Raw genomic sequence first — 134,672 nt, 5'->3', positions numbered from 1 at the left:
TGCTTGTTTAAATCTTGAGTCACCATATCAAAGTGAGAAACATGTGCATGCTTCTTCTTATTTTAATAATAGAGGCATGTTGATATATATATATATATATACACACACACACATACAAACACACACACCTATATATATGCACTGCTGAAAACCTAGTTCCTTTGTTCTTTATTCTTTCTAAACTATAGGAACTTACCCTTTTAATTAATAGTATATTGCCTTCCCTTTTCATATAATAATCACATCAGAATCTTCGAATCCGTTTCCTAACCCAATTTATAGTATTTTTCGTTCTCTCTCACTGCTATATGAAAGCTTATGATTAATTTTGACAAAAGGTGCTTAGATAATGTATGTGTTTGAGTGTAGACGAGAATCGTTACCCATGCGTTGTATGCATAAGTGATATTCTGTTTATATCTTCTATTATTTTATGAGACGTCTGTATATGCTCGTGCATATGCAAAAATCTTTTTACGGATGTCTTTTTTGAATTTGTTATGAAATTGTCCATTGACCAAAACATAAAGTTTGGTTTGAAGGAATGTAGTATGAAATGAATTGGTTAGGCACGTCCATTTCATCCGCGCAAATGAATTCATCCTCGGAGTTCAATTCTCAAATTGTAGATATTCAACCTTTTGACTCATTATTTGGGAAACCCTTCAAACTTGGGATCTCGAACATAGAAATGATGAGAAAAAACTCAAAAAATTCATATTTGAAATAAAAACAAGGAGTTTAGAATCTCAAGTTCAAAGTTTAGGATTGTGGAACCAGTACCACTTTTGAACTCTAAACTTTAAACTTTGAATTTACAACTCAAACCTAGATCTTGACGGGTAAAATAAGTATGGTATAAATCATACATGTGACGAGATTAATTCAATGTAATCTATGTTTGGTACTAAAAATGAACTATAATTCAATCATTTTGCAATCTTGTGGGTTACCTAGATAACTCATCATTAATGAGAGTCGAATCTAACAACACTCACTTACAAGTGAAGGTAAATACTAATAAATTGTAGTATTAAGTTTCATCAAATTATTAATCCTTAGAAAACATATGATAACGAATCTCAATTACTAAGCTCCAACTCAAGACTTGGGGCACAAACTCAAGACCTTGGTGCTCAGCTCGCGTTACTCTTAACTTGGGACCTATGTTCGGTCAAAGATCGCATGTTATGAAAACTATTGCAATTCAATCTGATTAGTCCGTCGAAAACAATCAAATTCAATTCTAGTCACTAAGGAGTGCTTACTTACAAATAAGAGGAATTTGAATTATTTTGTTTCTTGAGTTATGTGCGTCTACTAAAATATGAAAATATGGGTAAGAGAAATATTTCATTCTTTTACCCTTCCATGTTTTTACTTACGCATAAAAGATCTAAGAAGTGTAAGTTTTCTCTTGAAATCAATAGTCAAACATGTAAAAATAAAAAATTATATAAATTAGAAGGATTAATTGATCTGATTAAATTTTTGTTAAATAAACGAGTGTGAATAGGAGGATACAATGACAATAAGTGATAGTCACCAATAATAATAAATGGGAATTTTGCCAAATAAGGCATTTGCCTAATTTGGTAACCAACCTTTCTTTTTCCTGAGTTTGTATTATTTTCCCAAGGAAAAAAAAAAAAAAGAGAGGGAGGGGGGGGGGGCCGTAGGGAATTGGAAATGGAAGTGCACGAGGAACAAATAACACACGTGCATCCAAACCCATCTCTCTCCCCCCGCGTAAAAATTCGTACCGCCACTCTCTGAAGCCGCCAGTTGTCCTTCAAAGCGATTCGGACGCGCTAAAACAGTCAACTCTCTTCCCACTCCCCCCACTCCCCCACATATATATACTCACCAGCCGCAAATTCCTTAACAAATTCCTTAAACCCCAACTACAACAAAATCAACCCTCAAGAACGAACAATCACTTGTCGCAAAAGCACTTCCCACTACAAGTCAATCCACTCCTCCTAAATCTTTAATACGTCGTCCTCGTGGTCCATGGTGAAGCAGACGATCGGGAAGCCCTCCGAGCGAAACGACATAAAGTACAAGGGCGTCCGCAAGCGCAAGTGGGGCAAATGGGTGTCGGAAATCCGCCTCCCCAACAGCCGGGAGAGAATCTGGTTGGGATCCTACGACGCGCCCGAAAAGGCGGCGCGTGCCTTCGACGCGGCCCTCTTCTGCTTGCGCGGTCGCACCGCCAAGTTTAATTTCCCCGACAGCCCGCCTGAGATTTCGGGGGGAAGGTCCCTGAGCCCGGCCGAGATCCAGACCGAGGCGGCAAGGTTCGCGAATTCGGAGCTTCCGAGGAGCCACCAGTCGATGTCGGAGTTGCAGGCGGAGTCCGCGTCTCCGTCGGTGTCGGAGGGGAGTGGGACCGTCTTCGTGGACAGCGAATTCCTAGTGACTCCAAACGATTCGTTTTCGGACCCTTTTAGCACATTCGGGTCGGGTAATTACGCTACGGAGTACGGGTTGTTTCCGGGTTTTGATGAAATGAACTATCAATTTTTCAGTCCAGCTGAGGCGGTGCCAACGCCGGACGTTGATTACTACGCGGAAGAGAACCTGGACAGTCAGTTTTTCAGTCCGGCAGAGCAGTCTTTCCTCTGGAATTTCTAGAGACGTACAGAGTGCAAATTACCGTTATTTTTTTTCTTTAAGGGCAACAAATTAAAGTCAATTAAAAAAGAAACGATCCAATTTTTTCAACGGGTCGGAGCCCCGGACAGTTTTTGTTTCTGGAGGTTTATTAAAAACCCGGATTATGGATGAACCAATTTTTGTGCGGCCATCCCCTTGATTGAATTCATTCTTCATGTTATAAGGGCAAAGAAATTTCCCATAAATGGTATAGATTTTTGTGACTATTGTATTTCTTCATTGAGTTAATTGAGTGAAAATTATGCATTTTATTCATATATAATGCTACAAAGCAATACTAAACTTTTTTAAGCTCCCGATAAAGAAACTCGTGTGTAAACAAGTGACCGCGTTGTTAGCCAATTAGTTTAGCTTACTTATGCTATTCAATTTTTATTTTCATTAAAAGCGGTGTTACTACATTAAACTAAATAAAAAAGAATGAGAATTTAAACTTTTAACATAATATATAAAAGGAAAATACGTTCTTCAAGTCAGTCCACTACTTATAATTTTATTTTTTAATGTTTAAAGAAGAATCAGCCACCATTGAAAAAGGGCATTATCCCATTGTATAATACACTCTAATTTCCAGAATAAAATTTCGAAATAGGAAATGCACCCACGTTTTAAACAAGTCATGCATCTTATATAATATCTCAATCCAAATCCAAAGGATCCAGCAGTAGTGATAGTGAAGGGGTAACCTACCAATTGACGTGCGTGCTTCTATCCGAATTCAACTATCCGACAAAACAGTATTATGAAATCACGTATATAATTCTACGATTGTAATATGATATGTGACTTATTAAAATGATGTTAGACGTTACTAATTCACTTGTAACATGCAGTACAATTGTACTTGTTATTGAAAAGGTTCTAGCTTTAGAATGTGTTTGAACCTAGATATGTAGGTTTGGTAGGTAACGCAGGTATCGAACCACAGTTCTCATTCGTGACAGTCTTAATTGGAGATTTGAGTTGAAACTGAAATCAAGACCCATCTCAAAAAACTAAACGAACCACAAATTGACCCGTATTTGCTCCGTATTAGCTTGTAGCTGGGTTTTCTTTGCCCCGGCTTTGCTTTGTAATGCTTTTCTCTCTATCAATGCAATTTCTATCGTCTCTTTCAAATAAAAAGAGAGAAAATTAACAAGTTTTGTTAAAGGACTGGAAATCAATTGTTAAATAACTTAAATTGATTATTATTGAAACTTAAAAAATGTCATCCTTCAACAATATATAGGCACGTACAACAGAGTTTATCATGCTTTGAGATTTAAATTACTAAAATGTATATATAATTGAGACAGAAGAAAATGAAGAATATAAATTAAAAGAAATAAAATTTTTATATTTGCAAAATAAAGAGGCAGTGCCTTTGAACACCGACTACACTGATAGAAACCCTAGCTAATTGACCCAAAAAAAAGATAGAAACCCCAGCTAATGGCCCTAATCTAACCCTTGCTACTTAGATCATCAAGCTAGCTAGTACTAAACTGATCACATAACACAAAATTATTAAGAAAAATCTAAACTTTGTTAGCAAACAGCTTCCACAGCCAGCCTCTTCACGGCATCACCGCAGTTTGTCAAGCCAAATTTGCTCTGAGAAACATTGATCAAGCACTTCTCTTTGCCCACGCATTCCTACAAAATCATTAGGGAAAAGAAATAAGAATTACTTAGATATAATATACATAGAAAATTAGGGTTCATAAAAGAGAGATTATATTCACACACATCAAATTACTTCTCTCACACCCTTTTAATTTTTTAATATTTTCTACATACCACTAAGACTTGATAGAAAAATATTAAAAAATTAAAAGGGTGTGGAATGAGTAATTTGTGATATGTGAATATAATCTCCTTTCAAGTTCATTGAAAATTAAAGTGTTCAGAAAAAAAAGACTTGCCTTTTTAAGGATCGACAATGCACTTCCAGAATCACAGCTGCCTTTCTCAAATGATCCACAGGTTCCTCGGGGATTACCAAAGCTAGCGAACTTGATTGCAGAAATGGGACGACCTTCGCATGCCAATTCCACTGTGTGCTTCTCGTATGCATGGGCGCAGACAGTTCCAACTTGGATGGTTTGGAAATTCACAAGAGATGGATTGCCACCAAACTCCTCAAACAACACAATTGTATTTTCTCCATCTTCCATAAATGATCGAGGAACGTGGTACCTTCAATACAATTAAAAGCGATTAAAACTGTGATCGTTATTAAACTGCCAAGTAAATAAACATGAATGCGTAAACTATAAAGTTCTTACCATCTTTGGGTAGGATTGCCACAATTGAAGGAACACTTGTTGTTATCATATGAACCACGGTAGTCACAAGCATCGAGACTACAATCAGTATCATATGACAAATAACTCGGCCAATACCGGCCAATACTATGGCCATTGATCCAAGCGTGACCCTTTCCCAAACCTTGTAAGTCCACCACAACTGGATCAGTTCCAAGAGGAGCTTTGAAAGTTGCCTAAACAAAATCAAACAAAAACAATTGTTATTAACTTTGTCAGTTTATTAATTAGTGATATATAGAGTTAAATATATGTGTATATATATAGTGGGTTTTATTACCTTGTACCATGTCAGCATCCGGTTAACGGGTAAGTTTTCCGTTGACCACTTAGTAGCGTAACGAGAATCGGTGCTAAAAAGCTTGTTTTTCAAACCATGAAGTCCAACCTTGTATGACCATTTGTGTGCTGATAGATCCTTGATCACAATCTCATCACCATTTTGTCCCACCAGTACAACTGGACCTAGAAATTCCAGTTTTGATCTCTTCAAATCCACCTCCGTAATTCTGGTTATCATTCAAATCATGATTCAAAGTTTTAAATTAAATGAAATAATTAATCACAATTAAGTAATTAATTTTAACAATCCAATAATACTAACCGGAAATCCAACAGTAGCACTCAACAACGAAATAATGTTCTTGCCAGGAAGTAACTTGACACTCTTCTCAAATACGTAGTTGTAGACGTTGTATTGAGCCCATTGAGAACCTATTTGCACCAAGGATATATAAGAAAATCAATAACTATAAAACAACAAATTTATTAGTATATTTAAGATTAATCAAGAAACAATAATTGTATGTCTTACCAACATATTTTCCATTAACATATGCATGAAGAATGAAACCAGGTGCCATTGACCCTTAGAGTCATGTTCTTACTCCAAATTGGATCATCTTTCTTGAGATGAACACTACCGAAAATCCAAGATAAATAAAATGAGTAAACCAAAATACTAAATATATTAGAAGAAAAGGACAAATGGAAAATTAAAATTAAAATATCCACTGTACCTTGTCATGTACCAAAGATAATCACTAGCATCATCTCCAGCAACCTTTTGATCCAAAAGTTGATTTGCAGTAATTTCTCCCTTTGCAAGGACTCTGGTGTCATCAATGGTCTCGGGCCTCCACGACCAAGCAAGTGATTCGGGTTCATCTTCAGCCTTGTTCACTACCTTCACCTTAACTGTTGTTTGTGTGTTGACCTAAACTAGGTAAAAGAAGTTCAGAAATACCTAATAAACCAGACTATATATGTTTACACACACAGTGAAAGTTAATTGTTCATACCTTTGCAGTGTTGTATCCTTCTGTTTTGCAATCAGGAAGAATACTAACAGACCAAGCAGGAATGGTGTATGTATTCCCTTCAAAAGTGATTGTAGCATCAGTTGTGCTATTTGCATTGCCCAAAAAGCAGCTTGATGACTCATTTGTTGCGTACACAGTGGCCTAAAATATACATGCACATATCGATCGTATCAATTTGAAATTCTACAAAACTTTGGTTTATTAGTTATGTCAATTCAAAAGGATAATCTTACTGAAACAGAATTGTCAAAATTTGTGGTTGTGACATTCCCATGTGTGAGAGTATACTCCATGGATTTCAAAATCTGATGGAGTTCTTTCAAATGCCCCCATTTTGGTTGGTTCAAGTTGCCTATAAAATGAGATAATAGTAAGGACTAAGAAGTTATAGAGCCAAACACAAAGCCATGTTTAGAACTTAAATTTGAGTATTTACTTACCATATTCGTCGAGAGGAGCATCGTAATCATAAGTAGTAGTGATGTACGCAGCTGCTGTTCGGCCAAAGTTTGTTCCACCGTGATACTTAAAGAAAAGACATAAATCATGTTAGAAAGAATTAAATTACAATGAACCAAAATACAATTTAATCTAATTAATTAATGTGCCAACCATGTAGTAGTTCTGAAATGTGCCTCCGAGCTGGAAAAATCTTGCAACAGAGAAAGCAAGATCCTCAGCAGTCCTAAGTGGATCTTTGCCACCCCAACTCTTAAACCTACAGTTGCATTATATAGATTTAGAAAATTAGGTAACAAAACAAAAATAATATATCATCAAAATTGATTCAATTAGTATTAATTCTAGAACTTACCATCCAGTCCAATTTTCGGTCCACATCTTGGGACTGTTCTCATTATTTGGAGTAAATGAATCACAGTACCAACCATTGCATGTGTTCATCTGATAACAACGATATATAAATAAGTAACAATTATAAACACTAAAAATTAAGGGGAAAAAAAAAAAAAAAAAAAAAAAAAGAGAATATTGTACCATTGGTTGAGGAGCATCACTTTGTTGGCACATAATCCATGGAACTCCAATGTCGAGAGATTCGGCAAAATTTGCACACCAGTTCATATATGCTTTACCAGCATCTCCATAGTATGATTGCACATTTCCGTATTCATTTTCAATCTAACAAAATTACGGCCAATTTATCACACAAAATTTATATTTTGATGCATAATATGATGAAATCGAATTATATGCATATATATTACCTGAGCAATAATAATTGGGCCACCTTGAGATGCAAAAAGCTTTTCTTTTTTCATCATATCAACAATCAATGTGGTAAAATTCTTCATCTCATTCTGCAAAAGATAAGAATGTTTAAATGTTTCATCATGGTTGTAAAATTCTTCATAACATTCTGCAGAATGTTTAAGTGTTGCGACTTGTATAGCAAAATTAGGTTTGCGTAAACTAAAAGTCACCGCGTTTAATTACCATGTAGACATCATTTGCGGTTCGGATCTCACAGCCAGGCAAGTTGTGCAGCCAAACGGGAAGTCCTCTGATTATTACATCCAGATAGTTAAATTGTATCCAAAGTAAAATTGTGTTTGGTACAAAATATTATGTAAAACTACATGATATGTTGACAAACAAACGTACCCATAATTCCATTCGGCACAAACATATGGACCAATTCGAAGAACAGCATAAAGTCCTTCATCTTGAACTGTTTTGAGAAATCTAACAAGGTCAAGATTTCCAGTAAAATCATACTGACGACGAACTGGCTCATGCACATTCCAAAAGACGTAAGTCTCAATTGTGTTTAGTCCACCCTCCTTGGACTTCTTAATCAAGTCTGGCCACATCTGTGTACAACATGATAAATTCGTTATAAAAAGAACGTGAAAAGCACCAAGTTAGAGTGTACTAGTTAAAGACGACGAGCAAGATTACTTGTGGTGTGCTTCGAGGATAATGGATTGAACCCGAAAGCAACAGTCGCCTTTTACCATCGATTGTGATGGCTCTCCCATCATGAGAAACATCAGTAGCATTAGCATAAAAGCTTAAAAGAATCACAGAAAAACAGAAACAAAACGCAAAACTAAAAGAGTTGGAAAGAGCCATCGTCAGAGTAACAAGAGAACAGTGTGAAGGAATGAGGAGGAGATGTCCTCTATTTATAAGCGTGGGAGTAAAGAAAAAAAAAATTCTTAAACCAATATGTGTTTTATCAAAACTAAACTTCTGATATTTTAAGAATATCTGGATAACAATAAGTTTCCATCGGATAGAATGTTAGAATAATATCAAAAATCAAACACTTTGATATCCAATATATATCCAGACTTGAAGTTATCTAAATTTTAAAATTCAGCGACGGATATAATTTTGGATAAAATTACCATAAACCAGATCAGTACCAAACGTTTTCGTGTTTTTTCATAATTAGTTGACATCTTGACAAATATCACTATCAAATAGAGAGAGTTTGCTGAGGCTGGGTCAGTTTTTATGGAGTCTTTTTAATTGGTTGCTATGCATTAGCTAATTAGTCTTATCGTTTTACTATTCTGTCATCAAAAGAAAATGAAATATCAATAGTTTAGCGCAACTACAGATGTTCGTTAGGGCAAAAAAAAAAAAAAAAAAAAAAAAACATTTGAATGATATTTAATTATATGAGCATAAGAGATCGATGATAGAACAAGCAATGGAATCAAGCTAATAAAATGTTCCACCAATCAAACTATGAAAATAGAAACTATTAGGGCTGGTTTGGAAATGTTTTTAAAATAGTTGAAAGCTCAAGATATGGAGACCTGATCGGACTGGGGTATCAAATTAATTTCCTATATTCTTAGAGCTTCTTACAATTTAAGAATTAGTATGCGCGACAAGTAATCTTAATGCATTTGTAGGACATGAAAAGTGTGTATGCAACTCTGGATCTGCCTAAATATGGTTCCAAAACAGAACGTAAACTAATTCTAACACGGAACATGAACCAACTTTGGTGTGGAGCAACATGCAACTAACAAACTGCCTATGCACACCATTCGAATTTGTGGAGTAAACTAGATTTTCTCAGACAAAATTGGACATTGTAGTTTATATTACTAGAAAGCTATGACACCATCTTTCCACAACACTTTACAGCTTATGATTCCAGCCACTAATGAGGAAGATATCACCATTTTACTACCAACAGTGCAAGCAGAGTTTTTTTGTGGATCAGTAAAGTTCACCTTTTTAGGTTTAAACTTCGACCAGCACAAGGGACCAAAGCATGAACATATTCCCTTACAAGTATGGAAGCCCACTTTCACGCTACAATTCTTGGAAGTTGCATGGAAGGGAATGAAGGCTCATTCATCGGGTGATGAACCTGGGTACAAACTTTGGTAACGCTCCAAGAGATAAGTACTTTCGATTATTTAATTGTATATGTGATCAAATGCAGCTATGTTACGTCCTTTAAAGATTCTTAGACAAGATTGGAGAATGAAATCATAACTGGTCATGTGCATAAGCTACAACTCTGATTAAAGTTAACCTCAACCATGTATAGTTACTACCTACTGAGCCTTTGATAAGTCCAAGTCTAATTTCATCAATTGACCGCAAGCCAAATCAACTTGTTCAAGTCATAACATCCTTTGCAATGAATTAGGCACCTAGTATGGGCCAACGTCGGATATTGCATATTCATGACATAAAACCCCCAAAGCTAGGGATGATCTTTTCATATTATCGCTATAGATAGCCAAGGAATGTGCAACCTTGCCACCCTCATAGCAAACCTCCATTCCCTTTTGCATGGATATGAAATTTTGATCATTGCGTGATTTTGTTTGTTCTATCTTACTCTATCTTTTTCAGTATAGGTCAGAAGCCCGATTACCATAAGGCATAACTTTGTCGGATTACTTGGAAACTATGTAAGAATGCAAGTCTAAAACTTTCAAAGTACTAGAGTCAAAGGAGTTTGAGTAGACTTGAGCCGTATTAAGAGCAGTTATAATGGGTAAACTTTTAATGTTGGGACTTGGCCATGCTATTCGATGATTCAACACAAATATTCGGCTTCCAAAAGTTTATGCAACCCAAAGGCTATTTGTTATAAGATTCAAGCCCAGGCTCTGGCCATTCGAGGGAATAATCAGAAGGGTGATCTGGAAATCATGCAAGTGGTGCCTTCAAACTGTACCCCTGAGTACGATTACTTATATCCTAAAGCAGCGTACAAAGTCAATAAACCTGGCAGCGATCTTGCGCTTAAGCAGGACTAAAATAGGCAACTAGACTAAGAATTCTCAAGATGAAATTTTCCAAATGGAACTCTATCTCACAGAGTAACTTGGTAAAAGGCACTAAATTTATTGTGTGGGCAATGATTTTCTAGGGTCAGAGTAAGGTGGATTGGAATCCGCATACCTCAGATGTCACATCCTGGCCCGGGCCCCCACCACATCCCGGACTCGACTCCACCGTAGCACGATGTTGTCCTCTTTGAGCCCCGACCACGCCCTCACAGTTTTGTTTTTGAGAACTCACGCGAGCAGAACTTCCTAATGGGTCACCCATCCTGAGAATGCTCTGGCCCCTTTCTCGCTTAACTTCAGAGTTCCTATAGAACCCGAAGTCAATGAGCTCCCAAAAGGCCTCGTGCTAGGTAGAGATGAGAATATACATATAAGGCTTACATGATCCACTCTCCTGGGCGATGTGAGATGTTACAATCCACCCCCCTTAGGGGCCCAACGTCTTCGTCGGCACACTTTGATCCTATTCTGGAATCAATGGACGAAGTTTGATCTTGTTCTGGAATCAGTTGGTGAAGTGCGATGACTTCGTTGAGATTGATCATGCTTATTCCGCAAGATTCGGGAACCTAATCTAGAGAGGAATCAGCATGTTTCCTATAATCTTGGAGTCCTTAAAATCTAAGGATTAGAGTGCGCCGCAAGTAATTACACTCCTAAGAGGATGCAATATCTACTTCCTAGATATCATTTGGGATTCTCTAGGTTTAACAAAGATTATACTATCCTAAAAGGTCATCTCCTCTAATAGTATAAATACACCCTGCTAAGATTTATCTCTGGTTACGCAATCTCTGTACACATATTCTCTTACCCATTGCTTGAGTCTTAACCTTGCACGTACTCCCTGGTTTTTGGTCTACTCACGGTTATGTGTAGAATCTAATTCAAGCTAAAATCTGATTCATTAAACACTTAGGTTTATTTCAACTAAGTGTTAGATTATTTTTATAAGTGCCAGCAAAGCAATCAAAATATGTCGGACTGACATTAAATTCTGGAGTTCATTCCAGGTAAGTTTATTTGCTAAATTTCATCGTTGATCCTATTAATATTCCATTAAAAGCAAGTTTAGGAACACGAAACGTATCATGGGCCTTTGGTTTGAAATCAGAGTAAAGTGGTACTCCAATAATTGTAGCGATGCTCCTAATGAAACATAAATTTTAGGATACAAACACTTTTTTAACCCAAGTGCGGAAAAGCAAACAGGCTGGCTTAAGCCTTATCTTACAAACTTAATATCATGTTAGATTCTGCAGCTCTTAACTTCGAAAAAAGTCTAATCCGGTATGATTATCGGATTAAAACCACATTCCGTGGAAAATGAACCAAGGGATGACTACTTAAAACTTTACTTTAAGGATTAAACTATGTAAAGGCGCAAAAAATGCAATAGCAAACTATCTCCTAAAATGTATTTAAGCCTTTCTAAGGATACTTAAGGAATAAGCACTTTCTGCCATGTGTTCATCTTTTTAAGTTTGTGCATTCGGAACTCCAACCAGATTATTGATAGGCGAGCAAGCAGGACTGGTCAGAATAGTCCAGCTCCATATCAACAAGAAGTGTTCGATATACAAAAACGTCATTTTAGAGAGATTTGCTCCTGGTCCGTTTGTAACCATTCATTCTTGAGCGCAGGGCATTCTAAAATACATAGTTAAAGGCATTTGTGGGATAATGATTTTTAGGGCACATGCCACGTGGCACATAAGATGGTTGGAATGGCCGAAATTTTCCTTATCACATGATCATGGCCACGCTAAGCACCCTGGGCTGAATTACCTAGGGCTTAGGCACTCCGTTACGGGTCCAATAGACTTTAGCCTATTGAGGAGTTTACTTGACTCTTAAGTAAAGAAATCCTAATTCATGTCAAATCATGATATCACTGGGATTAAACAATGTAATCATAATCCAAGGAGAATTGAATATCTTATCCTGGATTCATTATTAGGATTTAAGATGGGTATGAATTTTATATCAAAAGAAAATTAAAGAATCACCAAAATTTGAAGAGCAAATATGTGGATATGCCTCAGGAAAATTTAGTGAAGTACAATGTCGTTTTCCAGCAACTAATTTTAAAAATTTAGCAATATTAACTCTCTTGAGTTATTCTCTTTACTTTTACATAATGAAATCTTTGCAATTACAACAGATTGTCAAAATGTTGTATCTCATTATAACAAAATTACTATTAATAAACAAGCAACAAGATTGGTTAACTTTGTTGATGGTAATATTGAAAATAGCTTTAAACCAGTTTTTGAACACATTAAAGAAACTAATAATGCTTTAGCTGATATCATATCCAGATCATTCATTGACAAGAATGGAACACTTCATAGCATCAAGTTCAAGTGATAGAAGAGCACAAATTAGAGCACCACTTCAGAAAGGAATGATGTTATCACCAGCAGAATTAGAACCTGCTTATTATAATAATTATCGTATTATTATGCACTTAGTACACTAATATAGAACTTTGGTTCTTAGAAGCAAAGAAGTAGAAAGACAAATCAGCATGATTGTCGTGATTAATTTCCAAACACAAGAGGCTATTGAAGAAGTAAACCTACATGAACAACAAATCGTTTTTTAGCATCATTTTTAGAAGAAAATACAAAATTTTCTACCAGCATAATTAGCAAGAGAAAGGTGTAAGCATTTAGCATTAGATATACAAAAACGTGTAATACAACATGAGTGTGAATGAAAAAAAATACTACATTTCGAGTAGCATTACAGAAGTTTCTTTTTGATTCTATAAATAATCCCAAGTCAGGATTTACGATTTTATTAAGCTTTAATACTCTGGTTATTAACTTAGGCACCTAGCCCAAAATCAAATCCATCGAAAAATTTGAAGATAGTAATGCATTCTTGGAACATATCAGCAAATCAGCTCCGTTTCTCTAATTTGCTTTCATGTAGCAGTACCCTTGTCAAAGCTTCTTGAAAGGAAGTTTAATGGCTTGACACCAAATCCTTGCCTTGAGACCGTAGGACAGGACAAGCGGTGTTGCTCCGTATTAGGTAGGGCTAAGTAGGGGTTTGTTTATTTTGTTCAAGACGGCCATGTTAGTAGCGTGGAGGCTATCCCTGCTTCAATCAGCGTCAAAAGCAGAAATTCATTTTGATGAGTTTATTTCCTAGTTCCTTCATCTAGCTTCTGTTATAAGTGAATTTATGGCCTATTTTATCTAAAAGGAAGCCATATGAAAGTATGTAATGGGGAGTGGTCCATTAACGTTGCTTAATCATCCTTTATTAGTGGGTATTAACATGACAGAAGCTAGAGATATTCATTTTTTGCATGACCATATAGATATTTTTATCATTGACCAAAAACAATAAAGATATTTTTATCACCCCATGATTATTACTAGAGCATGGAGACACACACAAAGTAGACTAGTAGTGGCCATTTACATTCATTTCTAAAAGAGAAATGTTAAGGAGATTATTTTAAAAGTAAAATTTTTTATGGACTCTCCGATACTTCTTTTTTTCACAATTTTCGTGACGATATTATAAAATATTATGTAAAAAACATGAGATGATAAAAAATCTATAAAGAATTCCATTTTAAAAGTGTCTTTTTATTATTTCTCTTTTCCAAAACACTTGGAAACATTTTTCACTTCATCACTTGGAGCATCGCCTGCTCTAAAATATGGCTGACCCCCTTCTAGTAGTTTTGACCAAAAATCAAAGAACATAATGGAGTAGCAAAAGTCCATATAAAGCCAAAGGTCGATATCGCTTTCCAACATTATTAAGGTGAACGTAATAAAATTAGTACGTCGACATCTTACATCTAATACTTATAATTTAAAAATAAAGGTTTTTAGCTAAAATTCTTAAATTTCAGGGTTATGAGCTAATTCTAACAACATTGATACTGTCTCCACTTGGCCACCTGCTTAATACGTCATGTGTGGGATTTTAATACAAAATATCTCAATATTAGTTAGAGTGGGGTAATTCTATTTAAAGGGTTTGTTCTCAAGCCTTCTAGCTGATGTGGGACAGAGGAATTCTAACACTCCCCCGCACGTGAAACCCCATTTTATGGGTCACACGTGAAGTTTCATACATCGGCAACCACGTGGAGCTAAGTCGGGGCTCACCCATTTGCGCGGGGTCAAAGGGGACCCACCCGTTCATGTGGCAGTATAGGGTCGTCCCCTGGCTCTAATACCATCTTAAATTTCTAGTAGACGGGCCATGGACCCACTCCAACAACACCAATACTGTCCCCACTTGGTCACCTGCTCAATCCGTCAGGTGTGGGGTTTTAATACAAAAGGCCCAGGTATTAGTTAGAGTGGGGTAATTCTATTTAAAGGGTTTGTTCTCAAGCCTTCTGGCCGATGTGGGACAGAGGAGTTCTAACATGTTAGGGGACGAGCCCGTACTGCCACGTGAACGGGTGGGTCCCATTTGACCCTGCTCAAATGGGTGAGCCCCGACTTGGCTCCACGTAGGCTAAGAAATACCACGTGAATGGGTGGGTCCCCATTGACCCCGCGCGAACGGGTGAGCCCCGGCTTGGCTCCACGTGATTGCCGATGTGTGGAACTTCATGTGTGACCCATAAAATGGGGTCTCACGTACGGGGGAGTGTTAGAATTCATCTGTCCCACATCGGCCAGAAGGCTTGAGAATAAACCCTTTAAATAAAATTACCCCACTCTAACTAATACCGAGATCTGCTATCGGTCTTGTTGAAGTGGGCCTATGGCCTGTTTACCTGAAATTTAACATGGTATCATAGCTAGGGGACGGGCCCATACATCCACTTGAACTGGTGGGTCCCTTTTGACCCCGCGCGAACGGGTGAGCCCCGACTTGGCTTCACATAGGCCAAGAGATGCCACGTGAATGGGTGGGTCCCCATTGACCCCGCGTGAACGGGTGAGCCCCGACTTGGCTTCATGTGGTTGCTGATGTGTGGAGCTTCACGTGTGACCCTATCGGCCAGAAGGCTTGAGAACAAGCTCTTTAAATAGAATTACCCCATTCTAACTAACACCGAGGCCTTTTGTATTAAAACCCCACACCTGACGAATTGAGCAGGTGGCCAAGTGGGGATAGTATCGGTGTTGTTGGAGTGGGCTCATGGCCCGTCTACATGAAATTTAACAAAAATAATCTCTCAGATTGGCATAATTCTTCACTTGGGTCTCTAAGATTTGAAATCAAATGAAGTGGTCTCTGAGTTTGTCCATTATCAATCATTTTGATCATTCGGTGAAAAATTCTATGAAATAATGATCAAAATGACAAAAATACTCTCAATTTAATAATGAAATCTTTAGCAATATTAACTCTCTTGATAGAGATTTTTTTACGGAATGACCAAAATGATTGATAGTTAATAAATTTAGAAACTACTTCTATCGATTTCAAATCTTAAAGACTAAAATGAGGAGTTATGTCAATCGTATATATTATTTTGACTAAAAACCAAAAATAAAATAACTCAAGTTAAAGGGTACTTGTTTTTTTAATATATATTTACTTTTTAAATATTTTTTTGGAATTAATAATTGAATGTTGTCAACATCTTGACACCCTCTTCTGTATAAATGATTCTTAGGTCGTTGTGGTTTGCCACTCAGAGGAGGGTCGACTCTAAATAGAACTTATACGAAATGGGTTATCGTTTTATAGGGACTTAAATTGTATTATAAAGTGATTTCGTGTTCTATGTAAGTTGTTCTCGTATACTCTAATTACCTTCACATGCCGCTACCTCAGTCATCCTATCAAAGATTGCCACACATGAAATTCATCCTCTCCCCCCCCCCCCCCCCCTCTTCCCACTTTCTTTATTGACGTTTATGGAGCTTTTCTCCTTGTAAAATATGATGAAAAAATTGCCCTCTGCTGGTAATATAATAGTAAAACCCTTCCCTTTCTTTCTAGAACATTGAATTGGCAATCCCCCGAACTACTACATAAAAAAATGAAAATATAAAATAGAAAAAAACGTTTTTTATCACAAATGATTCATGAGATGACCAAACTCATCATTTTGATTTCTCACTTTCAAAATCAATCAATGTCGTCCCTGATATTCACTACCTCACATCAATTTGGTCATTCCGTTAAGATTCTATCAACTATTATATTAGTTTGAACGTGGGACCCAAAATCCAATCAAATGGTGACACATGGATTACACAAAATAAGAGTTTTTATCGTAAATTGTCCATGACATTGATCCAACTCCTCAATTTGATCTCTGAGTTTCAAAAATCGATAAATTTGGTCCTTGACTTTCACTACCATGCATCAATTTATTCCCTCCGTCAATGTGGTCCTACTAATCCAATTATATGGCTCAACGTGAATTAACTATAAAAAACTATTTTTTAAAGAGTGAACCAAAAGAAGAGTATTCCACGCTTACATTTTTCTCGCACCCCACAACCCCATTTGGAAACAAAAATTCAATCTAAATTCGATAAAATCAAATCCAAATTCAATTCAAATTTGATAGGATTTAGGATTTATAACCAACTAGAGAGAGTGAGAAGTGAGTTCAAGAGGCCAAGTCCTTTAGTGGTGTCATGATGCCTTCTTTTTCCTTTTGAGCATACCTTGATGAAGACGATGACTTTTTTTTCTTTTTTTTTAAGTTTTGTTTTTTTGTTTCTTATTTTACTTTTAGTTTTAAATCTTAAAAAAAATAGTTTCTTATAGTTAATCCATGTGGCGCCATATTGATTGGATTAGTGGGACAAAAAATACTGACGAAACTTTAACAAAATGATTAAATTGATGTGCGGTATTTAAAGTCATGGACCAAATTTATCAATTTTTGAAACTTAGGGACCAAATTGGGGAGTTAGATCAATATAAGAGACCATTTGCGATAAAAATCCTCATTTTGTGTAATCCATGTGTCATCATTTTATTGGATTTGTGGGTATGACATACAAACTAATAGAATAGTTGACGAAATCTTAACGGATGACCAAATTGATGTGCGCTAGTGAATGACAGGGACAACATTGATTGATTTTGAAAGTGAGGGACCAAAATGATGAGTTTGATCAATCTTTAGGACCATTTGTGAAAAAAATAAAAAAAATTAAAAAAAAACCCTAGAAAAAATGACATTGAGATTAGAGGCATTCATCACCACTCAAAAGATATAATAAACAAATGACACAAAAATATTGGAACATCAATTTGGAAGAGACGATGGAAGCAAGAGTTCATTTTGGTTTTGGTCCGCCTTCAATCGATGCGAAATGCTAAGAAGACCATCTTAAAAGTGATTTTCTATGGATTCTTTGCTACCTTATGTTTTTAGAATAATAATTTATAATATTGCCATAGGATTTGACGTTAGGTGGCAGAGGGCCGATGAAGAGACCTATTTTGAAAAAATCTCCTTAGCATTTCTCTCAATCGTTTTTCACGCCTGAAGAACTATTGTGAAAATATTACTTTGTAAAGCTTTAGCTACTGAAATTTATTCACTCAACTAATTTGGTTGCTTTACTTCATCTAATTTGATTACTTTTTAACAATTGTTACTATGTAAAATTGATGCTGCTGGATTGCCTCTTTTTTTTTTTTTTTTTTTATTCTCTCTATGCTGGATTGCCTCTTGATAATATAAGATTAAAAAAAGTTATGTAGTAATAAATTATGTGAATAGTGTTCAATAATACGTACAGGGCTAATAAAAAAATCTTTAATTTAATATTTATTTACATAAGCTAATAAAAATCAAAGCAATGTGTTTTTTCTAAAGTTTTTTATAAATAATTTATTGTAAAACTCAAACAGATATATTCTCGATATATAGAAATAATTTCACTCATTTGCAATACAACAAAATTTTTATATTTAAGAGAAAAGAAATTTCAAACAAACTCCAAATTTACATGAAAACTGCACGTTTTACAACCAATTAAAATTTGAGAAAATAAAACATAGAGGACAGCTAATACTCTTTACAAATTGTATTTTGTTCCTTTATATCATAATGCAAGGGTATTATAGTCGTTTACAGTTGCAAACAAGAAACCAGGCCGCGTCGTTTTCAATGACAAAAATGGGCCCTCAATTTTCTGTGGGCTCACACAGCTGTGGTTTAGTAATTATTGTTGTTGCCCAATCCCTTTGGATTTCTGACACGTGCAGCCAATCCACCGGTGATAATGCTCAAGGAATTTTATGTGGGCCCCAACTGAGCATGTGGTCCCAGAAATTGGAAAAGGACATTTCTAAACAATTGCCTCCTTGACAAGTGACTTTTTATTGGAACCAATTTTATTATAAAATACCTAATAATAAAAAGAGAAATTTTATTTAAATTCATTTAACTTTTTTATAAATTCTATTTAAATTTTAAATGTTAATTGTTTATTTTACTTTGTTATATAATTACAATTAAGTACAAAATAAAGTTAATAATAAAAATCAAATTTATCAATAGATCCACATATTATAATTAAACCCTAGCATCATCCTTTGTTTATCCTACGTTCATTCCAACTAAAACCCTAATAGCTCTGAAAGAGAAAAACAAAATTTTGTATTGATGAATGGTGATTTTGAAGTTTTTAATCCTCCAACTAAGGTATGACTCGATTTATGGATATTTTGTTTGTTTGCTTCTTCTTTGGATTAAATTTCATACTTTTTATATTATATTGTATTTTTTTTTTCTATGCCGTCTGTATCTGTATGCGCACCAAAACATCAGTGTAAGGACTTTTGATTAGTACTGCAAAGACATAAAACTTGATTATTGGTGCAAATAAAGATTGCTCAACCTTAACCACGAACTAGCAGGTGGCATGTCTTACACCTTTTTTATTCGAAATAGCTCCAATTTGTTTATTTGTTTATTAACATAGTAGCAAAACACTCAGCCCTATATCATTTCAAAGTTTATGAAAAAGTACATGAAAATGATCAATTTAAAAAGGACTGAACTAGAGCTTGCATAACATTCTCTTGGCAAATTCAACTCTATGGAATGATCTCTTGGATCCCAAGTCCATGGATGGGTTGTGGTAGCAAAAAGGAAAAAAAGCAGCCATAAAAATGCTAGTCCTATATGGCATATGCAATTATAGAAGGGCAAATGGCGCCTATTTGAAGAAAAAAAACATTCAATTAGATATGTTATTTTATAAAGAGAATGAGTGTAAAGATAATTTTACATTTTGAATTGGGTTTGAAATGATAGGTAATAAATTTGGGTTTAAAGAAATATTAATTCTTTAATAAAAAAATAATATGGATGAAGAGAATAAGTTGGATGTAGAAAAAAACTAGATGAGTTCAAATAAAATTTCCCTAATAAAAACTTAAATAATTAAACACAAAAAAGTAATTTCTGCACTCAGCTTTTTTTATTCTTTTTATAGAGAATTAACTAAAAGTTTAAAATGCAACACTTACAAATTTCATTATTTAATGAATTTGTTTTAGCATTTGATTTTGAATAGTTGAGCAATTGACAATTATAAATTTATTGTCACATCCCGGCCTGGGGCGGATCACTTCTCGGGCCCGCTTCACCACCGTAGCACGATATTGTCCTCTTTGGGCTTACCATTCCCTCACGGTTTTGTTTTTGAGAACTCACAAGCAACTTCCTAGTGGGTCACCCATCATGGGATTGTTCTAGCCCCCTTCTCGCTTAACTTCGGAGTTCCTATGGAACTCAAAGCTAGTGAGCTCCCAAAAGGCCTCGTGCTAGGTAAGGATGAGAATATACATATAAAGATCACTCCCCTGGGCGATGTGGGATGTCACAATCCACCCCCCTTAGGGGCCCGACGTCCTCGTCGGCACACACGCGGCCAGGGTTAGGCTCTGATACCAATTGTCACATCCCGACCCGAGGCGGATCACTTCCTGGGCCTGCTCCACCACCGTAGCACGATATTGTCCACTTTGGGCTTACCAAAGCCTTCACGGTTTTGTTTTTGGGAACTCACGAGCAACTTCCCAGTGGGTCACCCATCATGGGATTGCTCTAGCCCCCTTCTCGCTTAACTTCGAAGTTCCTACGGAACCCGAAGCCAGTAAGCTTCCAAAAGGCCTCGTGTTAGGTAAGGATGATAATATACATATAAGGATCACTCCTCTGGACGATGTGGGATGTCACATTCATCACTTTAGTTAAGTTTTTCTTTATTAACAGGTGGAATGAACAAATTAAATGAGAATGAAAGGATTGCCTATAATAATTACGTGTATATAATATCATCAATGTCTAAAAGTTGAGATGCTAATTATATTAAACACATGTAGGTATTGTAACTAAATTCAAGAATTAAGTATAGAAACAATAATAGGAGGGCAAAAAGATAAAACATGAATAAGGAGGAATATGATAAACATACTTTTTTTTTTTACGTTTTATACAACATTATTTTTTTAAGCAAACGAAAACAACAAAAATATATAAAGAATAATGGTTTTTTTTTTTTTTGGGACAAATATAAGGAGGAGCGTAAAAGAAAGAAAAAGTGTTATAGGTTATTATTTGTCATCATATCGAATTCATTTCCGATAAAGTAAAGTAAGTCAAATATTTTATGGGTGTTTGAAAACAATCATAACTTACATAATTCTAATGAGAAATATCAAGGAAACTTTTTCAAAAGTGAGATTATTTCTAACACCTCATGTTTTTAAAACAATGTTTTATAATGTTGACACAAGAATTAACATTAAACTGTGAAGTGTCAAAGAACTTGTAGAGAGTCACTTCGAAAACCAAACCACTAAGTCCACTGTCCACCCACTCCTCCATCATATATTGGTGAGCCTGAAAAGCTTAAAAGCATTCCAAATACACTCAAACACTTCCATTTCAATCTTCTTAAATTGGGAGAGAGCCTAAACATAAAATTTGTACGCAAAAATTATGTTGAAGTTTGGCAAGAGACCTCTCCCGATGGTCGGAAAGATATCGGAACTCCTAGTTTCCGGCAGCAGTGCCAGGTTTTCCGACAGGGACACAAGCCCTAGAGGTCCACTGGACCTCAAGATACAACCTACTTCAAGTCCTAGAGGCGTAAAGAGCTATGACGTTGGTGGTGTTGGGTTGGGAATACTAGCTGCCCTGGAAAAATCAACCCATAACGGACGTGAAATATTGGCAAAATACGCTGTGCTCTGTCCGAACACGAACCGGTCCGACCCGATTCCGGTGAATTCGGGTCAAAACTGTGATGGGCTTTCATCAGGAGGTGTTCAAGAATTTGAGGAAGATAGTTCAGAGAATTATACTTACGTGACTCTACGCGGACAAAAAAAGTCATGCACAAAGGTGTACTACGACGGTGGTGACTGCGCGGGAAGTGCCATGCACCGCCGTGCCAGTAGCGGTGGTTTGACTATATGTGCTGATGATCTTGAAAGTTCGGTTTTTTCTACATCGGATTTCCTCAGTTGCTGCCATTTGTGCAAGAAAAACCTCCATGGCAAGGACATATACATGTACAGGTATTACAATCTTAACAACTTTTTCTTGTTCTTTATTAAAGCAGTATTCTAATTAACCTAATCTAAAGTACTGGATAACTATTCAAACTTGAGTGCAAGGGAGTGGTTAAAAACCTTGGAAACCTTATCTTGTTTGTGTTTAACACTGTTTTGTTGGGATTTAGGTTTGATTATGTCATTAATGTTTCCTGTGATGTTTTTCTTACAGAGGAGAAAAGGCATTTTGTAGCACAGAATGTCGGTCAACCGAGATAGTTGCCGATGAGAGGAAAGAGCAGTGCAGATTAGAAGCCTTGAGATCTGCGGATGTTTCGAGCTCGTCTTGTTCCAAAGATGAGATCTTCTCTACTGGGATTCTTGTGATTTAAGGCAAAAAATTACATAGACGGCCATACACTCTATACATTTATATATAATATATGAGGATATTAGTTTTTTTGTTTTTCCAATTAACAAGAAAAAAGAAAGGGGAAAAGAGAAGGAAAAATTTGGATAAATAGTATCGATCGAGCTTGTATTTTGATCAAGTTTGAATAATAAAGAATAAGTACACACCTTGATTTCAATAATACTTGGATGGATGAGTATTGTGCTTATGCTAATCTAACGGTTCAAACTGTGTTCGTATAACAGATAATTTTTTTTTTTTTTTTTATAAAGTATGTGTATACAAAACCAGTTTCATGTTTCTGCAGCGGTTCGTATGACAATCTCTATAAAAAATTTGTTGGTCTTTATTTTATTGCTGATCGGTGCTTACTGATGTGTTACTGTACTGGAATATTTCTACAAAATATGCTTTACAGTAATGGAACGAATTGAAGAGGACAAAGTATACAAATCCCGTCCCATTCGATTGAAAATTTGAAAGCTTTCTCCTTTGAATCGGACACAATTGGGCCCCTTTTTTTAAGACTTTCCACCAAGAATTGGACAGTGACCCCCCAAAATTAACTGTCCAACAACAGAGAGCATCAATATCCTATTTGAGTATTGATGCCTGGAAAGTCCAGTTCAATCATGTGGTCTCACTCCTCTAGAAAGGACTTGTAAGGCCACAATATTTGGGAGAGAACTGATTTCCGTATACCTATTTCTTTCTTGTAGTCTCAACTATAATTTTGGCCGTCAGATTAAATAAAATGGAATCAAGAGACAAATGAACAAGTGCAAAGAAGAAGAAGAAGTGTGCCGATAATTCTTCTGTCCACAACCATTGTGGGATATGCCAGAATACACTTTAAAATTTTATGTGATAATCGTATTCAGTACCAGCCATCAATCCAATCATAAGAAATCTTGAGGCCCTACCTAACGGTAGAATTTGGACGCAATTATTCTGTTTCTCTCATCACGTGACTAGGGCACTTGATAAGTGAGATATGCAACCGATTACGTGCTATACTCACAAGACAAGGTCACTTGAGAGAAAGGGAGGGAAATATACAACCGTTTAAATGTTAGAATCCCGACAAGTGCAAGCGAAGTCTCTACAACCGAAGCTCATGAAGCCATCAAGACTCTTCATTTGGAAATATGAAATCCCATCTTAAACAATTATTCTCAAAGAGGCTCCTTAAGAGTATAACTCGCTAATCGAAAGCCGTAAATAAGATTATGCTAAACTGAGTCAGGTCATAACCCCCAAATGTTAGAAACATAAACATAGTAGCCATACACAGCGCAGATGTAAGTCATAAAAATACATAAAAATCTAAAAAAATACAAAGAAAAAAAAAATTCTTCAAACGAAATAAAAAAGGGGAAACCGAAAAACGTTTACACATCCTACAGGTTTTCTCAAACACTTATTCCTCAGTGTCGTGGTATATCGGGGGGTTTCTGAATCATAATTACTGGTAGTACATGAGTTGCTGAGTTGTTGCTACATTATGGTAGCCACCGTCGTATATGGCCTGACTGGCTCCAGCACCCATCCCCATGGCTGCCTTCAGAGCATGCTGACCCTGCGGAAGCATGAGGGCTTGCGCACCACCCATTTTGCTCAATGCCATTTGTCTTTCATAGGCCGCAAGGTCAGCGGCTGAGAAGGCTGGCATGTGAACTGCAGCTGGTGGCGGCAGGGGGGTTGAGCTTGTCCCTGGTGGAGTAGGCTTGCTGCCCCATGAACACTGTTAACACAAACAGAAAAACATTAGAAGATCGAACCAATTGATCATTTGACGACACCATTAGGACATAACATATCACAAACATTTAAAACCAGCATATGTGCCTGCTCCACACGACGCCTCACTCGTAAACTAAGAAAAGAAGCAATCATCTGAAATCTAAAATATCTGCCAAAAATTTGTCAATTGTTGGTAATTCAACTGAATTGTAAACTCCGTCAAGACTGTACCTTAATTGGTTTGCCACAGAGAAACCTAGCATTCCCCAACTGGATAGCCACAGCTGCTTCAGAATGGTTACTGTATCTCACAAACCCAAAACCTTTATCTCTCTGCACCCGAACATCTTCAATAACTCCAGCACCAAGGCCATGGAAATGACGATGAAGGTCAACTGAAGTAACCTGCAGATTAATGGTAACTCATATTTAGAACATTGTTCTTTGTTTATTGTGCAACTTTGACAAATGTAGACATTTATTTGTTATGCCCACTGGGAGTTCCATGCTAACCAGAGCCATTTGCCTGTGGATCCTGTCACTAACACGCAATTAACCTATGATCTTATAACAATGGTATCTTTGCAGTTTTGAAAGTGGGCCAGCTGTCCACCACGTATACATAGAAAAACACAATCAAACTAACAGTGAGGTGATAAGCTGACATTAGTTTGCTGAAGAAGTAGGTTCTTCAGCACTTTAGTTGCCTATGTTGTCAGAAATTTCAGCCTCAACTGTACTTGGTCTAAAATTGACTTCATTTGCATAAGAACATATTGTGATTACAGTATGAAAAGAAAAGATATAGCCAATCCACAACCAGTTTAATAGTCCATGAGTTAAAAAAGAAATCCTTGCCTCAGGAGCCAGATTGCCCACATAAACCGTAGTATACTGAGGATTGTTCTCTGGAGCATCTTCATTAGGCTTCTCCTGACCATCGTCTGCAAGGGACACAAAAAGTAAGCTCATCATTATGGGAACACAAATGTGGCAGAAAATTAGAAAGTGAACATCATATCTAACATCATCACTACTCACAGATTTCTGATTCCAATTCAAAAAAGTTTCATACAATTAAAAAAAGCATTTTGGAAAAACAAAGAGTAGACAACAGATTCAACCTGCAATATCTACAGACAAATCATCACCCAGCAAATATGCCATCATAAAACAAAAAGGATAGTTTCTCACACATCCCACTTATCAAGAACAAAAAATAACAAGAGCTACACCACTCATTTAAATCATGGATAGTAACATCCAAGGGAGAACACAAACAATTTTACTTCCACAGATACATAAGCAACTATGAAAACTTGTTTCATCACTAATGAAGCAGCTCACCTGATGTTCCATTCGTCAGCTCTACAACATTTTTAGATTCAGAACTCTGCTTGTCATCATTGGAAGTAGCACCTTTTGTGGCCCAATTGCACCGAATCTGTCTACTTCCAAGCCACTTTCCTGAGATACCAAGTTAAGAGTTATGGCATCATAGCCTTCTTAATGGGTACACTAACCAAAATCTAAACAACATATGCAAGGAAATAAACTTCCATCAAAAGAATGTACATTGTCTAACCATTTAAGTCATTAATTGCACTTTGGGCCTCCTGAATCAAAAAAAAAAACCAGTGGCACAATCATACAATGAGCCCAACCAGAAAACAAGGAGTGAGAAGGAAGACGCAAAGGGAAATGTTTAAGCAATTTCAGTACCTGCTGATTTCGGAAAGAAACAAACCCAAAGCCCCTTGAACGCCCAGTTTTCTGATCCCACATAACTCTAGCATCTCTGTGAATCAGATCAAATTAATTTAAACAGCCGAGTATGTTTGAAATAAGAGGTACTTCAATTATCCAATAGAAATAACCCAATATATCAAAAGACATCAGCAGAATAACAGAAAACATCAATGTTGAATAAAAAAACAAAAGACACGGAAGTGGAGCTTACGAACAACTAGAATAACCAGAAAAACATGCAAACAGTGTAGCATCAGTAACCTCAGGGCTAAGATCACCAACAAAAATATTAAAGTGACCTGCACGCCAACATAACAAGCATAAGAAAATAAAAATTTGAACATATCAGTCCATGATAATCAATGCATACACATCACTCCATAATAACCGATGCATATACAAACCTGATGTATCCTCTCTCTGACTACTTGCATATGCCCAATTAACTTTAATCGGCTGCCCAAACCTGAATAAACAGCACATTCAGCAAAGGACACCACCAAAAAACGAAAGCCTATCATAATTCTATGAAGATTTTTACTTACAGATGCCTGCCATTAAGAGTCACAATAGCAAGAGCAGCTGACCTACGATCAAAGTAGTCAACAAATCCATAGGATGACTGCATTGAGAAGACATTGGAAACAACACGTAAGTAAAAAGTCTTACCGAGGAGATCACTAATGCAAAGTACCAACATTTATGAGAAACAGAATTTAATCATATGAATCCACAAATGATCCTCAAATATTAAAAACAGAAAGATTCTCATGGAACTAAGAAGAATCTATCATCTGTCCTAACCTCCCATCCAAAGAAAAACACACAAAGTAGGCAAAAATGAACCCCACCTTATCCTTCCTTATGAGCTTGCATCCTTCAAGTGGACCAGTACTGGCAAAGACTTCTTGCATAAGGGGTTCAGTAACTTGTGGGTGAATATTTCCGACATAACTGCATTTTTTCACGAATTACAACATTATAACGTGCAATCTGATAAAAAATGACTGGGAAAAGTAATCTACCTAGCAGATGTTCAAATATACAATGGCTCATTACCCATCATAAATATATTTAACCTAAACAATAAAATATATATGTATAGCAGACAAAAGGAAACTGTGCCCGAGTTCTATGCATGCGCAGACTATTATTAGCACAATAGATTGCATTCATTTACATAAGACTAAACATTTCGGGCAAGAAAACAAACGATTTTCAGCGAGTACAAAGGAACCTAGTTGTAAAGAAAAATAAACAAAAATAGAAAAAGCAAAATATCTATACAACACTCACACACTGCGGCAAGTACTTGAATCAAACCCAGGAGGCAGATTTCCACTCAAGATAGGCTCTATCTGCAAAAATACGAATGTAAAAAAACAAGCAAAAGGAAAAGGAAAAAAAAACCTAAGTAATGAATTTACACTCCCCACAAAAACTTAAAGAGATGCATAAGCAAACAAATAGTTGAAACAAAAAAAAGGGACCAAGGGCATGGAGACAATCTTGCATATGATTACAAAATTGACAGAAAGAGGCCAATCTATTATATAATAGCTACCCCATCAGTTTCAAGCTATCTTAATAAACTTATCATGAACCGATAGAGTTTCTCCCTTTTCAATTTTCCGTTTTATATAGGAAGCCACGCATAGAATCATTAGAGGTAATAGTAACAAACACTAATACTTAGAACTGCACGGCCATTAACCGAGACTGATATCGTTCCATCTGTTCATTATGCGGAACATTACATGCCCTTGTCGGACAGTAGATTAATAGAACCAAGGATATAATAACAAGCAGGACAAGCTACAAATATCCAAACAGTAGAGTTTGGCACATTATATGTACATTATTAAGGTTCCTATATGGATAATAATTACCCAAAAAGTATACAGCATCACTTGAATACAGTTGATACAAAATTTCAACAATAAACAGATAAATTTAGATAATTTAAACAGAATTCCCCAAAAAAATTACAAAAATTTCTGGAAAAATCCAACTTTTGGGATCCTTGTAAAACAAAGCCATCTACATATCAACCAAACACATAAATCCCATACGTAAATATTTCCAATGGAAATAAACCAGCATTTGGCCAAACATCTCCCACAAATTTCAACCCATACACAAATACCCATATCCAAACATCAATAAAAAAACTCAAACTTTTGACCAGCAAAATGAACAAACATGTAAACCAGAATTAAACCACAGAGAGAGAGACAAGGGGAGAATAAGAACCTGAGGGGCAGCTACGAGGGCAGGGTGTTGGTAAAGCGACTGCTGTATCATGGCTTGCTGCTTGAACCTCTGCTGTTCCATATTATCCTCCTCACACAACGCGGAGAATTGGGGATTTTATACAATTGCTGTGCAATTGCAATTTTAGGGTTAGGGTTTCACGGAAACGAAGATGAAATTACAAGGGAAACGAGGAAGGAAAAAGATGAAAAAAAAATGAAAAATGAAAAACCGAAAAAAAGGGGGAAAAAAAAAGAAAGGAAAAAACCCCTCGAAGAAAATGAGAATCAGTAGAGCAAGTCACCGCTTTTATAGCTGCTGATTCTTTTATTGGAATTTTTTTAATTTCGACTGTAAGAAAATATTAAATAAAATAAATATTTTTTGTTGTAATCTATCGTATTTGTATTTTCGTGTCATTGTTTTTTCATTAAAATATTTATTTTATTTTTTAATTTCGACTGTAAGAAAATATTAAATAAATATTGTGTGTGGTAATATATTGTATTTGTATTTTTGTGATTGTTTTTTTGTCAAAATATTTATTTTGTGTGGTAGTTTATCGTATTTGTATTTTTGTGTCATTGTTTTCTCTTCAAAATATGAAATAGAAAGGAACTAGAAATGGAATTAATTGCTTTGTTTTTGATATAAACATCATTATTAAGATTTAGTTATAATATTTATGAATTTAATACAATTGTCACATTCCGGCTCAGGCCCCACCACATCCCGGACTTAACTCTACCGTAACACATTCCGGCTCAGGCCCCACCACGCCCTCACGGTTTTATTTTTGGAAACTCACACGAGAACTTCTCAGTAGGTCACCCTATCCTATCAAAATACACATATAACAACATAAAGTTATTGTATTGAAATTAAAACCGAACATAGACTATTTTTCACCTACGCACTCGTTGCGTTACGTACTCCAAGGATAAGCATGTAGTATCTTTGGGTCGAGTCCAAACAATGAATAACTAAGTACATAAGTAAATACAAATGCTAATGTAAAATGATCTGCTTGTCGACTTGCTTAACGAACCCAACCAGCAAGTTAGATGTGACAATATCATCATTTCGCCGATTAGAAGACGATTTCTTATAATTGCTTAACTTGTGAAAAGTGGAATCATAGAATGAGAATCAATTTGCTTACCAAAAATGTAACTAATATAGCTTTTTAAGAATAAATAGAAAATTTTAGAGAGCTTTACCCATACTAGAGACAAAAACACAAAACACTAGTTTTGAATTATTTCAAGGATAACGAAAAACCTTAAATCTCAACAAACCTAGCCCAGAAACAAGTAAACCAAAATTTTAAAATCTAGTCCGGCTCTATAAAAATTGAAACTGATGTTAGATCCGTAAAAATTGATTTCTGCATCTCTGCAAGATCAATTTCAAAACTTTTTGTGTTTCTGCAATATCAGTTTCACAATTTATGCATCACCGCAAGATCAGTTTCCAAATTCAAGCACTTCTACAATATAAATTTTAAAATTTCAGCATCTCTCAATATCATTTTCAAAAATTTATGCAATTATGCAATATCAATTTCAAAATTCCATCACTTCTGCAACATCAATTTCAAAAAATTGAGCACTTCTACAAGGTCAGTTTTAAAATTCCAGCACTTATGCAAGATCAATTTCAAATTTTTGTCCTTTTACTTCAAAATTCATGCATCCAAATCAGTCAGAACCTCAAAATCAAATACTTCAAACATTACTAAAATCTAAAATCACAATTGTTCTTAGGAATAAAAAAATATTCATAAATTTAGGGCACAATATAAAGAAGAAGAACAAGGAGAAGGGCGAGAGATGTAGGAAGAAAAAATATGAGAGAATGACGAAGAAGAAGGACGACAAGAGAGTGAAAATGATTAAGAAGAAGGGAGGGAGAGTAAGAGAGGGTACTAGCAATTTGGGGCGGGTCCATATTTTTCTAAATTCAAAACGGTGCCGGGCAGGGTCTTAATTTCTGAAGATACGGGCCCTTGGCTGGGACCGTATCCACCATCTAATACTAGAGATGAAATCTATACTATTCAAAGTTCAAGCATCTCACACTCAAAAAGGTCTTGTGTCTCAAAGTCTGTAGTTCACTCTCAGACTTTCTTAAAAACTCTTCCAGACTCGGATGAATCTCCTTTCTTCAGTCATCCTTCTCGCATCTCAATCATCGATTCTATTCTCACTCTTATTCCTCTCAATCTCTTTATCCCAGAGTCAGAATGACTCTCATCCCTCTCGAATCTCGATAACTAAGCTCCCTCCCTCAGCCTCTCTGAAGTCAACTCTGATTCTCTGACCACCACCATATGCTCCTCTCCACTTCGACCACCACCTCACGGTTCTGACCAGTCCATCTCGAAGCTAAATCTTCAAACAAAAGGTATTCAAATATAGCTCTTAGTGACTTAAGGAATTTAGGAATTTTGAATTATTTTTTTATTTTGGTTAATTAATATCGTACTCTGGGTCTGGGACCTTGGTTTTTGCATTTGCAAGCTCAACAAACCGGGGAGTTTTAATTACCAATAACTATAATATGCACTCAATTAGGAACAAGGGGGTAGATAGATTACAACAATCTTTTATAAGTTTTCAAAGGGTTTTTAAGCACTCGATTATGAACGACAGGTAGGTAGACTATCAATTATTGTATAATACGCACTCGATTGGGTTACTGAATCTCCTTCCAATTTGTGCAATTCAACCTTTTCAGTTTACCAATGTGGTTAAGCAGTTTATTGTTTTGCATGCTTGAAAAGCCTAGTCTTGTTTTATGATTAGCTGACTCATTTGATTCTTTTTGTATGTTAGGTGAGGTGGTTTTGTGATTTGTTTGTATTTGAAACTTGATTAGTTCATTATTATGCTTGAGATCAAATGAGAAAATCGAATTATTGCTGCTGTGCTAGGCAAGGTTTTACAAAGGGGGAATGTTATTGCTTGATTCCTAAATAAATGATACCAAAGTAATAATCTGTTTTTGAAAAAAAAGAAAAATAATTGGACCCCACCCAAACTGGCCCATTTCAAATGGGCCGGGTTAGGTCCGATTCCAAGAATTAGAAATGATATACCCGGTCGAGCCCGCCCTGTTTCATTTTAAAACGGGTCGTGTCCAGTTCCAAGAATTAGAAATGATATACCTGCCCCAACATGCATAAGACCGAAACATGAGAGATTTGGTAGCTCTACAACTACTTGTCCACTCAACGAAAAGTTGATGATTCAAGCCCTTCAAGCGAGGTAGAGTTATTCTGATTCTTGATTTATCATGCGGTTATTCGCATGTGAAACATAATCAAAAGTGCATGTTACACTTCAAAACCGTAATTTAATACTTGAAAATTCATGAGTCATATCGATTAGTGGATCTCGTTGACCCCGTACCCATTCATTCTATGCATGTCGTGGTTCATTACATCACTCATTCCAAACAAGTAAACATACCTAAAGTGGTCATAGCAAATGAAAATAATGGGTTAGAAAATGTGAAAGGTTTGATTAATTCAATTTTGTTTAGTGAGCAAAGGCCCAAATGATCCAAGAACCCAACTAGTTATTGGTGTTAGATACATTGAAAAGCACCCGACCACCTTGAACAATCATAGCATGTGACGTCCACCACCTTGAACATAGCATGTAATGCCCACCACCTTGAACATGGCATGTGATGCCCAATCCAGAACCACGTGTTTTTAAGATAAATTAGACGGAGCCCACGTATTTCTGTGTGTTCATTAGATATTTTAACGGTAATACCGTCATTTATCGTCCAAAAATCATTGACGTTGCATTTAAATTGAGAATACCAAATTGGTAGTTTACATAGAGTCAAACAAAGAGGAGCAACTCCGTGCACAAAGCGAGACATTCAAAATAGTTCATCACTCATTAAACACAGTGATTTGATTAATTAATCCCCAAAATTTAATCTGGTATATCTGTCCACGTTTAGAATTAGGATGCACACTTGCACCTCATTTTTTTAGTTGGCAATGTTTGCCAACATTTGGGCACAATATTTCGTAGCAAAAGTGGTATACAACGTAGAAAAAAAAGGATGTGACTTGTTTGAATCAGTGTTTAAAATATCAGTAATCGGTGGAAATATCGATAGGCAAATTTATGGAATTATCAATGAATATATCGTGTATATCGATATTGATAAAGATTGCATTTGATAGAAATGATGGAAATTTGCTCAAAAACATGGAAATTTTAAATTATTTTTTAGGGAATGTCATATGAAGCTACAACACATGTATGAATCAAGAATTAATAATTAGATACTGTGTAAATAATAAGTATGTGATATGTGAGAAGAAAAACTTCCTTATAATGACAAATAATAAAATAAAGCATTTCACTAGAAAGAATAAATTATACATAACTTAATTGAATTTTTTGTCATGAAAGCAACATAAGTTTTATTGAAGTAAAACTAATACCATAAAGAAAGAAATTAAAAAACAAAGAATGCATAGGGTCATAGATATTTCCTACAAACTTTTTGCAAATTGTCTGCAAACATTGGATATTTCCTAAAAATATCAAGGAAATTGACTGATTTCCGAAAATATCGTGCATCTTTCCATATCGTTCCCTAAATTTTTGGATATCCAGGATATTTCAAACACTGATTTGATTTTGTTGCGTGTTAATTTTCTTAACCAATTTCAACAAGTCAACCATGTGAACCACTAGAGCAACATAATTTTTACTTTGCGTTTTTTTTTTCCTTAAAAAAAAAAAAAAAAGACAGCTGGTGGCAAATCATGATTATCCAATCCTTCATGTGAATTATTTAATTTAGAAACACCTAAGATTTACGTAATTATTTGGTTTAAGGACACTCAATATCTACTTGATTAAAAAAGATCAGAGTTTACGGCACTCAATTTTTTAGTAGATCCGAGTTTACGACACTTAGGTTTTTAGTACAGATCTCATCAGCGAACTTGTTAATAAAGAAAAAAGGCCCACAAAATGGTTGCTGGTACAAGGAATGCATATTGTATGGTTTGTACCGTATAGTCTCCTAACTTTGGACACAAACCACAAGCAATGGGGCCACATCAATTGATGAGAAAACAAGATTGTGAGGGCCACCCAATAAATGAAAATGTTGGACGTGCCTAAACCAAACCATGTATGCACCCACCTCCACCAACAGAGAAGAACAAAAAGTGAATTAATTTTATTAAAATTCAAAATTATATCATTACTAATTGAATTCCTTCCATCAGAAGCTTAATTACATGCTTACTGAAACTAATTAAGATTAACCAACAGTTGGCAGATCTAACTTGGCAGAAAAATATAGAGCTAATGAAATTCCGGGCTTAAATTAAACCCGCCAAAATTGAAATATATAGCAGAGGCTTGAACTTTAAGAAAGCCTAAGGATGCATACAACAACACAGGTTCTCATATCATTGGGTTTGTTGAGCAGCCAACCCTAACCACGACTTGTTTTCAGTTGGCTTCGCTGGGCCGGATGAAGGGCTGCTCGTTTGGTACGGTGCTCGTGTGTTGAGCCTGTAAAACAGAGAAATTGTAAACAAGATCAATCAAATGGATCATATAAACATTACAGTTGACATGAATTGGTATTTTTGATGATTGGAGAGAAAAATATGCTATAGTTGTTTCGGATGCCTACCTATCCTTTCTCTTTTCAAGGAATCGATGAAGCGAAGCTTTCCTCGCAAGTGGAAGATCTGCAATAGAAAGGAAATCGTTGATTAGAAACATGTTATTTATAGGAGTACCTGATATGGAGACAGTACGGTGATCACAGAAAGAAGATTACCACAGACTATCGGTCGAGGGGATGGCTTGTCGCGCTCCTGGATCGCTTGATTGTCAAACTTAGGAAACATGTTTGTGCTCGGGGGAACTGAACTGCTGGAATTCATTGGACTCTTGCCCAAATGAGAGGCAAAGGCATTTTTAATCTTGGCCGGAGTAGAAGCCAGAGTGGTATGGCTCTGGGATCTTTCCTTGCTTGCTAAGAGCATGACTTCCTTCGCCTTGTCCACCGGAAAATCGTTGAACACTATGACTTGTCCACCATAAAAGATAGTCATTTGTGCCTTTTGAGGCTCTCCCGAGGCAGATTTCTTCACACTAGTACATGAGAAACAAAGCATAGTGAGCTAACAAAGATTTCACATATAAGCTCAACAAAGTCATATGCTGCTACAATTTTTCAGAAATCCGAATTTCGCCTTCTAATATCTATCGAAACCCTACAAATACAGAGCCGTAAAGTTCCAAAAAATTACCTAGAATCAGCCATCTTGGGGACCTCTTCTCTGGGAGTGGGGGCAGAGGGACCAAAACCAGCTTGTTGAGGAAACAAATCCATGGATTTGAAATCTCCAGCCGCCGTTGGCATGTTTCGAGAAGTTTCCATACATGGAAAGAAATTCATGGGTGGGGCTTTCTGATTAAACATCTCAGGTGCTCCTCCTGTCCAAACATTTTCCAATTTTATAAAACAAATAAGGAAAATTCTGAAACCTTTTGATATGGAAACAAAATTAAACAGAGAAGTGCTTTTTACTGCAATTTTCAGGTGTTTCTAGTCAAATTTGAATGAGATCTTATTAAATCTTCTTAAAAAAAATTATGTGCTACAAATCTTCCCTTTTCTGATTCTCTTTCAATTGGGAAACTTCTTGGTTTCTCAGCAACCAAACAGAAAGTCTAAAACATAAACATGCACGTATAAGATTCTAGATGGAGTTCATACTCTCTTCCTCTAATTTTCTCAGCAACCAAACAGAAAATAAGACCAGCAAAAAAGTAAAGACAAGTGCTTTACCATTTGATTGTTGCATGTTGTTGCATGCCATGTCAAGATTCAGATCTCCAAAGCTGCCTTCCTCCTTGAGGTACTGGCAAAGCATGCTGCATGTCTGAGTGAAGCTCGACGGCTTCTCCGCCGTCCTCATCCCTCTCTGGCCTGAAAATTTCTCCGACGAACTCGACATTTCTCCGCCGACCAAGTTCAAAATCCCACAATCCAACAAAACACAACCCAGCACTCAAAATCCAATCTTTTCCCACCAACCCAGTTCTAAATCACTCAATCCAAACACAACCCAGAATTCAAAACCCAATCTTTCTTCCTTTTTCCAGACAAAAAAATCCCTTTTTTTTATAATCTTGGCGCTGAAACCTCCTGTCTTTATACCCTTCTTGTAGTAAGAGAAAACTTGAGGTCCTCTGTCTCTTTTATCAGCAGTCCACAGGCTTATCTTTATTTATATTTAGTTTTTAAATTTAACTTTTTAAGTTTTATAATTTATTTTATTTTAAATATTACTTTATTTTTTGGTTAAAAAAGCACGTGAAATATATGTGTGTTGAGTTTAATTATTTAATGGTTGTTTTATTAGTTGGATCCCACTACTCGTCTGTTTCAAATTTGCAAACACGTTTTCTTTGAGTTCGCTTGGCAACGTCCAGGTTCGCTTTCCTATCTGCCAACTTCAAGCATGGCCCATGAACTTTCCGTTTATTTACAGCATCGCCTTCCCATCTTTTATTTATTTATTTTTTATTGGAGAATATTTGACAAGATAAAATTTTGATCTCTGAACTAAAATTTTTAAGTTTTGGTCTTTGAACTTGTCGTAATAGTGAAACAATGATTATTTTGAGTAATATTTTTAGAAATTTCATCTAAAATAAAAAGTTGAAAGCAACAAAAAAAGATAGAAATTCTGACAGAATTAGGTACAAGGTTCATTATTTCATATTATAAAAAGTTCAGGAACCAATACTCATAATTTTAATCTAGGAACCAAATCTCAAATTGAGAAGTTTAGAAATCGTTGCTCCAATTATCTTCTCTCATTACTAATGATATTCTAGACAGGAAAAAAAAAATGAAGTGCTTGATTGGCAATGTAATGAGTTGAAGTGGAAGAGTGTAATTAACAAAGCAATACACCACTTTCATGCTCCCATCTATGTCATTATATTTTCGCTTCTTCAATGTTCATGGTTTTGCTAGAAAAGGAAAACAAACACACGTTTTAAATTTCCAATATGATTTGAGAGTTTTTTTTTCCTTCTCGCATAATTACCATGTAACACAAAATTGAATAATTTTATTAAGTTATACTGAGCTCAACTTTCAACAAAGTGCTTGTCGATTTGCTCATCATTTGCGATTGATAATGTTTTAACATAATTTTTGTTAGGTCTAATTGCAAATGTTTATTTGTGTTGTATTACGTTTATGTCGATAGGCAGAATGCCTGCTTGTTTTATAATGGAAAATTTGATGTGTCAGTTTAGGTTTAATATTTATTTGCTTAGCAGGTTTGCAAAGCTTTGTTTAGATTGGAAGGCCGCTGAAGCTTTCGTTAGTCTGGCTTTGTTTTTGTTTTAGGCTGCTGTCTGTTTTAGCTTGTCTGGTTTTACAGTTGCTTCTTGTGGTTGGGCTGGTATGCCAGACCGCCCTCTCTGGTCTGCTGCCGGCGGTGCAGGAGGATATTAACAGCGATTATCTGACCGTCTGTCTCTTCTGGTTGGCTTACAAGCAGATTATCTTGGACCAGTTTCTTAGTTTAGTTTCCTGCGTAAGCAAATTCTGGCTGTTGTTGTTGACCGTATTAGTCTGTCCTGAAAACTGGATGAAGTGAATTTGTTGCGACTGAGCAATACCATGACCGTGGAGATTGGAGGGCCTGCCGGGCGAGACTATGAGCAATACGATTTGTTGGGAACCTTCTCTAGCTCCGAGAGCTTCCACCTGCAATTCAAATTTTGTTCGGCAGTCGTTTAAAAGTAGACCAAAGAATGCATACGTGGGAGTTCCAACTCATCTTGAAGTTCCAAACTATTGTTTGCTTTCCCCTAGACCAACTCCTCGGAGTTTACTTTTCGTGGTTTTGTTTAATCTTAATTAGTGCATTACTCTTTAATCGTGTTTTCTTTCCCACATTGCTCGTTTTAAGTCACTTTGACCAAACTCATCCCTGAAATCATGTTTTCGTTCCTACATTGCCCACTGTATGTCATTTTGACCCACTTCTGAATCATGTTTTTGAGTCCGACATTGTTATCCAAAAGACATTTTGACGCAACTTGCCCTCTAAGATTACGTACGTGTCCCACTTTACACCCGGTTCCACCTGAGTTTATTTTCGTTTCTGTGAAAGGAAGCAGAGTTCCAAACTTGACTACCTGAAAGGAATTTGATATGGTTAAGCGATCTCTTGAGTTTTCTGAGTGTGCAGTTATTCGAGGTCTTTACACATAAAAACACAAGCATTTCAATTGCAAGCAAAGTTGATTAGTGTACAACATCAAACTACGCCCCCTTTTTCTTCCATGAACTGAAAAAAATTCGGTATATACAACTCCGTTTAATGAAAAATGTATAAGGTGGGAATGGGAGAAACGCAAACAAGAAACTAAAAATAACATAAAATGCTCGGTCGATCTTCTTCCTCCCAGGTTGCTTTCGTTAACAGACATTGAAGTGGTTGACCTCCAAAAATCTGAGCCATTACGGAAAAGCTCTCACCTTCTCAAAAATCATAATCTATGTCTGTCATGTTCTGGGACGCAGAGTGTTTCACCAGCTTTCCTTGCTCATCATACCGGTCAAGATTTTCGCAAGGGGCAGGGAAGATGGTACCTATTACACGACCTTGAACAAAGGCACACTGGAAAATGTGCTTCTTTTTGTATGTTAGCCCCACCGACATATCCCGGAAAGTCACATTTCTGACTGGAATCTCTTCACTTCCATGGATACGGACAGGCACGCGAACTCCCTGTCCATGGACACTTGTGAAGCTTATGTCCTCGAGCACTGGAAGAGCCTTTGGATCATAGCCCCCGTCGGGGTGCTCATTGTAGTCTGTCTTGATAACAATTCCAACTCGGACATTGTCAAATGTCAGATTCCGATAGGTTATTTGTCGCACATATCCACCTCTTCCAGGGGCAGTCTTGATCCGAACAGCACGCCTTGAGCTCCACACAAGCAAGTTCTCCACCGTGACATTTGAAACCCCACCAGACATCTCACTGCCAATTGATACGCCAGCACTGTTGCATTACAGCCAAGGGTAACTTTGAGCTACTTCTAATAGACATAACATTATTATATACATACTGAAAAGGAAGTAAAGGAATAGTAACTACCAGGACACTGGTGAACATTCTATGCATACTCAAAAGGATGTAAAGGAATAGTAACTACCAGGACACTGGTGAACTAACAGATAAGTGAAGCCTACGTACGACACACATACGAAAGATTAACCTTACTAGTGCATTTACCGCTGGATTGCATCCAGAATTGAAGCCTAAAAGCCATACAGGTAAATCCGAACAGTTTTCTACTCAACATTGATGAACTGTTCATTCCTCTTTGCCGATTCTTTTGTTTTTGTTGCTATTTTGTATTTTTTTGGTTGACACAGCAAGACAGACTCAAACCAACTGTAAATTATCTGATGATCTAAAATGATGATCATATTCCAAATGAAAAGAATAATTGGAGCTTGAGTAACAAATGCCCGGACAGAGTCTTAGGGAATCTGAACGGGAGTGCTATTCTCACTACCTGTTGTCCTCCCCCACTCTAGCATGTAAGGGTAAATACATACTCTGCAATGGAACCTGACTGGCGCTCCCCAATTATAGTGATGAAAGAAAATAACATGATGCCAGGATATGCAATTCAGTACTTTTTTTAACTTAAAAGATGGCAACAAGAATGCAATGAAAGCCTGCTAGAAGCATAAGATTACCTGACCATAGAGCGGACAACAAGATTTCTAATGAGTATATTCTTTGATGGCCGTCCATAAGAAATACCATATTGATCCCAGCCACTCTTTATTGCAATTCCATCATCCCCTACACTTATGTAGCAGTCCTCAATCACCATATCCTCACATGAGTCTGTTTATACCACAAAATCAAAGTTAATTCAATATTGGTTAGATAATAAACAAGAATGAAGCATACCAGTAAAATTACAACACAAAACAAACAATTTATAGCTCAAATTATATATGAAGAGTGTTCACAACAATTCCAGATTGAAGTCAGCAAGAAAATAAGTGAATTTTGTCTTCTCTCTCTTTCTCGCATGCATACATAAGTGTCGAAGAGAGACAGGGGAAGGGAGGATTGGGGGTGGGGGTGGGAAGGGGGTGAGAATGAAGGTATACCAGAAAAGCAATACATCTTTTATGATATATTTCAACGTTAATTCTTCCTTATCCTTTTCGGTCATCATCCCTAAAAACCACAATTGACTACTCCACGTTCATCATCACACCTGTTTAGCTGGTCCGTAAAACCACAAAACCTATGAACTCACATTACTGAACGTCTTGTTTAAACTTTAAACAATCACTGAACAATACACTTTTCAAATTATGCCCTTTGTTCCGCACAATATCTTATTGTAAATTATAAGCTCATCCAAATCATGCCTAAGTAAAAAGAATGGCAATCCATTCAAAATAAATAGTGTTATTCAGCATATCAAACATATAGTTGGAGGAAGAAGCCCCCCCAGTAGGACCCACTTACCAGGATCTATTCCATCAGTATTTGGAGCTTTACGTATGGGAGCCAAAATTGTAACATTTCTAATTGTAATGTTCTTGCAGTCAGTATGGATGGAGTGTCCAAAAAGGAGAATCACGCAAGGTTATATTACTGATCAAAATGTCGCTAGACCACATAATCTGAACAAGTGGACCCCGAGTGTTGTTGAGAAGCTTCTGGAGGTACTTCTTCCACCATGTTTGACCCTGTCCATTTATGGTACCATTATGCCCTGTTGGTCAGTGAATACATAAATATAATTAGAACAAACCAGAAATTGAACACTTGGAAAGACAACAAATTTACAGCCTGGATTCTAAGATAACAATGTCCACAGGCGTTCTTGATTGACATAAAGAATAAGAAAATTTTAAAACAAACCACAACATATTACTTGTGTAGCAAGCAAGATGTGATGAAGCATGCATGGCAAAGGGGATCGCTACAAAGAGAGATTTTCTAGACTTGAAGGCTTATGCCATAACATTTTAGGATCATCAACTTCCCTGGGATGCATGATGGCCAAGTGATGAAGAGAAATGAAACAAAGGCAAGTCAAGGGACATGTCTGACAAGAGTAATTTTCTCAAGTAAAAAAATACCTGCCTCTGGTATTATATTCATGATAGAATTACACTGCTTTTATCAACCATTTGCTTTATAGACAATCATTTTTCAATTCTTTCATTGTCTATACCATATAAAATGTCAAGATCAACCCAATTCATCGTTCAACATAAGACCTTGGGTCAAAATTTAAATTGGACCAAAAAAAATAATGTTGGTTATTTATCCACTATAAGAATTTATCCTCCTTTCTCTTTGAAAGAGAAATGACTAAATAATTTTTTATTTACAAGTTCTGCTAGTAAATCATGTTTGACTGCTAAGATGGCTAATTCATCTAATCTTTCCTGGATTTTTTATAATGTCTAATGTCAACAAATAGTATTCCGGGCCAGAGGCTATAACAACCAAAGGAAACCTTATTTGCGTTTATGACATCACACTGGAGTCCTACTTAGATTAGATTTTTAAAGTAAAACCGCGACCTTCCAGTTAAACACCATTGCTATGAAATAAAAATATAGCTTAAATAGGAAAAGGATGAAATATCTAACCTGTTATAACAATATCTTTAAGATTTTGGCCATGAATCAGACTTCCATATCGGGGCCCAGGATGCTCTCTCCCATACCCATAGGAAGGCAATGGAGGCATCAAGGGCCAATACTTCTCATCCTGTCATGCACATAAGAGTACGCAGCATCAGAAATAGGCTAAATAGCTATAGTGTACAGGCTAGAGAGAGAGATAATCATACGAGTATGCAGCATCAGCAATCATCGGAGGGGGAGAGAGAGAGAGAGAGAGAGAGAGAGAGAGAGAGAGAGAGAGAGAGAGAGAAATAGCGAAACCGTGCCAGTATGTGTATTTTGTGTGTAAAATGATGAATTTTCTCACTGGTTTGTTAAATCTCATTGAAGGATTGGAATAAACTTTACAGGGGATATGTGGGTGATGATGCCCTTTCAAGTCAAATTCTCATCTAAGGTATTAGACATGTCATGTTTATTCTACAGATATAGGCACTGGGTTAAGCAGGCAGGCAAATCATATATAAGTGTGTGCATCAATTGTTTTCTAGTTTGTCAATCCCCAGCTATAAGTTAACAATTCGTACAAATCTGGAAAAGCCATATGCAGGGCTCATTTTCAGAACAACAATACAGGCTTTTCACAACCAATCTAAAAGAATAAGATAAAGAAGCAGATATTCCACAAATAACTCTAGCAATCATGTTTCTCCAACGCGATTCGGTTCATATTATTCCAAAACACATCATATAATTAACCAGCAATTTAATCTGGATGTAAATGTCAGCATATGAAGTTGTTATGCTTACTACTGAAACCTAGACAAGAAAATCCTAATGCTCTAAAGACTTTGCTAGCATAATATTTACAAATCAACAGTAGTATTCAGGATGTCTCCATGTTTTAATTCGAAGTAAAATAAAAGGTGGTAGGTTAAATAAAGTTTGAAGCTTGCTACCACCACCTAATTAAGTACGAAGCTTACTTTCGTTTGATTATTGACCAACATCAAACCAGTCCTATGCACCTCAATAAACAGACTTCCTTTATTATTATTGAACCACAAGTCCTAAACAAATTGTTAACCATTCCCATTCCGTTTATAGCAAAAACCAAATGAAGCATATGAGGAATGAACTTTACATTTCCTCACAACCGAGATTTCCCATTTGAAATTTTATTTTAGATCTTCGTCTAATGAAAATATCTTGAAAGCCATACTTTACATCTTACCGAGCAAAGTAACCACAATCACGATATAATCACCATTACTTCCAAACTATGCATAGCAAATAAAGAGGAGAACTAACATGCAAATCCAAATAAGAAAAGCACATAAGGGATACCAAAAAATACCTGATTCATGTCCACATTTATAACTACTATCAAATGTCAAGTTCTAATCAGTATCATATCGAAAAGTCAAATCAAATTGCAGCCCTCTGAAGAAAAGAGCTATTAAAGTCCTAACAGCTAAGATTTCCCGTTTCACCGAAAACAAACAAATCGTAGCAAAGTGGAAAGCTTTCACATTTCGCTACGAAACAGATACAAATTCAAGGCAAGTTTTCACATTTTGAAACGAATACAGAAACTAATACAGATAACAACTGACCAGAATACCAAAAGCGTTACCTGAATCCCAAGTATCTCAGCATCTTCAGCAAGAAACAGAGTCATGTGACTAGTGAGATTAAACGGCGCCGTAAGCCACCTGCCCGGAGGCACATTGAGCTGCCCACCGCCTTTCTTCCCCAGCTTAGAAATAGCCAGCACCGCCTTCTCAAACGCCTCAGTGTTCAAAGTCACCCCATCGCCCACTGCCCCGAAATCCGTCAAATTGAAAGCCACCGGCCGCAGCTTCGGCATCTCCCTCGCCGAAGCTCGCCGGAATATCGAAAACCCATTTACAATGTTCCTTTGCCACACGAAAACTGAGGCGAAAGCGGCGATCCAGAGCACGGTGAAGAGGGTTTTGTGGGAGGATAAGAAGGCGGGGCACCAGCGCTTCAGGTCCAGCCTCTGGTGGTGGAACCGCCCTAGTGGCAAAGTCTCCACCATGGTCAATGCGACCTTGAAGCACCGTAAAGCTGTGATATTTCCGAGAAATAGGCTATTGGGTTCTGCCGATTCGACTCGGAAAATCGAGTGGAGGTGGGGATGGGAGGTTGGGGAAATGGATGAGCTTGATTTCTGAGGACATGGGATTTCTGGGTTTTGGTAAAAAGGGGTTGGACTGGACGAGATTGGGTGAGACGTCGAATGTTGGTGGAGATTGAGAATGGGATGGATTTGGTTTCAGAAATTGGGAAGTTTGAGTTCAAATCAAGGGGAAGGTTGTTGCTCTCAGCAAACCAGAAAACAAAGTTTGGAAATTCGCAGTGATGCAAGTGACAATGGAACAGTTGATCTCATGGAAAATTTGATGCTGCTTGTATCAGGGAGGCCACGTGTGCCAAATTTTAGGATTATATGCTCCTATATTTTGTTGCCAAATCCAAATGCTTGAGGTCTTAGGTTCCTACGGTGTGATATTATTATTCATTGTAAAGGAAAAGTATTAGGTTCGATTTTCGTTAAAAACGAATTTGAATCATATTTAGTACTACAACGTGGTATTCCTCTTCATTGTAAGTGATAGGTCTTAAGTTCGATTTTTGTCAAAAACGAATTTGAACCACAATATTGCTAAATCACTTCTCCTTTTAATGTAGATAATATCGTTTGTTAAAAAAATACTGGAAAATTGTTGATGAATTTCCTTTATTAGGTCAACAATTAGCATGGAGGCAAATGCTTAGGTAATCTCAAAAATGTGTTATTTAATAAGAACTTTTTCTTTGTCATTTGTATATTTTAGGGTGTAAAGTTAAGAAATGTGTCTATTTTATAGTATGAATGAAATAATATTACAGGTGGTAGCTTCACAAAAATAAAAAAAAAATTTATTGATTTTCTCACTTATTACGTAAGAGAAATATTAAGCGACAAGATTACATTGACACGTGTATCATACACACTCATATATCAAATACTTAATAAATTTTATTAATAAATAAAACACGTATTATAAACAAGTGAGATTAAAAACATCATATTGCGAAATGACAATAAATTATTGATTATGTCTGAAGGCGTCGCATTTAGTTTTTTCAAATTCATTGTAATAGATTGCCATTAAATTTGTGTATTAATTTATGGTTCAAACTCAGTCTCAAAACTCATTATTCTGGCCTTCACAATAGAATGCAAATCGAATGTCTCTTTTGCTGCAATGTGAAGTAATAACATTGCAGAAATATATACATACATATATATATATATATATATATCTACAAATTATATATATATGACAAGAAGTCGAGTGGTGACAGATTTACAATAGGGGTGTGCTATCCACATATCTCATTTTACTTCTTACAATTTATTAATTTATATTCGTTAATTTTCTTCAATTCATTTGATCTGATGGCCGAAAATTATAAGGGTGTGTGAATATCTCACCCCTTTACAATATTCATATGATTCCTTGGTCGCTACAAGAAAGCAATGTATGGATCACCCACACTACCTAACACACTCAACTGGTTAACGATTAATTATAGTGTAATATATGTATACCAAAATTTTGACATATATTTTCAAACAAAACAGTTGAGCTGTTGCATAACGTTCTTCTAACTGCTGTGCATGGTAAACTTGAATAAAACAAATGTCATTAGTTACATTTTCTTTTGCTCTGATCGCATTGTGACAAAATATTTGTGTAGATATTTCTTAGCATGAAATAAACGTACCATGTATAATTTATGAAAGTGAAATTTATACCCATGGTTAAGGTTGAGAAAAAGTAGAGGGATGTGTGAATTGAGTTTGAAGCTAGATGTAAACAAGACTTATGATAGGGGTGAAGTGAAATTTCTTAAAAGGAGACGATGCACAAAATGGGATTTAATTGCGGATGGATGGAGTTAGTGACGTGATGTGCCTCTTCGATGTCTCTTTCAGTGGTAATTAATGGTTGCCCTAGAAAGTTCTTTATTCCCTAAAGAGGATTGAGACAAGGGGACTACTTATCACCCTACCTCTTCCTCTTAGTGAGGTTCTTTCTAGAAATATCAGCATTTGCTACTATCCTTAATTTGGTGCAGGGAATCAAACTGAGTCGTAGCGGGCCTGTGATTACTCACATGTTTTTCGCCGATGATTCCCTATTTCTTATGAAAGCTACCAGGGAGAATTGTAGAAAGTTGTACAAACTGTTTGATGACTTTTGCACAACCTCAAGACAACGAATAATTTTGACAAGTCCTTGGTGTTTTTCAGTCCTAAAGATTTCTCACGTTACTACTAGTTGAGTTTGAAAAAGTTTCTAAAAAGTTTCTAAGCAGACAGTCGAGCTTGAGACCTGAGAGAACAAGTACTAAAAATGCAGACTGCGATGAGCCGAAAGAAAATGTTAGTCGATTCCAGGCTCAAGCGCAGCACGAGCGTCGTTCTCAGCGTGGGAAGGATGTTTGTTTAGATAACGCAAACTCCGCCATTGGGAAGAAGTCACTTTCTTTTCTCCTCAAGAAAGTGTTTGTTTGTAGAAGTGGGTTTGCACCAGTTACTGCTGCTCCTGGTCTAAGAGATCCAGTCCCTGAGTCTAGGATGGAGAAGGTATACATCTATTATACAACAAATATATATACACATATATATATATATATATGAGGGACGGACTTAAGTTGTCAGATTGTCAACCTAGACCACACATCAAGTGACAAAAATTCATGCAACAATTGCAATTAAGAGAATGATTCCCTATATTATAGATAGGCCAAGGCACATTTTTGGTTCATGTAGTTTTCACAAAGTTCAACTTTCGTCCCTGTATTTTCAGTTGTATCGAATTTCGTCACACCTGTTGTTTGGTAACTTTTGTTAGTTTGTTGTACGAAATGGTTATGTGCACTACACGCTAGAAGGTAAATTTGATGGATTTTGTACTAGAATTGAATCAGCAGAAGTTGAAGGATGTTGTCATAGTGGAACAATTTGCCAACTATAGAGACAAAATTTGATGCAATTGAATATAAATGTAGCCAAGTGAAACTACCAATAGTATATTGAACTTTTATTAATTTTTTAGACGAAATTGCCATGTATACAGCTAGATAAAATTGACGAAATCCATAAGAAGAAATCAATAGAATGTCCTTGGATGTTGAAACGATTTTCAATACTTCAGAAGAAGATATATCTCCTTTTTTTATTTCTTAACATTTTTTGTTTTGGGTCAAAGCTAGATGCTGAAGGCAAATACTTCAGAAGAAGATATATCCCCAAAGTTCAAGTAGTTCAACAATGTCCATGAAAAAGTACTTGAAAAAGTCGGGCGATGATGATGAAGGAAGTAAATGGGACAAGACTGATTCTGAATGTAAGCAGTTAAAGCATGATTAGGACATGGATTAAGTGGCTGTTAGTGCAAAGACATATGCTTTGGAAAGTTATTATTTTATTCACATTTTTTCTTGGTTGCAGATATCGTTCTAGAGATATAGATTTACCATTACTTGTACGACTTCTTTTAGCTTCAGTTCAAACAATATTCAGGGTAAGTTTTTTTATGTAGCTTCGTTAATTAACTAACTTTAACTTTAATATGCAGATTGCTGTCAATCCTAGCCGCAAAGTTGATCGGTTGCGCGCCAGAGTTTGCTTTTGCAATGCTTCAAATGTGACGTTTTGCGTGGATATAAATAATATATGGAATTCCATTCATTTGGCCTGTGTTTGATTGGAAATTTGGAACGTAATTATTCAAAAAAAAATATAACGAAATAAATCAACCGTATATCTTTCATAATTTCATCATAAAAAAGAGTATCATCTTTCGTTTTTTCTTTCTGTCATTTTTCCCCTTTGCATGGCAGATGGAGACTGTTTAAACTCTTATTATTTATATGGTGTGCTGCATGATATTGTGATAAAAGTTAGTTTAAAATAGCTATATCAAAATAACGCGATGAACAAATATGTTAATACATTATTAGTAATTTTTTTAAGATTAATGTTAGAAATACGATCTATTTAAATCATGTTTTATAAGTCATATGATGTGGTTGTTGATAGTTGATTTTTTTTTTGTTTTTTTACAAAATATTCTAATGCTAATGTGGTATTTGTATTAAAGATTAATCTAATCCGACGCTCCACAAAAAATCTACCATTAATCAAAGTTTTCCCCATTAATAGATATTTTAATCCCAATCCTACCAAGTAATAAAATCCAACAAAAAATAAAAATAAAAATCTGTAAAAAAAAGGAGTAATAAAACTTAAAAAATCGAATAAACAATAATGGGAGAGAGAGAAGACCGATAAAAAGATGTCATCTTTTCGGCCAAGCCGGTGACTTTAATGGTCCAAACCCAATTCACAATCTTGATTTTTATTGGGTATTGTTGGAAATTTGGAATTAGGGTTGGTGGAGGAAGTGTGTGATTGAAAGTGAGTGGGCTTTCAGGTTTTGGGGATTTTATTTTTTTGGTGGGAAGCAGCCAATGCCATTGGGGTTGACGAGAGTTCTTCTGGAGTAACTGTGGGTGTTGCAATTTCGAGTTCCCAATTCCCGGTAGATACTTCATGTCGTGGGCTGGAGCAGAAGATACTTTCCTTTCCACTTCTCTTGCAACCTATCTCGACAGTATACTCTCTCTCTCTCTCTCGATCTACTTTAAAGTGATTGAAAATTGGGTTTGGTGATTTTTCTGCTGTTTTTGTATGTTTTAGCTGTTAATTGCCTTACAGAGTTTTTTTGAAGTATTTTGTTGCTGTAATATTTGTTGATTTGAAAAGGGTTTGAAGGCTGCTGCTTTACCGTTCGATTTGCAGATTCCATGTTGCATGTGCTGCTGTATTGCAATTTTTTAAATTCATGTATGAGGTACAAGGAAGATAAACGAGTAAAGCTTCCAACTTTAGGTCACTGACTCTCTGCACTGAGTAACTCTAGTGCTGTTTAATTTCAAGTGCTGAATTGTGCATTGGGATATAGGTGTGGGAACCTTTTGTCCCACTTTCTTAGAATCGAAATGTATCTTTGATACATAAGCAAAAGTAGAAATGGTAGTTATATTTTCTTAAAGAAGAAGGTGATGATGAATCAAGAGATTTGAATAAGAAATGAGAGCCAGACATTCGGGGTATTAGAAGTGCTCGCAGCATCACTTTGTGTATTTCCGTCGTTGAATGGCTAGTTTGAGAAAATGGAAATCCAAGCCGTATTCATAAGGCCTCAAGATTCAGTCCAGTAATAAATTTGACTCAGACATTAATTTCAAGCTTGATAGTTCAACATTATATATTTGTGTGGGCTGGTAGTATGTGTGGTTGACAAAAGATATTTAATTCATTACAAAGTACTTCACTTATTAGGAATTTATATTTATTTTTTCAGAAAAGCTTCTTGTATTATTGCGAGATGGACGAAAGTTGTTGGGATTGCTACGATCTTTTGATCAGTTTGGTAATACTAATATATCACTCCACGTAGCTTACTGAGTTCTCATTAGCTTTACTCTTATAATCTCTATTGAAACTATTGCTAACGATGGGTGGTTTTCTTTCATCTGCATAGCTAATGTTGTTCTTGAAGGCGCATGTGAACGAGTAATTGTGGGTGACCTTTATTGTGACATCCCATTAGGTCTGTATGTTATCCGTGGGGAGAATGTCGTCTTAATTGGGGAGCTGGTATATTGCATTCTCTTCCAGTTCTGTTAGACTTGATGACTGTTAATATTTTTGGAATAGTTTATCAGTTTTTTTTTAATTGAATTCTTGTTATCCGCTTTACAGGAATTGGATAAGGAAGAGCTTCCCCCGCATATGACTTTGGTACCAGAAGCTGAGATAAAAAGGGTAAGTCTGTATATTCATCATTTAAAATTTAAATTGAAAATTCCAATCTGCAATGCTTATGGTGTTAGCATTAGGTCATATTGAATGCAATAAATAGATGAAGAAAACTCGGTGAATGCATCTGTGCCGTAGATATAATTCCTTGCACCTATCCGAAATTGTCCTGCCACGGGTAACAAGGAGCTTCGTTGTGTACTGTGCTATTTTTGATTGGGAATAATAGTTCACTTTGGTTCTTCCCAAAGCAAGCACCTCGTGTGTTGGCCGGATGTTGCAACCTTTCAATTAAATTCTTTCCTTTCAAGTTTCCATGTATAAATGCATTTAAGTAGTAAAAGATGCAATCTTTGTATGTTCTTATTCTGGTTGCTGGGTTAAATTGTTCTTTGATATTGTTCTCTTCTGTTCAGGCTCAGAAAGCAGAGAGGGATGCAACAGATTTAAAGGCTCCATGAGAAAAAGAATGGAGTTTCTCGATTTTGATTAACTTGCTCTCCCATTTTATTGTGGGTTCAGGCCATGTCTGCAAGTTTTAGTGCGACAGTGACCCAATACTTTCGCCTAAATATGAGCGCAAAATAGAATAGAAACTGTATGAGTTCTGAGCGGTCATCAACAAAGGGGAGAAGGGAAGTTGTGTTGTGGGTCTAGTAGATGCGAGGCAATGTCGACTATCTTCCCACGTTTCTTTTGGATTTGATTGATGCGTGCAAGCATGGTCTCGGGTTCTTTGGAAGTGATTCGGGTTTTAGATTTTCAATTGCATCTCTGTCGAACATGCTTGTTTTGATTTTCCATGGGTTATTACCTGTTGTGGAGCTTCACTTTTCATGGCACATTCGGTGTTATTTATATTTGTAAGATTGTAATTCTTGTTTAATCCATGTTATATTTTAGTCATAAGATCTGTTGAAGCCAAAATTCAGTATGTTTTTCGCAAATGATCAAAGATTTGATCATCAAATCCCTCCAATATTTAGTACAAAATCTCGAAATTTGACACGGTCCGATGGATCAGCTTTTCATTCATGCAATCTGAAGTTTGAACAATCCTTAGCTACTTCGAATCCATAAACATAAGCATGTAAAAACTCAGAAGTAACATCGTGCTAGTACAATCATAATATTGCAGCACCAAGGGCTCATGCATTATTCAGGGAAGGAAAGCAACGTAACGAGAGGCTCGTAACTAGGAAAGCCAGAAACAAGGTCGGAGCGTTTTGCCAACTCAAAGTCCTGGATACGAAATGCAGGTGCACAAGTACATCCCACAAGAGAGTAGTGAGTACTGGTTTGATACTGAGATGCTTTTATAAAAAGTGGGTATAAAAAAAAGCTGAGCTCAAAAAAGTGTTTGGTAAACACTTAAAAACAGTTTATTTTCATAGTTTTAAGTGAAAAAAAGCTGAAAACGTGAAGTAGCAAAAATGAGCTTATTCTCACAGTACAGCAAAAATAGTTTTTTTTCAAAGCACAGCAATACCAAACCAGCTCTAAGTCTCGGCATCCCCAGAGCGGCCTTGAGCAACGCCCCATCTGGTGAAATGCTGTCGTCCTTTGTTGGATGGGAACCAAACCACACATTTGGTAATCTGACAAAATGATATAAAAAGAGAGTAAAAGGGAGCTAATATCTTTGGACCAGAACAACATCGACCCTGGGTTGGTGAGCTTGGGCCTCCATTGAAGGATAAATCTGAACGGCTGAACTTCAAACGCATCGTGGAGGGTTTTGGTCTCGATTTTCATGCAGGGTTGATGTACCACAACTTTTTTTTGAGAGAAATCACAATCTCATGGGTTTAGAAATTAAATATATAATCTTGAAAGCCATGTTGTAAGTGCTTCCATTCTGCATATGAAGTATGAAATACAAGGCTTAGACATCCATGGATGGGGTTGGGTGGTTAGGATGGTGGCTGTCAGAGCTGGTGTGGTTGGACTCCTTTGCTGGCTGGGCTGTTTAATTTTACGGGTCGTCATGTTTTAACGGGTTGGGTAATGCTTGGTAGTTCAAATTCTTAAACCAAATTTTGTAAACCAAATGATATGGTTGTTGATAATTGAATTATTACTTAAGTATTTATTAACATGCTTATTTTTTATTAGTGACACATTATTTAGTTTGCAAATTTGATTTAAAATTTCGGTCTCCCAAGCATTATCTTTTTTCTTTTGCATTTCCTTGTGGGACAATTCTTAGGGGACAAGTTATAGACAAAATGTGCAAACTAAATGATGTGCCCAATAGAAATGAGCATGTTTGTCAACGCTTAAAAAATTATCCAATCGTCAACTTTCATGTCATTTAATTTACAAAATTTAATTTCCCTAGCATTACCCTTCCTTGTGTCTTTCTTTTTTCTCCTCTTGCCTAGATGATTGTTTTATAGGCAAAGTGCCTTTCAACCTAACAAACCTACCAAGACATTTTCTTTGACAATTTTGTAAAGGTAATCATACTTGGTTGCTCACATTTATAAGTGCGTTTACACCATTTACAACAATATATCTTCTGTGTAATTGTTAATACCAAGTTTATTAACCAAATTTTATTGGTAAAATAATATGACAGTTTTATTTAGTTCAATGATGAGCTAGTATAAAACCTCTTTTATCTATAAAATGTAGCTTTGTTCTTTGGCAGTTTTGAAAGCTTGGTAAATGACAAGTCTTTAAAACAAATTCATGTGATACATGTATGTTTAGTCAAGGAACATGTATATACATGATTGAATCTCTCTGTTGGTATTCCTAGCTAGAAAAAATAAAATTATAAAGGTTCCTTCTCTGTACATCTAAATTTAAAAAGAAAAAGAAAAACCCAAGAACTAAGAACCAAACCTTCATTCAGAATAGAAATATCACTTAATATATTCAGTATTTTTCACTAAATTCCATTTTTCTTCCCTTGTTCCATTCCAACACCCTTTCTCTCTCTCTCCCCTACCCTCTTTTTAACTCACCTATTTATATGCATGGTAAGGAGAAAAACAAAACACTTCCTGAATTATCAATGTTCACTTGTTTGCATTAGCTTCTGTGGGTTCGCTCATCAGCCCTTTTAATTTCTCACCTTTGTAAGAAAAACCCATTTGTCTTGAAGTATGCATTGAAGTATACCTAGCAAGCGCATATGTATATGCAATATGTATGCATGCCTGCATGCTTCTCAAACTCGTACCTCTTCAATCCTCCTAATGGCTTCCCTTAAATCAAGCCTTTGCTCAGGCTCACTCGTAGTGCAATCAGCTCCAACCATCAGAAGCTGCAGCATTTGATCCACTGAATCTGTCTCACTTGCTATCTCTGGGTCTAGCAACTCTTGCTCTCTTTGCTCAGCCATGGCTGATTGGACCCACTGAACAACGTCGGTTCCGCCTTTCCCGTTGCTCAGATACTGAGATGGGAACTTCCCGGTGAGGATTTCAAGGATCACAATTCCAAGGCAGTATACATCGGCTTTCGGAGATATTTGCTGGGATTCTATGTACTCTGGGGTCCTAAAAGCGAACATGGATTGTGCAGCATTGCTAGGGTTTATGAGGGGATGTAAGGCATAGTCGTTGAGGACGGGCTCATAGTCTTCTTTTAGTAGAATGTTGCTGGACTTTAGGTTTCCATGGGGCAGGTCATAGGATGCAAACTCTGTGTGGATGAATCCCATTCCACATGCAATTCCTTTAATTATCTGCAGACGGGTTGACCAATTCAGCTCCGAATGAGAAATTCCACGATCACCTTCAAATTTAAAATTGTGCATATATTTATCAGTCTAGTTAGATTTTTATGAGCTACAAACTTATAGATGTATACCACCAAGAAACAAAAATTGAAGTTTGTAGCCCTATTTTGTTGTGTTCGTCTAGTTAGAAGTGTCTTTCATTGAACAATTTTATATTATTAGACCATCAACCTAAATCGTCGATAAGGTGAATTCTAATTAATAGTATAGTTGCATAACATTTCATATTCTAATAAGAAGCAGAACCCTAATTTTCATTACATTCTCCCACATCATCCCTAATAGGGAAAAGAAGTTTGGTATTAGTTACCAATCTCCATTACCCGGTACATTATTCAGATTTGGTTGATAGTCTACTGATATTTGATAATGTCATCTAATCATTAACAATGTATCAAGAATTGTAGATAAGAAGTCCAAACCATTGATTAGAATGATTACGTTGCCCCTAGTCTAATTTTCATTAGATTTGTCATACAAGGTAAAAATGGTTTGTTACTAGATAGCAATCTATAATATTTGGTATATATATGTGTTATTTGGCCGATAATTTACTTATATATAATTAATAATATCGAGCAGTCCCAAATATTGTAGATTGGTACCCAATATTAGTCAACTATGTATCAAGTAGTGTAGATGATACTCGTTACCAGTGAATCAAACAAACATGGTTCTAACATATAAACAGACCTAAGTTAAGATTAATTGAGCAAACTTGGACAAACTCATACCATGCAGAACGTATAGCAAGCTGCCCTTAGGAATGTATTCTGAGATCAACAGCTTCTCCTCTCTCCTATAATGGTAAGCCAAAGGAGTCAATATATTCTTGTGTCTTAATCTTCCAAACCTTCTCATCTCAGCATCAAACCCATCTCTCCCCAACCTATTCATCTCCCTCATCCTCTTCACTACCACCGAAAACCCATTAGACATCACCGCCTTGTAAGCTGATCCCAACCCTCCATTCCCTAAAACCTCCGCCGCTGCCTTCATCAAATCCGGCAATCCAAACGTACCCTTTTCCTCATTCACCATCAAAAGCTCGTTCATGCCGTTTTTCCCATGATTGGACCCCTTCTTCGAGTCCCCGCCACCTTTTCTGCTATTGCTTTGGTTGACCTCCGTGCTACGATTTGACTCATTCGTGCTTCTCACGCTGCGATTTGTGGTGCTTGGAACATGAACGTCAACCACCTGCTCCTGTACATTACGATGGTCATCCATGATCTGTTCTTTGCCGAGCACGTTGAAATCGTCCTCGGGTTTTCGCCTCTTCTTTGTGAGCAGCACGTAAAGCAGGAGTAGAACCATGATAGATGCAATGACACTGATGACTATGATGATGGTTTTTGATCTTTTATCTTCCTCTTTCTTAGATGGAGTCGAGTGCGGCGTCGAGGGTGGTGACTTTGATGGGGATTCTGGTGGAGGAGATGACGGTGTTGGAGGCGGCCCGCATGATAACTTGAGTAGCCCGCCACATAGTCCTTCGTTTCCTTCAAACGCCTTGGGGTCGAATTTCGATAGGGTTTCCGGGATAGGACCTTGTAGTTTGTTTTTCGAAAAGTCGAGTGAGTTCAATACTCCTGATTTTAAATTCGGGATAGGGCCTGTGAATTGGTTTTTCTCCAAGTGAAGTTGTTCTAGCTTGGTCAATTGGGTCAATGACTCTGGGATTTTTCCTGTGAAATTGTTACCGTTGAGGTAAATTTTCTTCAACGACGTCAAATTGGAAAAGTAGTCTTTTGGGATTTCACCGGAGAAGTCATTTCCCGCCAAAAACAAGGATTTCAATGCACCAAGCTTGTGGAAATCTGGAATCAGACCTGAGAATTTGTTGTTCATGATATTAATGGTTCTGAGGGTAGGAATGTCTTTCAATGCATCAATGTCAATATTTCCGGAGAGACCCATGTTGGGGAAATGGAGACCAGTGATGACATCTTCGTTGCAGACAATGCCAGCCCATTTGTCGTTACACGGGGAGGTGTTTGGTTCCCAGTTGTCCAAGGGATTGTCTGCAGGAGAGAGAGAATTCTTGAGCTTCAAAAGAGCTTCTTGTTCTTGTGACAAGGAGAGGGAGAGGTGAGGGGAGGAGAGGAAGATGAGGAGGAAAAGGAACGAGCGAACAGCGACCATTTGACAGGCCGGAAGGGGGACAATGTGGTGTCGTTGTCTCCACCGGATAGAAAACAAGCGCTGTTCGAGATGGGGTGGTGGTGTTGTGGGTGAGGGTTCGGTGTGTTTGTTTTTCATCAATGTAGGGTGTACGAGAGGGGAGGGGAAGGACGATGAGGGGAAGGAGTTGGGTGTGACATGTTTAGGTGGGTGGGGTGTATTGGGGGGATGGAGATTGCCAGATTTTACAAGACAATCTAAGAATAGAGATTCAGCACAGAAGAGAGAGGGCTGTATTTGCCTCTTGAGGGAGATTCAGAGAGAGAGAGAGAGAGAGAGAGAGAGAGAGAGAGGTGGAGGTTGTGGAACTTGCGTTGACCTTTTCAGCCACTGGATGCCCCACATTTCAGGACTTCAAATTCCAAAAATTACACACAAAAACATTCTTTTCATTCATTCCTTTCAGTTGGGTAGAGTTGGTGGAAGGAGACATCATATTCGCGGTGCCACCCTTTCACGATTGATCACAAGTGAACGGGTGTTGTGTAAATAATACTACATAGCCAATAGTAGAAACTAGATTTTCCATCTAGATTTTGATCACTAAGTACCGGCGCTATCTGCAAGAGAATGCATGCAATGTGGAATATGGACGGACAACGAGTTCATGTGTGAAATTGGTTGTGCTACGTTGCCGTGTCTCTATTATTACACCACGATTTTCTCAATTTGATTAACTTCGTTTAAGAAGAGAAACAAGATTCATATGTTTTCCACATAGTACTACAGTTTAGTGATATTCCTCTTCATTTTTAAGTGAAAGGTTTTAGGTTCGATTCTCATCAAAAACAAATTTGAAAAACAGCAACCCTCTCCCTTAGTGTAAATAATATTTTTTGTTAAAAAAAAAAACAATAAATTTTATCTCTAAAGTAGCTATTAATTGTTATTTGGTCACAAATTATTTAAATATAGACTCTTGCAACTCTTATTTTTTAGATAAAAACCTACTTAATTCTAAACATCCAGATTCCAAATAAATCCAAATTTGAAAAAGACTGCTAAGTAGAAAAGTAATTGAATTATTGTTACAAAATATTTACAACTTGTGCCACAATTTTCAAACTCTAGTGGTGGATTCGAAAAATCAAACACCGAATCGAACTCGAAAAAATCGAACTAAAACAAACAAACCGAACCGAACCAAAAACTATTGGTCAGTTTTAGTTTTGGTGATTCAAAAATCGACCCACTCCCCCATTTCTGTCTGCGAATTCAAACTCAAAACGCAGTTAACCACTGTTGCTCTCCTCTCATGTGTCTCTTTCTTGTTAGGTTAACTTTTTCCGGTGCCTATTTGAATTAGTATTTTGTTTTTAATATCAACCGGGTGGGATTAAGCATCAAATGTTAGAAGCTTGAGGAATAAGCAACGACTAATGAGGGTATGGAAATGGAAGTTACAGGTTCCAACCGACGGGCTGACGCGGAAAGAGAGAGAGTCGGTGAGGAAGGAGTTGACGGAGGAACATACAGCGAAGTCATTGCTGACAGCAAAGCCCACGGAGCATTGCATTTCCCATTCGGTTCAAGGGGAAAGAGAAAAGAGGAAGAAAAACAAAATATTTTAGGACACAGATTTTCTGTTGTGTTTTTTGTTTTAATGACTCCGGTCATCCAACATCGGCATTTATTTTCTAGTTTGATTTGTAAAGGTTTTATCCTTGTGGAACCCCAACCTTTTCTATGGCCTGTGACATTGTAAGAAACTTGAAGCATTTTCCTTGTATTCTCTCGGAGAGCTGCTTGGAATTTCTGCATTGATTTCAGAAACATATATATATCACTACTTGTATCTGCTTTGGATATTCTGTAGTCTGTTGTGAAGGGGGTCGAGAAGGGCGCGACGAAGATCTAGGAGACTTTCCATGACAGAACAGTGGACTCGGAAGTAGCAGTTGAGGAACAAGTTGGAAATATAGTCAGAGAAACTCATATTGACCTGCAGGAAAACTTAGTACTCTCTTTCTGCTAGCATTGAAAAAATATAGTCACTGTGATTAAATTTTTCATGGAAATAATGAGAAAACCCTCAGATTCGAATGTTTTGGGACATTCTTGTACCAAATTACATTTTTTTACTACGGAAGAAACTTCCGGAGATCGAAATCTAAGTAAATCCCTTTGCAATCGGACATAAATTAGTATCGAAATGCAAGTTTTAAGCCTTCTGGAAGCACTACGGTTGTGAGAATGGCAAGGATGTTTCAAATGGGAAAGTACACAACAATTTCATCCAAAAGTAAAAAACACATTTTTTAACTTTTAATTGTAACCATATATATCATTCTTCCTGTTGAAATGTACTGGGTTCACCCACTGTAAAAAAGAGATCCCAAAACAGTAACATTATAACAGTAAGAATTTCTCGTCTAATCGCTGTCTAGCTGTGCGTATTTGATGCCATGAACAAAATCCTACATACACTAATCTTATTCTACAAGATTACACAATTCGTACGGTCAAGATTTACGATCCGCCATCTCCGCCACAACATCCACGACAGCAGAAGCCACAGCAGTTGAGGCAGCCGGCACATGCCAGACCAGTGCAGAGCTGGGTGAGTCCGTTTGCACATTGAGGATTTACCTTGGAGCAACAATGGATGCAGGCCATGCAACAACATCTGTACCACATTGAGCCACAGCAACTCGAAGCTGCTCTCACAAAAATTTCAGCAGCTTCCGGGAGTTTTGGTTCTTCGGATCCAGGAGGAATGTTCTCGGCTGTTGCCACTAAGTTGCCAAAGCCAACAGATAGTGTTGGAAGCAACGTCGGTTTTTCAGAGTCTTTCGTCTCGTTTGTGCGGTTTTTCTTTGATGTCTGTTATGATGTTTATTGAATAATCAATCAGAAAGATGATCCATTATATTATATCAATACGAAAGTACACACTTTCATCTATTTAAGTTGCAATCATTTTGGAAATATAAAAAAATGTTCAAAAAAGACATTCTATCACACTATACGGTGAAGAATAAGTTAGAAAGGAACACTAATTTTGCATGACGAAATTGTTATGGACTTGATGATAACCACACGATATGTTAACAATTGTCCCAGCAGATGAACAAGGCAGAATTTAGTTCTGTTTTAGAAAAATGCTTACCTCTTGTGGTTCAGATAGGTCTTTGTGAAGTATCACCATGCGCATATACTCACTCACGACATTGGTCTGCATGCTCAGTTTAGCGACCTGCAAATAGTAGGATATAACATCAGAATATTTGTAATTACTATGCAGTGGAAACTGATTTGTTAAATTAAGTGGCATATGGCACAACTTCGGAATCAAGGACCTGGGGTAAGATTTTCATTTTGAATTTTTGGTTTAGAGATAGAGAGGAAATACGTGGAGGAAAAGAGAGATAGAGGAGGTCGAGGGAGGTGGTCATCTTTTTGTAACCTGTCTACATTTTAATTTTTAGGGTAGGGGAATGTAGTGAAGCAAACAACAAACCTTATCCTCAAGCTCTTTGTTATCTCCATACCATGCCCGAGCAGTCAGCAACTCAATCTGTCCTTTTGCACATACCTGTACAGAAAAGGAAAAATTGTCAAGAAACAGGAAATAAGGTACGGTCCTGGCAATGACTTCTTGTAAAATTCGCAAGACAGGTGGATTTATTTTAATTGGAATAAGAACGTAGAGAACCCTAACTTGTACTGAAATGGCGAAATGAGTCATTGGTGTGATCATGCATGAGTTCTGAAACAGATATTTTGTACGGGACTAAGCAACTACAACTTAAACCAAGATAAAATGAAACGTGAACTGGAACCATACAAGCATGGAAAGAACTGTACAATCCAGTAGGAGGTAACACAAAAAACACCATCATTCAGTTCACGAAAATACAGAACTGGCAAAGCCAACTCAATAGCAAAACTCATCAAAATTATTCTAAAAAGATTTATGAGCAGAAGTCAAACTGTAGTTATGCTCACAAGTGAAAGGCTTAGTAGTGCCCTTACCCTGTCAAGAGGTATGTCCTTTGCATCTTGTAACTTCAAATCAATCTCGATATTAGACATATCGGGTAGAAGGCCTTTAGCTTTAAGTGAGCTGGGAAACTTTCCTCGGAATTTGCCAGATACAGTTAATGGACTCTCAGATGAGAGGTCTGGAATATGGGAAGGGAACACCTAATGCATAAATTGCAGCGTTGTCATGGAACCTCCAAATAAATTGCTAAAGTTGATGTAAGTTGGATAAATTGTCCAAAACAATACAGCGAGTAAGTCTATGTTTAATGTTGGTTTCGCGTTGTAAATGCAAAAGGTCCATAAACTTTTAAAACAGAATCATACCTCAACATCATCAAGATCATCCAGTGTTTCAAGGGTTATATTTGTAAGAATCACAGATGAGGCTCTGGTAAATAAGCTCTGCATTTGAGACTCGACCAAATCTGAAAACAAAAAAGAATAAAGATTAAGGATTTGATAACTACAGCTAAAAGAAGTCAGCATAAATTCCTGATATACCTTTAACATATTTGTTCATGGCTATATGACAACAGAAGGTGAATCATATAATTTGTATGATTTGAAGATCAAGTTTCTAGAAGCCTAGGGCTATTAAAGCTTTTTATTTGACAAAACAGACCAAGATTCATACAAGCGCCAAGGTACAGTATTGGTATGTCTTATAAAATATCAGATACTTCATATCAGCTGAAATACAAAACATATGTCTCCACGATATAAAATCCATTCGAGAAGAAAACAGTGAACTAACCTAAACTAACCTATATCATACACAGCATCATATTGGCCCCTGCCAATCATTGCAAGCATCCGCAGGAAATAATGGTTGCAGAATGTACCTGGAATATTTCAGATAAAAGTTAGCCAGAAGGTAGAGCATACAATAGTTGATTTTTCTCCTTTAAATGCAAGTGTACTAAAAACAATGTGTGCTTGATGATAAATAAATGTGACTTTATGCTGGCTCAACTGATATTAAATCATCAGAAAGAGTTTAAAAAATACTGGCCTGATCTCTAATGGCACAAGCAAAAACCCTTACCTATTCCAAAAGTGTATATACGTGGAGCTATAGGACCTGCTTCTGTAAGACGATTTTTCATGACATCACAAATGTGCCTCTCATCTTGAACAGACCCATCAGTAACAAGGAAGATTAGAGGAAATGAACCCCGAGTATTGGATAGCATCTCTATTGCCTAAATCAAAGCGACAAAAGAAATTTATTAAACCTCAAATGATGTCAGGGGTTAAAATTTACAAAGGTAAACTGAGAAATATGCATATCCACACACCCACACACACAGACACACACATCCAGATGCAGAATAATAGACCATTAAAAATGGTTACTCCTTAAAATTGTCATTTTTGACTGCTATAAATTACCTTAAGAGATAGCCATGTTCTTATGCATGAAAGAATCACAAAGAAACATAAATGGTAAATTTTAATGGCAGAATTCACAAAGAGGCAAAGGAGCATGAGAAGATACTTGGTTAAGGGGAGGCAATATATCTGTATTGCCGCCAGCAACAAGATTTATGCCAATCCACTCAATGGCCCTTTCAACAGCCTCCTTGGTAACCGATTTCATTGATGTGGAAGATAAAAAAGTCTGTCCATTAAAAGCTATAATGCAAAACGAATCTTCTGGATGAAGCTTTGAGAGGGCTGCAGACAGTACATTCTTAACATCATCAAGTGGCTTTCCCTGCATACTTCCACTAATATCAACAACAAACACTACATCCCTTCTGAAAACCTGAAAGACCAATTAGGAGGGGTAAGAATAACGTAAATTAAAAAATCAGAACACAAAGGGTAAGAAATATTCAAAGAGAACTGCATAAGTTGTATTCATTATAACAGCAACCTTCCTGCTCTGCTCGTTTATTGGTAGAAGATAGACAGAGAAGATTTCTCTTTGATCAATGTCATGCATGGGCGGTGACTGCACGAGAACAGCACCAAGTGTATGACTCGACAAGACCTAGAAATGCACAAATATATTAGAATGACAAAAACATTGTATAATATGCCCACATGGAGCTGAAAAGATTTCTCAAATATGGTCAAGCATCTAGCTGGAAATAAAAATGCATGCAAGCCTTACCGTGTATGAGAAATTAAAGTTGGTATTTGACCAATTCAGAACATCTGCCTCGTACAGAAAACCCAATTTCCCAACTTGGCTTATTCCCCGTAATTCCTGGAAAGTCAAAGCAAAAAATATAAAAAGGTTGCCACCTTGCTTACAAAAAATGATACGAAAGCCCTCAGAGTTATGATCAAAGCTGCACCTTCAAGGAATGACTAACTGTCTTGCACGAAACTTCAGTTCCAACGCAAGAGTTCACGTTTAATTGGATCTTTTCTTTTTTCAGGTACTTCTTTCCCGGGGGGATGACATACTCCGGAAAAGTGAATGGTACATTCAAAGAGAAATCGCCATTTGAATACGATAATTTCTGAGACCAACTCATTTTGATTGAGATATTGGCTCCTCCGTTGACCTTGAATAAAACAAGAAGAGTACATTCCATAGAAAAGAGCAAGAATTAAAATACACGACTCCGAATGCTGATAAAAATAGCAAACTGTACAAACAAAAAGTATGTCGATTCTTCGTAAGTTATTATTACCTGAGCTGTTGTTGATGTGAATATATGAGGTTTGCCTCTGAGAAAGCCTCCCTCTGCATTGGCCATCTTCTCCATCTCCTTCTCATCTTCCAAATGACTGAGTTGAGTATGGTACGATTTACCGTTTACGTCGACCTCAACACCTAGAATTGAACCCTGTTAGCACAAATATATGATTTGCTTAACAAGAGGGATCAAAATCAACACACCCAAAAATTCAATCAATTTCAAAATATTTCCAAATTTCAGTAACATTATCATCATTAAATTCAAAACTCCAACAGATATTTCAACAAATCAGAGACTCCAAAGGAAATAAATTAACAGACTGAATACAAAAATGCAAAAAAGATAACTTTTTTTCGAATTTACGCACCTGTTCACCCATAGGAATGGCAACGCGGCAACCGCAGCCCTTGCTAGGCTTTACGCAATGGACCCTCCACGACCCGGAAAGCCGAATAAAGGCGGTGTCCATGTAGCAATCGACCTCGAGCTCGACCCGGTTCATCGTCAGCGGAATGAGGGCCGGGGGGTCACACCTTCCGTGCACGTGGGGCTGGTAGCTGGGGATATCCGGGTTGTCGACGATGGTCGGGTCGGAGATGACCGCGTAGACCATCGGCGCCTTAGGGAGGAACGCGCACGACGTCACTTTGTCCATCGACGGCGGCGGCTTCGGCGGCGACACCGCTCGATCCTTCCCGAAGTATAGTCGTTTGGAGAGCTTGAGACCGTCATCCACGGCTTTGGAGAAATCCTCAGCCATTTCGGACGATAAAATGGGGAATTTCGGATCCGAGAACTTGTGGGTCTGCAGGAAATCGGATGTTATAGCGAATGGGAGTCGATGGGCGATCGCAGAATTAGACGAGCGAGAGAGAGCGAGACAGAGAGGGAGATGCGTGTGACCGTTGGGGAACGCTGGGGCTTTGTCTTTCTTTTTAAAATATTCACAAGGCGTTATTGTTTTTCGATGCGCTCGAAAACCAGCTGGCGGATTGACGAGTGAAATCGCGACGCGTGGAGGAACGGCGGGGCATTTGGATCTGGTGGTTCGCGGAGGGCGCAGGGGAGCATGTTTGGCGCGTTGTGATGCGCGGGTATTGGCTGGAAATTGAGAGCGTTGGTGAATGAGAAGCACGTGATCGTGGCTTTTGGATAAGAAGGTTAATCTGACTTTTACGGGTGATTACGTGGATGATTAAGTGGGTAATTAGAGAGCGAGATTGATTAGGACATGGGTCCTTGTTTTCTAAAATGCTATGAGGACATGTACACGTGGAGCGTTGAGGTGACAAACCAGAATGTCGTCCTTCTGTCACTAACCATGTTTTAGTGGGCGGACGGTTTATGAAGTTGAGATCTTAAAAAATTATAAACAAGAGGTCAATATCTTAAATATTGACTAATTATGTTTTGACAAAAAAAAAAAGAAAATTAAAAATATAAACGAGTAAAAATGAGAGTCGAATTCTTAAATTTTTGACAAATATCATCTCTACTAATTAATAAAACACTTATTGTTAACCAAAATCTTATAAAATGATCAGTTTAACTCTCTAATTAAAACAGAACATAAATAAGAAATATGAGGTAAAAATGTATTTCACACAACCAAATTTTGCTTTTTTTTTTTTCTTTTCAAAGTCTCACATACATGTAATTCTAATATATCTCTAATTAAAAAAAAAAAAAGGCTTCCCACTCCCACATTCTTTGTCACTATCTTCCTCTCTCCTTCTATTTCAAAAATAAAAATAAAAAATAAAAAAAAATTCTCACACACTTTGTATGTATCCATATGCTAGTATAAGATAAAAGCAAGATACGAGAAAAGTTAAAGCAAAAAATAATGATTTGTTTACTTATTTATGGGCGGATCAAAGACAAAAGTGAAATTGTTTTTTTTCTTTGGAGTCTTGACCTGAACGAAAAGGTTTCATCTTTTCTAACATGTAAAATAGTTATCTAATTTCACAAGTTCAGTTTCATTATTCGTAAGTCCATCAATCACGAACTACCAAATGCCAATGATCGATTTTAGTTCATATCCTAATCCACCCGCCAAGCAAGGTCTATGTCTAATTATCTCAAGGTCAAACACACAAACCAAGTCCAACACACTAAAAGGGTGCAAAGGTGAGTATAGCCAATGGGAGACGTACTTTAATCTGTTTATACATCCGAGTTCGAATTCTTATTCTACATTTTAAATTACTTTAAAACATAAACTGTTGATAAAAGGAGTAAAAGAAAACCTAAGAAGAGTTAGAAAAGTGACTAAAAAAATACATGAAATACTTAGAGTTAACTGAAAATTTGGCACAAAACCGAGCGCAATGACGTGTTCTAAAATTCATACAAACGACCCCACTTAGTAAGATAAGGTTTTGTTATCATTGTTGCTAGATCAGAAGAACGTGTGCAGAAGCAACAATATTCCCATCGAAAATGCCAATTAAAAAAAATCTGTATATATATTCGATTATTTGGAATTTGGTAATATGAGTAGGGTAATGCATTACACACACAATGAAAATCGTAAACCCATATACATCATGACTTGAAAATCCTATTCTTTCAATCCTGAATATCTAATCCTACCTCCCTCCGCAGAATATCTGAAATCTCGCTTCCCTTCTAATCTGTTGCGGTGCTTTCCCAAACAACCCTCAATCTCGGGGGTTAAGCAAACTAACCAAAACTGAAGAGAAGGTCTCGATCAACGAAGCTACAAGCCTACAACAAAAGATTAAACATGGGACACCACAGGACTTCACGTTGTCCACAGTAATTGTGGTTGTGATCAACTGGTTGCCATTTTCTCCAACGATCAAAGTTTGCGCTCAATTTCTAGGTAGACCTTCGCCGGTGACATCTCCCCTTCTTTGGGATAAAGGCCTTTAGTCCTGGACCTGAGCCATGGAGTCCTTTTGAGGGATTTGATTAGAACTTCGGGATCAGTTACACTGGACTAGATTTGTGCAAAAAGAATTTCATTCCATGTATCTGGAACACCAGGTAAACACCAATGCAGACAATCTTGCACGCCTGGTTTTGCTGTTTTGCTGAACCGGGATATATGACCCTCATCCCTGACCTTGGATAGAGCTGTTATATCCAAGAGCTTAACCCCTGTTCCCTTCGCTGCACCTGCAGCATATGAGTCACCAGACACGTCTTGCAATACTTCCTTCCTATTGACATAGGAGTGGTGTTATCACAGCTTCCTCCCGTGTTCCATTCACCGCCGACAAAATGCCTAGGTGAGATGGTCCGGTAGAAAGCTTTGAGACCTGGATACTTTGGGAGCTGCGAGTTCACCCAATTAATGATACTGTGGACTGTCACATTCTTGGCCTTCCAAATCACAGCTATCTTCCTGTCAGTGTTTCGGACACCCCCAAGATGCATCACCCAGCGGTTAGCTTTAAGCTTTCCGCGGTTCCAGTGGTGCCCTGTATTGAGGACCAGGACATTAAGTTTATGAATATATTGGCGCAAGAATGCGGGTGGCTGATCAAGGTGCATGGCATAATGAGTGGCTGGGTTTGAAGCCTCAATAGGCTGCAGATCACAGAGGGTTGATGACCAGGAATAGAGGATGGTAGTGTTGGTGCTTGGGAACCGATATGCCCACCCACTAGGGCGGACATCACCACGTGCTTGGACTATCCCGTATTCCGGCCCCACATCTATAACATCATGCCTCTCCTTACCACCTGTGATCATGCACATTAAAGACTGGAACTGCTGCCGGCCCAATGAATCTCCAACAAAAGCTAGAGTTTTGTGTTGCATCCTGAATACAATAATACAATACTCAAATTATCAAAATATGTCAGGCTATAGTCGCTATGCCAAACAAAGAAGAAAGATAAGCAAATAAATCACCCAAAGGGGTTAAAACCTACAGAAAATAAAGTTAAAAACCTTAAATTCTTCAAATAGATGAACGGACAAGAGAAATTAAAATGCAAGGTAGCTTATGGGGTGTCCATTATTTGGAAACTGCTGCAAGCCTTAGCAAGATCAAGTGAAGAAAGACTAATGGTCTATGAAGCACAGAATCCTCGATTGATACTTACGTGCACGAAATAAGAGACCTACTAACCAAAACAACACAACTTGAGAAATTCATTAACTTGAGCCCAGAATGGATTTAATATATAGGAGAAACAATCATTATAGATCAGACTTATGCATACTAGGAGGCTAAGGTCACATCACACCAGATTCAAGATAGTAATCAAATGGAACCTTGCACATGACTGAAACTGTTTAATTTTAACATTTTAATACCTTTTCAAGAACTTAGAGCCTTCAAATTCTTCCATTTGACAATCTTTTGGCTGCCATGAAACCTTCTCATAGGAAAAATCTGTGCGCTGTGTCATCCGGCAAGACCACATACTTGACAGCCATTGCTTACAGCCATGCCCAGAATACAGCGGCTTCTTATGGTCCACAATCCATTTTCCCTTCGCATAATCGCAGACTGGAGCTATTATCAGATAAATAACAGTCAGTAATATAATCACGAAAGCTAATAATAACAAATTGGTCTAGGTAGATACTTGTGATCAAGCTTTCCAAGGATTTAGAAAGAAATACAAGACATTTAAAAACAAAAATTAAAACATGATCTATCATATAACTTAATAGATATTATTACCTAATGATGTCCCTAGCTGCACATTTTGCTTTTGTACATCTGAATTATTTTCCTCCGCTTTTTCTTTCTGTCTTGCATCAACTGCCTTGCCATCTATTTCCGCTTCCTGAACTTCTTTATGTTCTTCTCTTTCTTTTGACCCACTTGTTAAAACCCCTGCACCATAATAACATACAATTCAAGTCCATACTATTTGATGATGTTTAAAGTATATAAATGACATCGAGATTGTACTGTTAAAAAGAGAAATAGAATTTCGGGGATGGATGTAAAAAGAAAACAATATCTTACCACTCTTCTCAACCTGGTTTGATGCTATATCATTACTAATCTCTTCACTTTCGTCAGAGCCTTGTTCAGAACCTGGTGGAGCTCCGAGTCGTAATTCTTCTTTTACAGTATCATTTTGGGCAAATGTTGCTACCCCATTGCCCACATCTATTTCTTGTTCTGATAGCACAGATTTATCTACATAATCATCCCTTATCTCTGCAACAAACACCAAAGGGAAAATATGAATAAGGTATTGAAAGAAAACCAACAACGTTTGCCTAAAGGAAAATAAATACACAACTAGAGACAAACCTGAACCCAACTGCAAACGGGTTTGGGGCGGTACCAAGTTAGTAAAAATCTGGGTTTTCTCCCATCCCCATATAAGAATGGTGGTGCACATTAGAACAATGGTAAAAAGAGAGAGCTGTTTACCCTTCAGTCCATAAAAGCTTCCTTTCATTCTATATACACAATACAAGACCAAACAAGTATGTTAGAACTTAAAGCTCATACAACTTTTACAGTTCCTAGCCATCAAAATGTACCTGCATAAAACAAATCACAAGATAACAAAAAAAATCTCCCGTCTTCCGACTTGGATTCGCTCTATTCCCGCACAAGAACACGCATTCACACGCATCGAATCGATGAAAGAGCCTAAGAAGCATCATGAATGAATGGTTTAAATTGATAAACAGTAATCTAACAAGTTCCCCCACCTCAAACAAACTGATTGCTGAAACAAAATCCTAACACATGAAGGCTAAAGCAATGATGGGTTTGTTCTAACTTCTACAAAATTTCGATTTCGTAGCTCAAACAATAGCATTCTTTCATTTCCCATCAATCCATCAAAACCCAACATTTCCATTTTCTCGGTACCACACACAAACCCAAAACAGAAAAACGAATCCAAAAACGAAAAATCTCGGATCTGAAAATGGTTTCGTTTCCTGTATGCAAGTAGCTAAATTGCGAAAAATATAAATTAAAGATTGTAATTTTAGATGAATCCGAGTAGAGGGTTTGGATTACCTGAGACGAAAACAGCCCAAAAATGCCACCAATTCTTCCCAGAATTGGATTACCGAATGCGGAAATGGTTGAGGATGTATAATCTGTGAACAAATTGGGAAACTTGATGAAAATTTATGGCGACAATGAAGGGACGTGTGAGAAATTTGTCTGAAAGTAGACAGCGAGAGGGATTGGAAAATTAAATTCGATTCTTTTTAAACAAATGATAAATTTTGACGTTACAAACTGGCAGTGTGTGGAAAGCAATTTCAAACATGCTGACGACTGTCGGTATCACGGAAAATTCTTGAATTTTTATATGTTCTTTTTTAATTAAAAAAATTAAAAAATAACTACGTTAGAATAAAAGAAAAATTTGAAATAGATCCAATTTTAAGTTAATTTGAACCCATATCAAAAGACCTCTAGATAAAATAACTGCGATCACAACTGATCACGGTCTTTTTTTGGCTCATGATGTACAAACAAAAAATGTGTGAAAGTAAAATAAATGTGTTAATTTTTAAAAATTGTTTCCATTCACACATTGTTTTATCCATATCTATCATTTTATTTATTTGATTTGATGATTGAAAGTAAAAATTATGTATAAAGAGTAAAAAAAAGTACATGAATGTATTGTAATATTCTATTAAACAACACAATTTGTTAATCCTTTTATAAAAATGATTAATCAGTCAAATATTGTTTAATCATCATTAAATTGATGTTTGACTACAAAAGAAAATGATAAGTACATGTCACGATTAAATAGTTTTCATGTTTAATGTGTTAAGAATGACGTATTTCACTGCAATGGTTAAAATCTTAAAAATAAACACTTTAATGTGGTTCAAATTTTTACGGACTCCTTCACCTAACAACTAATAATTTAATCCACTAATGATATCGTTTGTAAGAAGCAATTTTTACAATTTATATTTTGATTTACATTTTTGTTCATTTTTAAGAAAATAGTTGTAATAAAACTGTCTTGTTTTCAAAGAAGAAAGTAGTTAGAACTCCAATATTTTCAAAAAAATTAGTTTAGTTTGATCCTATGTAAAGTTATAAATCATGTTGTTGGTATTCTATTATAGAAAAACAGATTGTTCGTTAAGTACGAATTTATTATATGACATATAAAAATGTGATTGTTTACGCTCTAATAAAATATACTTGTATTGAAAATTTGAGATAGGTAAAACTTAAACCATCATAACATTTGCATGATCACAAACTAAGCGACGGCAACTACGAGAGAAGGCGTGAGCAAATGCAAGAGAGATAGCGCGTATGTGTGGGGAGATAGGAGAAGAGAAACACGAAACCGTGAGAGAATAATATGAGTTCTTTTTGGACCATGTTACAAAAAAGACCTTTAACTTAGTTAAAAAGAATTGAACTCTAATTCCTGAATCGTCTAGACACCGCCTAGACATCACTTAGCCCCCACCCGATTTTTCTCTATGTTTTGGCCTTAATTCCATTGGTCCTCCAACGCCTAGCACTTAGGTCGATTTTTAGAATAATGACTGTACATAATGCTTGCCATCACAAACAGTCATTAACTTTATAACCCCGACTGTGCGTCCAAAAATAACGTCAGTCACATATCCAAACTATAAATATGCGCTTTTAAGTTTCTGGCTGCATTTTAGATCTGGGATATTGGGTTCGATGCCAATGTCTTATGACGACGTCCAAGCTCAACACCAATAATGAACTTTGAACCATCCTAATTTGGGAGCATACGAGTCATGTGTTTGAACTGGGACATCGAGTTCCAAACTAAATTTGCCATGAACCCTGAGCTGTGGTCTATGTTCAAGAAGAGAACGGACTCATCTGACTTTGTTTATGTAAAAAAAAAACACTTTAAACTCCTCTACGTATAAGTGCTTCTAATAAATATGGTAAATTACACTTTACTACTTCAGGTTTGGGGTCTATTACAACCTCATATATCTTTAAAACATTTTACTTTCATTCCATACATCAATTACATATTTCATCCATTGATCCGTTAAGAGCTGATGTGGTTGTCACATTTGTGCCACGTGTCAATTTTTTTTTTTTTATACATTAAAAATATTATAATATTGATCCTATTTAAAATTAAATTAAATTAAATTAAAAAATTTAAAAAAAAACCTAGAAACCCATTTCCTCCCGACCCCCACCTTTCTCTCCACCACTCTCTTCACCTCCCCTCCATATACTCAAAACAACTCTGAGGACTCAAAGAACCTTGTTGCTGATCTTAACCCATTCCAAATAAAAGGACCTAGGAAAGCTTCTATGTATAACAAACCTACGCAGCTTTCTCGACAACCTCCCACGGCCACTCGAGCTTGGACACAGCGGCTTTGAGCTTGGGCCTCTTTCGAATGTCGTAGATTTGGAGAACGAGAGGCCTGCATTTGGGAAACGAATTAGGAATTGAGTGGAGAAACAGGGGGAAATTGGAGAATTGAAATTAGGGTTTACAGAGATTGGAACAGAGGAAGAAGATGGCGGGAAGTGAGGGCAGCAGAGTCGGCAAGTAAGATGGCAGAGGTGGGGGTGGGTTTTTGGATGGGAGGTGAAGATAATGGAGGTTTGGGGGGGGGGGGTTGGGGGTTGTTGGGGAGATGGGGGAATGGGTTTCTAGGTTTCAGTTTGGTTTTTTTTTTTTTTTTTAAAAATAGGGTTAATATTATAATATTTTAAATGTCTAAAAAATTATTTTTTTTGCCACGTGACACAAATTTGGCAGCCACGTTGCATAAATGTGGCAGCCACGTCAACTCCTAACGGATCAATAGATGAAAAATGTAACGGATGTATTATATTGAAATAAAATAATACGTGAGGTATAAAAGTGAAATTTTTGAAGATGTTATATGAGGTTGCAATAAACCTCAAACTTAAGGTGGTAAAGTGTAATTTACCCTAATAAATATTACTTAGGCATTATTTGAAAAATGCTTTTAAATGACTGAATGTGTATTTAGAGAATATGTTTTTGAAATCAATTCTTAGTAAAAATGAAAATTAATCTTGGAAAAGCACTTGCAATGCTTTTTGCAAGAAGTATATTACAGAAAACACTTCGAGTGCTTTTGAAGCAAAAAAACATTGTTTTTAAAAACGTTTCAATCGTTTAAAATTACTTTCTAAAATGAATCATTATGGCTCGTTTGAATTTGCTTTTAAAATGACTGAAAGCGCCTTTGGAGAAAATGTTTTTGCTTTTCAAAATCACTTAAGGTGCTTCTTGTAAGAAACACTAGTTATGTTCTTCTATAGGAAGCACTTCAAGTGCTTTTGCAGGATTTAATCGTATTTTTACTAAGGATTCTCAACATTTTCCCCAAAATACTCTTAGCCATTTCAAATTCGCATTTGGTGAAGATCGAATCTAAGACTTTTCACTTACAAATAAAAAGAAATATCACTAAACCGTAATACTAAGCGGCAACGAACTCATAAATAGATGGTAAGTATTTTTAGTCTTTTTAAAAACGCATCTAGACAATCTTTACAATCACATGCCAAACGGGCCATAGTTTTGTAAAATTGAAATCACCTTTAAAAATCACATGCCAAATGGGCCCTACATTTTGTGGTACTGGGCCTCTTCCGGTCTTGCAGATGTGTACTTTCCACAAACATGGCCCATCATCGAACGGTTCCTTCCACGCCTCCACTGCTCGCGTCACTCTCCAGCAGCAGCACAGAAGACGAAGAAAAGAGAGAGAGAAGCTGACTGGAAGCAGAAGCAGCACCGTCTGGTAACCTTAACCTTAACGTCGCCTCTTTCTCTCCAACGCCGTTCGAAACTTCGTCGTACTAGGCTCAGCTCGAAATGGCCCCTCATTCGGAGTTCACCGACGGAACCCAAGCGCCCAACTCCCTCCAGGCCATCTGCTACAAGCGCGGCTCCCTTCAGCTACTCGATCAGGTCTCTCTCTCTAACAATTCAATTGAATTTATTTGAATTACATTTTTATCGAATTTAGCTATCTCAGTAAAAAAATGGTAGAATTAACTATTAGGTTTGTGGGTTTTGGACAGACGAAGCTCCCATTGCAAAGTACATATTTGGATATCCGGGACTCCACGGATGGATGGTAAAAGATTGAAGCTTTGCTCTTTCCAAGTGCTGTGAACTCTCTACTTTTCCGATTTTACCAATTGGGTCATTGTTTTTTATTTATTTTTTTTTTTTTTCAGGCACGCAATCAAAGACATGGTGGTGCGCGGTGCACCCGCCATTGCCATTGCCGCGGCTCTCTCATTGGCCGTGGAAATTTTCAACTTGGAGGATTTCAATGGAACGCCTGACGAAGCGTTTTCTTTCATTGTCATGAAATTGGAGTACCTTGTCTCCAGGTTAGCATGTTAATTGTAGTTTTCAAGTGTTTGAGTTGTGGTGATGAGATGGCATTGTGATTGTGTGGTGTGTTTTTCAGCCGGCCAACTGCTGTCAATCTTTCGGATGCTGCAGCTAAACTAAAGCAGATTGCATCCGCGGTTGCCACTAATACTTCGGACGCAAGGAATGTGTTTGAGGTGCTCCTTCCTTTGAAACTTTACTTTTCTTGTGATTTGATTTTGGCCCTAAGAATCTATTTGATAGTAATAGTCTTCCATTGTACTTGCCTTGTTTGTTCATTTTTATAGGCTTACATAGAAGCTTCTGAAATCATGCTCAAGGACGATGTCGCTTCAAACAAGGCTATTGGATCTCATGGAGCAAGTTTTATTCAGCACCTACTGGGAAACTCTAAGAACATTTTTATGTTGACCCATTGCAACACTGGCAGGTATTTTCCCGGGAACGCATACTTGATGATTTTGGTCATGTACATTATGTGGTTGCCCCTATGGATTTGTGTAGGTTGCGCATGGTGAAGGGTGGTTTTACTTATATAGACTGAAATTTTCTTATTGGTCTTGTCTGACTCTGATATGTTTGGTAAATGTAGTCTTGCAACTGCTGGTTATGGTACTGCTCTTGGTGTCATCCGTTCACTTCATACTGAAGGAGTGTTAGAAAGGGCCTATTGTACAGAGACGCGTCCATTCAACCAAGTGAGTGTCTACTCTTTAGTTGATCAAGTTTTTTACTTAGCATCAAATGTCCTCCACAGATATTCACATATGTAACATGTTGGTATTAGTTAAGCAAAAGTGGTCTTGAGAGGATTAGCACGCTGTTTGAAGTCGGGTGAAACTATCTTGGGATATACTATTGCATCCAAACTTGATTGGAAGCCTGCCTTGGTGTTATTTATATATTGTCTGTGGTGTAATTGCAGGTCATTGAGCCGATTGTTGTATTTTGCCACTCACTTGGGTAAAAGTATTCAAAATTAATTGAGTACTATTGATACATGATTGTATACTGGCTGCAGGGATCCAGACTCACAGCATTTGAGTTGGTGCATGATAAAATACCTGCTACGCTTATAGCAGACTCGGCTGCAGCTGCATTAATGAAATTTGGGCGTGTCAATGCTGTAGTTGTTGGAGCAGATCGCGTGGCTGCAAATGGTATTTGAAATGAAATCTACCACTCATCTGCTTTAGCATTCTATTAATATGGATTTTTGTCTAATTGATTTCCTTTTTACTTAATTCAGGTGACACTGCAAACAAGATTGGGACCTACAATCTTGCCGTGAGTGCAAAGCACCATAACATTCCATTTTTTGTGGCTGCACCACTCACTTCTGTCGACTTATCTCTTTCTTCTGGAGAAGAGATAATAATAGAGGAAAGATCTCCGAAGGAATTGTTGAACACACACGGAGGACTCGGGGAACAAGTTGCTGCATCTGGAATCTCTGTCTGGAACCCAGCTTTCGATGTTACCCCTGCCAATTTAGTAACCGGTATCATAACCGAGAAGGTATTCTCACTCATTCTTTATGTGGTATAATCAACTAGAGCTTGTTGTGTTTGAATCTGATGGCATTTTGTTCTCTAAGCAGGGCGTTGTTACAAAAAAGGGCACTGACGCTTTCGACATAAAGGGTTTTGTTCAGAAGGAAGCCGTGCAGGCCAGTGCATAAGACGAAGGCTTCCAGCATTGGATGAAATATACCCGGAGGAGGTGATTGTTCGTGCCGTGTAACTTAATATGAAGAGAGCTATGTGCTATATATGTCAAATAATTGGGAGAATCAGTCTTACCCCAAGTGATGACTGTTTTCTCAAAATGTAAGCAGGCCATTTTTATGGTATTATTGGTGGACGTAAAAAGTACAAATTTAATAATAGGGTGAACTCTCAATTTAGTTCCTGAATTATCATCTCATTGAAAATTAGGTCCGTAAACTATTTTTTCAGAAAAATTAATCCTTAAATTATAAAAATCTGCCAATTACTTCCCTAATATTATATTCAAAGCTACCATATTCAATTTTCTGTCAATTTAAGTCACGTTACTTGTATGTGATACACATTGGATGATAGATTAGTAGTTTTTCATAAAGAAATAGTGTATAAAGTTAGCTTTGAAGGGTAAATTGATAGTTTTACATAATAAATAGTGTAAGTTAAATTTGGAGGGTAAATTAGATGTTAAATTCGCAACCTATATGAAATGTAAAAGGCTTATAGGCGGGAAAATGACGATAGTACGTTTTAAAGTATGTCAAGTGACTTAAGTTAAAGAAAAATTAGATAAAATAACTTTGAATATAATAGTATGGATGAAATTAGTAATTTTTAATGAATTTAGGGACTTATTTTACCAAAAAAATAATTTAGGGATCTAATTTTCACTGAGGTGATAAATGATAATTCAAAGACTAAATCGGCACTTCACCCTTAATAATAAATAAGGAAGTAGCTGGGGAGATTTGGAGGAAAATTCATAGTCTTGTTGGAATCTTGGGACTTCATCCATGGAATGTGAATGTTCTCTCTCCCGGAAAGTTTATGCTAATATGTATGGGCTTCGAATGGGATGTTTGTAGGGCATTCATAATTTCATCAGTCACAAGTTTCCAGGGATTAATGGCCAGCCTTAAATGTGGAAGTGGTCAAATTTTTGTTACATAAGTTGATTAAAATGATTAAGGGGTGAACAAAATGTAAACAAATTGACACTCACACTGGACTTGGGAGTGTAAGACCATATAATATAGAGGGTACATATTTTTACTTCTTGCACACTCCTTTCAATTTTCAACCGTCGAATCGAATGAATTGAAGAAGGTTAATGGCAAAAAATTAACAAGAATGTGTGGAAAGTAAAATAGATAAGTGAATAGCACTATTCTTATGTCAAATATTCTGTGTAGTGCCATTTGGGACAAAAAAAAAAAAAAAGCAATATTTCTTCGCGAAATGTTATAAGCTGACAGGATTGACTGCATTGCCTTCAACTGTCCTTTTTGGCAGCACAAGGCCCGGAACAGCCAAATGCTTATATTTTTTTTAATGCATGGGTTCCACTACCAAGCAACAATATGTAAATTAAAATCATTTTTAATTATTATTTAGTAGTTATTGTACTCATGAGGCCCAATATATTATTAAAAAAAATATTTAACACATTCATTAGATGGAAGAAAAAATTTCATCTATATTAATTGGTCATATCAGCTATCATATAAATTTTGAGAATAACTATTTGACATGTTCATTGAAGATGATCAAAGAGGAGATGCACTTAGCTACTTTAGGTACAAGTACGGGCAGAACCACCCACCCAATCCAAGTACTTGGACTAGAGTAAGCTTCAAGCCTTCAAGCCAGTCATGGTACTTGGACAAACAAATTTAGTGAGTCACCCACACATAATGATTAGAGGAAAAGAACATTATAGCCCGTCGGTTTGAAACTTTTTGATTCCGCCTTGAATACAAATCCTATGTAAGTCTAAGGTGAAGTTAGGTTAAGATTCACGCCATTCAGTAATTAACGTGACATGAGTGTAAATGACTGATTTTGGGTCATATTGAAATTGTTAATAGGTTGTTAATTGGCCCCGAACTCCGGTTCAGCCCAACAATCAGGCTCATACTATCGACCTCTTTGTCTCTCTCCTCCTGCTAAAATTTCGCTTCACGAGTCACAACCAGCTTCTTTTGTAATCTATGAATTGCAGAGAGAGATTCTTCATCTGATACAAGTATCCAAGCAATTGGCTTTTCCAAAGGTTAACGGCTAGCAGTTCCTCGGCTTTCAATTTGGTGGTGTTTGGATACGCGAATAACCGAGCAAGTGACAAAAAAAATGAAGAAATCGCCATTGCCATTGCAGAATGCAAGCGGCAGCAGCAAAAATCAGAGTCTGGGAGAGGAAGCTCTGGTGAAGTTGTTGACAGAATAAGATGTAGCATCTTACCTACCTGCAAATAAATTTCCAAAACACTCAAATTTCAGCTTGAAAATCAAAAGGAATAATCTGCGAAGAGACCCAAATCGATAGGAAAAATTTACTCAAACTTGCAGATTGATTCTTGCTTTATTTGTTTTGCAATGTGGCGATTTAAATTAAAAATCGGTTAAATTCGAGGAAAACGTGGTAGAAGAAAACTGTTAACGTTACCTAGTTGTGAGGCTTTTAAAATAAATAAACAAACAAAAATTAGTTTATGCAAAATTACTTTAATACAATATCTAAAGACGACAACAAACTCTTTTTTTTTTTTTTTAAGTACACCGACAACAAACTTTTAATTACCTTAGACAATAGTGGGGCAAAATGTAATTGCCAAATAAAATTTCGTTTTGGAAGTAACTTCAATGAAACTTATGTGTATATATTATTACTGCAAACGATTCTCTATATTAACAACAGATTAACCACTTAACCAATGGAAAGAAACACAAAATATCAAAAGCATATTATCCATTATTGAAAATAGACCATACATATATACATACATGACCACTATACATGGTGATGATCGAGAAGACAAGGTTTATGTAAACAGATATGTAAGGATCAAATACAACATATGTATATATATCGTTATATACATAGGTGCAAGTGTGTGTCTATATATATATATATATATATATAGCTTGTAAGGCTTTGATATCATGCTTGACAACATATATCAAGCTTTATTTTAATCAGAGTGCTAATTGATCATCCATCAGATCGACTTTGGAACCCAGACAATATGATCATTGGGAAGGAAATGGCAAATGGGAATGGTTCCAGGCTTAACTTTGAGCACTTGGAAGGCCAAAGTCTTAGGGTTCCATTCAGATGTATCGATATGGCATTCTGCTACTGCTTTAGCCTTCACCCCATCGGCACCAACAAGGGGCACTATATAAGCTCTTGTTTGTTTTATTGCATGGCAATAAAACACAGCGTAAGGATAGTTCTGCTTGTGACACACGACGGCTTTTTCGCCTTCCAACTTCTTCACTCCAGGCATTATTGTGTACTTGTGCATAAACATGGCTGCTTCTTTTTCCTTCTCTATCGATACCAAGGCTTCAACACTTGTTCCAAGCTTGGAGGTGGTGAAATCAATCATTGATTCTAAGGACGTTGCGCAATATTTTTCCTCTCCCTGAAAGCCTGGCGCTTCACAATCTTGGATTGTTTCCTTGATCGTGTTAGCTTGCACAGATGATGGTTCAAGTGAGAAGTGCTTAAGGATTTCTGGGAGTTTGGTAGATGAGAAGGGGATCGATTCGGCAGTTCTGCGCGGCAGGAAAGTGGCTGTGTTTGTATTTCTAGCGAAGGGCCAATTCATTGTTGTGCCAGGACGTATGTTCTTTTCCAAGAAGAGTAGAGCTGCCGCGTTTGGGAGTTGATGGTTATCTGTGGCCTGCCGCCAAATTATAGGATAGTTTGCCTTGTTGGCACCTAGGTTCCCTACTTCAACTGAGGTGCTCTTATCTTCAGTAACGGATTCTGCAAATTAATGTAGCTATGTCATAATGGATTTGAATATATAATTGATCTCTATTAATTTGTCACATTTGTAATTAAGTTACTGTTTAATATTAAAAGATGTAAAATGTAATTTACCACATCTATAGAGAATTCATGTACCACACACGGAGCTTTGTGGAGGTATGCGGAGCGGGATAGGGGTATTCAATCAAGTACTTTACGTGTCATAAATAAGTAAAAATATATGAAAAAATAGAATATTTTCTCCACTTGCATTATGATATGTGCAGTACTGCTTGATAATGGTGGAACCACATAGAGGCCAGGATAAGGCTAGGCCCGTCTTGAAATTTCACCAATATATATAGGGGTGTGAATCCACACACTCTATTTTACTTCTCACACACCTTTTCAATTTTCGGCCGTAGGATCGGATGAATTGAAAAAGATCAACGGACAGAAATTATCAAGAGTGTGTGAGAAGTAAAATGAAGCGTGTGGATAGCACACCTCTATATATATTGTCTGATTGTTTTAACCATAAAGAGCATGTGGTCTATTGGCGAGCAAATCTTGACAATTTTTAAGGAATGATGGATTTGAAACTTGGTGGAGCCAACAACCCTTCTACAATTTAGAAGAAGATCCAATCATGTTGAAAGGAAAATTTCATACGAATAGTTTTGATGCTTGACCTTAAATTTTTGTTCAACCCTTAATCCTTTTTTTTTTTAATCAAAACTCATAAAGAAATTATGTTCTTATGATATAATCTTCTCAATACCAAATTTTTCATACAAATTTTAAAGCTCTATATATCACATTTGTTTGATTAAAATTTTCCATGTCAATAAAAACATTTAGTTTTTCTCTAATTAATTATATTGCTATATTTTGTCTAATTTCTTTCATATGGCTTAAGGACCCCTCCCATAATTGATTTCTAGCTCCACCTGCCGCTTAATACCTGATACTTAGAAAAATCTCTCCCCACATAACCCTTTGCTTGATTTTAGGGTTTGTATGGTTTTGGACCCCACAAGCAAGGTTTCATCTCACCATCTTAATTTTCATCTAACAATGCGCTTTAAATATTTGAGTTACAAGATTTCAGTCTAATAATTGAATTTGATTAGAGACTGAAACTAAAATGACCTATTTAAATAAATTTTGAAAATTGGGAATTGGCAGTGGGCTACCAGAGCATGTAGAGCCTTTAGAGCATCTTCAAAGAAGATATCAAAACTACCACGTAGACATACAACAGTAAAAAATGGCAGCAAACTCTCTCCAATCGAACCTTCAATTTTTTACGTGGCGTTGAGTCATTTGAAAGCAAAGCTTTTGCTGTCAAATTCATTAAATGATGGTTTAATAGATTAATATAATATATAATAAATATTGTTTTGTTTTACAAATATTTGATTGGTTGCCTTAATCATTGGAATACACAAAAAGATAAAAAATAATAATTAAATGACATTATTATTTAACATATCGGATAGAGCAAAATATTGTACAAAATATCAAATTAACACATAAGCCATCAAATATCATTTTGATGTTTAAAATTTAGCATCTTCTTTGAAGATGCTCTTAGCTTCAGGTTTTGAGGATGAATGTTTCATTTCCTTTATCGTTCTACTCCGAGGAAACTAAATTAATTATATTTCTTGTCCCAAAAAAAAAAAAAAATTAATTATAGTTCAAAATTAAATTAATTTAATAAAAGGACCAGTAAGGTTGAAGGTAGAGGAGGAGCTCTCTTGCTAATTAAGATACTAAGGATTCTTAATACAAACCAGCTGGTTGGAGAAGTTCACTGATAGCTTTCGGCATTTGTGTGTTTGGTAGGACGGAGTTCCAGTAAAGTTGAGCTACTGGAAGAGCAGCATGGCTTGCCAATGCCACCACTGCCAGCTGCAACATTAATTTGAAGTCTCATAAGCATGTTTGAGATCACAAAATGCAAGACTGATTAACTTGTAGACAATGTTTTACTGATTAAAATCAGAGTTAATTAATTAAATAAACAAACACAATATTTTCCAGGTACGATGTTACACTGGAAACATCAATTATTTCAGAGAGCTTACGGTGAGAAGAGCGAAGATGTGCCCGAGATGGAACCCCATTGAGACTGAAATTTTGTAACAGAAAACTAAGAGCTGATGGATCTTAACTCTTTGGTAACAACACCTACTTGCTTCATTATTTTATAGACGCATTTGTCGCCTAGATGATCGCAAGTTGATAGGTCTACTATTGTCCCCAGCCACAGGTGCCTTGCTGAGCGAAAATTTTTAGGTGTACCGGGTACACCAAATTTTTTTGGTGTACCCTCACTCATTAGAATTTTTTTGGTGTACAAAAAGTGAGGGTGCACCAAATTTTTTTGGTGCACCCTCACCATTATGAGTGAGGGTACACCAAATTTTTTTGGTGTGCCGGGTACACCGAAAAATCCCTCCTTGCTGAGGTCAGTTTGTTGTTGATTGCCGATGTAAGGCATCTACATCATCTCTCCATTTGCCGACTCATGTGTACAGATAAGGTGGATTTGGATCCCACGCGGATTCAGATTGTAGGAATCATATGGATCTTCACATTCTAACAGTTTATCGTACATTGTGCAGCTAAAAGTTATTTAAAATTAAACATAAATAATACCTAACGAAAACTGACCGCACAATGTACGATGAATGATTAGAATATGAGGATCCGTAGAATTCCCACAAAGAGGATTCAAAGAGAATTCTCATCTGAGATAAGGTATACTTATTGGAAGATTATAAACCCACATCTTTTAGTTTTCTTATTCATTCATTTTCAATTATGTTAGTAGTTATTGTTGATTTATTTAATTCGATAGTTAGAAATAAAGAGAACTACTTATATAATACAAGTACACAATCAAATGGCATATCGTGCCAGGAAAACAAGGATATATGGATAAAAAAAAATTCAAAATATCTTTATTTCATTGGAAAACAAAGCTATTGAACGGTAAATCCGTATCATGTAAGTCTTTGAAAATATAGAAAAATGTTAAAAAGCTAAATATAATGTATGAAAATTCGCTCGCTAATTCTTCTTTGAAAGTAATTTTACTATAAATATACAGAACTATTATTAACAATTTAAAATTTTAATTGTACACTTTTTATAATAGTATTTTTATTTTTAAATATAAAAATTTTAAAGTGCACAATTAAATTTGTCAGAAGGCTTGGAACAATTTCTAAATAATCGTTTTATATAAAAATATCTAAAAAAGCTGCAATAGTACAACAACACGTACCCATGTGGAGCTTCACTTCATGGCCTCTGGCCCGTCTTGAGGACTACTCAATCAACATGGGTGAATAAAGCACACAGATTCAAGTTCCATTATTGCAGCTCCGACAGCAACAGAGGTAACTTTGCGGAGATTGGCTGCCGACGTTATTGTGGGGATATTTAAATCCTAAAACATTATTGCATTTGCGCTATTAGAATATAGTTTTGCTAGATGCAAATTTCCGTCATATTCTCTTTTCATAAAATACACCTGTAAAATAATAATATTTAAAATTAAGGTCAAAAACCTCACACGCGGACGATGAATTGGGAGCTTTGGCTGGAAAATCTCTAATGTCGAAATTAGAATTTTGAAAAGAATGTATTTTGAAGTTTGTGGGTAGCAAATGCTTAACATTTTAGTAGGATAAGTGGGGTAATTAGGCCATCTTCAATTGAGGCAGCCAAAGGGCTATGGGCAAAAACATAACCTGTTTTGACACAAAACCCATCTCCAATGGAGGGCTAGGCCAAAAATTTTTGGGACCCACCTGACCAAAAGATAACTAAATGATCAGAGGGCTGGACAAACACAACCAGCCAGTCAACCCTGAAAGTTAGGCCCAGCTGATGTCATTTTTGCATTTTTTTTTAAGACGAAATGAAATTTTTTACATTTTTTTTTTTAAATTCTAATTTTTTCCAATAAATACCTAAGTCATTTCTACACAATTTCTCACATTCTTTTCACTCTTCCATACTATATTACCTCATTTTAATGTCTAAGTTGTTAACATGCAAATAAAATTAAAATATTTAATAACATGAAACTTAAAACAATATTTAGCAACAAATGACTCTCAAAATATGTTCGAAAACCTTATTTTAATAGAGTAGTTTAATTCAATTAATCGATAAAATTAAAAAATAAACTTAAAATAATAAATTATTGAGGGGATAAAAAATAGCCCTCTTTCGTTTCAGATTTATATAGATATGGCATGGCACATTTTATATGTTGACCCATTGCAACAGTAGCAGGTATTTTTCCCGAGAACGCATACTTGATGATTTGGTCATTTGCATTATGCGGTTGCCCCTATGGGTTTGTCGTTTGTGTAGGTGGCTCATGTGCCACTTGTGAAGGGTGGTTTTATATTCGGATAATGTTAGGAATATTAAATTTAGAGATAAAATTTGCATACCAAATGAGGCGTTACCAATAAGAATGAGCACGTTTATCAATGCTTAAATAATAAACCAATTATCAACTTCACATCTTTTAGTTTCCAAAATTTTGTCTCCCTAATATTACCCTTTATATTTATAGACTGAAAATTTTATATTGGCCTTGTCTGACTCTGATATGTTTTGTAAATGTAGTCTTGCAACAGCTGGTTATGGTACTACTCTCGGTGTCATCCGTTCACTTCATACTTAAAGGAGTGTTAGAAAGGGCGTATTGTACATAGACGCGCCCATTCAACCAAGTGAGTGTCTTGGTGAAAGTATCATTGGGGATGTAGTATTGCATCCAAACTATATTGGAAGCCTGCCTTGGTGTTATTTATATATTGTCTGTGGTGTAAATTTCAGGTCATTGAGATGATTGTTGTAGTTAGCCACTCACATGGGTAAAAGTATTCAAATGCGTTAATGAGTATTATTTATACAATATTATATACCGACTGCAGGGATCCAGACTCACAGCATTTGAGTTGGTGCATGATAACATACCTGCTACTCTTATAGCAGACTCGGCTGCAGCTGCATTAATGAAATTTGGACGCGTCAATGCTGTAGTTGTTGGAGCAGATCGCGTGGCTGCAAATGGAATTTGAAATGAAATCTGCCACTCATCTGCTTTAGCATTCTATTAATACGGATTTTTGTCTAATTGATTTCCTTTTTACTTAATTCAGGTGACACTGCAAACAAGATTGGGACCTACAATCTTGCCGTGAGTGCAAAGCACCATAGCATTCCATTTTTTGTGGCTGCACCACTCACTTCCCGTCGACTTACATAGAAGCTTACATAGAAGGGGATTGATTCAGCAGTTCTGCGCGGCAGGAAAGTGGCTGTGTTTGTATTTCTAGCGAAGGGCTAGTTCATTGTTGTGCCAGGACGTATATTCTTTTCCAAGAAGACGAGCTGCCGCATTTGGGTCTGCACGGAGTTGATGGTTCTCTGTGGCCTGCTGCCACGTTATAAAAGTGCGTGAGTGCAAAGCACCATAACATTCCATTTTTTGTGGCTGTTCCACTCACTTCCGTCGACTTATCTCTTTCTTCTGGAGAAGAGAGAATAATAGATGAAAGATCTCCAAAGGAATTGTTGAACACACACGGAGGACTTGGGGAACAATTTGCTGCATCCGGAATCTCTGTCTGGAACCCAGCTTTCGATGTTACCCCTGCCAATTTAATAACTGGTATAATCAATTAGAGCTTGTTGTGTTTGAATCTGATGGCAATTTGTTCTCTAAGCAGGGCGTTATTACAAAAAAGGGCACTGACGCTTTCGACATAAAGGGTTTTGTTCAGAAGGAAGCCGTGCAGGCCAGTGCATAAAACGAAGGCTTCCAGCATTGGATGAAATATACCCGGAGGAGGTGATTGTTCGTGCCGTGTAACTTAATATGAAGAGAGCTATGCGCTATATATGTCAAATAATTGGGAGAATCAGTCTCACCCCAAGTGATGACTGTTTTCCCAAAATGTAAGCAGGTCATTTTTATGGTATTATTGGTGGATGTAATAAGTACAAATTTAATAATAAATAAGGAAGTAGCTGGGAAGATTTGGAGGAAAATTCATGGCCTTGTTGGAATCTTGGGACTTCATCCATGGAATGTGAATGTTCTCTCTCGATTCGTCCTCGGCTGACCGGAAAGTTTATGCTAATATGTATGGGCTTCGAATGGGATGTTTGTGGGGCATTCATAATTTCATCAGTCACAAGTTTCCAGGGATTAATGGCCAACCCTAAATGTGGAAGTGGTCACATTTTTGTTACATAAGTTGACTAGAATGATTAAAGGGTGAACAAAATGTAAACAAATTGATGCTCACACCGGACTTGGAGTGTAAGACCAGTATAATATAGAGGGTATCTATTTTTACTTTTCGCACTATCCCTCTCAATTTTCAGTCGTCAAATTGAATGAATTGAAGAAGATCAATGACAAAAAATTAATAAGATGTGTGGAGTAATAGATGAGTGAATAGCACTATTCTTATGTCAAATGTGTTGTGTGGTGCCATTTGGGACAAAAAAAGCAAATTTCTTCTGAGCAAAATGTTATAAGAGCATCTCCAAATGAGATGTCAAATTTTAATGGCTTATGTGGCAATTTGACATTTTGTACAATATTTTGTTTACACCTGATATGTTAAATACTAATGTCATTTAATAAATATGCTGTCAAATTTGACAGTAAAAGGCTTTACCTTCAAATGACTTAGCGCCATGTAAGAAATTGAAGCCTTGGTTTAAGAGAATTTGTTGCTATTTATTACCTGTTGTATATCTACCAATGTTCTAAAAAACAGCCTAGATGGCCATCTAGGTGCTAGGCGGGTTGGAACAGAGGCAATTTCGTGCAAAACGGCTGGAAAAATTGGGGTGGCTCTAGGCGGCTGGGCCCTTTTTTTGGTGGAGGTGGATTGTCTGCCCTCCCATTTCCATACTCTCCCCATGCCTCTTATTTGTGTGGTCACGATTAAGCCACATCAACATTTTATATTTCTAATACTTTTTGTTTTATTATTTCTATAAAAAATTAATATAAAATATTGATATGACTTAACCGTGATCACACATCACAGGAAGGTATGAAAAGAGTATGAAAATGGGAGTGCAGACAATCCACCTCCTTTTTTGGCAGCACAAGGCCCAGAACAGCCAAATGCTCTAAGCTGACTGGATTGACTGCATTGCCTTCAACTGTCTTTTTTGGCAGCACAAGGCCTGGAACAGCCAAATACTACTATTTTTTTTTTAATACATGGGTTCCACTACCAAGCAATAAGATGAAAATTAAAATCATTTTTAATTATTATTTAGTAGTTATTTTAGTCATGAGGCCCAATATATTATTAAAATAAATATTTGACACATCCATTAGATGAAAGAAAAATTTTCATCTATATTAATTGGTCACATCATCTATCATATAAAATTTTGAGAATAACTATTTGACATGTCCATTGGATATAATCCAAGAGGAGATGCACTTAGCTACTTAAGGTACAAGTACGGGCGGAACCACCCACCTAGTCCAAGTACTTGGACTAGGGTAAGCGTCAACCCAGTCCAAGTACTTAAACAAACAAATTTAGTCAGTCGCCTACACATAATGACTAGAAGAAAAGAACATTATAGCTCGTCGGTTTGAAACTTTTTTATTCCGCCTTGAATACAAATCCCATGTAAATCTAAGGTGAAACTAGGTTAAGATTTACGTCATTTAGTAATTAATGTGACATGAGTGTAAATGACTAATTTTGGGTCATATTGAAACTGTTAATAGGGTGTGGCCCCGAACTCCTGTTTGGCCCAACAATCAGGCCCATACTATCGACCTCCTTGTCTCTCTCCTCGCACTAAAATTTCGCTTCACGAGTCACGACCAGCTTCTTTTGTAATCTGTGAATTACAGAGAAAGATTCTTCATCTAATACAAGTATCCAAGCAATTGGCTTTTCCAAAGGTTAACGGCTAGCAGTTCCTCGGCTTTCAATTGGGTGGTGTTTGGATACGCGAATAACCGAGCAAGTGAAAGAAAAAATATGAAGAAATCGCCATTGCCGTTGTAGAATGCAAGCGGCAGCAGCAAGAATCAGAGTCTGGGAGAGGAAGCTCTGGTGAAGTTGTTTACAGAATAAGATACAAATAAATTTCCAAAACACTCAAATTGCAGCTTGAAAATCAAAAGGAATAATTTGCGGAGTGACCAAAATCAATAGGAAAAGTTTACTTAAACTTACAGATTGATTCTTGCTTTGTTTGTTTTGCAATTTGGCGATTTAAATTAAAAATCGGTTAAATTCGAGGAAAACGTGGTAGAAGAAAATTGTTAATGTTACCTGGTTGTGAGGCTTTTAAAATTAAAAACAAAAAACAAAAATTTGTTTATGTGAAATTACTTTAGTACAATATCAAAAGACAACAACGAACTATTTTCTTTTTGTTTTTTTTTTTAGTACAGCTGACAACAAACTTTTAATTGCCTTAGACAACAGTGGTGCAAAATGTAATTGCCAAATAAAATTTTGTTTTGGAAGTAACTTCAATGAAACTTACGTGTATATATTATTACCGCAAAGGATTCTCTATATTAACAACAGATTAATCACTCAACCATTAGAAAGAAACACAAAATATCAAAAGCATACTATCCATTATTGAAAATAGATACCATACATATATACATGCATGACCACTATACATGGTGATGATCGAGAAGACAAGGTTTATATAAACAGATAATGTAGGATCAAATACAACGTGTATATATACATAGGTGCAAGTGTGTGTGTGTCAATATATATATATATATATAGCTTGTAAGGCTTTGATATCCAAATTCTTAGGGTTCCATTCAGATGTATCGATATGGCAGACTGCTACTGCTTTAGTTTTCACCCCATCGGCACCAACAAGGGGCACTATATAAGCTCTTGTTTGTTTTATTGCATGACAGTAAAACACAGCGTAAGTATAGTTCTGCTTATAACACAAGACGGCTTTTTCACCTTCCAACTTCTTCACTCTAGGCATTATGGTGTACTTGTGCATAAACATGGTGGCTTTTTTTTCCTCCTCTATCGATATCAAGGCTTCAACACTTGTTCCAAGCTTGGAAGTGGTGAAATCAATCATTGATTCTAAAGACGTTGCGCAATATTTTTCCTTTCCTTTAAAGCCTGGCTGCTTCACAATCTTGGATTGTTTCCTTGATCGTGTTAGCTTCCACAGATGATGGTTCCAGTGAGAAGTGCTTAAGGATTTCTAGGAGTTTGGTAGATGAGAAGGGGATCGATTCGGCAATTCTGCGCGTCAGGAAAGTGCTGTGTTTGTATTTCTAGTGAAGGGCCAGTTCATTGTTGTGCCAGGACGTATATTCTTTTCCAAGAAGACAAGAGCTGCCGCGTTTGGGTCTTCACGGAGTTGATGGTTCTCTGTGGCCTGCTGCCACGTTATAAAAGTGCGTGCCTTGTTGGAACCTGGGTTCCCTACTTCAACCGAGGTGCTCTTATCTTCAATAACGGACTCTGCAAACTAATGTAGCTATGTCATAATGGATTTGAATTTATAATTGATCTCTATTAATTTGTCACATTTGTAATTAAGTTACTGTTTAATATTAAAGATGTAAAGTGTAATTTACCACATCTATAGGGAATTCCTATACCACACATGTGTAGTACTGCTTGACAGTGACGGAGCCACATGGAGGTCAGGATAGGGCTAGGCCCGTCCTGAAATTTCACCGGTATATATATTGTCTGATTGTTTTAATCATAAAGAGCATGTGGTCTATTGGTGAGCAGATCTTGACAATTGTTTTAACCATAAAGAGCATGTTTTAACCTGAATCTTCTTCGGATCTTAAAAAAAAACAGAGTATAAGGATCAAATGATTTGGATCGTTGAAATTTAATCTTTCTTTCTAAAAATTATAATAATTGTAATCGTTTGATCAAATTTCAACGGTCCGGATCATTTGATCCTTAAACTCAATTTTTTAGGATTTGAAAATGATCCCGATTCCAGAAAGAGGACTAACAACGTGGGAGAGGGAGAGCTTGGTCCTTGTATATTTTTAATCCAAACAAAATCCGATTTGACGTTGGAGTCCTCTACTCACTTTTCAGAGATATACAAGTTGATCTTGCAACTTTAACTTCTTTTACTCACTTTTCAGCTCTTGGATCTCCAGAGCCGGATCATCAAGGATAAGGATTGTCTGCTCTTCTACTTTCGATGTTCTTCGTGCTTTTTATTTATGTGATTACGATTAAGACATATCAATATTTTATATTACTATTTATTTTTATCTTATTATTTTTATAAAAAAAATAATATAAAATGTTGAAGTGATTTAATCGTGATTACACAAAACAAGAAGATACAGAAAGACACCGAAAATAGGAGAGCAGACAATTCTTGTCCGCTCATCAAACACCCATGCCCTTTTCGCCACTGGCGAATACCAAAGCAAATATGTCAGCAGGGATCGCTCCAAATGTCAGCAAGTCCTATTGAGCCAGAGGGACGCTAGACAAACATAAAGTGCACCAAATCGTGGTTTATTTATTTAGTATTTTCAAATTTTATTTTTGATTAAAAGTTTGTAATGATTTTATTTGTTCATATTGTATATACAAGTATAGCCATGAATTACCAGTTTATTAATATTCTAATTCCAACACGAACAAAAGCTTAGCATCCTGATTCTCTGTAAGCATAATTAACACACTAATTAAGCATATTAATCCCAATTATATTAGCATAATTAACACACTAATCAATCATATGTAATTGAGATTTTACACACACAAAATAAAAAAAAAACATTGATTTGGGAAAGAGAAGAAATTTTGACATAACCTGTGCGAGCTTCTGCGAAGTGTGGTGAATCCCGAGCCCAATCTTGGAAGCCCTTCTATTCACTAATTTTGCATAAAATTAGGTTGTATTACCTGAAGTAGAGCAATCCAGAAGAACCCATCTGGAGCAAGATTAATGTTGTCAGGTCCACCAGCAAGATTCTCAACAAAGATCTCTGTCTTCCCCTTGTTATCTCCCAACAGCACCTCAAGCACCTAAATCTAAGCATGAAACTCAATATTATCAACATGGTCGAATTGGTTGCATGGAATTGGTTATTAATCGTCCATTGGTTATCTAACATATCATTATACTTGGGTTACAACTTACAAGTCTCGCCAATTCAATTCCCCTAAACTCAATACCACCTAGCCCACCAAACGGGCGTATAGGGTGAGAGAGAAGTGCTGCATCAAGCTTACTTCCATGTTTCAAAGTCCAGCAGATAATCTGGTCTTTTAACACTGCAACTCCATTAGCAAAACCCAAATGATCAAGTAGAATTGAATTCTCACCAGATGAGGGATCATACTCGAGCAGTTGCCCATGGGCCTTTGCCTCTAGCACGTCCAGATACCAATCATGGAGTCCAAATTTGGTGCTTGCAACACTAAAATATAGACTACCATCTGGTCCCTCAGTTACATCATCTGCAATCTGACTGTAATTAATCCTTTAGAAAAGTAAGGGTTTGTCCCTCTTATGAAGTTTAACGTCAACATATGTTCATTTACTGGGCCTATGTTTTTAGTTTTGAGAAATGCTAGGATAAATAGATATATTGCTAGAGACATGCCCTAAAGCCACGGACAAGACCCAATAGAATCAAAGGAAAACTAATGAAAATAACTTGAAAATTTTGAGTTTTATTGATAAGTACAAAATAAAGGGTAAAGTGAAAAGTAACATGATTGATTTTTAGTATAAAAATATGGTTTTTCGTTAAAGTTCTCTAGAATCAATACGCCTTTTTATTTATTTATTTAACAAACGATATTATCTACACTAAGGGGAGGGGGTGGGTTAAGCCTCACAATAGGCTAGCATAATGTGGTTCAAAATTCATCTTTGGCGAGAATCGAACCTAAGACATTTCACTTAAAAGTGTAGAGGAATACCACTAGACCATAGTAATAAATGACATAATGAATGCTTTTTTTTTTTTAACAAACGATATTATCTACACTAAAGAAAGGGGGTGGGCTAAGCCTCACAATAGGCTAGCATAATGTGGTTCAAAATCGTTTTTGGTAAGAATTGAACCTAAGACATTTCACTTAAAAATATAGAGGAATATTACTAGACTATAGTAATAAGTGACAGAATGAATGCTTTTAGTACTCAACATAGTTTAATATGTTTTTTTTTTAAACAAATAATATTATCTACACTAAAGGGGGGCGGTCTCACAATGAATTAGCAATAATATGGTTCAAATTTGTCTTTGGTGAGAATCGAACATAAGACTTATCACTGACAAGTGAAGAGGAATACCACTAGACCGTAGTACTAAGTGGCAACATGGTTTAAAATGTTATGTACTAAATTTCGTTGGGGGACAATTTGTTGGAAAAATTAAGGTTAAATTGCAATATGTATCACTTACATATTGCAAGAAATAAATCATGCAATTAAATACCAAATCAGTTGCAAATTCTTAAATAAAAACATTACTAAATGCATATGAATATGTGTTAGAAAAATCTGAAACTTGAAACCAAGTTTAGTATTTGATACTATGTCCTTAAGTAAATATATATATATATATATATATATCGTATAACTAAGTGTCTATTTATACTTAAAAACTACGTACTTATACTGGAATATATAAATTACAATTTATTGAACAAAAAAAAATGCAAAATGAAAGTTACCATTTTCTGTCTAAGTGAGAGTCATGACCTAGACGGACAAGTCGAGCGCTTAAGTAGGCTAGGTGGACACCTAAAGAGGTTGAGGCTCCATTTCTTAATTTTCAAACACCTAGTGATTAATCGAGATGGTGACCAACTGCCTAACGCCTAAGCGGGACCTAAACGGTGTCAGGCGGAAATTCTTAGAACAATAATATATCACAATATAACCCATGGATGAGAAAAAAAAATTTGAATAATATGAAGTGGGTGACTTGTTGGTATATTTATAGGCATTGATACACCTCTTCTCAAATGACATGTCTTATTTCCAAAAGGCAACAATACAAACCTTGGTCCAACAATCACATGTGACAAATCCACTTATTGGATTGTTAATGAATACACATTAAGACCAATTCTGTTTGATTTTATCTTACATCGTCATCACCACTATCAATCTTATCTCTATATTATAGAAATATCAAATTAAACATATATTCACAAGTACCGATTAACAACTTAATAAATTAATTTGACACCTCTAATCATAATCCTTTCCTCAGAAAGAGGATCACAAATACCTAATCATTTGAAATGAACCAGTTTCCTTGGCGACATGCCTTTCTCCATTAAAAATACAGGTAGAATAGTTGTAGGGTTGGGAGGCTCATCACTCATCAGTCATCACTTCAACATCAACATGGTCTCTATTGAATCATGTTTTTTTATTTCTCTTTAGTTGAAAGAGAGTTAATGAAACAAGACCCAAAAAATATAAAAAAATAAAAAATAAGAATTCAGAGATATGAAAATATCTAAATGAAATCCCCAGAAGGTAAAACGGTACCAGACTTTGATGGCAACAGTCATGGATTCATCTTACAAACCAGCAAACCATGATGTTTGTAGAACATGTAGCAATCGGTCCCGAATATAATGAAAAAGATTCCTTACTTAATAGTTTTATTTTAAGAGGCAGTTTATATGAAACGAATTAACCATTATTACAACATTTTAATTCAATAAAAAATATTACGCAACAACAAATTTATTTCATATAAATCATTCTTTTAGTCACGATGCAACTGCCCCACCTTGCAATTAATATGTAACAAGAGGACCTTATTTGTATTGTTCTGGTGGTGTCACATCATAATTGTATTTGGCATGGCTTGCACATGGATGTTTTCTTTCCAAGTGAACACATTGCTCTCTCTCTCTCTCTCCAGTCATTTTCCACAGTTGTATCGAACCACCGCTTACTTATTCATCTAGTTTTTAACTCGAGGTAAATCTTCGTCTCGGTAAATATTGCAGGCGCTTGTTCATAAATAATAATTTTTACACTTTTGTTTTATTTTTGTTTTATTTTTTATTTTTATTTATTCAATTCAAATATCATAAAATCTAAAAAGATTGCGAAGAGAAAATAAAGTGCAGAAATCCTTACTTGTGTTTACTTATTCATATGTATACAATTCCAACTCTTTTTGCATGTGAAAAATTCCACACATCGAACATTGGGTCTCTTCTTAGGTTTGAAAACGATCAAAGAGACACGTTAAAGTAGGTCGTTTCAAGACATTCGCATAAAAGAACATGTAATAGATTGTGTAGTGGAAAGCAGTCTAACCTTATTTTGGACCCATTAACATGTGATGTGAAACCTGTGACACCATTTTCAATAACCTTTAGCAAACCCTGCACAAATTGCAGCAACCAGACCACAGGCGTTAGAGAGTTAAACACGTACCAGTTTATAAAAGGGGAAACAATGCAAAATCCAGTTTTACAATGTACATTCTTACGCGTGATCCGAGGTTTAAGTTTTAAAGAGTTTACCCCATCGCTCTCTTATGCCCATTAGGTAACTCAGTATGTTGAGCAAATAGTTAAGTGATGAGTGATATCGAGAGATAGATAGAAATAAATTTCTAATTACACAAGTATTTCTCCATTTTCTGGTCAGAATGTGCTGCTCTTACCTCTTGATCAGTATCACATGTAACAAGATCACCATCTTTTGTGAATGTAATTCCAAAAACTGTATCACTGTTCACCTTCCTCCGGTTTTCCCAACTCCCCTTTGTGTGAACCCTTTTGATCCAACCATCTCTTGTAGCTGTAATCACTTTCTACACAAACCCAAAAACTTAATAAAAACGAGAAAGAAAGAAACACCAGAATTTCAAGTTAAAGTACTTAAAACGGAAATCTCACAACCTGTCTGCTAACCATAATTAAAAAATGGTTATGAGATGGTCCATGAGCTTTGTGTTTCAGAACTTAAAATGAAAACGAAATGATTATGAAACCTTTAATATGTTGTTTCTGGGAAGGAGGGAAGGTGGAGGGAGGTGAAGTGAATCTGGTGATATTGGGGAGAAGAAGTAGATTTGGAGAGAGAAGGCAAGCAACCATGCCAACAAAGTGCCAGAATATTGAGAGCCATAACGATGATAAATGTGAGAACATTCACAATGTTGTGTGACTTCATATTTTTTATGAGAAACAAAGCTGCACTTGTCAGGATAATGCTATACAGAGACAAAGTCAGTCCACTCGTTGCTTTTCTCACAAAAACTTGACATGACTTTAGGGTTAAACAGACGGGATTTTACAATATATTCCCGAATTTTTAATTATTAGATTGTGGTCGAAGATATACTGACAAGATTTAATGGTTAAAACTCAGAATATAGAACTCTGATATTCTACTTTTTATTTAATCATGGATTCATGACGAAGAAGAACTGGGATTTGCTATCTCACATATGAAATGTGATTGATAAGATTTTTGTTCTTTTTTATTTCCGTTTCGCCTGGGATAAGGTTTATTTTTAAGAAAACTAACGAATATAGTTTGAAATTTTTGAGTTTTAACGATAAAGACAAAATAAAGGGTAAAATGAATAGTACCGGGATTGATTTTTTAGTATAAAAATATAGTTTTTCGTTAAAGTGAACAGTACTAGAAACTTTTCGTTAAAGTTCCCTTTATTTTTCGGGTCATGTTCATATCAAATCGTCAAATCAACCACAACATGTTCATAATAAAAATGATATGGTGGTAATCTAACCATCTCAATTGGCTTTCAAAGATGATGGGAAAATTGAGTTTGATAAAGTTTTGCTTACACAAAATATTTTTTATAAATAGTTTTAAGATTGGTATAACTTCTTATTTTGATTCTTGAGAATTAAAGTCGATACGATTGGTCTCTAATTGTCCCTCGTCAATCATTTTAGTTATTCTGTGAGAAATATCTGTTAAATTGAGGGTATTTTTGTCAAATCAACCCCTCCCCTTAAATTGGTTGTTTCTTCAATTTAACGGAGATTTTTAACAGAATGATGAAAATAATTGACGATGGGTAATCTCATGACCACTTCTATTGATTTTAAATCTTAGGAACCGAAGTGAGGAGTTATGTCAATTTCAAAGATCATTTTGACTAAAAAACTACCAAATTTGAACTGGGTTCGGAGTGCAAAGACCCTAATCACTTCTCGAAGTAACCCTAATCACAACAATATACATGATTAGATTATGATGAGATTAGCTCTTATCCAACCAAACCAACCCTAATCACTTTTCTATAACGAAATTCAGTCATTACTACTTATCTTAACCACCGAACGAGATATTACATGCCAAATCACCCTTTCCATGCCAAATCTCTCATAAGATATAGACATTAAATTTCAATAATGAGATATTCAAGGAATTTACTAAATTTCGGCCAAAACAAAAAATGATAGTTGCCAAAATTATGGCCATGAGTCTCGTAAATTTCCCATGACCCATTGTCCACCTAATGCCACAGAATGATGAAAATCCTATTTTAAGTCCTGACCAAATAGTAAGAAAATCCATGACACAAACCCTAATTTATAGCTACAATTTAATTGCATACAAATACGTAGACACCCACACCGAGGAGAGAAAGAACTTTTGTGTAACGAAAACGTCGATGTAGCAGTATTTCAAATTGATCAAGTATTAATATATAAAATAATTAAAACATATGTACCATACATAGTTGACTGGGAAATGTTGCCAGACTAGATTCCCGTTGGTGGAAAGTTTCTCTCTCCACACACATCTACATAGCATAGACCTCTTCACTCTCTTTCCTCTGTTCCGAAAAAAACAGAGATAAAACAGAGAGAGAGAGAGGAGAGAGAGTTCAATGTTCTACCACATTCCATGGCTATAACCGGGACAGACTCCCAGCACCAAACCTCAACCAAACCATCCCCAGCACCTCCACCAATCGAAGTCGAGTGCGTAAAATGCGCCTCCTGCGGGTTCACAGAGGATTGCACCCCAGCCTACATCTCCCGAGTCCGAGACCGCTATCAGGGCCGTTGGATTTGCGGGCTCTGCGTCGAGGCGGTGAAAGACGAAGTTCTACGATCAGATAGGCACATCTCCACCGAAGAAGCCCTGAACCGCCACATAAATTTCTGCAAAAAGTTCCGGTCGCAGAAAGAAACAGAGCACCCTATCTTCGCCATGGGTCGGGTTTTCCGGCGGAGCTTGGATACTCCGAGAGCCCTGAGGTCAAATTCCAGTACTACCCTCGGAGAAGTCGAAAGGATTCGCAGCCCGCCGCTTGTTCGTTCGGGAAGTTGCTTTCCCTCTCTGTCTAGGTGAAAATGGTAAAAAGCAGAGGATTAAAAGGTAAATATGTGAAACAGAGGAACTCTCTTTTTCACTTCGATACATTAACAATTTGGGATTTGGGTAAATTTTTGGGTCGGTTTTTCTTGCTCTAATTGGGATTATGAAAAATGGGTTTTTTAAGTTAATGATGTGGGAACTGATAGGACTGAACATGAGCTTGTTTTTCTAGAATTCCAATGTAAATATTTCATATGTTAATTTGCTTCAAAAATGCATTTTCTTTCTTGTTTCATCTAACTTAGATTGTCGTTCATGAAATTTAAACTCAGACTTACAAGGTGGAGACCAAATAGCCATTGGCTTCTCCATTGTAATTATCTTCATCGATTAACAACTATATCGTCCATGAAATTTAAACCCAGATATCTTTTTCGCTCTTATAATATTTTTAGTAATTAACAACTGTCGTTCATGAAATTTAAACTTAAACTTTCTTTGATAAAGTAGAGACGATGAATTCTTGATTGTTAGGGTTGTGAAATAAATGGAAATAAACCTAGGGCCATTAGGTGATTGAATAGAGGGTCAAATTAGATATTTGAGAAAGTGATATGCCAACTTTGTTCCTTCCACTATCCCTAATCATGTTTAGCATGCTGGTTTTTTTTTTTTTTTTTTGGGAAAACTTGATATAAGTCCAATTTTTTTAGCGAATAATCTAATTTATTAAAATAAATCTAATTATTTTATTATCAATAATTATCTATTGAATGATAAGATTTATTATAAAAATCAAATTTCTTCCTAATTATCTCTTTGATTATTTCTTTTTCTTTTTTGTTATTTTTTGTTCTTCCTCCTGCTTTAAACCCCATTTATAGATTTTATTTTTAATTTTTATAATCAACCTATATCACAGGTTAATTTATTTTTATGTATCTATATGACAAATTCTTTTTTATAATCAATGTGTCATAAATTCATGTGTCTTGCTTATAGGTATATTATGTTTTTTCCTACCTTTTAGTTAGGTTTCATATCTTGCTTACAGGTATAATATATATTTATATATTTATTACTTGAGTTAAGGTACAATGTTTTGTAGATAATTTATGTTAGTATATTAGTTGTAAGATATTAATTAGATTTTTTAGAGTTGAAAAATGCATAATATTAGAAGATTTTAATTGATTTTTAATATTTAAAAAATATATAAAATGAGTACAAAAAAAATAAAAACATATAATTATATAATTGGACTTACTCCTAAAAACCATCTATGTTTTTGGACCTAGATCTAAAAGCCCTTCTTTTTTTTTCCTGTACACGGAAAAGTTTTACTGTGTGCGGCAACAGCTAAGCAATTCAGTTTTCATTGCTGGCTGGTCTTCAATGCATGCACCTCATTAAACCTTCCCTTCTTATAGATTTTAATTACTAATTAGCGGTGGTTTAATTGCTAATTAGCTGGTTCTTATCTGTTTTAGTTAAGTGTAATATTGGTTTATTTGGAGGGAATTAAATGAAAAAAGGTAAGAAATATCTAAAGCACAGAAGGAAATTTCTGAGAAATTTCCCATAGAAAAATAAGGAAAGCATTTGTTCAAAAACCACCAAGTTCATTTCTCTGAAACTTACATGAAATTGAAACGTTAAAACAGCCTATTCACGTGTCGTCAGTGTTTCAGCTATTCCGCAAAACGTTGTACAAATTAGTCCGAAACACAGACATCTTAACATCTTGACGGTTCCGTTTCGTGTAAGTCTCTCTCTCTCTTCCTCGCCAGTCTGTTCACTGCCCTTGTGTGAGGAAGTCTGGATTATTTGTAGCAAAACATTTGTCCCTCCCATGTCTGAAAACTGGCCATATATGATCGAATGAGACAAAACAGAGAAATAAAGTGGGGGACAGGTGGAACGGCACCGAATCCAGTAACTTGAGTCACGTCCATTCAAGGCTTCTTTTTCTGAAATTTTGTGTGTTAAAAAGTTAAAAGAATGCAGTTGGCCACGCTAAGGTTGGTATCACTCAATCAGTCCCACTCGACTTCTCCTTCAACTGCTGACGTCATAATTTTATTGGGCAAGTAGTTTAGTATCGTACGACTGATAATGTCAGTAAGAAACACCTCGTTTATCTCTCAAACAAGATTCAAAAGGTGCGTTAAAATGACTTTCCTTTTGTTTAATCCTTCCGCGTCAATTTAGTAGTATTTTTCTATGCTTTGTTGCTTCGTTGGTGGTTATGAATTTTTTGATTCTTTGTTGTTTCACAGTCAGCTATTTGACTTGGAAACGACTTGGAATCAATCATAGAAGTTGTTTTTCGTTGTGTAATGCTATTTATACCCTATTTTGTACTATATTTTCATACCACCTTAGATAGTATTTGACGTGGACTGCCACGTCATTTGAATTAATCAGATTTTTAAATTTAGTTCATTATTTAATAAACTAATAATTAATAAAAACTAGTTAATTAAATGATGATTGTGGTATACGAATAATCTTTTTAATTTCTTTCCTTGAGTTTTGCAAATTTTTCAAATGATGTGGTTGTGCACATCAGATGTTACCTAAGGTTGTATAGAAATGTAGTATAAAAACATGGTATAAATAACATTACTCTTTCGTTATGCGTAGTTTACCTAACCTATTAAAAAATAATTAAGGCATCTGTTTATTATGTCATCAATTTTTCTTGATTTAAAAAAAAATAAGAAACACGTGAATTTTTTTTATTTGGTCAAATAAAAAAAGTGAGTACATGGAATACTTACTAGAATAGTCTTTGATTCCAGTCCATCATCTACATAGGCCAGGATTCTTCTATCTGCCCTCCCCTCTATATGCGGCGTCTGACTCATGAGATGAGGTTAATTTTGAGGAGTGTGGAATTTAATACGCCGGGTTTTACGAGTCTAATGCCGCATACGGAGAGAAAAATGGAAGAATCTTATCTAGCCGGCTGGACATTAGAACTTCCCCTACCGTGGGATATACACGCAGCGCTTGTACTGCTATCAAAACTTCCCTTGTGATAGAAAGACATCTTCATCCCCGTCTCTATCATTTGGACTAAAAAATCCATCTACACAACTCAGCAGCGTCAACTTCTTAGGTGGGCCGCAAGAAGAAAACTTGAAGTGTACCGGATTGTGTGATGAGAGAGAGAGAGAGACGCATTTGTAGTATCCAATGATATAAGTGATTGTTAAATGAAGAAAACAAATAGACGTATAATTGCATACAGCCGTTGAGAGGAAATATATTCTTCTCGTTATAACGTTTCTTATTTGTTGCCGGTTGTATACACCGGCGGCCAAGGATCGCCAGAAATAATGGCCACGCTTGCCCTGTCAATCTTGGCAGCAAAAAGTCAGAGGCTTTACGCTACCAGTCACTGAACACTTATGACGAATACTTGATCAGTTCACAGATGGACTAAAAGCAAAAAGCAGAAGCGCCGCAAAGCACAAGCATAACCATTTGAACAAAGACTGCTTTTATTTCTCAAAGAAAAGAAAAATGAAAGACCATTTATTTATCAAGATTAGAAATCTAAACCAATCATCATAAACATCTGTTTCGGGTTTCTTTTTAGCGCGTTCAAGCTGGCCCGGTACTCGTAACCATGACACAGCACATTCTGCAGAATGTACCTTCCTTGACAAGTCATGACCGAGAGATTAGACCGAGCTTTGCTGTGATGCCTGGTTCACTAGCCGAAATTTATACCTTGAGCAAGTGGTCGTTCAGTCCCGTAGTTGATTGTACTGTCAAAGGATAAGAATTGTTCACGTCATTTGATGAAATAACCATGAAACAGTCCAATGATCAGTGTAGATATTCTAGGAAATGCGTAGGCTTAACGAAAGATTACCATGTTGAACGTCTCATGTATTGTTTCCAGGAGTCGCTCCCTGCTTCACGACCACCGCCAGTTGCCTTTTCTCCACCAAAGGCACCGCCAATCTCAGCTCCATTTGTAGGTATATTTGTTAGAGTTCTATAAAACAACAGAGCAGTGCACAGAACTAAGGAGAATTCAACAAGGTTTTGATTTCAACCAAGAATGCACACGAAAATGTTGATGCAGAGAAGATGAAGAGCTCTGTGAAAATTTCTGATTTCATTCAGCTATGATTGAAATGATTAAAAGGCTACAAACTAGAGTGGGGAGGAGATATAGCCGTTTGAGGCGCACTATCTCTCCCATTACACCAAAACTCACGTGAATCCCACATGCTCACATATAAGTGAGATGTTATACCATGAGACACACATACATTTAGCCTATTAGCTTTGATTTAATCTTAGCCTTACATTTCAAAACTAAGACAAAAGAGACTTTGAATTACAGAAAGACAGAATGCAACAAAACACAAGACAGCTGCAAGGCTTAAACATCAACACTCTCCTCTAAGCTGGCAGCTGACTTCACTCCTAGCATTTCTCTGAAATAGTTGAACTTCTCCTTTGGTAGAGCCTTTGTCAGGATATCTGCCATTTGTTCTTCGGATTTGCAATAAACAAGTTCATTCTCATTCTCTTGTATTGCATCTCTGATGAAATGGAATTTCCTGCTAACGTGTCTTGTTTTCTGATGAAACACAGGATTCTTGGCAATAGCTATTGCTGAAGTGTTATCACACATTAGCACAGTGGGTTCAACTTGTTCTTCCCCGAAATCTTCCAAAACGAATCTTAACCATTTGGCCTGAGATGTTGCTCCAGCAACACTTACATATTCTGCTTCTGCAGTGGATAATGCTACTGTGTTTTGTTTAACTGATGCCCAAGAGAACACACCTGAGCCAAGACTGAAGGCATACCCTGATGTGCTTTTCATGTCATCAATACTCCCAGCCCAGTCACTGTCACAATATCCTATAAGAACTGCTGACTTTCCTTTCACATATTCAATGCCAAAATCCATAGTACCTTGAATGTATCTTAGTATTCTTCTTGCTGTTCCCATATGTTTCTTAGTTGGACCGTGCATAAATCTTGCCAAGAGACTAGTACCAAACATTATATCTGGTCTAGTGGCAGTAAGGTACAGAAGACTTCCCACCAATTTCCTGTATTCAGATTCATCTGCAGCTTCACTCCCATCCTTTTTGCATAACCTATCATTTGCTGCAAGTGGTGTTCCCACAGACTTACAACCTTGTAGTCCAAATTTCTCCAGCATTTTCATTGCATATTTCTTCTGATGTATGAAGATGCTTTTCTTGGTTTGAACAATTCCCATACCAAGAAAATGATGTAGCAATCCCAAATCAGTCATCTCATAATGCTGCATCATGTCATTTTTTAAACTATCAAGCATTGTGTCACTACTTCCAGTGTACACAATGTCATCAACATAGACAGAAACTATGAGAATTCCTGACTTTTCAACCTTAGTATATAAGATGGCTTCATTAGGACTTCTTTTAAAACCTGCCTTGGTGAAGTAAGAGTCAATTTCTTCATACCAAGCTCTTGGAGCTTGTTTAAGGCCGTATAATGCCTTACTTAACTTATACACCTTATCCTCCTTGCCTTGTATAACAAACCCTTGAGGCTGATCAACATAAACTTCCTCTTTGAGTACACCATTAAGGAATGCAGATTTTACATCTAACTGGAATAGTTGTCATTCTTTCTGAGCTGCAAGAGCAATCAGGGTCCTTATGGTATCAAGCCTAGCAACTGGTGCAAAGGTTTCATTAAAGTCAATGCCTGGCTTCTGTGAATAACCTTTTGCAACCAGTCTAGCTTTGTTTTTCTGAATGCTTCCATCAAGGTTCAGTTTTGTTTTGTATACCCATTTCACACCTATCACAGGTTTGCTAGATGGTCTATCTACCAGCATCCATGTATTGTTCCTCTCAATCATGTCTAGCTTAGTTTGCATAGCTTTCATCCAAGACAAATCTAGGGCAGCCTCTTCAAAATTCTCAGGTTCCATAATGCATACATTACACTGTGCAATGACCTCATTTAAGGATCTCCATTTCTTTGGAGTAGAATCATAGCTCTGTGATAGATCAATGATTGAACTCGGATCATCAGCATCAATATTCAAATCATCTAGTGAAGTATCAGAAATAGCCTCAGGGAATACACTTTCATCTTGAACATTTGACCCTTGAATTAGATCAGATTCTGCCATATCAGTAGTAATCGATACACTGGACTGTTTTCCAGGGCTGTCATTCCAATTCCATCCAGCACTCTCATCAAATACTACATCTCTAGACAGTATAATCTTACTAGTGATAGGATCAAATAATCTGTATCCTTTTTCACTGGTTCCATAATCCACAAACACACATTTGTGACTGTTGCACTCAAGCTTGTGTCTCAAATTTATGGGAACATGAACATAACATACTGACCCAAAGATCTTCAAATGTGCAATTCCAGGTTTTCTCCCACTGTAGGATTCAAAAGGAGTCTTTTTATCCAATGCCTTAGTAGGACATCTGTTGAGGAGATACACTGCAGTGTGGACAGCTTCTGCCCAAAACTGGTATGGCATGCCCTTTTCATGTAGCATAGTTTTAGCCATCTCCACCACAGTTTTGTTCTTCCTTTCTGATACACCATTCTGCTGTGGTGTGTATGACATGGTTAGTTGCCTTTGAATCCCAGAAACATTGCAGTAGTCACTGAATTCAGAAGACAAGAACTCACCACCTCTATCACTTCTTAGATACTTGATTTTGTACCCACACTGCAATTCTGTCATTGCTTTGAACCTTTTGAAATACTCCAATGCCTCAGATTTGTACCTCAGAAAGTAGACCCATGTCATCCTTGTACAATCATCAGTGAACAGAATGAAGTACTTGTTTCCAGCATTTGAAGCAACTTGCATTGGACCACAGATATCAGTATGTATCAATTCAAGTGGGAATTTAGCTCTCCAAGCAGATTCTCTTGGAAACTCATCCCTATGTTGCTTGCCAAGCATACATCCTTCACAGACATTCTTGGAATTTTCCAAGTGAGGTAGCCCATGAACCATTTCTTGCTCCCTGAGTTGCAGCAAACTTCTTGTGTTTAAGTGACCTAGCCTCTTGTGCCAAATCTGTATGCAATGAGATACACTAGCTTTTAATGCTAGTGGTGTGGCAGGCATCATTGTTAGAGGGAAGCATCTGTTGCTAGTCATTTGAACCTTAGCAACCAGTCCATTCAAGTTCCAGCTATCAAATATACAGACTGCATTATCACCAAATAGCAGATAGTAACCATGTTCCAGCATTTGCCCTACACTTAGAAAATTTTCATCCAAGCCAGGTACTAGCATTACTTCTTGTATGTGCTTTCTTCCCATTTTGGTTTCAATGACAAGTGTGCCTATTCCTGCTACACTCACCACTTCACCAGTTCCCATTTTTACTTTTGCTTTCAGATTTCTACTCACATTCACCAGCAAGTTTTCATCTCCTGTCATGTGGTTGCTACAACCACTGTCAATATACCAAGTGTTATTGACCTTCACCTGAGACACAGAATTGCAAGCAAAGAACAAAGTTCCCATATCATCAACCTGATTTGCATAGTTTGCCTTCTGCACCACTTTGTTCCCATTACAGTTTCTGACTTCATGACCAAATTTATGGCAATTTGTGCATTTAGGTTTTCCTTCAAACCAGCACTTTCCATAGTGCAGTTTATCACAATGTTTGCAAGCTGTTTTGTTCGAATCATGAGAATTATTCTGCTTAGAGATAAAATTAGGCTTAGTATCCCATTTTTTTCCTTTGTTCTTCCAACTTTTCCCTGATTTCTGTGTACTAGAGAACCCACTGGGTTTTTGAAACTTAGAACCAACATTTAGGCTAGCAAATGCCTTTTCAGTAGAGTGATCAGTATGCATATCAAGCCTTTGTTCATAACCCTTCAGAGAAGCAACCACTTCTTGAATTTCAAGTGTTTCGATATCCTTTGAGTGTTCAATCACAGCACAAATAGAGTCATAACTTCTAGGCAAGCTTATAAGTAATTTTTGAACAACCCTCTCCCTAGATAGTTCTTCACCATAACACCTCATTTGATTCATGATGTCAAACAGTTTAGTAAGGTATGCAGATAAAGATTCATCATCTCTCATCCTAGTATACTCGAACTCTCTGCGTAAACCTTGTAATTTCACATTTCTAACCTGTTTATCACCTCTGAATTCTTGCTGTAGGATATCCCAAGCTCCTTTGGAGGTTTCTTCATTAGAAATCCTGGGAAAAATTTGATCAGACACAGCTCCTTGAATCAATCCAAGGGCCTTAGCATCCTTCATTATGATCTCCGCAGCACTTGTTGAAATTTGAGTAGCTGCATCCTTCTCCTTCTTTTCATCAGTTACCTCAACCACAGTAGATGATTCTGGGATAGCAAACCCAGTCTCTACAAGATCTCACAGTCCATGAGACCTGAGAATGGTTCGCATTCTGATATTCCAGAATTCATAGTTCTCACCATTGAAAATGGGAGTACGAAGTTCAGAACTCATTGATCCGGCCATGTTAGACACAGATCTTCGTTTTTAAGAAACTCGATTCTTCAGCGATTCACTGAAGAACCCAGAAAACACAGATTCACGCCCAGATTAAAGCGATGAACTAGGCTCTGAGGCCATGTTAGAGTTCTATAAAACAACAGAGCAGTGCACAGAACTATGGAGAATTCAACAAGGTTTTGATTTCAACCAAGAATGCACACGAAAATGTTGATGCAGAGAAGATGAAGAGCTCTGTGAAAATTTCTGATTTCATTCAGCTATGACTGAAATGATTAAAAAGCTACAAACTAGAGTGGGGAGGAGATATAGCCGTTTGAGGCGCACTATCTCTCCCATTACACCAAAACTCACGTGAATCCCACATGCTCACGTATAAGTGAGATGTTATACCATGAGACACACATACATTTAGCCTATTAGCTTTGATTTAATCTCAGCCTTACATTTCAAAACTAAGACAAAAGAGACTTTGAATTACAGAAAGACAAAATGCAACAAAACACAAGACAGCTGCAAGGCTTAAACATCAACAACATTCACTATACCACAATCACTACCATGCGGCCTGCATCGTATTCGAATGCAAAACTATTAAACACTGTAATTTGAAATCTTTATTCATTGTATAATCAGCGTCACTTTCTAGTGTCATTAGATATTATAAACACTTACCCAATCCATTTGAAAATGGTATTCGGCTTGCTGGTGAAAATTGAACTACTCAATCCTTGTGGTACTGAATTGTTCAGTTCAACTGCTTCTTCAAGAGTCTGCACATTTTCAAACAAAAGCCGCAACATTTATCAGAGAAGAAGCGCATAAAAAACAATAATGCAAGAGAAACTTTTCATAAGTTAGACCACCTTAAACTTCATAACATAGAGAACGGGGCCAAACAATTCTTCTTTCACCACAGAAGCATTTGAAGCAATCTCAACAATTGTTGGTTGCACAAAATTGCCATCCGACTCTATATAACCGATCCGCCTGTAAGGATCTTTCCACGCTGACAAAATAAATTACGTCATGTAGGACATAAGAACCCATTTTCCTCGGTGGGGAGAGTGTGGGTGTGTGTGGGTGTCCACGCTTCTCCAAGAGCATAGAACATGCCTGAGATTTTATGGTTGAAATCCCTTTCTCAAAGTTCTCCCTTGACACCTTAGTATGTACTGGTCCGACTAAAGTTCCCATCTCTAAAGGATCCCCAATTTTGACTTGCTTGTAAAGTCCAACTAGTTGATCCAACACGTTTTGGTATATACTTTCGTGGAGATACTGCAGTCCGGTGAAGCCGTACATGCACACAAAAAAAAAAAATTGTATTAAGTTATTTTCAAGTAAAAATCTCAACTTCTTTAACAACATCAAATCACACAAATGGAATTTCTTAGATAAATAGTTACCAATCTACGGCAAATTGTGCAGCGCTGACCAGCAGTGCCAACAGCTGCAAAGAAGATAGAACGCACAGCCAGCCCAACATCGGCATCATCCATAACAATTAAGGCGTTGTTTCCACTTAATTCAAGTAAGCATTTACCGAACCTCTCAGTGACAATTTGTTGCACTTTCACACCTACCTATATTTGGGAATGTGGAACATAAGCAATAGTCACCAGGGTGATGGGAGTAAGAATGTTAAAAGACACATGTACGTGAACAGTGTACCTTTGAGCTTCCAGTGAACGAAACCAGGGGTATCCGTGTGTCTTTTGCTATTGCTTCACCAATTTCAGCTCCTCCACAGAAGGCAGTGAATATAGCACCAGGTAAGTCATTTTTCTCAAGAACCTCAGCGATTAGCTTTGTGACAGCAATAGTCACCAACGGAGTTGTTAGTGCACCCTTCCTACAAAACATAAACGTCAAAAGTAGAAATTACATTATAAAGTTGTATCTTTCTAATGAAATAATACAACAAAACTCAACGTTTTAGAAGATAATGTCACATAGTTACATAAGATATCTTGTAGTATAACAATGAAACAGTTGGGATATTTTGAATACACTTCAATATTTATCTTATGCTCTGGCATGATTGATTTGATTAAAACTCCAATTCTGAAATCAGGATGACATGTAAACTTACCAGATAACGCAATTACCGCAGACTAACGCAATGCAGGCATTCCATCCTAAAGCACCATAAAAAGAAAAATTACAGTTGGAAATCTTGCAGTATAAAATTCCTAATGTATTTAGTGAATTATGGTGACAAATAGAAAAGCAAGGTCAATGCTGATTCTAAATCCTCAAGTTAGTGGATGCACTTAACGTACTAAAAATCCAGCACCATGCCAAAATAGTTTTACATGATAAAGATAACTGTTTAACTTATGTTGCAGACTTATGAAGACAAAGGAGAACAAGAACGCACCAAGAACAGCACATGGGAAATTGAAAGCGGTGATGACACCAACTATCGCATAATCAAACTCAATTGTCTAAAAGAGCATGGTAGAAGTTGTAACAATATACAAATTGATTAAGGTTCAAGGTAAGAACTAGCAATGCACATCACTGTTAAGTGCAATATACAAATTGATTAAGGTTCAATATACAAAGTGATTAAGGTTCAAGGTAATAACCAACAGTGATGTTATCGCATAATCAAACTCAATTGTGTAAAAGAGCATGGTAGAAGTTGTAACAATATACAAATTAATTAAAGTTCAAGGTAAGAACTAGCAATGCACCTCAAACATCATATGATCCGACCTGCAAACAAAAAACAGAAAGAGGGCCTACTATTTTGAGTTGTACGAAAAATAAAAACCACTGGCTTATAAACCAGAGGATGATAAAATAGAAATTAGCAAGAAATATAAACTTTGAGCTCACGTTCTGAAGGTATGATAGATCCATTCAGTTGTCGACTTGGTCCAACAGCAAAATCACACATATCGATAACCTCCTGCAAAAATTAGTGCTCTGGAATCACTAACAAAGTTTCGACAACGATTATGATAAAAGAAGGGTAAATGATAATTCCATCTTAACTCTAACAGACGAACAATAGCGAACAACTCCAAAGCTCATTTGCTACTCAAAAGATGGAAAACATAACAATTTTTTGTTAAAGATATCATATTTTTCAGACCTGAACTTCCCCAATTCCTTCAGCAAGTATTTTTCCCATCTCGAGGGACACAAGCTTCCCCAGATGCTGCAATTTCTCTCGCAATGCATCTTCTATCTGCCTAACAATCTCACCTCTCTTCAGCGCCGGAAGCTGCACCGAAACAACAATAAATTTGTCAAAACAAAGACAAGTTTAAACACCAATTATCAAGTGAAAGAAAAATAACAAGAACTAACACTCTTCCATGTCTTTGCAGCACCATTGCAGCTCCACAGGTCCTCCTCATACTCTTCCATCGACACTTCCGTGACGTTCGCAATTTCCTAATATCCAAATGCAAAAACAACATCATCAGAAAGATTCAAATTCTGGGTTTTTGTGACTGAACTCAAATCTTCGTGTTCTTCCAATCAAAATTACATCTTTACGCAAAAGAAACAAATAAAAAGCAACCATCGATGAAAGAATGGCGATTAATAAAGAAAAACTAATAAGTTTACAATTTAGAAACCTGATTGTTGGAAAGGCTGACAGTGGAGATAAATGGGCCGCTCGCCTTCCACTTGCCATTGATGAATCCTCCTGGATTCTCGGGAGCCAGACCGATCGCTCTCAGAAACTCGTGATCTTTCTTGGCAAAACCCATCTCTGCAAATTCAACATCTCTGTGTCTTATGATTCATTTCATAAAAAACAAAAAAAAACACCAAAATCTGAAAACGAAAAAAACCCAAATAAAATAAAAACTTTTTGATGATCACGATGAATTACCGATGATTTGATTTGGATTATGAGAAATAGGGTTGTGAGAAATGGATATGTTGAATATTGCGGTAATAATTTAGCAGAAATGTTAAGACGTATAATTGAATCAGAGAGTGGGAGGAGGAACGAAGTAGCTGGTTTGCTGGGTATGTAATTTCGTATAGAAATGGGAGTACTGGAACGTTACGACACGCCACACTTACAGAAAATCCCAACAGGATCCTCTCCGGATGGAAAGGGATTCCGGATCCCTTCCACCTATCCGCATCGTATCTTTGAAATTCGATCTAACGATTAAAAATACACATTTATTTTAAAAGTTATAATAAATTTTACTGTTAGATCAAATTTTAAGGGTCTGTATTGTTTGACTAGGTGAAAGGGATCCAAAGAGAATCTTTTTCCTCTCCAGATCCTTTTGGTGAGGATCCTGAAGATCTGTGAATCGTGTCAGTTTATCATACTATGATCAGTTTTTATCAGATACTCTTTGTGTTTAATTTTAAATAAAAATATTCAAAATGATTTTTAACCACAATGTATAATGAATGGACTTCACGAATCCCTAAAATTCTTACAAAAAGGATCCAGATTCTATGAAATCATCGTTATCTTACATGGTATGTACACGTGTCAAGAACTAAAGTGGCATGGATTGGAGCGATTATCACATGCGAGCATACGCATGAGTTTGCAATGGCACACGACTTCTTGTATTTTTGGTATCATCGAATCCAACGTTACATGAACTTTTTATTTATTTTATTCATTTTTTTAAAGGACTCGATGGTGTATTTGCTTTATTTTTCAAATGTGGGAAGATTTACAAAGAAGATTTCAACCTCTCTTGGTTACTGTTGTGTGATTCAACGCTAAAAATCAAACTCAAAACATGCTGTATAAAATATAAGCTTGAAATTCACCTCTAATCACTAAGTCACCATGTTGCATGGATTGTAATGACTATCACTTGCAAGCATGCACATGAGTTCACAATGGCATGCGACTTCTTGTATTTTGGAATCATCAAATCAAACACGATTTTTTTTTAAAGGACTAGTTTGTGGTTTTATCATGGCAATCTATCTTTTTGGGTGTTGAAAAAATTTACAAAGGTATTTCAGCATTCCTCTAACCACCATCGTGTGAATCGTCAACACAAAAAATTGAACGTACAACATGCAATGTGAAATACAAATATAAAATTCGTCTCTCACTACCGAGGCAACTCGTAGTGGTTAGCGTTACATCAATTCGATAATAATTCATTAATCATGGCTCATCTTTTTTCAAGTAATGTCATGCATGAAGAGCAGTGGCAGAAATTATGAGAAGGCGATGGATAAACCAAGAAAAGAAAGAAAGGAGATCTAATTTCAACTTAAACAAATTATGGACAATAACCAAACCCTTTGGCAATTTGATTTGTGTCTCCTGGTGGGTTTTGGTGCGTAGGGTAATAGAGTTAGATCCCGACATATTAAATGGTCAGATGATTCTTATTCAAATGTTTAACTTAAATGATCTACAGTCTAACAGTATTTATTTTCTCTTGCAAGTGAGAGAACTTTTAGGTTCAATTTTCATCAAAAGCAAATTTAGATCACATTAATGCTCGCTCATTATGAAACTAAATTATTTCCCATTAGATAATATTGCTTGTTAAAAAAAAAATAGACGATCCCAATTGAGCCGGCCCATCCACTGTTGTTTCTAATCTGGCCCGGCCCAGCCCATTGAAAAGTCTTAAAACCTCCATACTACAAGTAGGACAGTCTTCCCACCAAACTTTATTGAATTGGGACCAAAACTGGTGATAAAAAATTGCGACTGTTGGTACGCGCGAGTAAGGACACAGTCGTCTTCTTCTGCTCTCTCCTTCCTCAATTGGCAAGCCTCAGGAGAAAGAAACCACGACGAAGCTTCGTTTCTTCTTCTTCTTCCTTAGCACTCTTTCTGTATCTCTTTCCTCTCTGTCTCTCTCTCTCTCTCTCCGCAGAAAGAGTGCTAAACCCCTCTCTCTCTCTAGCCAAGGTACCCTCTGAAACCCCTTCTAATTTCGCTTGGATAATATCAAAATTGTCTTTCTATCACATGAATTTCTCGACCCCTTTATTGAATTCGAGATCTTTTTGCCGATTTCCCATTTGATTGGATCAAAACTCTAGAGTTTTTTCGTTTGCCCTGCTCGGGGGTTCTCGATCGACCCCTGTCCGGGTTTGGAATTCCGAAATTTAGGGCTTGATAGGAGGAGGGTTGGGAATAGAAATCATGATCAAACCCAAGTGGTTTTTTAGGGTGGAAAATTCCAAATTTCGTGGGCTTTTCAATGGAATTTGTACTTTGGTATTGGTCTTCTTGTTCTACAGCCAGGATAGCTTTCTTAGAAACCCTTCTCTGGGTAGTTCCCCTTCGGTTCTTCCTCCTCGATGGAGCTCCAAAGTAAATGGATTTGGTGATCCGGGTCGTCAGATCGAAATTATTCGCCGGAGGATTGCCGAAGTTGATGTTTCTCCGTCCAATTATAGTGTCAGTGTTAATGGGTCGGATGCCAATTTGATACCAGAACCTAATCCCCAATTATGCACCGGGTTGTTCAAACACGAAGGGTATCGGAGCAAATGTGAGTTCTTGATTGCCCATCCAGAGTGTACTTCCGGTGGGTATTTGAATTACATTCATTTCTTTTACTGCAGCTGTGAGAAAGTTAGCATTTTGGGGTATGTAGTGTTGGCAATTTGGCTAGCTGCATTGTTCTATCTTTTGGGTAATACTGCGGCAGATTACTTTTGTTGTTCTCTGGAGAAGCTTTCGAGTCTCTTGAAGCTACCGGCTACTGTGGCCGGTGTGTCTCTGCTTCCACTCGGGAATGGCGCTCCTGATGTGTTTGCCAGCATTGCTGCTTTTGTGGGTAAGGATGCCGGGGGAGTGGGCCTTAATAGTGTGTTGGGGGGAGCTGTCTTTGTTACTTGTATTGTTGTTGGGACTATATCTCTATGTGTGGCGGATAAGGGGTTTCAGATTGATAAGAAATGCTTTATCAGAGATATATGTTTTTTCCTCTTTACTGTTATGTCTCTTGCCTTAATGTTGATGGTTGGTGAGGTTACTGTCGGGGGTGCTATAGCGTTTGTCTTGATTTATGTGGTTTATGCATTTGTGGTCGCTGCAAACGAGCTTCTGAAGAAACATGTTCGAAAATTGAGGTTAGATGCTGTAACACCATTGCTACCAGTTAGGGGAAGTATATTTTCTCAGGGAAGCGATGAAGAGGAATCTGTATATGCTTCGCTTCTTGAGTCTGAATCAGACAGTGAGGTACCTCAACTCCAAAGTAAGTTGCCACAGTGGATGTGGGCTTCAAATGTGGCAATTTATTCGAATCACGATATGAAGGCTGGTTCAGACAGTTCAAGGTCATTGTGGGGTTGGAACGAGGATGAAACAGTGAAGGAAAACTCTTCCTCTTTTAGATTTTTATCACTGCTGGAGATTCCGTTGACACTGCCAAGACAGTTGACGATCCCTATAGTCGAGGAGGATAGGTGGTCCAAAGGTTATGCTGTTGCCAGTGCTGTGTTAGCTCCCATTCTTCTGTTATTCTTATGGAACACCCAAGAAGATGTCGGATCTCTGAGCAAGGAAATTGCCTACTTTATAGGCTTTCTCTGCAGTGGTGTCTTTGGCGTTCTTGCATATCGACACACCAGACCGGACCAGCCCCCTCGCAAATTTTTATTTCCGTGGGTTTTAGGAGGGTTTTTTATGAGCATCATCTGGTTCTACATTGTTGCAAACGAGCTCGTTGCCTTGCTGGTGGCATTTGGCGTAATTTTTGGAATTAGTCCATCAATCCTTGGATTGACTGTATTAGCATGGGGAAACTCAATGGGTGATTTAATGTCAAACGTTGCATTGGCAATGAATGGTGGAGATGGTGTACAGATTGCAATGTCAGGATGTTATGCCGGACCTATGTTTAACACACTTGCTGGTTTGGGGATCTCAATGCTGCTTGCATCCTGGTCTCGGAGGCCGGAACCGTACAAAATTCCCAAGGATAACAGCTTGTTTTATACAATGGGATTTCTAATATCAGGGCTTCTATGGTCACTTGTTGTGCTACCCAGGAATGGCATGCGCCCTAACAAGACCTTAGGACTCGGCCTCATAATAATCTATTTGGTATTTCTCTCTCTCAGGCTAGGCACCTCAACGGGAGTGCTGTGGTAGATCTATGACGAAGATACCGTGGATTGGTAACGAAGAATGTTATGTCTTGTACAGTGTTGAGTTGATGCTGTTAGTTGCGTCTGTCATTATTGTTAACTGATATTAGATTATAATCCCAGATAATGTACTACAAATTTATGTTAATATGAAAACGAAATTTAGTTTCCATGAATTCGGTTTGCCAACTTGTATACCTTATGGTTTTCTGAGATTGTTATTTCTCTGAGGCGTTTTACACCTCTATTTGGTGATGGAATGTTGCGATACTTATTTCATTAATTGGTTTTCCATGTTTGTTGTTGAAGAATGCTTGCTTGGCATAATGTTGTAACGTTTCTCCTGCTTACTATGAATTGGTTAACTGAATCAGGCAACTGAGCTAATGTTTAGATTTCCTGACGCATTCCGATGCCTGTGAAGATGGTCCGATGGTCCGTGGACAGAAATCTTGACCTGTGCTCGGTAGGTTACCATCAAAGATGTTAAATTTTGCACTATTATCATTTATCAATCTCTTGCAATCAAATTTCCCATCCCATTAGTTGTAGTTGAACACATATTTCATTTCAGAAATGTCTCCTTTGTTTAAAATTCCGTGTTTTTGGCAACTCACAACGGGAATGACATGCTCACGCTTCTGCAGAGGCAGGGCTCCTCCACGAGATTCTATTAAATGGCGAAGTCGGGTAAGAATTCCTCTACATTGTGGAATTGATTTTCACTTTTCATTGCGTATTTAATTGAAACGGATTCTGCATCTACGGTTTAGTACATTGGTGGTGCATCCTTTTGAGAAAAGTAAAAATATATCACCAATTACACACCAGAGAGTTGCAAAAAATACCTTCTAAAAGCTTTAACAAATGAGTTCCCAGTTAGTAACTTAGTACAGGTTGGGACAACTAAAACATTATCCATCAAACAATCCATGAAAAATGAAAATTGAAGGATTAGCAGCTTCCAAAATCCAGAAAATTGAACTCCGCTGCAGAGTCTATCATGTTTCGACGTGAAATCAAGGAAAGCTTCTCTTTAGAATCTGTAGTAATTTAGCACCTGGTGGATTCACCGTAGATGTAGTCAAGAATCGTAATGACTCCAATGATGAAAGCTTGATCCATGCCTGGTGTCACCACAACATGGTAGAGATCCTTGCTCGCCATCAATTCCTTCTTCACCCCGATCTGTGTTTCAATTTAACCAACGACAAATCCCCACCTTAATCATTTCAGAAGCAATTTACAAAGAAGGAAAGTCTTATAGGTTCGTCTTGAATTCGAATTAATTACCTGTGCCATTGTGTTGCCCTTAGAGTCAACAATACTACAATCCTTATCAGGAAAATAGCCCTTGATCTCAAAGTCCCAGTCTTTGTTTTTTGTGGCTTTCGTTGAGATTCTAATTGCTTGAGTCCTTGCCAAACACGAGTTTGGCTCTTTTAAACAGAAAACCATCTGATCCTGTGATCCTTCATAGTCTAAACTATACCCCCTCCATTTCCGATAAATGCTGAGGGCCTCGACCATTGCACCCTGGTACATAAACGAATCAATAGGAGTGAGCGGAAACTGATTAAGCATCCCTAACACCTCTTCATGTACATGCCATAATGCAAAATGAAATATGTTTTGTCTTATAGATGCATGCTTGATTGAAATTCTGTTTTGAATTTTTTGAATTGGACATATATATGTATACCTTTCGACGAATAAGAAGCAAGGCTTCTCCATCACTGTCCCTCAGAATCATCTCATCCTTTTTCCCCAGAATTCCAGATCCGTCAACCTTGAAAGAAACCTTCTGACTACAATCCGTAACCACAAAACCACCTCCGTTTATCATGGGTGGCCTCCTCCTTACGACAAGCACAGCCTGAGAAGACGAACAGTACATCTTGCTAATTATAGGCATGATCATATTGTCTTTTGCCCCCATCTCTTTCTTTGCTATCTATATTCAATTATTCTGCTTCGCTCGATGACAAACTTGGAGTTTGATCTCGTTGCTAACAAGGGTCTTTTCTTTTTATACACAAAGCTTAGAGATAGACTAAGCAAAAGTAGGGAAGCTTCTTGCCTTAGGGAGGCTTTAGGGTCTAGTGGTTTCTACATTCAAATGTTTTGACTCTGCATATACCATACGCATAAGTTGGAAGAATATCTGAATTCAAATGTGCTTGCTTGGCAGAGATGCGGTTGCTTGTTCGAGATGACGATTGCTGGCCAATGAAACGGGAGAGTTTGCGCTTGGAATCAACAGAGCCTTTTGGTTTAATCTTTAAGAGGTGTACCACGTTGCTTAATTTGGCTGAACTTTTTGTTTAATTATTTGAGTTTGGTAGCTCAAAGTCAAGGAGAATATTTAAAAGCGTAAATCTCTTCGAAGGAGGGCGTTCAGGTTCGTTGTTCTTACGTTAACTTGTTTGGTGTCCGATTGGACTACAGTTCAAAGATTCTTTCACATCTTTCTATGACCCTTTGAATTATTGCTAGAGATGCTCGTCACCTTTCAAAGGTTTGCAAAGTTTAACAAAATATAATAATTATGTTAAGTTTGCACTTAATGACCTTTTGGATTGTGTTTCATGGACTTTTCTGACCTACAGTTTAGGGGTTGCTTTCCATCCTTCTATCCTTTTTTTTTTCTTCTTTCTTTCTTTCTTTTAGTTTAGTTTTTGAAAGAGACGTTACGTTATTGAAGGATAAAAATCCCAGACAATACAAGAAGACCAAGAAATGTCATTAACGCTTACGTGAAAGTCGGGAACATAAGCGGCATTCTTATCAACGACATGTTGAAACATAAACAGCTTTCTTATAAGCACTAGTCTTATCAAGCTCATGTAGAAACATAAGCAGTATTCTTATCAACAACATGTGGAAACATAATCGGCATTCTTATCAACAACATGTAGAAACATAAGCGGCGTTCTTATCAAAAACATGCCCTTCCTAATTACACTCACGTCGCACAATTACAAAATGCTTATCTAAGGACAATGGCCTACCATTCAACAAGCCCACATGCCAACACAGATTAGGAAAGCCCATAAAATGCTAATGCAAGTTTGTTCTGTCAAAGAAGATCATGAGTTCGAATCTCATAATTAAATAAAGGAAAGAGCTAGTTTAACTTTTTTATTCTCCGTCTCTGCTTTGGCATCATTAGATAAAAATTGCACTCCCGCCCGTGGACGATCGACCCATTTCCTCCTAAGAAAGACTGCTCAAGTACAGTCTTCCATGTTACGTTACTCGGTCGCTCAAGACACACACAAAAAGCTCCTACAAATTTCAGACATAAAATAAAATAAAACATTTTTTTTCTTGGTAAATAAATGTTAAATAAACTATAGGTATTATTTTCGAGCCAAGAGCTTTTGCCTGTGATTCTGTGAGGGCATTTTGCCAAACAGGGTAACTATAAGCGTGCACACGTGTGGTGTGTTGCACGTTAGCACGTTAGCACCTTCACGGAGGAGAAGAGAGAATGGGAGAGGTGGTGCCTTGGGCTTTGTAGCCGGAGAAATGGTAGGCCTGGCCCACTCGACACGTTATCAGAGATTCAGAGACCCCTCTTTTTGCCGTAGTACTTTGAGAAAGAGCAGGAAATTCATGATGTGTCGCCTCACCGGCGGGTCCTACTTGGATGAATGAATGAATCAAGGAAATAATGAGACTTTGTATGATCGGAACATAGAATAATACATTACGTATCATTATACAAAATGATGAAATATGTGTGTTAAAAAATAAATAATTTAAAAAATAAAATTTCTCACCATTTATATAAAAACAGATGATGTACCACCTATATTCTGATCATAATGAAAAATATCTCACCCATCTCCCTCCCTCTAGAGGCGTGGTCACCCCCACCGATGGCGCGTGAAGTTCAAAAACTATTCCGCAACCGTACGGGAGCCTGACTTGTGTAATTGAATTAATTTGGTTTGGTAAAATTCTCTCTCAATTTTGGCAATCTATTTTTACAAAGCTCTTTTTCTACCGTTGGATATTTCACTCACAGTAAAGTTCTAGTCGTAAGTTATGTCAATTGAGTAAGATGTTTTATTTTAAATTGACAAATTCTCACTCCGCCTCATTTTTGGGATCTGGATTGTCTATCCTTCCCATTCCATACATTTTTCATCCCCTTTTATATTATGTGATCATGGTTAAGCTACGTTAACATTTTATATTGTTTTTTTATAAAAATAATAAGACAAAAAGTAATAAGAATATAAAATGTTAACGTGACTTAACCATAACCACAAAAATAGAAGAATATGAGAAAAATATGAGATGGGAAGGGCAGACAATCTAGGTCCTCATTTTTGACAACCAATGGTTGAGTTTGGGTGGGGGAAGAGTGCATTTCTATGTGTACCAATATGTACGAGCTAATCACAAGTTCGCCTATCATGAAAGTTAAAAGTAGGACAAAATATAACAAAACGGAGATAATTGTCACCACATCATAGAACTCATTGGTTATTGCCTTGGGAAGTTTGCTCGTAGAGACGGAGCCATAAATTTCTTATAGTGGGGGCAATTGAAAACAACTAAGAAAACTTTATTATAGTATGGTTATACGCAATATGATATTAAGGATGGTTTCAAATGATGATGTATCACAATTCCAATGTTACAAAAATTTCAATATAGTAGTGGAAAGTGGCAAAGTGATGAGAAAAATATAAGTACATGATAGGCCGGAGAGGGTATTTTCAGTTTGAATGATAGAACAAGAGCACAATTACTCATATAATATTTGATATGAAGTATAAGTAGAATGAATGAATGTATGTTGGATATTAGATACATATATTTTCTTCAAAGATAATCCGTGTATATTATATAATTGTAGTCTATAACTAAACAAACGAATTACTTGAGTGGGGGCATCTGCCCCCAGTGAGCCTTCATTGGCTCCGTCCATGTTTGCTTAGTCCTTACAAGTTACGATTTGGTGTGTCACTGGGTGTGAACAACAATGATTTATTGGAAATATTAAGGAGACTCTCGCAAAAGTGATTTTTTATAGACTCTCTACCACTCCATATTTGTGGCACAATTTCTATGCCAACATGATAAAATATTGTGCTAAAAACATGAGGTGGCGGAGAGTCCATGGAGAGTCCCACTTTGAGATAATCTCCTCATCATTTGTTATGACTTATATATGCATTTTTGGAACAAGTCAAGCTTTGGATACCAAATTGGCAAATTATTGTATCTTTTCTTTAACAAAAGATATTATCTACACTCATGTGGTAAGAGAGTGGGCTAAGCCTTACAATGAACAAACAATATTTTGGTTCAAATTCGCATTTGGCAAGAATTAAACCTAAAACCTCTCACTTACAAGTGAAGAGGATATCACTTACAAATAAAAAGAAATATCATTATATTGTAATATTAACTGACTCCTTGTACTTTAAGAGAGGCGTAGAAATCCAAAGTCAAAAGTCAGGTGGATTGAAGTGTGGGACTACATATTTTCATGAGTAATTTGAAACAAATGTAAGTAATGGGCCAGCTGTAACTGAGATTATGGACCATTTTTACTGAGAATATAGCTGGATAATTGAAGCCCAATAAATACAAGTGTGTCTGCAGGTACAGTGTAATACAAGGGTGACATGGGTTAATTGAAACTAGCAGAGAGCATACATTTTATGTGTGTGAATAATTTCTCTTAATAAGTGCATATTTTTTTAATACTACATAATTATTATTTTGTCCTCCTTATGTAACTATTGTGTATCAAAAGTGAGGGTAAAATTGGAAAAATAAGTATAAAAAAGGATAAAATAGGAAAAATAGGAATATGGTTGTCATTTTGTCAAAAGGTACAAAATTACTATTTTGCCCTCCTCATGTCAATATTGTCTATTCAAAAGTGAGGACAAAATTAGAAAAAGTGAGGAAAAAAAGTTGACAAGGCCTGTTCTCTTAATAATAGTATAGATTAAATTTCTGACTGTTCATCTTGACAAAATGATCTTGGTGAAAGAATATTTTCAGTAAAAATGATCTTGACAAAATGATCTTGGTAAAAGAATATTTTTGACTGTTCATACTTTGGGGTTGGAGTTTAGAAATTAAAGTAAAAATGATGAAGAATATTTCTGACTGTTCATACTTTGGGGTTGGGGTTTAGAAATTAAAGTAAAAATGATCTTGGTGAAAGAATATTTTTAGTCATTCGATTTGACAATAACAAATTAAAAAAATATGTAAAAAGTAAGAATAGATGTGTGAATAACATTATTCCATAAAAAAAACTCTCTAAATAGGAACTTGTGCGTAAAAGGACTATTATCACTGTCATTTTTGTATAAGATGCAGTAAAAAGGTGGCCCCCAAAGTTGAAGGCCAATGAGACCACCCATTTGACAAACTTTCATCCCAATAATTTGGTTTGGACATACTTGTTGAGACAAATTTTCAATAGAAATGTGGCCCTATCACCCTATTTGGGACTACTTGTATTGGAGAGTGTAAACGAGTAGGGATGCCTATGACGATAGTCGCAACGTAAGCGCATGGAAGAAGAATTGACTCTTTTTTTTTTCTTTCTTTTTTTTTTTTTTTTTTTTTTTTTAATTTATCTTGTTTAGACCTTATCAAGATTCAAAACGACATTGTTTTGGTCATTTTATTTCAACATCCGTATTTTGCTTTTCTCCTCCATTTCAAATCTACTTCACCCAAAATTTTCACCCTTCCCTCAAATTTCTCTATCCAACTATCTTCCTTAATCCTTTCATGGAAAATAACCTATAAGTTTTTCACTAGAATTTTTTTTTTTTTGAATATGTTGTGTTAGTTTATATGTCGAGATAACTTTACTCTCTGCTTTTTGGTCCATATAGTTTTGATTTCGAAAAGTGTAATTATGTAATTAGTTTATTTTTGCAATTATTCAAAAATGGCTAGCTTGGTAATTAAAGAATGAAATCTAACGTGGCAGCAATGTGTATTGTCAATTTAGACCATCTTCAAAGGAGATGTCAAATTGTGATATCCCACATTGCCTAGGGGAATAATCCTTATATGTATATTTCTATCTTTACCTAGCACGAGGCCTTTTGGGAGCTCACTGGCTTCGGGTTCCGTAGGAACTCCGAAGTTAAGCGAGAAGGGGGCTAGAGCAATCCCATGATGGGTGACCCACTGGGAAGTTGCTCGTGAGTTCCCAAAAACAAAACCGTGAGGGAATGGTAAGCCCAAAGAAGACAATATCATGCTACGATGGTGGAGCGGGCCCGGGAAGTGACAATTTGGTATCAGAGCAACGGGGGGCTCTTACCCTGTTGGTACAAAGGTATTTTACCCACTAGGATTGCTCTAGCCCCCTTCTCGCTTAACTTCGGAGTTCCTACGGAACCCGAAGCCAGTGAGCTCCCAAAAGGCCCCGTGCTAGGTAGAGATGAGAATATACATATAAGGATCATTCCCCTAGGCGATGTGAGATGTCACACAAATCCTAAGTGAAATGTCATGTAATCAAATTTGAAGGTAGGAGTAAACTCCAAATCTTTTGTGGATTGACATATGAGAAAATATGATGTCAAATAATTTTTAATTATTTTATTTTGTGGATCCCATTAATGCACCAATTATAGATCTTGAAAATTTATTTTAATTGATTTCTTTTTAAAATAGGTCATACAAATATCATTTATAACAAAAAAACATATCGGTTGGATAAATAGAAAATCTGACATTGTCACGTCAACCATCAAATTAACATTTGATATTTATCTTTTGACGTCTCCATTGAAGATGCTCTTAGGCATTTCAAGTGTGTTGACTTTACAAGAAAGCTTCACTCACGTGCACATAAATCAATAAGCGGAAAGTGAGGATATCACATGAATTAATTTTGTTTTAGACATGTTTATGGATCTGAATTGTTATTTTGGTCACGTTAATATGTGATTAAAAAGTTAGATGACTTAAAATGTCGAAGATGCATGTATCGCCACACCAAATATTTCTTCTTCAGGTAAACGAAGTTAATGATTTCAACTACAAAATTTAAAAAGGTAAATTAACCATGCCAGCATCGAAACTTCAAACACTAAATCAAAAACCACTCTAATTAATTAAAAGTGTAACTTCATCTGAAAATTAAGATAAAAGTTGATGCCGCAACTTTCATGACACGAACACATTATTATTGTAGCATCTTGCGTCAATTGTACGACAACGAATGTAAATTTCTATTCACATAAGGTTAAATTTTCAGCTAATAACGTTACGGTAGTAATATACATGTACCATAAAAGTCCTCCAATTACGGTGGTACAAGATAAAGGTAAAATTGACACGAGCTTTTACCCAGATGGTTAGTTATTCTCAAAATCAGGGCTTGATTTGTCCAAGTCTCTGTTTTGCCCAAAAACTTCTGATTTCCCCCCTTTTTTCTATTTTCTACGCAGCAGTCACGTGCTGTCTGAGGTACTCCCCATCGTGCTTTTCGCTTCTTCCTCTGCAAATCCTGCAACTCCCTCACCCCTTCAATCTAAAAATAATACAAATTCAACAAATTTATTTATTTAAAAACACACACAAAAAGCTTTAGTTTTTACTTGTTTAAGTTGTTTTTCTACAAATTCAACCCCAAAAATCTCACTCAAAATATTTGCCAAATGTGTTCGTACGGACACTTGCAGTAGCAGGCTTTTTTTGCACAGCCGTCTTTACTATTACCATTGCTATTACTATTGGTTTAATTAATTAATTAATTAGGTTAATTAACTGTCTCTGCAATTACCAAAACATGCAAACAAAACCCAAGTTGGATGCGCCTCGAGAAGGAAGAAAACCAAAAACCCATGTTTCTTTTTTGAAAAAAAAAACACTCATTCACTCCATTGAGCCCTGTGAGTTGTGAGAATTTTGAATAAATGGCTGCCCCTTTTTGTAATTCTAATTAATACTACTACCCTTTTGATTGCGTTTGATAAAGTTTAAATCTTTAAACTTCCCCATTAATCCCCTTCTGTTTGCAGAGCATTTATTCGCTGTACAACTTCTCTTTTTATCTTTTGTGGTTCTGGGTCGTAATTTTTATCCTTGTCAGAGTCCCTAGTTACTGCTTTCCATCGTTTCATTTCTACACCTACCATCATTTGCTTTGCCGCTTCATAAGTGCTTTTCTGCCGAGAGCTTTTGATTGATGAGCTTTTTTTTTTTTTTTTTTTTTTTTTGTGTGTAATTACTAATCGCTGCAACTGCAGTGCTTCTATCAGAAGCATTACTGTTACATCTTTTCTCTCTGTAATCTCCGCTGTCGTTTTCTTCATTTGGGGTCTGAGTTTTAGGTGATTTTGCAACTGGGTTTTGATTACTATTTGAAATGGCAGCTCCTTCTGGTTGCTCTGCTTCTGTGCCGTCACTGCCACCGCCACGCCCAAAGTCGCCGCCGCAGTATCCTGATTTGTATGGGAAGCGCAGAGAAACTGCCAGGGTTCAGATGCTTGAGAGGGAGATTGGTTTTCTTGAGGTAACTCTGATTTTTCAATTTTCTTTTACTTTTACTAATTAATTTAACTTCTTTGAGTTGAAAAATTAAAACTTTGAATATAATTATCATTTGGGTTAAAATGTTAATTAAAGATTTCATGCCCTTTCTGTCTTTGTTAAATGATTCGTTTTTTCAAATCATTCTTGGATTAAAAAGCATTTCTTTTCTTGATTTGGACTGGAAAAGCTATGCTTTTTCTTTAATCTCATTGGCTTAATTATGTGAACAGTGAAAAGGTAGGACTTTCGGTTTTGTGTACGATAAAACCATGATTAAGATAATCTTCCCTTGAGGATGTGCTCATAAAGCTAGACAATATCCTGCTTTAACTCTTAGCTTAGAGTTAATTAACATGGAAATGATCAAGTTAAAATCATTTGGTTGAGAGTGATCCTAATTTACTACGAACCATTTCAATGTTGTTTTGTTTTAACTTTCAAGGGATTAATTAACTCTAAAGTTTCGGAACTTAATGTAGTCGATCCATTTAGTAATACTCCTCTGTTTGCATGGTATAGAAAGTGTTGGTCAGTTATATTATGCAGGTGACAGTAATTAACTTCGTTTAGCAGCGCGAACCCCACCGGCGTGGAGGAGGAACTCCGCGAACTATTCTCACCGTTTCTGTATAATCTTCACCGGCTAATCCAACCTGAATTAGTGATAGTGATTTAGAATTAGTTTCATAATTATTGAGTTTTAGTTCCATAATGGGTGGTATTCTGTTCTCCTGTCACTTTGTGCACCCAAATGTCTTTGGCAGGTTTTCACTGACTTCATTCGGTAGAAAAGGGATCCTCTACTGATCCCTTTCCACCTAATCCACCTAGTCCGAGATCTGTACATTGAAATTTGATTCAACGGTTACAGTTATTATCACTTTAAGGGGCTCCCTGTTTGTAGCCGTTAGATCAAATTTCAACGGTTCGGATCCAGACTAGGTGGATTAGGTGGAAAGGGATCCGGCCCATTTGGTAACCCAATTATGTTTAACAGATCAGCCAATAATAACAAAGAAGTTCGTTGACCAATCAATAAGGATGGTCTTTGTGTGCATATATAATCCATAGTAACCTTAAACCGGATTAGATTAACTCCGACGCATTAGAGAAATTTAAGACGTTTGCAACTTGAGCTCAAAACGTTTCATCTCTCATCTTTCAATGCTAATGTAGTAACTTTCCACTGAATAATTGAAGTTTCCATCGTAAACAAACCAAGGAAGTTTTCATAATTTAAGTCCTGCGTATCTGCAGCCGAAATGCCGCTTTTAATCAATCATGTCATAGAGTTTGCAAACAGAAAAGATATTCACTTAATATATCATTGCTGTTTACTTGGTTCTTCTTATTTGGTTTATGTGGAAGTTAAACAATGAACTTATTTGTTTGCAGGACGAACTGAAATCTGTTGAACGGCTTCAACCTGCATCGAGATGCTGCAAAGAGTAAGTAACTCTTTCCGTTACCTTTTGTAGCATCTAGTTCTCAAAATTTGAACTAGAAGAATTCGAACTGAAAACGTACTAATTTTGTTAAATCTAGTCTCGGTACATGTAGTGTGAGTAAACTGATTGTGGATTGAATTTGACTATTTTGCAGGATTACTGATTTTGTGGTTGCAAACCCAGATCCGTTAATACCTACGTAAGAACAACTTAAACAATTTTTTGTAAAGTTTAGCGCCCCTTGCGTGGAGTAAATCAGTTTTCTCTCTTTCTAACAGGAATCGAAAGAAACGCCGGTCCTGTCGCTTCTGGAAATGGCTATGGTACCATTTTTTCCTTTTGTCTTAATGATTTATGTTACTTTACGAGTTTTTAATTCTCTAGTTTTGATTCTCTGCTCCTTATTAAGTTGAAACTAAGTTTATACTCGACAGTGACTGCAATACAAAAAAAAAGTGGTAATCTTATAGAAACATTGAGGGAAGAAGTCTTCTAACACTTCTGAATTATTGAACTTTTGCGTTCAAATAGCAGTATTGGAAAGGTAAATTTGTTCCGAATATGACATAAGTATGTTTGTGGTACAGCGGAATGCCCTGTTTCAGCTGCTCATGGATTTGCTGTTGCTGCTGCGACGGGTGCTCTCTTCACCTAGAAATGCCACGCTGCTGTGACTGCGGCCCATGTAACTGTAATCCGTGTGCCTGCTGTCGGCTACCAAAGTGGCGATGCTGCTGCACATGTCCCCGGTCCAACTGCTGCAAAAATATTTCATGCAGCAGGAATTGTTGCATTTTTCCATCGTGTTTATGTCCCGATTGCTCTTGCGGCAACTGTTGCAAATGGAAATGCTCTTGCCCTAAATGTCCGAAGGTACGCCCACGTTGCTGTTGTAGAATAACCTGTTGCAACCCTTGTAGTATATGTTATTAGTATTTATACTTTCAGTGTGGAAGCTTTGTTTTGCCTTTTTAGTCTAAATTATGCAAATATTTGAGAGATGCAAAATTTATGTGAGCTATGAAGTAAATTTTAGAGTATTGCCCCTGGACTTTTTGCTCTCTGTTGAGGAAATGTTTATCTATGAGTAGATTTGCAATGGTTTTTACGACAAATTTGTACCTTCGTACGCAAGGTAGGTCTTAGACTATCAATACGTAGAAACAATTATGTATGAGAATTTTGAGTTTAAAAAGAGTGTCTAATTGTTCATGGTCTCGTTAGTTTGATTTCGATAAAATGGCGTTCATAGCAATGGTGCTAGACAAATCAAACTCAAGCAGTTTGATTCCTATGTATGAGAATTAAACTTGTTCACGCGTTGGTGAAAAGCCATACCCATAAACATTGGCAATGTCAACTCCCACCCAAATTCAACCCACCAACCCCATTGAAGTGCTTTCCTTAAAAGCCGAAATCCCAAAACCAAAAGCACTTTCTAGCCCAACAGCAGAAAAAAGCCTAAAATCTCAATCTATCAACTGCGTCCATGCAAAAGCAACTGGGCTTTTCACTTGGTGCTGTGGGTTTGACCACATGATTGACCCGAATTCCGACCTTGATGTTTTCTCTGCACCCTGCGAAGCCACAAATGTGACCGTGTACTTCTGCTTCTCTCCTACATTGTTGAACACAAGCCTTGTGGGCTTCACGATGGTCCTCACCATCGAAGGACTGGTCACGGCGACTCTGTATACAGATCCGGCAGGCCCGACATTCGTCAATTCCCGGGTGTAACTCACAACCCTTTTCTTTTTGTTCCAGAACATGACTGAGAACGAAGGGTAGTTGAGCTGGCCCGGGTCCGAATACTTTCTTGCACAAGTAACATTGGGCCTCTTGACAATGGCTTGCACATGCTCATTGGTGTACTCCAATGAGCACAAAAATGCAATGTAGTCCTCGGTAGCAATGTCGTAAACCAAGCCCGGTGACAGCGCCTTCGAGGGGTCGACGTGCCCGGAACCGTGAGCCGACGGGTTCGAAATCGTGCCATCGGCCGCGTCTCGGAGAGGGGCCTTGGTGTTGTCATGGGTGTAAGCTGTGGTCATTAGGGCAGATTTCACAGCACTTGGGCTCCATTCCGGATGGGCCGCCTTGAGCAATGCTGCAAGCCCACTAATGTGTGGGCATGACATTGATGTACCTGCGACAAAATCACAAAGGTCGAGTCAACTTCAAATTAGTCAACATCATCAACAGTCCGGTGCATTTGGACTGGACTCTTCAAATTTAATCTAACAGTTGCAATTATTATAATTTTTAAAAAGCTTCATATTTAGAGCTGTTGAATTAAATTTGAACAGTTAATATGGACCGGTCAGAGAATCCCCATCTGAGCTAAGGAGAGCTCTTCCGATCAAATAATGTTAACAAACTAGCCGTTACCTGAAATGATGTTGAACTGGCTCTTCCTTTTGTCCTCCTCAAGGCCCGTGAGCCCGACTGCCTCTGACCATGCCGCCAAAATATTGACACCTGGACCAATCACGTCCGGCTTCAAGATCTGGGGGTTCACCATATTGGGCCCCCGTGAACTAAACGCCGCCACGACCGGTGACGGCCGTACATTCAGCACAGTCCTTCCGAAAGTAATCACAGCCGTCGGATTGGGATCGTGCTGAGCATATTCCCTGATTTGGTCACCGACTCGTCTCCCGACGGCAACTGCAGGTAGCAAATGACTATCAGCCACCAACTCCTCACCGCTGGCTGCGGTGTTGGCCAGTATCATCCCAATCCCCCCAGCTGCGCGCACGACGCCACCTTTCTCGACACGTGCGTTGATGCCTCGGTCGCACATCACCACTTTCCCACGAACCAAATCCGGGTTGAGCGAACCGGGCATGCACAAGTTACTAGAGCTGTTGGACCGCCTGTTGTAAACCAACTGGACCGGTTTGTTTCCCATTCCGGTCCCGCTGTAAAGCGAAACGCCAGTGAACCGGAGTTTGTTGCCTAACAAAGCGTAAGCCGGGAAATCCCGGTCCAAGGTCCCGGCTCCAACGGTCATGATCCAGGGGGCTGTGTTGGCCAACGAGGCTCTAGTGGGCCCACTGTTCCCGGCAGAGCAAGAGACGAAAATACCCCTTTCCATAGCCGTGAACGCGCCAATCGCGATCGTGTCGCGGTAGTAGGGAGCGGAGCCACCGCCTAGGGAGAGTGACAAGACGTCGACGCCGTCAACGATGGCCCGATCCATGCCCGCGAGAATGTCTGACCCGAAACACCCGGTGCTCCAGCAGACCTTGTAGGTGGCGACGCGCGCGTGAGGGGCCATTCCGTGAGCCGTTCCGGTCGCGTATCCGAGGAGGCTGGCGTTGGCCACGAGGGACCCGGCCGCGGTGCTGGAGGTGTGGGTACCGTGACCGTCTCTGTCGCGCGGAGACTCGACTTCCCTCGGTTTTCTCAAGTAGCTCCCACGGGAGGCCATGTGGTAACCTTTCGAGAAGCTCCGAGCTCCGATTAGCTTCTTGTTGCAAAGCGTTGCCGCGAAATCGGGCCCCGATTCGCACTGGCCCCGCCACCGGGTAGGGATCTCGGGCATTCCGGTGTCATCGAAGCTCTTGGACTCGGGCCAGACCCCGGTGTCGAGAACTCCAACGATGACGTCATTCGAGGCCTGGTTCAAATCCTGGGTCGAGTGACCCTCCCAGAGCCCCAATTCGGTATCGAGACCGAGAAACTCGGGGGTCCGAGTGGTGTGAAGGTTGTAAACCGTGTCTTCGTAGACGCCGATGACGGAGTCTGACTGGCGGAGCAGCTCGGCCTGCTCCAGATCTAAGGAGGCGGCGAAGCCATGGTAGGCATCGGTGTAGGTGTAAAGGAGGGAATCTGAGTCGGAGGAGAGGGATTGGAGGCTGGCGGAGTACCAGTCGTGGTGTGTGGCGTAGGATTCCGGCTTGGAGTGGTGGTTCATCTGCACAATGTAAGTCTGCTTCGCCATGGCTGAGAAACATGGGAGAAGAAGAAGCAGCACTCCGAACCAGAAGGCCTCGGCGGCCATGACTAAAAAGCTTGAGCTGGGTAGATTTAGTATATCCAAAATGTAGAAGATGAAGAGAGAGTGAGAGTACAGTCGCTCTGTGGCTGCGACTGTCAGAAAGGATAAAAGAAGGTGGAAGGAGAAAAAGAACGTTGTCGGGTTTAAAAGCATGCGGGGATCTGGAATGCGACATTCTATTGGGTTTAATTACTCCGATGCCATTTTAGTATAATAAATTAATAATAAATCACAATTTTGTTTTGGTTAATATATAATTTTAGTTTAATAGTTAATTATGATTAGTATCATGGAATTTCGTGTGTAGTATCATCTATCATGGGACAATATCGACATGAGCTGGAAGCGCGTCACTTGAAGGGTCCATTGCTGAATAGGATTTCTAATTCATGTGAGAGAAGATAATGGAATTTTAATTACTAACGCCAACTTATGAACATAGCTCAAATTCTAGTAAAATGATATGTTAATTTTTCTTACCGCTGTTATCTGAATAATAACCGATGATTGTAAGATATTTTCGGTGAAACTTGATATAGAAGAATTCTAGGATTACGAGATTGCAAGCCAAATTCTAGGGTGTTGGGTTTTTACCCTATATTTTTGTTCGAAACTCCATCTCACTCTTGAATTATTGTAATAATTTCTAGCCCTTCTCCCCCTTAGTCAAATTAATTGAATATACTAGCCTGCTGATGTATATCAAAATGTACAAATTTTTATAATAATTGGATTATAGTTTAATCCATCCGAGTTTCGAATCATGGATCTATCCATATTATTCGCGTTTGTTAGTTATTTAGTATTATACATTATCACATAGGTTACTAAATCACAATTGTAAATCAAGGATTGGACATGATCCCCTTCGTCGCATTTGTACCCAAATTTTTGTGCAATGTACATGATTGTACGTAAAACTAAATCAACTTGTGTTGCAGGTGGTATAAGATCATGAGAGCCAATATAGAAGGGTATTTTCATCCCAAATAAAAATATAACGTTTTCTTTATCAGACCCGAATATAATGATGTAAGAACAAGTCCACCCCTAAAAAAATGTATCAGCACTTAGCCTATTTAATCCACTCAATGAACAGTGGTAGAATCCAATGAACAGTGACAGACCAAATGCATCTCCATCCCTAACAAAAAAATAGCCTAGTCAATTTTATTTAAAAAAAAAGGTAAGTTTGGAACCTCCACGATTCCACTAGAACCCTCTATACTCTCCCTCTACATCCTCCTCAATTTGTTTCTCCAATCATCCCCAAACGTCAACTCTTACCACTCCCAATGTGTCAACCTCCCTTTACATCTCTCTATCTCTCTTTGATGCAGGCCAAGGATTAAAGGTGTTATTACATAAAATTACTGGCAGTTGGGATTTAAGTTTTATAATATAATACATGCATTTTTAGAGTTATACTGCATGTATCTAGCTTTCAATTTATGGCTTATGGAATTCCTAGGTTAATGACATTTTATGAAATCATTTAGTTTGTTAGGAGTTATATTGTAAGCCTTTATTTTTATGTCTGATGCAGGGCGTAGCGGACAGAAACGAATTAAAATGATAGATAAAATAGATAGGTAGGGTCCACTATCTCTTAGTGCGAGGAGAGACCTAAAAATCCTATAAACTTTGATTCTAGTACCAGCCTACAACATAGACACTAGAAAGAACAAAGTAGCAGAAAGGTACATAAAAACGAGTTTACAACTCAAATATCAATATGATAATTCTAACAACTTCCCCCTTCTTCTTTACAAATACAAGTATTTATAGGCTTACAACTTAAAGTGAAAAATATGAAAAGACATAAAAAATAAAGGTTTACAATATAACTCCTAACAAACTAAATGATTTCATAAAATGTCATTAACCTAGGAATTCCATAAGCCACAAATTTAAAGCTAGATACATGCATTATAACTCTAAAAATGCATGTATTATATTATAGAACTTAAATCCCAGCTGCCAGTAATTTTATGTAATAACTGAAGGAAAATTTGTGAAAAACATGTTCATTTAAGCAACATCAATAGCATGCAATTAACAATTAAAGGCGGAATCATGCTTGTATGCACTTAAAACAAAACATTTACCCATGAAATTCAAAGCCTAGTAGATAGGTGAATCAAGACTCAACTCAAAACAAAGTGAGTTGAGAAATCAATACCTTTGTAGATTCCTCTTTGCATAAGCAAAGGCTAATCACCCAAAGAGAGGGCCTTCATTCCTTGCATCTTGGATCCATGGATTTGGATGGATGAAAAGGTTTCTCCAAGTTCTCAAAATTGAGAACCTCTAAGTCTCCACACCAAGGTATATTGTAGAAGAAATGAGTGACCTAGAGGAAGTAAGATTGCTAGCTATTCCCCTCTAGATTGGCCAAAATTTTTGAGAGAAAGGAGAGCTTGTGTTCTCATCCTTTCCCCAAAAATAACCCTTAGTAAATTTTAGGCTATAAAGTCCTTTATATAGTCCCTTCAAATAAGTGACCTAATGGACCAAAAGCCCTATTCTTTTACACATGGCTAGCCTATAGGTTTATTGGGCTTTCAAGCCCTTTGTTTTATTCAAGTTGTCATACAACTTGAGTTAATGGGCTTGACATTTAAATCCCATTGGGCCTTGCGGCCCAAAACTAACCCGAGGTCTTTAACGAACTTATTCGTTTGATTAATTAACATATTAATTAATCCTAGCCTTAGATAAATAATTAAACCATTTAATTATTCTTACTCATCTCCGTTGTTTCTTCAAACTCTACCTTACACGGTGTACGATCCATTAGGTTCCTTTTAGCGAGGCAGTGGGCGATTCAAACTCTTTCAAATCGATTGTGAATTGAAACTTACTTTCAATTCTCCCGTTAGTGATAATACACTTTTAGGGCTTCCACAAACCATGAGTGACACCTAGCAGCATATCATGGTTACCCAAGCTAATCAGAAGAGGTGGAGAACCTATTCAGTTTAGGATTACAAATGCAATACGGTCTTTCTCTAATACAATACTCTTGACCACATTGTTTGGTTTGATAGTTTATTCATGTCTACTATCCAATGTGAATCTTGTACTTATATGATTACCTTGAATGTGATCTGGAACGCATTCCAACATCTCATTCATACTCTGGCCAGAGATTCTAAATCATATCATAGAGTATTCTCCCTCAAACAGTTTGAAGGTTAGAGATCCCTTGTTGCGCATTCACTTGCCTCCATGGCTAAGTGGCTTAACCCCAACGATGCCGTGGACACCCTGATAGAGTGACTTTGACATAATCAAAGATTAAGGACCTAACCACAAGACAACTGTGATGCCTCAGGTCAAAAGACTAATTTGCATTATCCCAACCATGAGTTCTCATGGGACATGAATATGAGAACTCTTCGTTGATCGTGTTCAGTGAACTCATTCTCTATTGAGCACCTACGTACTTGTCTTGATGTCACACACACCAATGACTCGAGACTAGTCACTCTCCCTGAGAGAAGACATAGCACGTACTGATCTTAACGGACTGTCAATGCCCAATTGACAATCCTATGATCAGGAACGTTTAGGATGTGTCAACGAAAGAATGGTCTCATGAATCTAACTTCTTTAGATCGCATTCTTCCAATCACATATTCCTTGGACTTATCGTTTAAGCATATAACATTTATATGTGACGGCTCAAACAATAATCTTTGCCCTTTACATTTAAACTACATTAGTTTGAAATGAACTACATTAGTTTGAAATGTCCGTAAAGTATCATCATATGATTGGTTTTAGGGCACATTTCCAACAATCTCCCACTTGCACTAGAGCCAATCAGCTTAGTCATCATTGATGATACCTCTTCTGTAATTCATTTCATAAATGGCTGAGTAGTAGGCCTAAACAATGGATATCTATATGTTATCCATAGAAGCAACCTTGAGAATAACGACGTCACCATTATACATGATTCTCAATCATGTGGTTCAGTCTCTCATTTGAGTTCGGACCTTGATGAGACCTTGATTCCCTGGCTTGAGCTATCGCCCCATTAGTGTCATACACTTTCTGGTTGGAACCGAATGGAGAGTTCATGAATGAACTTTCCCATCCAAACAACAATGTTGTAAGCTTCTATATGGCAATATATTTTGCATACATGATAGAACACATTAAAGTCATTACTTTTAACGTTTCCACCCAAATATCTCTTTAGTCATAATAAAGAGATATCTCATTATCACTTCATTCATAATGAAGAGATATTCTATGATGGATTAGATTCATAATCTAATACATTTACGCTTCCATTACGTTACTCTAATTCTTCCTCATTCTTGAGGAATCCATCCTTAGTATTTCTTAAATACCTAAGGATTCACTTGACAGTTGCCATGGTTCTGATCCTGGGCTTGCATTGATATCATCTTGTACCGTTCTAGGTACGACTTATATCAATGTTTTCATACAATATGAAATACATAAATCACCTTTCTGCGTATGCATAAAGGATTCTATTTACGCATTATTTCTTTGGGAGTCAAAGGGTACATTCCCTTTGAGAAGAACAACTTCCTAGTCTCACTAGAATTGTCATTCTAATTGAAGTTTATCATCATATGAGAAACTTCCTAGCATCTCTTCTCTATTTTAGGGATTGATATAATCCAATTATATCTTGAAATCTATCATTATAGATTTCCATCCCATGTATATAGACTATGTCTCCCATATACATTCTATCATTATAGAATGTTTAAAGTCATAACTTTAATGATGAAGAATTCCTTTCATTTTCAAAATTTAATATATATCTTGTATATATATTCTAATTTAGGAATATGATCAACTCCCACTAATCTTTTGTAAACCTAGTAAACAAAAGATTCATTTACATCTTTATGAGAAATCAAACAATTGATCTTTTCTCATAAGACGCTTATAGCTCCCACTAGCTTGCTAAGATCCATGATGGATGGATCTCTACAACTAACATGTCTTAGAAGTATATATCATATATATATATGGGTAATTGATAATGTCCAACGAACTAAATCTTATTTATGTTCATTCTTCTCCTAATGGAGAAATACATTATCTTACGATGCTACTTTCCTTGATATTTTTCAAGAAAATTAATCTAAAGTGTTACTTTTTCCTTGGACCAAATCTAAGGAGGTAAATACTTTAGACGTCTTACTCATCTACTTACATTTCTTGAATTCTTTGAAACCTTTTGCAAAGTATTCGGACTTGTGTTTATTCAAAATAAACTATAGTCCAACCGAGAGTGATCTTCGGTGAATGTCATACAACATGAGTAGTATTATGTTGTGGACAAGTGCCACTAACATCTAAGTGAATTAACCTCAACAACTTTGTGATTCTTTCTTCTTTCCAAAAGAATAAAGATTCGAACATTTCGCCTCTATACAATTTTAACAAGAAGGTATTGGATCCAGATCTAACGATCCAAAGCATCCATCTATGACCAACTCGTAACTTATGTTTTAGAGGTATCACAACTCAGTTGGGATTAGTCACTACCTTGCAACCTTTTGGGTTTTAAGCATCATCGTATTCTAAACAGTTTAAACTACCACATCATCTTTACTATAGAGACAACCAATTAAATTACAATAATCTAATTATTGATTAATAAAGAACAATGTTTTTGTCAAACAAAACATTTATCTATCTCTACTATAGTGACGGATTTAAGTTCCTTAAAATTGGAATGTAAAGACAATCTTTAGTATTTTCCAATTTCTTTGGTAGTTCATATGAGGAAGTAAGTACAATCCGCTTTCGCAGAGATCTATATTCGATTCACGTTTGGAATGTGAAGTACTTTCTCTTCTCTCATATATCTTCTACTTCTTATTAGCACACTTTTACAACAATTGTAAAACATAGTTACTAATACAGAATCATGCATTCAAGTAGAAGAACCAACTGTTATGAACTTTTCAAGAACGTTTTACAACACCTTCGAAAGGTGTGTTCTTGACACTTGCAAGACATTTCTTGCAAATACCCCTTCCAATGTCCATCCTTTCATAAAGAAAGTTTGTTCCCTTGGAGTTATTTTGCCTTCTTCATTTGACTTCCCTTTTGACTACAATAGTCATGGTCCCTAAACTCCCACTATCTCTCTTGAAACTCATTTCAAATGTGTTATACACATCAAACGATTTGGAGAGCGTGCGGTTATTATTCACTATATAGTTTACAATAAACTTAGTGAACCATTAGGATAGGGACACAAAAGTGAAGTCCTTGCCTAGTTTCCGTCTCGTTAAGTGGTTTAACACTTCAACACTCAATGATTCAAAATCATCATAAGTCCATATAAATGGACTATTTTTGTCAACCAACCATTATGTTCTAATCATAATAACAAACTCTCAAGAGTTGTTCAAGGCAACTCTCATTTCTTCATACAACAATTTGTAAGTGAAGAATCATGGCACATAAAGTGTCCATGCCTTTGTGCTTACTTCTCAAGTTCCTTATTCGTGTAACAAAGAGACAAGCACTAAAGTTTGTGTTGATTAAGGGTTGTTCAAAGCAACTCTTATTTCTTCATACAACAATTTGTATTTGAAGAATTATGACATTAAAAGTGTTGTCCTTCTCATGTTAGACTTATCTAACATATTCTTCCAATGATACATTATCAATAGGAAGATTGTGAGGATGAGACTACTTAGTTACATCTACAAGCCATTAAAGACAATCTATGGGATTGTAGAACTAAGTCCGGAAATTAAAGCGTTCGGTTTTTCTTTGTCAAGTTTTGGATAGCGTTTGCAAATATATTGGTAAACAAATACATAACAAATATAAATTGATTGATTTTAAGCCATTTGATTCGGGTCTTTAAATCAAATAGCACCACCCACTATTTTTGGCAAATTCCATATCCCTCATCGGAATTCGAGAGTTTTGGAGGAAACTCTTAGTAGGGTATGGGAGGCTCACTATTACCAAGCCCACCTCACGATGATACGATATCGGCTAGCATTAATAATAATGAGAGAGTACGCTTACTCATTTGCATCTCATGCAAGTACCCATCTTATTTGGCCTCTAGAGAATGTTGCCTCACAATGATATGATATCGGCGCCATTGCACTTAGTTAAGTTATTCCCACCATGCTTAGTTCATGAAGGGGTTCAAGAATAGCCTCACAATGATATGATATTGGCCATCCTCGTTGCCTACACTCACCTCATCATATGCGTATAGACTCCTCCTGAGTGTAAGCATGCACTTTGTACTCCCCCATGATAGGGTGAAGCCGGTGTACAAGTCACAAACGATTGGAGCCTACCACGGTGGAAGGCCACGAAGAGATATTCAAAGCATCTCTCGCTTATCAACTTAATATTGGTTTGTTGAGGGTTTTAGGTCTCATCACATATAAACATACATTTTAATCCAATTAAAACATTTTGGTCCTATTACAACTATTGGTCCATTTGATTGATTTAGTTGTATATAATACTCCCACTAAGCTTTTAAAACGGTTTTTAAAGCAAGAGTATATGATACTACTAACATAAGGTTTGCATTCATTGATGGACTATATAGTTGCCTTAGGGCCTTAGGATGACTATGAACCTTTGATTCGATTCAAACACGAGCCTAGTGTTGAATCTCGGTCTAGGGATGGAGATTGATTTTAGTTACGCGTTTAATCACATTAAGGCGTGTTGTCTTATTGGGCGTTGGACCCAACTACTCCAATTTCATGCATATCGAATAAAACAAGAAAGGAGTACTTCAAAGTAAATAAGAGCTTATACTCTTTTACAACAATTGATCAAATCAAATTACTTTAAAGTAAAGAAGAGCTTATGCTCTTTTACAACAATTGATCATATCAAATTACAACCAAAATTTAATCTACACATTCCCATGGTTCAAACAAATTTGAAACGGCCTTTCACATAGCTCAATTATCGTAGGCTAAGGTTCATAATCACCCTTTCTTTAATTAATTAACGCTTTAACTAATTAAACTTGAATGCAACATTTTCATTTGGTTTTTGTATCCATAGAATTGATTTAAATGGAGCTAAATGAAATGAAAATCCAATTCTCATTTAAAGAAACAAAACAAATTTTGTTCTCTACCTAATTTAGGCCAAAATGCTATGACCTCAACTTGTTTGGGCCATAGTGCAATTAACCTCAACTTTTGGGCTATTTTGCAAAAACTTAAACTTTTGGGGTCACTTTGTAAAAACACAAAAGTCCACTACTTCATGTAATTACAACTAGAACCCAAAATTTTCCACAAAAAATAAAACTTCATTAAAGGAGCAAAACAATTTGTCCTTTTAGTGATTTTGGAACTTTACGTAAAAACGTAAACTTTTGGGTCAAAATGCAAATACACAAAAGTATCAAAACTTTATATAATTGCATGA

The 134,672-nt window shown here is 36.9% G+C and overlaps 18 protein-coding genes and 2 pseudogenes across 21 annotated transcripts; 8 read left to right on the top strand and 12 right to left on the bottom strand.

Moving 5' to 3' along the window:
- Positions 1-1,880: 1,880 nt before the first annotated feature.
- Positions 1,881-2,885, top strand: LOC103950248 (ethylene-responsive transcription factor ERF017). Its single transcript, XM_009361437.3, has one exon. It carries the CDS (start codon positions 2,014-2,016, stop codon positions 2,635-2,637), a length of 624 nt encoding a protein of 207 aa, XP_009359712.2. The 5' UTR covers positions 1,881-2,013; the 3' UTR covers positions 2,638-2,885.
- Positions 2,886-4,209: 1,324 nt separating this feature from the next.
- Positions 4,210-8,142, bottom strand: LOC103950292 (beta-galactosidase). Its single transcript, XM_048570221.1, is given in 18 exon segments — positions 4,210-4,317; positions 4,587-4,860; positions 4,950-5,164; positions 5,269-5,454; positions 5,456-5,497; positions 5,593-5,702; positions 5,803-5,842; positions 5,844-5,907; positions 6,008-6,204; positions 6,290-6,451; positions 6,544-6,662; positions 6,751-6,835; positions 6,923-7,028; positions 7,125-7,213; positions 7,307-7,450; positions 7,537-7,629; positions 7,766-7,832; positions 7,934-8,142. Coding segments are annotated over 18 exon segments (2,310 nt in total).
- A 13,247-nt stretch (positions 8,143-21,389) lies between these two features.
- LOC103950249 (FCS-Like Zinc finger 13) lies at positions 21,390-22,673 on the top strand. The gene is made up of 2 exons (XM_009361438.3): positions 21,390-22,104; positions 22,313-22,673. The coding sequence occupies exons 1-2, from the start codon at positions 21,524-21,526 to the stop codon at positions 22,470-22,472; spliced, it is 741 nt and encodes a 246-aa protein (XP_009359713.2). The 5' UTR covers positions 21,390-21,523; the 3' UTR covers positions 22,473-22,673.
- A 1,024-nt stretch (positions 22,674-23,697) lies between these two features.
- LOC103950250 (oligouridylate-binding protein 1) lies at positions 23,698-28,521 on the bottom strand. 2 transcript variants are annotated; one of them, XM_009361439.3, is made up of 12 exons: positions 28,238-28,521; positions 27,281-27,342; positions 26,836-26,938; positions 26,530-26,606; positions 26,389-26,450; positions 26,196-26,283; positions 25,958-26,033; positions 25,821-25,851; positions 25,583-25,702; positions 25,094-25,179; positions 24,467-24,640; positions 23,698-24,236 (listed from the first exon to the last, which is right to left on the bottom strand). In XM_009361439.3, exons 1-12 carry the CDS (start codon positions 28,316-28,318, stop codon positions 23,958-23,960), a joined length of 1,239 nt encoding a protein of 412 aa, XP_009359714.1. In that variant the 5' UTR covers positions 28,319-28,521; the 3' UTR covers positions 23,698-23,957. The 2 variants fall into 2 exon arrangements, with proteins under 2 accessions (XP_009359714.1, XP_009359715.1); XM_009361440.3 differs by lacking the exon at positions 27,281-27,342.
- Positions 28,522-33,439: 4,918 nt separating this feature from the next.
- Positions 33,440-35,261, bottom strand: LOC103950252 (protein TIFY 10A). The gene is made up of 5 exons (XM_009361441.3): positions 35,093-35,261; positions 34,551-34,737; positions 34,076-34,392; positions 33,926-33,983; positions 33,440-33,801 (listed from the first exon to the last, which is right to left on the bottom strand). The coding sequence occupies exons 1-5, from the start codon at positions 35,259-35,261 to the stop codon at positions 33,696-33,698; spliced, it is 837 nt and encodes a 278-aa protein (XP_009359716.2). The 3' UTR covers positions 33,440-33,695.
- A 2,279-nt stretch (positions 35,262-37,540) lies between these two features.
- Positions 37,541-43,245, bottom strand: LOC103950253 (annotated as a pseudogene).
- A 4,266-nt stretch (positions 43,246-47,511) lies between these two features.
- On the top strand, positions 47,512-49,770 carry LOC103950256 (sm-like protein LSM1B). The gene is made up of 5 exons (XM_009361446.3): positions 47,512-47,650; positions 48,404-48,472; positions 48,584-48,699; positions 48,805-48,867; positions 49,278-49,770. Exons 1-5 carry the CDS (start codon positions 47,590-47,592, stop codon positions 49,320-49,322), a joined length of 354 nt encoding a protein of 117 aa, XP_009359721.2. The 5' UTR covers positions 47,512-47,589; the 3' UTR covers positions 49,323-49,770.
- A 2,269-nt stretch (positions 49,771-52,039) lies between these two features.
- LOC103950293 (pollen receptor-like kinase 3) lies at positions 52,040-54,757 on the bottom strand. The gene is made up of 2 exons (XM_009361484.3): positions 53,347-54,757; positions 52,040-52,608 (listed from the first exon to the last, which is right to left on the bottom strand). Exons 1-2 carry the CDS (start codon positions 54,755-54,757, stop codon positions 52,040-52,042), a joined length of 1,980 nt encoding a protein of 659 aa, XP_009359759.2.
- A 2,269-nt stretch (positions 54,758-57,026) lies between these two features.
- On the bottom strand, positions 57,027-62,364 carry LOC103950254 (inter-alpha-trypsin inhibitor heavy chain H3). Its single transcript, XM_048587590.1, has 13 exons — positions 61,808-62,364; positions 61,432-61,587; positions 61,090-61,302; positions 60,903-60,998; positions 60,663-60,779; positions 60,282-60,551; positions 59,829-59,985; positions 59,548-59,625; positions 59,108-59,208; positions 58,772-58,942; positions 58,257-58,331; positions 57,906-57,992; positions 57,027-57,619 (listed from the first exon to the last, which is right to left on the bottom strand). The coding sequence occupies exons 1-13, from the start codon at positions 62,198-62,200 to the stop codon at positions 57,266-57,268; spliced, it is 2,268 nt and encodes a 755-aa protein (XP_048443547.1). The 5' UTR covers positions 62,201-62,364; the 3' UTR covers positions 57,027-57,265.
- A 1,530-nt stretch (positions 62,365-63,894) lies between these two features.
- Positions 63,895-67,652, bottom strand: LOC103950255 (protein trichome birefringence-like 16). Its single transcript, XM_048587585.1, is given in 7 exon segments — positions 63,895-64,620; positions 64,623-65,236; positions 65,737-65,938; positions 66,110-66,265; positions 66,401-66,598; positions 66,695-66,846; positions 67,421-67,652. Coding segments are annotated over 6 exon segments (1,533 nt in total). The 5' UTR covers position 66,846; positions 67,421-67,652; the 3' UTR covers positions 63,895-64,408.
- A 3,440-nt stretch (positions 67,653-71,092) lies between these two features.
- Positions 71,093-73,698, top strand: LOC103950258 (methylthioribose-1-phosphate isomerase-like). The gene is made up of 9 exons (XM_048587576.1): positions 71,093-71,348; positions 71,462-71,517; positions 71,621-71,779; positions 71,860-71,959; positions 72,071-72,213; positions 72,376-72,481; positions 72,805-72,943; positions 73,033-73,301; positions 73,384-73,698. The coding sequence occupies exons 1-9, from the start codon at positions 71,253-71,255 to the stop codon at positions 73,462-73,464; spliced, it is 1,149 nt and encodes a 382-aa protein (XP_048443533.1). The 5' UTR covers positions 71,093-71,252; the 3' UTR covers positions 73,465-73,698.
- Positions 73,699-76,240: 2,542 nt separating this feature from the next.
- Positions 76,241-79,470, bottom strand: LOC103931797 (BURP domain protein RD22-like). Its single transcript, XM_048587573.1, has 3 exons — positions 79,360-79,470; positions 79,066-79,183; positions 76,241-77,281 (listed from the first exon to the last, which is right to left on the bottom strand). Exons 1-3 carry the CDS (start codon positions 79,396-79,398, stop codon positions 76,506-76,508), a joined length of 933 nt encoding a protein of 310 aa, XP_048443530.1. The 5' UTR covers positions 79,399-79,470; the 3' UTR covers positions 76,241-76,505.
- Positions 79,471-81,643: 2,173 nt separating this feature from the next.
- LOC125475199 lies at positions 81,644-83,415 on the top strand (annotated as a pseudogene).
- A 6,689-nt stretch (positions 83,416-90,104) lies between these two features.
- Positions 90,105-93,717, bottom strand: LOC103950294. Its single transcript, XM_048579655.1, has 4 exons — positions 93,682-93,717; positions 92,334-92,555; positions 92,004-92,153; positions 90,105-91,719 (listed from the first exon to the last, which is right to left on the bottom strand). The coding sequence occupies exons 1-4, from the start codon at positions 93,715-93,717 to the stop codon at positions 91,567-91,569; spliced, it is 561 nt and encodes a 186-aa protein (XP_048435612.1). The 3' UTR covers positions 90,105-91,566.
- A 350-nt stretch (positions 93,718-94,067) lies between these two features.
- LOC103950295 lies at positions 94,068-94,923 on the top strand. Its single transcript, XM_048570070.1, has one exon. The coding sequence runs from the start codon at positions 94,229-94,231 to the stop codon at positions 94,676-94,678; it is 450 nt and encodes a 149-aa protein (XP_048426027.1). The 5' UTR covers positions 94,068-94,228; the 3' UTR covers positions 94,679-94,923.
- A 3,213-nt stretch (positions 94,924-98,136) lies between these two features.
- Positions 98,137-107,254, bottom strand: LOC103950259 (aldehyde dehydrogenase family 7 member A1). The gene is given in 16 exon segments (XM_048587566.1): positions 98,137-98,424; positions 98,532-98,648; positions 103,699-103,731; positions 103,839-103,936; positions 104,030-104,140; positions 104,143-104,172; positions 104,280-104,444; positions 104,573-104,749; positions 104,838-105,018; positions 105,259-105,304; positions 105,547-105,604; positions 105,961-106,083; positions 106,270-106,401; positions 106,488-106,574; positions 106,763-106,899; positions 107,023-107,254. Coding segments are annotated over 15 exon segments (1,548 nt in total). The 5' UTR covers positions 106,898-106,899; positions 107,023-107,254; the 3' UTR covers positions 98,137-98,369.
- A 1,548-nt stretch (positions 107,255-108,802) lies between these two features.
- LOC103950264 (cation/calcium exchanger 4-like) lies at positions 108,803-113,713 on the top strand. Of its 2 annotated transcripts, none has more exons than XM_018648201.2 (4): positions 108,803-111,275; positions 111,620-111,711; positions 111,893-111,935; positions 113,437-113,713. In XM_018648201.2, the coding sequence occupies exon 1, from the start codon at positions 109,288-109,290 to the stop codon at positions 111,247-111,249; it is 1,962 nt and encodes a 653-aa protein (XP_018503717.2). In that variant the 5' UTR covers positions 108,803-109,287; the 3' UTR covers positions 111,250-111,275; positions 111,620-111,711; positions 111,893-111,935; positions 113,437-113,713. The 2 variants fall into 2 exon arrangements, with proteins under 2 accessions (XP_018503717.2, XP_048443512.1); XM_048587555.1 differs by having other exon boundaries at positions 111,820-111,935.
- LOC103950263 (protein LURP-one-related 6) lies at positions 112,037-113,517 on the bottom strand. The gene is made up of 3 exons (XM_009361451.3): positions 112,948-113,517; positions 112,539-112,781; positions 112,037-112,433 (listed from the first exon to the last, which is right to left on the bottom strand). Exons 1-3 carry the CDS (start codon positions 113,182-113,184, stop codon positions 112,299-112,301), a joined length of 615 nt encoding a protein of 204 aa, XP_009359726.2. The 5' UTR covers positions 113,185-113,517; the 3' UTR covers positions 112,037-112,298.
- Positions 113,714-119,754: 6,041 nt separating the features above from the next.
- On the top strand, positions 119,755-123,276 carry LOC103950262 (guanine nucleotide-binding protein subunit gamma 3). Of its 2 annotated transcripts, XM_048587540.1 has the most exons (6): positions 119,755-120,145; positions 120,629-120,768; positions 122,184-122,236; positions 122,391-122,435; positions 122,515-122,559; positions 122,824-123,276. In XM_048587540.1, exons 1-6 carry the CDS (start codon positions 120,043-120,045, stop codon positions 123,167-123,169), a joined length of 732 nt encoding a protein of 243 aa, XP_048443497.1. In that variant the 5' UTR covers positions 119,755-120,042; the 3' UTR covers positions 123,170-123,276. The 2 variants fall into 2 exon arrangements, with proteins under 2 accessions (XP_048443497.1, XP_009359725.2); XM_009361450.2 differs by having other exon boundaries at positions 119,762-120,768.
- Positions 123,277-123,423: 147 nt separating this feature from the next.
- Positions 123,424-126,363, bottom strand: LOC103950260 (subtilisin-like protease SBT1.8). The gene is made up of 2 exons (XM_048587535.1): positions 124,625-126,363; positions 123,424-124,382 (listed from the first exon to the last, which is right to left on the bottom strand). The coding sequence occupies exons 1-2, from the start codon at positions 126,240-126,242 to the stop codon at positions 123,706-123,708; spliced, it is 2,295 nt and encodes a 764-aa protein (XP_048443492.1). The 5' UTR covers positions 126,243-126,363; the 3' UTR covers positions 123,424-123,705.
- Positions 126,364-134,672: the final 8,309 nt, after the last annotated feature.

The sequence above is a fragment of a genome, unplaced genomic scaffold (assembly GCF_019419815.1).
Source record: "Pyrus x bretschneideri cultivar Hongxiangsu unplaced genomic scaffold, Pyrus_bretschneideri_v1 Contig1, whole genome shotgun sequence".
In the NCBI taxonomy this organism is placed as follows: Eukaryota; Viridiplantae; Streptophyta; class Magnoliopsida; order Rosales; family Rosaceae; genus Pyrus; species Pyrus x bretschneideri.
Note: the sequence above shows the minus strand (reverse complement) of the source record. Positions and strands in the feature narration are given on the sequence as shown.

Bases quoted from the DNA above. Each gene is read 5' to 3' on its own strand.
- LOC103950258 (XM_048587576.1), top strand. From the start codon at position 71,253: ATGGCCCCTCATTCGGAGTTCACCGACGGAACCCAAGCGCCCAACTCC. The intron at 71,780-71,859 runs GTTAGCATGTTA...TGTGTTTTTCAG, and splicing joins TTGGAGTACCTTGTCTCCAG to CCGGCCAACTGCTGTCAATC. The intron at 73,302-73,383 runs GTATTCTCACTC...TTCTCTAAGCAG, and splicing joins CCGGTATCATAACCGAGAAG to GGCGTTGTTACAAAAAAGGG.
- LOC103950250 (XM_009361439.3), bottom strand. From the start codon at position 28,318: ATGGAACAGCAGAGGTTCAAGCAGCAAGCCATGATACAGCAGTCGCTT. The intron at 26,284-26,388 runs GTTTGTATATGC...GTTGGCGTGCAG, and splicing joins TCAGAGAGAGGATACATCAG to GTCACTTTAATATTTTTGTT. The intron at 25,703-25,820 runs GTTAGACAATGT...TTGGTATCTCAG, and splicing joins TGCAATTAATGACTTAAATG to GAAAGTGGCTTGGAAGTAGA.
- LOC103950294 (XM_048579655.1), bottom strand. From the start codon at position 93,717: ATGTCTATATCTTATGAGAGATTTGGCATGGAAAGG. The intron at 92,154-92,333 runs GTTTCATAATCA...GGGTTTGTGTAG, and splicing joins CCAGAAACAACATATTAAAG to AAAGTGATTACAGCTACAAG. The intron at 91,720-92,003 runs GTAAGAGCAGCA...CAATTTGTGCAG, and splicing joins CATGTGATACTGATCAAGAG to GGTTTGCTAAAGGTTATTGA.
- LOC103950293 (XM_009361484.3), bottom strand. From the start codon at position 54,757: ATGGTCGCTGTTCGCTCGTTCCTTTTCCTCCTCATCTTCCTCTCCTCC. The intron at 52,609-53,346 runs GTATGAGTTTGT...TTAAATTTGAAG, and splicing joins CTTGCTATACGTTCTGCATG to GTGATCGTGGAATTTCTCAT.
- LOC103931797 (XM_048587573.1), bottom strand. From the start codon at position 79,398: ATGGGGTTCCATCTCGGGCACATCTTCGCTCTTCTCACC. The intron at 79,184-79,359 runs GTAAGCTCTCTG...TTAATGTTGCAG, and splicing joins ACATCTTCGCTCTTCTCACC to CTGGCAGTGGTGGCATTGGC. The intron at 77,282-79,065 runs GTTTGTATTAAG...ATTAATTTGCAG, and splicing joins TGAACTTCTCCAACCAGCTG to AATCCGTTACTGAAGATAAG.
- LOC103950264 (XM_018648201.2), top strand. From the start codon at position 109,288: ATGATCAAACCCAAGTGGTTTTTTAGGGTGGAAAATTCCAAATTTCGT.
- LOC103950249 (XM_009361438.3), top strand. From the start codon at position 21,524: ATGTTGAAGTTTGGCAAGAGACCTCTCCCGATGGTCGGAAAGATATCG. The intron at 22,105-22,312 runs GTATTACAATCT...TTTTTCTTACAG, and splicing joins AAGGACATATACATGTACAG to AGGAGAAAAGGCATTTTGTA.
- LOC103950254 (XM_048587590.1), bottom strand. From the start codon at position 62,200: ATGGCTGAGGATTTCTCCAAAGCCGTGGATGACGGTCTCAAGCTCTCC. The intron at 61,588-61,807 runs GTGCGTAAATTC...TTGTGCTAACAG, and splicing joins CCATTCCTATGGGTGAACAG to GGTTCAATTCTAGGTGTTGA. The intron at 60,552-60,662 runs GTTGCTGTTATA...TTGGTCTTTCAG, and splicing joins TAAACGAGCAGAGCAGGAAG to GTTTTCAGAAGGGATGTAGT.
- LOC103950262 (XM_048587540.1), top strand. From the start codon at position 120,043: ATGCAAACAAAACCCAAGTTGGATGCGCCTCGAGAAGGAAGAAAACCA. The intron at 122,237-122,390 runs GTAAGTAACTCT...ACTATTTTGCAG, and splicing joins GCATCGAGATGCTGCAAAGA to GATTACTGATTTTGTGGTTG. The intron at 122,560-122,823 runs GTACCATTTTTT...TTTGTGGTACAG, and splicing joins CGCTTCTGGAAATGGCTATG to CGGAATGCCCTGTTTCAGCT.
- LOC103950260 (XM_048587535.1), bottom strand. From the start codon at position 126,242: ATGGCCGCCGAGGCCTTCTGGTTCGGAGTGCTGCTTCTTCTTCTCCCA. The intron at 124,383-124,624 runs GTAACGGCTAGT...ATTTTGTCGCAG, and splicing joins CCAGTTCAACATCATTTCAG to GTACATCAATGTCATGCCCA.
- LOC103950252 (XM_009361441.3), bottom strand. From the start codon at position 35,261: ATGTCGAGTTCGTCGGAGAAATTTTCAGGCCAGAGAGGGATGAGGACG. The intron at 34,738-35,092 runs GTAAAGCACTTG...ATGTTTGGACAG, and splicing joins CAACATGCAACAATCAAATG to GAGGAGCACCTGAGATGTTT. The intron at 33,802-33,925 runs GTAGGCATCCGA...TCTGTTTTACAG, and splicing joins CTTGAAAAGAGAAAGGATAG to GCTCAACACACGAGCACCGT.
- LOC103950256 (XM_009361446.3), top strand. From the start codon at position 47,590: ATGTCGTGGGCTGGAGCAGAAGATACTTTCCTTTCCACTTCTCTTGCA. The intron at 47,651-48,403 runs GTATACTCTCTC...TTATTTTTTCAG, and splicing joins TCTTGCAACCTATCTCGACA to AAAAGCTTCTTGTATTATTG. The intron at 48,700-48,804 runs GTATATTGCATT...TCCGCTTTACAG, and splicing joins TCGTCTTAATTGGGGAGCTG to GAATTGGATAAGGAAGAGCT.
- LOC103950263 (XM_009361451.3), bottom strand. From the start codon at position 113,184: ATGGGGGCAAAAGACAATATGATCATGCCTATAATTAGCAAGATGTAC. The intron at 112,782-112,947 runs GTATACATATAT...TTTATGTACCAG, and splicing joins TGCTTCTTATTCGTCGAAAG to GGTGCAATGGTCGAGGCCCT. The intron at 112,434-112,538 runs GTAATTAATTCG...ATTGAAACACAG, and splicing joins AGGGCAACACAATGGCACAG to ATCGGGGTGAAGAAGGAATT.
- LOC103950248 (XM_009361437.3), top strand. From the start codon at position 2,014: ATGGTGAAGCAGACGATCGGGAAGCCCTCCGAGCGAAACGACATAAAG.
- LOC103950295 (XM_048570070.1), top strand. From the start codon at position 94,229: ATGGCTATAACCGGGACAGACTCCCAGCACCAAACCTCAACCAAACCA.